The sequence below is a fragment of the Calliphora vicina genome, chromosome 4 (genome assembly GCF_958450345.1).
Source record: "Calliphora vicina chromosome 4, idCalVici1.1, whole genome shotgun sequence".
In the NCBI taxonomy this organism is placed as follows: domain Eukaryota; kingdom Metazoa; phylum Arthropoda; class Insecta; order Diptera; family Calliphoridae; genus Calliphora; species Calliphora vicina.
In genome coordinates, this window is record NC_088783.1 from 66,199,811 (window position 1) to 66,343,989 (window position 144,179).

The 144,179-nt window shown below is 31.8% G+C and overlaps 1 protein-coding gene across 1 annotated transcript; it reads left to right on the forward strand.

The window, feature by feature from the left end:
• Window positions 1-142,971: 142,971 nt before the first annotated feature.
• LOC135956235 (cytochrome c oxidase subunit 6C-1) lies at window positions 142,972-143,562 on the forward strand. Its single transcript, XM_065506649.1, has 3 exons — window positions 142,972-143,061; window positions 143,119-143,283; window positions 143,361-143,562. The coding sequence occupies exons 2-3, from the start codon at window positions 143,132-143,134 to the stop codon at window positions 143,464-143,466; spliced, it is 258 nt and encodes an 85-aa protein (XP_065362721.1). The 5' UTR covers window positions 142,972-143,061; window positions 143,119-143,131; the 3' UTR covers window positions 143,467-143,562.
• Window positions 143,563-144,179: the final 617 nt, after the last annotated feature.

Here is a 144,179-nt window from a genome sequence, read left to right on the forward strand (position 1 = left end):
TTGTATTATTAGTTAGCATAATCAATTTGCGTCTGGTAAACATTAAATTAAGGAATTCGGCAGAGAGGACTGAAGTTTTCAGTTACAATAACCAATAAATTCGGTCATAAAATAAAAAAAACAAATTCGGTGATTACAACCGACAAATAATGATTATAAAAACTATAAAATTTGTTTGACAGTTTTCGAAAAATAAATAATAAATTAATTAGAAATTAAACAAAAATTGTGTACACACACTTAAAAGTAAAATATTAATTAAAATAAATAAAAGTTATCACAACAGAGCGCAGTAACACTCGGTCTTAGGACGGTAATTAAGCCATTCGTGGTTAATTTATGTAATATGAATTTCACTTTTTTCACTGCATTTTTTTACAGACGATTTTATAACTAACACAAAATTGGCCAATTTTTGACCAGGGGTAATGTAAACTTAATCGTACTCTTTCTTGTAAATAATAAATCATCCAGTTGGAGAATTCTTCATTAAAGCAGATCGTTATACATACTTCCAAGTGCTTCTTCATGTTTTAATGAATGTTAGTTAAATGTCTGACTGGTACTCAATAGATGAAAGAACGATTAACGGTAAGGAAGTTGTGAATTTGCTATATTTCAACCTTTTTGTTACAATCATTCACTTATTTAATGATTTTGTAAATTCTCTTTAGCATTATCATCAATTATTTCTTTCGTAAAGATCAATATCGTTATTGTACGTCCCCATTTGTCGTCAAGCCTCAATGGTGATACGTGGTATAAACTGAATTATTTGGTAATATGTGTACCGGTGTCCATGTAGCTTTTGAAAATATTTATTTTGTTATCAGAAGCATGTATGTATGAACTGCAGCATTCAAGTAAATCAAATTTATCTGAAGTACGACATAAAGATAAATTTGAACGTTTTTTCATCTCACAGGAATAATAAATTATTGTATATAATTATTTATATTAATGTATGTTAAAGAAATTGCAATAAATAAATTATAACATATATTTAGTAATAATAAAAAATATATTTATTTTTAATTGGGCCATTCTAATGTAATTATATAAAAATAGCTGGTTATTCCTACCGAATTATTTTTTAAATAACAGTTGTGAATATCATATAAACAGTAGTCAGAATCGAATTATGTGATAGTACACGCAACCGACAAAATTCGATTGGCGCCAAATTCGGTTGTGAATACGAATCTGTTTTCTCTGTGTATAGTTGTTAGTTTTCGTAGTCGTAAATTTTAAATTTGTCGTCGTAATTATACCCTACACCACCATAGTATTAGTTTAACACCCACCTTAAAGAATACCGATCGTCTTAGAATCACTTACTGAGTCGATTAAGCGATGTCCGTACGTCCGTCCGTCTGGTCGGCTGGCTGGCTGTCCATGTAAACCTTGTGCGCAGAGTACAGGTCGCAATTTTGAAGATAATTCGATGAAATTTGGTACATATTATTTTTTCGGCCTAAGGACGAAGCCTATCGAAACTGGCTGAAATCGGTCCATTATTTCACCTAGCCCCCATACAAATGTCCTTCCGAAATTGGACTTTATCGGTCATAAATGTTTAATTTATCTATGTATCTACACAAATTCCGCTCCAAATAAGTTTTATATATACAAAATTCATGTCACCAAATTTTGTTACGATCGGTCCATAATTAGTCATAGCTCCCATATAGACCCGCTTCCGAAAATCACTTTAACGTCCATAAATCGCTTAAAAATTTTGGTATACACACAAAATTCAACATAGTTAACTTTAATATAGACATAAATCACACGACCTAATTTCATGGTGATCGGTCCATAATTGGTCATAGCCCCCATATAAGGCCCACTTCCGAAAATCACTCAATAATATAAATTATTGAAATTTTAAAAGAAAAATGTTTTTGCCTTTTTACTTAGTGTAGGCTATTATATGGTCGGGCTTGACCGACCATACTTTCTTACTTGTTTAATATGAAAAAAAAACGTACATATTGCATGGAATATATGAAAAAGAACGTTAAAAATTTTCAAAAGGAAGCTAATTTTGTGGAGCTCCTGATGAATAAATACAAGCTTTTTGTATAAGTAGTTAATATTGGTGAAAGAAAACCTTAGAACTTGAAGATTAACAGTTTAGTGAACTAAAATAATTTTATAAATTTTTCGGAAGTCATTTACCTTAGAAACTAAAAAAATTTAATATTTGGATTTAACTTGAACAAAAATAAAAAATTAGAATTAATATACAATTTTAACGGTGAATGATATTATAACAAAATTGCGAAATAATGAAAATCAAAATGTCCTTAAATCAAAAGCATTATAATTTTTACATTTTTTATTTTCAAATACCAAAATTTCTAAAACGGGGAAAATGTGTTCTAGAAACTCAGTTTTTTTAGAAAGGTGCCTACTGTGAAGTTATTTACCGTGTGATAGTAAAATAACTTTGCACGTATTTAAACAAGATATAGGGCTATACAAGCGTGGAGCCTTTTTGAGGATCGGTGCTTTGCATTTTTTAGAATTTTCTACTCAAACCTAAATACTTTTTTTAAAATTGGCAAAGTTTGGATAGCTTTCGAGGCGACTAGGTCCGCTTAAGGGAGCCAAGTTTTACTTTACACACTTTTGCATTAGGTTCTCTTTTCGGATAAAAATTATATATAGTCCCGAAAAATTTTTTTTTTTTTACAAAAGAAAAAAATATAGGGACTTTTTTGGTAAAAAATTATGTATGTAACCTTGTATACGTACGAGATAACTTTTAGCGAGTTGTTTTGAATTTATTCAGGATTTTATGGCAAAAATAGCTGATATTTATAAAAAAATAACCCAAAAAAAGATCGAGCAGAATTAAAAAAAATAAATAAACCTAAATATCTCTTGAACTAAAAGAGATAACTTACATATGTAGCTTGTTTTTTGTATATCTTCTTAAGGACAATTTATGTTTAAAATTTCTGTTCATTCGGATCATACTTGAATTTTTGGCGATTTTTTTTATAAAATGTGAGACGTGAAATTTTGCTAATTAAGCGTAAAGAGCTTTATATACAACTAATGTATCTTATTAAACGATGTCCGTCCGTCCGGCTGGCTGGCTGTTCGTGTAAACTTTATGAGCAGAATACAGATCGCAAGTTTGAAGATATTTCGATCCAATTTGGTATATATTATTTTTTCGGCCCAAGGACCAAGCCTATTGAAACTGGCTGAAATCGGTCCATTATTTCACCTAGCCCCCATACAAATGTCCTCCCGAAATTGGACTTTATCGGTCATAAATGTTTAATTTATATTTGTATCTCCACAAATTCCGCTCCAAATAAGTTTTATATACACAAAATTCATGTTACCAAATTTTGTTATGATCGGTTTTTTAAAAAACAAATTTTTTTTTGTAAAATTTAAAAAAAAAATTTAAAATAACAATTGGAAAAAAAAATTTCCAAAAAATTAAATAAACAACTTTGGAAAAAAATATAAATATTGTTTATCTAAAAATATTTCAAATTTGTATTTTGAAGTATAATTTGGTGAAGGGTATATAAGATTCGGCACAGCCGAATATAGCTCTCTTAATTGTTTTTTTGAAAACTGAAAATCAGTCAAATTTGAAGGGATATATCTTCTGAACCAAAAATCTGATTATAATAAGAGTAGCATATTGGAAATCGATGGACAATTTACTGTAAGGTTTATTAAATATTTTTTATTGGCACAAGAAAATTCGTTCTTTAGCCGTATGTGGAACAAACTTCCCGCTGAAGAGTTTCCTGTCATTTTCAATGTCCACAAACACTACTTCCTCTTTCCTCCATCCCATATCATATTTTCCTAGTTCCAACACAATGCTTTGCATGAGTAGGGGTCATATTCAGCCTTCAAACTTTATACGAATCAATGTCATATCACTGCTTGAAGTTTAACCAAAACTGAGACGGATCCGAATAGAGGGTGTGACACCTCCCATTCTAAGTAAACATTTATTTTTAAATATCTTGAGAACTATAATCGTGGAAGTCTTCAAACTTTGTACAAATATCGCCTTTTTCATTTTACACAGTTTGACTGAAAATGCGATGTATTTGATTAGAGGTCGTAGTACCTCCCATACAATTTATATTGTTAATTTCGAATATTTCGATTGTTACTTATTTCAAATATTTGTTCCATGAACTTAATTACTTTTTCATCACCGACTGTATAACAACATTTAAAGTTGTGAAAACAAAACCATGTATTTGTTGTTATTGATGTTATTCAATACTCCACGTCGATGTCTTATTATGTTAGCAGCCAGGCATTATTACGAACTATGAATACTTAAGCAATAGAAATTTAGGGAATTTATTTTCCAGTTTCTGTTATTTGTTCCTTATGTTGCTCTTCCTCTGCTTTAGCAACGAGACAAAGTTTTAAGCCTGTAGGTAAAAAGGAAACAAATAAATATTGGTACTTATACACTTACTCGTACTTAACAAAAAACTTAAACAAAACTAAACTGAAGCTATGAAAAGCAAAGAAAAAATTACTTTTAAAGAATTTTTTTTTTCGAGAAAAAATTTATAAACACAATATAATTTAATACATACTTAAAACAAGGTATGTATAGGTTTGTATAAACAAGACATATTTAATTTTTCTCCCTTTCTTTGAAAAAACTTCCCCAGCTCTTCTCAAGGATGAAACTAAAGTAACAATTGAGACTTAACGCTTGAGTAATTGAAGATGTTGTTAAAGCAGACAGGCAACATTATTGAGCTGCTGCTGCTAACACACTCATCCATACACAAAATAATAAAATATGTATAATTCAGAAGCAGAAGTTCAAGCAAAGAAAGAAGAAGGAGTGAAGCAAAATGAAAACTTCTTAAACCGGAAGTGGCTTGTTGGATAAGGGTCAAAGAAAACAAATCAAACTAACGTCCAAGTTTTCCCTTAAGTTTTATTTTTTGGACTCAAACAGCACATAAATACATACATCCATACCTATTTATACTATTTTTGAAGCAAGTAAGACAGAAATCCCGCAGCACATTTACTTTAGGAATGATATTGAAGTAGACTAGGAAAAAACGAAAAAATGAAAAACTTGTTTAAGAAAATTGCATCATTTTACTTTTTGTTCCAACATTTTTTTGCTCCAGTTTCTTTGCTGTTTCCTTTCAATTCTCTGAATTGAAGTTATTTTCTTTTGCATTACGTGAGTGGAAAACGGAAATTAACCAGTTGAGTTTTTTCCCTTAAATTTCTTTTCAACACTTTTTCTATATTTTGAAATGTGTGAAAAATTTGTTTTACTTACGATTTTTTTCTGCTGCTTCATCTATATGACAACAGTACGTTTGTTACATTGCAAAGTTTTTAATTCATTTTTCAAATATTTGACTAATTAACAGAATTTGTAGGTAGGTGTGCAACTAATTAGTTTTAGATGCAGTTTTTCGGTTGTTACAATTTTAAGGTCATTGTGAAATCTGTGTTTTCTGTCATATTGGGTAGATAAAGAATGGACTGTAGTGAAAAAGTGTTTGATATAAATTGGGTACCATACGAATTGAAGCTGAGAGACCTTGAAAGACTATAAAAGAAAATCATTTTTCCATTACTAGTGTAGGAAATCATATGTGAAGCCCAACCAACCAGCCGAATCGACACCAAAGCCAAATATCCATGGCTATGTTAATTCTCTGTATTTGGTGGGGCAAACGTGTCCTTTCTGCTGAAATCTGACCAGACCATCACAGGGAACCTGCACCGAACGCAACTGATTCGCTTGATGTGAGCATTGACTGAAATACGCCAGACATGAAACAGTAATATTCCATCATGACAACACTCGGCCACATGTTGCAATACCTGTTAAAAAGTATTTCGAATGAAGTGGTTGGGAAGTTTTACCTCACCCGTTTTATATTTCAGAACTTGCTCCGTCCGACTACTATTTGTTTCGATCGATGCAGGATGCTCACTCAGGGATACGCATCACTTTGGAACAGAGTATCCGATATTGGCTTGATTCGTTCATGGCCTCAAAAGATGAGCAGTTGAGCCAGAAAGATGGGAAGAGGTCATAGCTGACAATGGCCAATACTTGAAAAATTTGAAAAAAATTTTAAATATACAAGCAATGACTTAAATCGTCATTAAATCAAGTGTACCTCTGTGAGTCCGTGAACCGTTCCTGAAGAAACGAGAATCTATCTTCTTTGCGACTCTTTCTGATACCCCATAGACTACGAAACTTCTTCAGTCAGTTAGGAATAAGTAACTTTCTGGCTGTCTGTTTTAAAGCAAATCAGCTTCAATTTTGTAATCTCCAAAGTTACTGACCACGATATGTTTTTGGACCGATTTTGATGCAATTTTTAGAGAATCTTCGGGTAACACTGTGAAGTAAGATTTTTGATTTTCGGTCTGTGGGCGGAGGGGCGTGGCAAAATCAAATTTTTACATTATACCTATAATTTTTGATATTCGGTTTGTGGGCCAGCAACGCGGATCGGGTTCGAACGGTAAAGTTATTATGTCACCAGTTATTGTGCCAACTGAGCTGCTTCTAAGTTACATTTCCGGTGCGAATCCTATTTCCAAAAGTGCAACAAACACTTTCAAATGACGTCGGCTACCACAGAATTGGATCATTGCTCCCGCTTTCCAATGATGATACGAAATTCCTTCAAATTTATTTCACTGGAAATTAAGCTACAGAAGCCGAACGCTATCAATGAACGAACATGCATGTGCATTTGCTGCAATACCCTTCTTCTGAAACAATTGGAACAATTTAATCCAAATTCATTGACAAAAGAACTGAACGAAGAACAAGTCGCCAATTATCCTACAGAATTTTTGAATTCATTAGCACCAGCCGGACTGCCACTACATGTATTAACATTGAAGGTTGGATCATCGACTTTGTTCGACACTGTATATTAAAATCGAGATCGAGATGCAATATAAAACAGATGTTTTCAACGCGGACCGGGTTCAGCTACTATGGAATATTAATGGAATACTATTCCATTGCAACATCAATACAACAGTGAACTACAACAGACGTCAATCACATTGAGGATGAATCTAGTGTATCAGTATAGTTCGTTATCCTATTGTCATAGATAATCAATAAAAAGATCTTAATTATGGCAAAATTTAATGGCAGTTACCCAGGCAAACTGCCGCTCACTATCCAAAATCATGGAAAAATGTTCATTAAGAGCTGTCGCTATTAATGGATTCAGTGTCTGGCATACGATGCAATGATGTCCTGTGTTTATTTGACCAGGAATATAGGTTGACGTCAGATGGTACTGTCGCTGCAATAACATCAAAATTCTAACCGGATGTGATATCTGTTACGAACTGTCTGGTCAGCAACAAGTTTTCTTGTCTGATAGACATCATCCTGATTTCTTCCTGTAGGTGATTCAGTTTAGTCGTCTTAACATAATCGGTTGCGATTCGGAATGCATAACTTTGGACAGTTTGCAAGCCTTATTGTTGAGTATTACAGAGAAAAGAAGTCCATTTCGGAATGTCACTTTTTGATAGATGAATTATAGAAAAAGTGGATAAGACTATCGAAAACTACACGCAGGGATCCATACCGTTCTCTGCATTCGACTTAGATGTCGAGTGCCATCTTATTTCATTAGTTTATAAATAGAGGGTGTCGATAATTTACTTTGCAGTCTATGATGATAGCTAGGTATCGGGATGTTTTGTTATTTATATCGCTGCTACGAGACCATCAAGATATCCTCAGGGGTGCATTAAGTTTGACAAGTAATATGTTGAAGAGTATGGGTGTACTCTTCTTTGTGGCACATTATTATGATGAGGTAATTCGATTTCTGTGATCTGAACTTACACCGTATCTATACTTCACAAATATTTATCATAACAAATAATTAGGTTTGATGTCAAGAGAGAGTTATCTGATTTGAAGCACTAACAAAAAGTGTCCCAAATAGCTTAGATAGCAATTTATTCAATCTTCAAAAAAAAAATATTTTGAAATTTTTTTTCCAAAATCAAAAACTTTTTTGGCTTGAATAGCTTTTTGGTAGCTTTGACTTTTTTTTTTGCAAAATTAAAAACTTTGTTGACTTTTTTTTCAAAATTGTCCCTTTTTTAATTAGTTTTTTGCTCAAAAGAAAGCTTAGGTCTTTTTCTTTAAGAGCTTTTTTGTCACTGAGTGCGATGCGGGTTATCTGTCAAAATATATGTTTTGTAACTCAAGACATAAAATTTTTGACTTATTTTTGCAAAAGAAATAGCTCATCCATATAGCTTAAATATTGCGGCTAAAGTTCGATCCCTGGCAGAGGATGAAAAATTGAAATCATGGTTTTCGAGTTTTTACAATTAACATCCCTCTAAACAATCCATTCAAACCACTCCTCCACCTGGAAAAGAGTATAAGATCATAGAAAAGGCCGCCACTCCTAGGGAGAAAAAGGTAGGAATCAGCAAGCTTTCCCACCACTACACCAAATACACAGAGTGCGTTGTTTCTAGGCAACGACAGATGACAGCACCTTTATCCTAGACCAGCTACAGCAGACCAATCATCTACTTAGCTGGAACAACAACCGATTAACGAAAATGACACAATTCGTATAAGACGGAGATGCTTTGTGGAAGCCAAGCGGGGTAATGGAGTGAAAAAATTGCTTAAAATGTCTAATTTTGACCCCCTCTAACTCAAAAAGTTCTTCAACGATCTTGTTGAAAATTTGTGTCTGAATTACTATCCTACCAGATCAAAAGACATCAATTTAAAAATTTGGTTAACTTGACATGAAATCCCCCATATATTCCGTGAATAATTCAATATATTGTATATTGAGCAATTGGGTGCGATAGTGTGCTGGACTATTAATCTGAGGGTTGCGGGTTCGATTCCCGTCAGAGACTCTGGTTGTATCTGCAGACAAGCAAAACGCTTCGCAGTTTGTGTTTGTTTAAAAAAAAAATAAATAAGAAGTTTAGGCGATAGGGGATCATCCAGGAAGTGCCGTTATACAAAGACTAAACAAAGATGATTGCTGTTAGACACTAGTGCTCTTTAACCACTCACTAACTAATCAAGTTCTCGCCATTGCAACCAATTGTAATATTATAATAGAAGTGGGAATGCCTCAGAAGTTTAGCTCAAATTAAATATCACTATTACTATTAATTTATGACCTTTTCTATATCGAACTCATTGAAGTGTGTTTTGCAATCCCTCCTTTAATAACCTTACTATTGTTTCAGGTGTTAACAATTATTTCATTAACTTTTCAAAATTCATTTAATTTGTTTTCTCATTTTATAAACAACAGCAAAAATAAAACCGACATAAAAAATTGTAACCACAATATTATTGTACTTGTATCATTGTTATTGTTGCTAATAATGCTGCTGTAACATGTTAAACCGGAAATTAGTAAATTTGTCACACAGTTAGTTTTTGTATGTCGTAGTTTGTCTTTCAACTTTTAAAACAAGGTGTGTAAGTACCAGTATTTATGCTGCAGGGGAGCAGCAGCAACAGCAACAACAGCCACTAACATATTAAATGCTTTTCATCACAATATTTTGTCGTGTTTTTTTTTTAGAATTCAAAGAAGTTTTCCATTTTCTACGGGAAACATTAAACAGTAACATGGATAAAAAAACACACAAGCACACACACACTGACATGAAACCACATTAACATTAAATACAGTAGCGGTCAAAACATATAGGATAAAGAAGGTAAAGATTTTAGAAACAACAAATGAACTCTAAAATAAAAATACATTCTCAGTATTATTAACAATGAAAAATAATATTAGAGTCCGACTCTAATAGGCCGAAACCGAACCAAATATTTGGCCAAAAAATCATTATTCGTCCTAATCCGAACTATTCATAGGTATTATAAATTTCCGAAAAAATTGTGGACTCCATTAATCTTGTTTTTCACCTTGAACTGGAAAGTTTTTTCAAGGAACAGGGAACATTTACTTTTCTTCCCTATAGAAATTGTATACAACTATATATAAAGTCAAGTGGGTGTAACCAGATCATATGACTGAAAATCAAATAGACAATATGGCCATCAGTAAGAAGTGGATCAGGATAATTTCTGAACGTGCGAAACAAAAAAGGTGCAGACATCAGCAGTGATCATCATCTCCTTGTGGGTATAATGGTTATGCTGAAATTATGAACGACTGGAATAACGTTAAACATACTTTCCTGGACGTTGCTGACAAAAAATGTGGGACACAGTCAGCATAAAAGGAAACCCCGGATGTCCGAACTAATGTGGCAGCTGATTGGAGACAGAAAGTCAGTTAAGGGTTTACAAAATAGTGGAAAAACTCGCAGTCAGAAATGTGGCATTGACAAGCAAGTCAAACGAAATGCCCGCCAATACAAAAGAGCGCACGCAGATTATCTGGCCAAGGAAGCTCAATCTGAAGATGTTGCTGCTACAAACCGCACCAGAGATCTGTAAAAAAACTTGCAACAAAACCGTTCGTTCGCTGGCAAACTAACAACCTCAAAAAGTGAACAGCAGGAGATATGGATAAACTACTACACGGATCTAATTGAAACTCTAAGACAGCCCAATGGAAATCTATGCAACTGTGCTGAACATAGAGTAAGCCGTTTATATCTATTAGCAATTCTTCAGTGACGGAAGTCACCAATGCTATCAAGGCCTTAAAAATCAACAAATCCCCATAGACAACATATCGCCAGTAAAGTTTAAAGCTGGCGATATGTTTAGTGCATTAGTGCGCAATTAATTCTCCAGATCAAAGATTTTGGAGAACGGAGTGCATTCACGCTGAGCTAAAGGAGGGTATTTACTGGAGGGGAATTACACTATTAGGTATAATAAACAAGTAGCGCATATAATCATAAGCCGACTCACATCCAACTTGGAATCAGAAGTCCGAAGTACAACACCATCTGGAAGTCACTTGAAGGCTTTTATTAGAAGTCTAAACAATACCTCTACTTGTAGGGTACTCCATGAGAACAATTTCTGCCATCTCAAGAATAAACGTAAATACCGGGGTACGGCATGGATGCGTCATATCACCTCTGCTGTTTAACATTGTTCTTGATGTAGTGATGAAGACCGCTACAGAAAACTCCACCGGAATTCAGTGGGGCATATACAAGCGGCTAGGTGACTTACATTACGCCAATGACATTTGCCTACTGTCACACACGTTCAATGATATGTCTCAACAATTAAGGCTCCTAGAGGCAGCGAAAGCAGGTTTAAAGATAAAATTAGAAAAGACTTAATCCATGCGAGTGAACACCGAGAACATACGGTCGAGTTGAGCGGCACCATGGTTGAAGATGTTAACAGCTTCTGCAAGGGAGAATATTGTGCTGATATCAAAAACCGCATCAAGTGTGTTTGGCGGTCTAAGTTTGGCTGTTTGGCTTCTAAGTCCTGTGTGGAAGGATACCAATATCTCCGGAAAAACGAAAATCAGTATATTCAATTCCAACGTGAAGGCAACTTTATGGTATGGGTGCGAGACTTGAAATGCAGCTGCACGCGACATAAAGTTGAACGACACCATGGTTGAAGATGTTTACACCATTTTCAATGAAAGATCTTGTGCTGATATCGAAAACCGCATCAAGTATGCTCGACGGTCATTTGGTTTCCTGAGGCCTGTACCCATATCTCCAGAAAAACGAACGCTGCACGCATTCGTTGACATAAAGTTGAGCGTCACCATGGTTGAAGATGCTAACAGCATATGCAATGCAAGATCTTGTGCTGATATCGATATTGTAAGGATGCGAGACTTGGAATGAAGCTGCACGCGTCATTAACGCTCTCTAAGTATTTGCCAATAGATGTCTGAGAAGGATTTTATATATATTTTGGCCAAACGTGTTATATCCAACTGCGACCTGTGAACAACCACAAATCATGTTCCACTGCTCATCGAAATATTGAGACGTACGAGGAATTGGATAGGTAACATACTACGTAAACCCGAAGATGACCTAGGTTAGGTAATCAGGCAGCTATTCAAAACCTTCGTCTCGTACAGCTCACTTGGGTCCATTGATTGTTCCCTTTTTGGTACCTGAAATGAATATAGAAACAGAAATAAAAGAGAAAGAGAAGTAAGAGAAGAGGAAAATCTATAGATTGAGTCAGAGTTAAGTTTGCAAGGGAAAAATATAGGTAGAAATTGGAGGAGTAAGAGAGAAGAATTTAAGAATTTAACTAACGCAGACAATCATGGGACAGTTGCCGGGTCCCTATGAGGTAAAGTGTGCATGTTCGGTCCTCAACCACATGCTTTCTCTAATAAAGGCGTCCATGCACCTTAGTTCCTTCCCAGATTACCCGGAGAGGTTACTAAAGGATCGCTCACCAAAAAGTCTGGCACGCAGATCACTCAGTGTCGGACAATTATAAAAAAAATTGTGTGAGATTTTCTTCCTCCTCCTCATTCTGACAACTTCTACAGAAGTCATGATAGCATATGATAGTCGTATTCGTTGTAAGCGAAGAAGATACGAAGAGCGTTTACAGTCCAAAGCAGGATATATCATCCTCGTAATGGCACAGGTGGATTAATTACCCCACCTTGCTTAGGCAAGTTCGTAATATGCATTATTTATCAGTTGCTTACAAGTTGACAACGGAATTTCCTATTCCCGCCAAGTAAACAGCAATACAATTGCCTTCATATACCTGTGTCCACATTCCCAAGTAAGTACAACTGTCGAATCTCTCACCATCTCATTTAAGGAGGTTCGGCATCCATGTTGATACAACACCTATCAGGGATATATCTTACTATCAGGATATATACGAATATCTCTACCAGATACCCTGTAATATCTGAGCCAATTGGTCGTTCTCCTAATGGCCGATATTTCGGCCGGAAAAATGATGCATCCATTTGAGAGATGACCTAACATGGGCTGCCATTGAGTGCAACTCACAAGGTAAAAGAATAAGAGGAAGGCCTGCCCACACGTGGAGAAGACAGTTGGATTCTGAAGTAGCAATCACAAGGAAGTCCTGGAATATAATCAAACTAATAGCTTGTAACATATCGCAATGGAATACATTTGTAGTGGCCCTCTGCTCCAACTCAGCCAGAAGAATGCTGCATCCATTTGAGAGATGACCTAACACGGGCTGCCATTGAGTGCAACCCAGACGGTAACAAAAGAAGAAGAAGACTCGCCCACAAGTGGAGAATACAGTTGGATTCAGAAGTAGCAATCACAAGGAAGTCCCACAAAGAAATAAATTTGTAGTGCCTCTATGATCCAACTTGAAACGACGGGAATAAATATATAATTTTTGTGTCCAACATATTTTGACCGACGCTGTATATATAATACATACACCTATACAAGTGTACATGTATGTTTTAAAGAAACTGTAACATGAGCTACAACATCAAAGCAAAACGGAAGTGCAGCCATGTTTATTATACTGCGTATGACATTTTCACCCCGTGTGTTTATTTCCTAATGTATGTCGCGCTGTAAATATAAATGTACACAAAGGGGAGGTGTGCGTGTGTAATGAAAGTATTAAGATGTATGCTGAAATTTGACAAACTTTTATTTTACCAACTTTTCATGATAAATTACAGCTTGTATTTTTCTTCATGCTGGTAACAAGGCGGTTGAGCATTAGGTTTGTGGTAGACAGAAAAGTTTATGTCTCGTTCTGTATGAGCGACTGCAGCAGGTTGCAAAATTCTTGATACAAATATAAAAATATATTAGGTATGTGTGTGTAGTTTTATGTTGGCATCAGTTGATTACTTTATTTTGTTAGAGCAAAATTTTTCTAACCTGTTTTTGGTGTGTTTTTTTTTTTCACAACTTTTCTTAGAAATTGGCTTCCTTCTTGTTTTCTTTCCATCATGTGATTGTTATTGAGTTGTAGTTTGTCATCATAAAGGCAAACAAAGTTTTATTAAGTTTTGCAAAACTCGTGCATACTTAGTGATTATGATTTTCATATATTTTTTTGCAGCTTTGTATGCCATCAAGTCAGTGTTGTTAGATGTTTTTTTTTTTTGGTGCGATTTTGTGATATGAATTATGCATAATATTTCGGGAATAGCTAAATAATTTGTTTTATGTTTGTGGTAAAATATTTAAGGAAGAAAGTCAAGGAAATATTTTATAAATGTATGTTATGATTTAATAAGAAACTAAAACCTGTTGATGATATATATATCTAGTTTAATGTCGCTCAGGCCAGCCAAATAAGTTTGAAAACCAAGAATTGGAGGCATTACTCCATGAAGACTGTTGTAAAACCAATCATTGGGAGCTACTCAATCATTAATTGGTAAATGTTTGCAAGCAGCAGGATTCATCCAAAGGCAGGGAAGCTGAGAGACCTTGAAAGACGATTTTGTATGTCTGAAATGCTGCTTGATCACTTTAAAAGAAAATAATTTTTGCACCAAATCATTACTTGCGATGAAGAATGGATTCATTACTATAACCCAAAGCGTAAGAGATCGTATGTGAAGACCGGCCAACCAGCCCAATCGACAACAAAGCCAAATATCCAGGGCGCTAAGGTAATGCTCTGTATTTGTTGGGAGTAAAAGAGTCCTATCTATTGCTGAAATCTGGCCTGCATCGAAAGCAACTGATTCGTTTGAAGGGAGCATTGGCCTAAAAACGCCCAGAATATGCGGCTAGACATGAAACCTTAATATTCCATTATGACAACGGTCGGCCATATTTTACAATACTTGATAAAAACTATTTACAATGAAGTACTGAAAGTTTTGCCTCATCCGTCTTACAGTCCAGACCTTACCCCGTCCGGATACTATTTGTTTCGATAGATGCAAAATGCTCTCTCTGGGATCTCAGAACAGAGTATCCGAAATTGGAGAGTATCTCTTTTGGCTCAGAATTCATATTTTTACTTAAAATTCAAACCAGTGAGGAAATTGGACTCATTAGAAAGAAATTAGTTTTTGCCCAAAATTTCAAAATTAAAATAGCAGGTACGGAAAAACTGTAAGAGGTATTGACATAATTTTTTCATATTTTTAATCCCTATTATAATCTTAATAAATCCCATTGTGATCATCAACAAATTCTGAAATTTGTTTAATAAAATTTTTAAAAATTTGTAAATGGAGATTAAAAAAATTTAATTTTGTTGGCGAAGACAAGAACTCATGTGCCATAAAGGCACATCTGCCAACACCGAATAACTAAAAAACTGAGTAATCGATTTTATTACAATATCAAGTTATGTATTCTTTTATCGGCTGGAAGTTTGAAAGTTTAATTTTGACAATAATTTTTTTGGTCATTTAATTTGAAGTATGAAAAAAATGTATATTAAACCTCAAAACTCCCCCTGGGGCACATACGCCAGATACAATGAATCCCTGTGACTTAGAGCAAAATGTTGATAAAATATAGAAAAACTCAACACAATTTGTTTAAATTTTTGTTTGCTAAGTTATGTAAAATAAACAATAAATATCTAGTTTATTATACTTTGTTTTGTGAATTAAGGTATAAAACAGTACTATACGATTATATTTTTGCCCCATCCCTATGGCGTATTTACCCAATGGGTGGGGTGTTTTCGCGTTTTTAGTCATGTTAAAAAATTTGTATATTAAGATGAGATAGGAAAGATTGAAATAATCAAAATTAATGCCAACATATCTAAGTATCCGAAACAAGAATCAAATTAAGAATATGTATTGTGGTTTTAATTTGAGCACGCCTCAAAAAAAAAGTGGTGTATGGTCCCCCTTCTACCCTAATTACGGATTTTTATTTATATTTATTTTAATATTTCTCAAAATACGTTAATTTTTCTCCGAAATTTCTCGTTCAAGTGGCTTGAGACATGTTAATTGTCTGGGGAATTTTTAATAACTTTAACATTTTTTAACCAATTTTTGTCATTTATTTCTCATTACAACAAAAATTACGTCTATTATTTTGCATTCAATTGCAAAAGTAATTATTTAGTAGCAACATTTTTACAGAAATTGAAAAAATTTGAATTTTTTCCTAATTTTAGTTTGACCCAAAGTATATATAGGGTTAATCTCCAGAAGACTTTTTCACTAAAATTGTCAGTAATATAAATAGATCTACTCATTTCTGTAAAATAAATTTCATATATTTCATATAAATAGTAAAATTTTGCATATATCTGACCTTTGACCTCGATGCGCGTCCCGAAATCGTAGTCCGATTTGACTCAGAACTTAACTTTTGACTTAGCGTCACAATATTCCAGCTGGCAGCCTTCAAAATTCGATCAACAATTTTTTTCCATATTGTCACTCTAATGACAAACAGTGTGTATGATTAATATTGATTATTTCCATAACAAGCATACGAACAGGTGTTCATCTGCATAATTTCTGTAGTGGTGATGAATTGTAAATTAAAAAGTTTAAATAATATTAAAAATGTTAATTAAAAATTATTGTCCAAAATTATATTATTATATATTTTTTCCTTTATTCAAATTTTTCAAGTTTACAATTCACAAATTATGAGATTTTACATAAGTATTTCAACAATTAATAACAAATTAGCTTAACCTTATATAATCTATAAAATATATCACAGTTTAAGGATGAAAAATTAGGTATGAAAAACCTTTGATAAAGAATATAAAGATGTTTTATAACTCGTTAACAAATTATAGAAATTTAAATAATTAAACAACAACAAAAATACTTTTGTAAAAAAGTAGAAGGTGTTGCTTTTAGAGTAAATTTCTTATGATATCGTAATTAGACTGTCTGCATTTTTCGTGGAATGATAGCGTCAGATCCCTCATAATTGCGCTAATTGTTTTGTGACCAAACTTATCATGTAATCTTATCGTAGAGTACCTCCATTTCAGATTATGAATAATCTTGAGATTTTTATTTTGAATAATTTGCAATTTTTTTATGTGTGATTTTGCTGTTTTTGAAAACCAAGCTTGACACCCATATGTCATTATAGGCCTTATACACATTTTATACAAAAGTAGTTTATTTTTAAGATTCAGAACTGATTTTCTGTTTAATAATGGAAATAATGCTCTGCCACACTTAATTGCCTTTTCACTGACGTGTTGAATATGCTCATTAAACGTTAGTTTTTTATCAAAAATAACTCCCAAATATTTTATTGAATTCCGAATTTCAATAGTATTACCTTCGAATTGTAATGGGATACTGGGTATGCGTTTTGGTGATTTGTTAAATGGGAAAATAATAGCTTGAGTTTTTTCATGATTTATTTTTATTTTCCATTTTTTAAAAAACTTTTCAGCAGATTTTAACGAAACACTCATTCTTTTAATGATTGCGTTTGATAGTTTTCCACTACATATAAATGCGCTGTCGTCTGCATAAAAGGCAGCATCACTATCTTTTTTTATTACAATATCCGATGTATATATGGAATAGAGAGTTGGTGACAATACGGAGCCTTGTGGAAGACCGGCTGGAATATTTCTTACTGAAGAGTAGCTATTTTGTATACATACCACAAAAGATCGATTGGTTACAAAGCTTTTAATAATTTTCTGAAGATATATTGGAAAGCTCATGCTGTTGAGTTTGAATATGAGGCCATCGTGCCAAATCGAGTCAAACGCTTTCTCAATATCAAGAAATACCACTCCTGTACTTCTTTTATTAGATTTATTATTTTCAATAAGTTGTATAACTCGTTTAATTTGATGAACCGTAGAATGCTGCTTTCTAAAACCAAATTGTTGATTGTTTATTATATTATTTCTCTCGGTAAAGCATAGTATACGAAGCAGTATAATTTTTTCGAAAAGTTTGTCTAATACGCTTAACATACTTATTGGTCTATAGCTATTAGGCAATTTTGGATTTTTACCTTTTTTGGGTATAGGTACAACTTTTGCTTTCTTAAATATATCAGGAAAATATCCGTTTTTGAGACAGAAATTAAACATTTTGGAGAGTACTTCAAAAAATGAAAGGGGCATATTTTTCAGGACAATACTTTGGATCATATTTAAGCCTGGAGATTTGTTGTTTTTGAAATTACTAGATATTTCTATTAATTCGGTAGCTTTCGTCAAAGCATCTTGTTCCAATAGTATTTCATTATTGTGGTATAGACTTTGAGTATGTCTTTGAACTTTCTTATCCATAGTTGTGTGATTATTTAGGGTAATTTTATGAGACTGTTCAAATACATCAGCAATAATGTTAGCTTTATCTTCATTGGTGTTATATTCATGTCCATTTAATTTGAGGGAAGGAATTTCAAAACGTTTACATTTAAATGTTTTCGTCGTGTAGTTTCTTAATAAATGTAGACCAGTTTTCATTTCTATCTCTATTTATATGAAAATCTATCAAACTCCTTAGTTGCTTTAATATGCTAATTAATGTTTGCCTTCTACCATAATCAGAACACCGTTGTAATTTACGTTGATATTTCTTTCGTTGTCTAATTAAGTTTATCGTTAGGTCAGAAATATTATTTTTCCAATCTCTATTATTACCCACAGGAATTTTTCTATAAGCATTATTTAAAATGGAGATAGCCTTTACAAAAATTGAGTCAATGTTTACATTGCACAGTGGTTTCCCTTATATGAACAAGCGGTCAATAATCAATATCTTCAAAACTAAAAAAGGTAGGGTCTTCAAAATTTATCACCTCATAGCATGCCCGAAAAACTTAAAGTCCGCAAATTTTTTAGAAAAAATATTAACAACTTTAGCCACAGTAGCCCTTTGATTTTTCAAGGGTTAATTGGCTTTTAGATTTGTTTTATGAATTTTTGAAATAAAATATTTCAGTATGAAAATTCGTTTGTTTTAAACAATTTTAGTTAATTTTTATTCCATTTTAATTCATTTGAATTATAACTGAAAAAAAAAACTAAATTAAAAAGTTATACAAAGTTATATGCGCGATATTTTTCGGGTATGTTGCAATCTAAACTGTTTTATATGCTTATTTTTCGCTTCAGCATCTTCCTCCGACAATTCACCTATTGACACTACTACATGCTTGCTTACCTCAGCTCCATGGATCAGATTTTTATGTACCGATGCAAAAATAAGACGGCGCACAGAGGGATTTTGGTGTCAAAAAGTCAATTTTTCAAACACTTAATTTCAACAATCAAATGATGCAGTTTTGTAGAGAAATGTTTAAAGATGAAATGTACACTTATAGTTTTAAGAAAAAAATTATTTTATTTTTAAAAAAGTCCATGCTAGTAAAGTCCTTGCAAGGGTGTTAAGCAAAAATTTACTTATATTTTCACGCAATTCAGTGGTTTATATACATTTACCTTTAACATATTTGAAAAATATAACATTTCCACATCAATAAAAAAAAATTATGGGGATACCATAACAGTTAAGAAGATATGCCCAAATCTATAAGTCTAATAATTATTGTATTTTTGATTTTCCTTGGAGAAAAAAATGTAGCCCCACTTTCTCCCAAGCTCTTTTTTTAATAAAATGAAAGGTGGGAGTGTCTTGTTTCGATTAATAAAAATAATTGTTTTCGGAAGTTTTCGGGACAGGATGAAAACTAAAAATTTTTTGTCGAATAATAAACGAAATATCCAAAAAATTCTAATCTATGAATGAGTTTCGTGGGCGGTGGGCGTGACCGATTTTATTGAAACTCAGCATGTTCCTTTTTGGTTTCAATAAATGTATGTACCAAATTTCTAGACTTTTGCTTGGATATAAACAATTTTATGCGAAAAAATCAATTTGGATTGTATGGGCAGTGGGCGTTGGGCGTGGACGATTTTGATAAAATTTCATTTTTTTCTTAACTTAGTCCATACAATTCTCTGTGCCAAATATCAGCGCTCTACGACCACAGCTTATAATTTTTGCAAAAAAAATGTATGAAGCCATCCCTCTGTGGGGCGAGTTAGGATATTAAAGATTACAAGCCCATCCGCAAATTTCCGCAACTAACTTCAGCACTTTTATTATCTTAAGAATCTGATAAATACAATGAAAAAAAACCCTACGGGGGAATATTGGGGGAACACATCTAAAACTTTAAGTAAACATAATGAAGTTATACAAAAAAGTAACAAATATATAGGTTAACTAAAACATTAATTTCACAAGAATTACAACACAAGTTAGTTTTATTATTTTCTAAAGATAAAATAAATACCTTTAACTTCAAAATTCATTGAAAATAATTTAATTTTGTAGACTACAGCAATTGCAAGACCGTTTTGAAGTGCACGTTTGCAAATCCAGCGTTCAGCTGCGCTTTGCAAATGAATATTTGCTCATGCTTTTAATTTTATTTTTAAAAAGTCCCGTTAGATTTCCAGCAAAAACCGGTTTGCCATTTAAAAGATTGGATATCTAAGAGACAATTTTTATGCATTTTGTCTAAATATTTTGTCATCGTTTTATTTATTTTTGGCCTATGGGCGGATCCACTGTGCATTGGTTAAGTCTTCTGATATTAGGTTTTGTACTTGTATTTCGTTGTCTACCCATCTTCTTATAGAATTCCAATCGGCTAAATGGTAGAGTGGGATTTTGTTTGAGGTACCTTGAATATTCCCATATATATAACAAGTTACAGGAACATGGTCTGAGACAAGTTCATTAGGATGAGTTTCTAGATTTGAAAATGATAGACTTGAGTTTGAGAGCATAATATCAATTGTGGATGGAGGAGAAGGAGAAGCAGTTTGATCAAAGCGAGTGTTATTTGTAGGGTAGAAAACGTAATAGTTGGACTGATTTTGGTGGTTAAATAAAACATTACCTGCTTGGTTATTTAAACTACAATTCCAGCTTGTGTGATGTGCATTAAAATCGCCGAAAATAAAAAACTCTGTTGATTTATTCGTTAATACATCAAGATCCTTTTTAAATTTATCAGAAAACTGTGGGCAATACGCTGATGTTATAATTGTTGTTCTTCCATTAAGATCAATAGAAATCGATATATTCTCAATATCAAAAGTTTTATCATAACGAAGCAATTTATGTTCTAAACAGTTGCGAATCGCAATAAGCACTCCTCCGCCATGAGTTGGACGATCCCTTCTATAAACTTTATAACCAACAATCAAGAATTTGTGGTGAGGTTTAAGAAAAGTTTCATTTAATAAAACAATATCTATGTTATTCTTTCGAATAAATTGTTCTAATTGCGAAATAGCTGAATGTGTTGTTATGCCTTGAGCATTCCAGTGCATAACATGAAGCATATTGAAATTTAAGGTATTACAAAGCATGTCTTAACATATTTCCTAATACTCTCAGTTTGTCGTATTTATTTTTACACTTCTGTAGTGCATCGATAGCTTCAAAATAAATATCTAACAATCTATCGTTAGAGATATCATCACTAACATCATCATTATTATTGTTATACTGGTTATGTTTTGACATATCAGAGTATAACACTTTACGATTACCAGCTGATTTTACATGTTGCTTTGATGTTGATGGCTCAGTTGATAAAATTTTCGGAAAATCTTCTGACGACTGATGAAATTCTGGAGTTGGTCTGGATCTTCTGGGACGTGAAATGTTGTTGGATGTAACTTTTTTGCGGATATTTATATACTCCTGCCTACATGGACATCTTGGATCGTCTGCTTTGTGATTAACATTGTTAAAGTTTTTCTTAACGCAATTGAAACACTTATATACGACTGGACCTTCATTATGTATTTTATTTAAATTACAAACCGAATAGTCATGAGCACCTGCACATGCTGGACATACGACAGATCGATGGCAGTTGTTAGTACCATGTCCGAACATTGAACATTTGCTGCATTGGGTTGGACCCTTATTGCCTTTTAGTGGGTTTCTCCATTTAACAGCAATACCACAGAAAAACCTTATTTTTTGTATTTCTCGTTTTGAAATTTGTTGCCTATTAAATTCTATCATATAAATTGCATCATCTAAACTAGAACGCTTTGTTTTTATTTCTTTCACATTAATGGGCTCAATATTGTGAGTGAACTTAAATTCATCTGTGATATCTTTAATAGTGATTTGAGGGAGTCCAAATAACACAAGTTTAAACTTTTTGTTATCTTTAAGTTGGTGAGTGTAGAATTTAATATTATGTTCTTTTAGTTTTTTCATAGCGTCTTCATACAGCAGTAGAGAACTAGACATAACTTTTGTTCCAATTGACATTCTTTGAAATTTGTACTGCGAACCGATAAGTTTATGTACTATCGTAAAGCTGGTGGAGTCGTCAACGACTATAGGGGGAAATGTTTCTGTTTTAACAGAGACTTCCTCACCTTCACTGAATGAATCCAGATCTTGTTCATCTCCGAGCAAATCATACCTGTTTTTTACAGGGTTGTTATCCGGAGCCTTAGGAAACTTATACCTTGGGTTATTCCCAAATTGTTTTTTTCTTTTCATAGTTTTAATTATGTCAAATTAAATTCTATGAAAAATATTTATTGCTATACTTAATAATTTATAAAAACTAAAAAATATTTTCGAGAGCACAAATATTCACGTGTTGTATCAGCTGATAACAATACTGAACCAAATTATTGTCCAAAAAGAAATGTCGAAGTCAAAGTAAAAATAATATTACTTTTTATACCCTTCGCCATGAGTGGCAAGGGTATACACACATGGACAAAAGTTATCGTCATATCACTTATTTTTCGTTCGATGAACTACCACGTTCAGAAAAAAGTCAGAAAAAATTAATCATAAATAGTCCTTCATTTTACGACACATTTATTTAATTTTAGTAAAAACTAAATTTGCAAAATGTTTATATACTACTAAATAAATAGCTAAAATCAAATGTAGGTTGCATTTAGTGGGGACAAAAGTGTTCGTCACTTCACTTGTTAGTGATATTTTAAACGCTTTTATAAGTAGGCTTGTTTGTCAAATTCAAAATTAGTCTTCTAACTTTTAAGTTTCGTTAGATTGATCGTAAAAAAGAGCTTTAAGTCAAAAATGAGCCAAAAAAGAAAAGAAACATCAATCGAAGAGCGGAAAATTATAATAAATGCCCACAAGCAGCACAAATCAATTAAAGAAATATGCGAATTAGTGGGTCGGCCCCGAACTACCATTTGTAGCATTATAAGTCGCCACAAAAATGATCCGGAGTGTGAGAATCGTCCAAGAAGCGGCAGACCTCAAAAGTTGTCAGTTCGTGAAAAACGTGAAATAATAAAAATTATAAAAAAAGAACCTAAAACACCATCTTCGGAAATTGCAGCAATATTAAAGGAGTCCTCAGGAAACGAGGTACATCCTCGTACTATACGCAGAGCGCTTAATGTGGAGGGTTACAATGCCAGAGTTTGTCGAAAAAAGCCTTTAATAAGCAAGGTGAATCAAGAAAAGCGACTTTCTTTTGCTAAAGAATATTTAAATAAGAAAAACGAGTTTTGGGACAAAGTGATATTTTCTGATGAAAGCAAATTCTGTGTATATCGGTCGGATGGTCGCTCTTTAGTCTGGAGACGGGAAGGAACTGCTCTTCAAGATAAAAATATTCAAACTACAGTCAAACATGGGGGTGCTGGAGTAATGGTATGGGGCTGTATGTCTTCGGGTGGGGTCGGTGAACTTGTGTTCATAGAAAATATAATGGACAAACATGTCTATTTAAATATTTTAAAAGAAAATTTGGCAAAAAGCGCACGTAAACTTGGCATTGAATCAGATTATTATTTCCAGCAAGATAATGATCCGAAGCACACTGCCGATATAGTTCGCTTGTGGATCTTATACAATACCCCTCACACCTTAAAAACGCCTCCTCAGTCACCGGACCTTAATCCGATTGAACACCTTTGGGACCATTTAGACAAACGAATAAGAGAACACCATATAACATCAAAGAATAGACTTAAAGAAGTACTAAAAGAAGAATGGGTAAAAATTGCACCACAAGTTACTAAAAAATTAGTACATTCAATGCAAAACCGTCTACGAGAAGTGATTAAATCGAAAGGAAAGCAAACAAGATATTAACTCTAATGTTTTTTTATGCATAACTGCAATTGACGAACACTTTTGTCCCCATGAAATGCAACTATTTTTTGTTTTTAGTTATTTTTAATCGCCATAATCATTTATTTTAAGTTTTTATTCAATTAAAATGAAATAAATATGTTCTAAAATCATTCCCAGTTCTTAAATTTTGTGTTCGAATATTTTTCTGCACGTGGTGGACCTCCAAACATAAAATATGTTAGGTGACGATCACTTTTGTCCATGTGTGTATATAAGTTTGTCATTCCGTTTGTAATTTCTACATTTTTTCATTTGCGACCCCACAAAGTATATATATTCTGGATCGTTGTAGATAGCGAAGTCGTTATAGCCATGTCCGTCTGTATGTTGAAATCAACTTTCCGTAGCCCCAAAATAACTTAAATACATGATTCATACATCAATATGTCGGGAATTCTTCCGGCTCGGTTGCTATTTAAAATCGATATAAGGAAAAAACCGGAACAACCTCGATTTTTGCCCTATTTTATATCTATATCTGGATTACTATGTCATTAATGTAGACAATATTGATATCTAATGATAGATATTTCAAAGTCCATTGCAACGATTTATATAAGGCTATAGTAAGTTGGACCTACAATGGGTCAAAATCGGGAAAAATATTTTTTAACCCGAATTTTCATCAAAAAAATTTTGTTTTTGTTATAAATAAATTTTCCAAAAAAAAAATATTTTTTTTAAAAAATAAAAAAAAAATTGGAAAAAACTTAAAAAAAAAAATTAAAAACAATTTAGAAAAAAAAAATTTTAAAAACAATTTAAAAAAAAATTTAATTTTGTTAAATAAAAATATTTAAAAAAACAATATTTTTATGTATAATTTTGTGAAGAGCTATATTCGGCACAGCCGAATATAGCTCTCTTACTTGAACTCCCTGGTTGGTTAAAAAGAACACCACAACTATTTTCATTATGTTACATTTGTTACTTATCAATTACAATGAACTAAAGTTAAAAAAGCATAGAAAACTATTTAGTTTTAGTTTTCTTTGCTTCCTTGCTAAAAAAATTGAAGTAAAAATACAAACTATTTATAATTACTGCCTCATTTTCACAAGTAAACAACAGAAACAAACTGAGTACATACAAAAGGACCTGGTGCTATTAACAAAAGTGTAAAAAGGAAAGGAAAAACAAAATCATTCAAATATGAGCCGTGTTTTTAATTTATGCAGCAGTTGAAAACCTTTTAAATATTTACATTACCCCTTTTTTGTTGGAAAATTTTGTGTAATATAACTACCCTCATCAAAATGGAAATAAATAACATAGACAAAAAAATAAATAAAAATCATTTTAACAAAATTATGGTTGGTTGATTGTTTATAATATATGCCCTGCAAAATAGATTTTGGAGGTGTAGAAATCTGAGCTTCTAGCTTAAGTAGTTTTGTAATGAAATCTGAACTTACTAAATATGTATTGTGCAGAATTTAAGTGATTCTGCTTGATTCTATGTAAAAAAGTATGAATAATGTATTGTTTGGCAGTGTTAAAATAATTGATACTGACTAACTATGCTTGAGTTTCAGTTTGGTTTGTATCAGTCGTTATGATTTAAACAAATATGCACGCAGCAATGTAAAACCACTAGGTTTTGTTCATTTTATAAAACTAAAATCATAGTTGGCATAGTGGGCTTAAGGATCCATAAACTAGTGCTTATTTCGCTTTGATATTTAATTAAAAAATAATAATTTATGATCACGAATCATTATCATAAAATGAAATCTTGAATTCACAAGTTTTGAAATAAATAAAACTTTAAATAAAAAAATTAAAATAAACACCAATTTCAACCATTCATGTCACTGTAGTCTGTTACTTTCTATTAGGGTAGGAGTTATTATGCACTTTTTATATTTTCGAAGATCCCAAAGTCTAATGTTCAACATCTAAATGTTATTCAACTTTGCTAAAATTTTCCGCATTTGGATTTTAGATGACGGAAAAAATTTTAGAACTTGGGAGCATCGAAAACCAATAATGTATAAAATAAGGGCCACCCTAATATATATACATAATATTATCTAAACACAGAAAAATATTATACAACCAAAAAAACTTAATTAGTTTTGTGTTTAAAGTGTGGCTTTCATTGTATTGTAGGTTTAAGGTTTGTACGTTTCTTGTGCAACTCGCTGCTGTGTGTTTTGGGAATATAATAAGAAGAGGTAAATACAGTAGCACTGCTCATAGTGTTAATGTGCCTGTATGTACGTTTCTGTGCCTCTGAGTAGTTATTATACATCCTTAAAACAACTTACAACAAACAATAGTTTATACCAAGTACTTAGGCTAAAAATGTTGCACAGCATAACAAATTGTGGCAGCAGCAATAACAACAACAACAGCAACAGCGTTATTAACACAACAATATAAACTTAAACTAAACTAACTAAAACTACAACTAAACACTATCATCATCAACAATAAAGTAGAGTGTAAAATACGCTTATAAGATTTTCAATTTAACACTCATCTCTATTCACAAAACCACAAAATGTCTTATTTTGTTGCAAAATACAGGTGAATTACTGCATATTAATAGTGAGTGGGTATATGTTTGTAAGAGCTTTGAAAGGTGAATAGAACTTTTGAAAATTGTTAATATTTTATACAAAGTTTATTTATTATTTGCCACACAATTATGCGATATTGTGCATTATGATTATAGTTGTGCAGTTGATTAATAGTTGTTGTTAGGAAACTTTAACTATAGATTTTAAGGCACAACAGAAAGAATATCTATCTGAGATATACAGAGTTATAATGAATTTTTCTTTTAATACTTATCTTATTAAATAGTCAAGAAAATAAAATGACTTTACAAATTTAAAACTTACACTTGACATAAATAATATTATTCATACTTCAGGTAATAGTTTTGTTATATTAAACGATATTTTAAATAATAGCTCTAGTAAAGCAAGTCCTAGTAATCTTATTAACATATCTCTAAAGTCCTTAGAATTTAAGCTTTCAAAATAAATTAAAAAGTTAAGCTGTAAAACGTCTAAGCATTAGAAATCTTTAGATCTTTTTTGAAACATTTTAATTTGTAAATTTGTCTCAAGTTTTCTTGGTAAATTTGTTAGCTGTTACATATGTTTTTCTATATTTAATTATTCACTAATCTGTTTGTTATGAAATTTATTTTAAATTGTCGCCTTAGCTTAGAAAGTATAAACGTTATTGAAATTTAAGTAAAATTGCTACATAATTAATATTAATCATACGTCATGCTGTTTTTTTTATAAGTTTGTTAAATACTTGCACAGTTTTATAACTATACTTAATTTTCTCTATTTTTAGATAAATATTGAATATAAGGCTTAATTTATATGATTTATAATATAAATGCTCATGACCGGATGGTATTTTCCTACCTCTTCTTCAAGCAGGTGTTGATCTAATCGGAAGTAAACTAGCAGGTATTTTTACTGCTTATATGCGTATTTATTTAAAATATGCGTACATATCAAAAGTATAAAGAATGGGCAATAGATGAACAAAAATTGGCAGAATTCTACTGTCGGCAAAACAACTGATATTCTACGGGGAAGACCATCCCAAGAGAATACCAAGGAGATTCTAAACCTAATTAGACCAACACTCAAAAGATCAGTTAATTTTTTAAGGGCATACATAATAATTAAGGTCTTGTCTGACTCACATAGGGATGATATGGGGATATAACTCCCAAATGAAAAAACTCCCAATGAAATTTTGTGGGGGATTATTTAATATATTGGATGTATTACTTAAAAATTATACATTTTTAAAAATTTTTCGCTTTTATTTTGAAACTTTTGTATAATATAAATTTATTCAAAGTATTGGCCATTGTTAGCTGTTACGTTTTCCCATCTTTCTCTCAACATATGGATTCCGAGCCAAAAGGACTGCTCATATTTTGAGACTTAGAACGAATCACGCAATACCGCATACTGTGTTCCAAAGTGAAGCGTATCCCAGAGAGAGTGTTCTGCTTCGATTGAAAGTAGTCGGACGGGGCACGGTCTGAACCATAAAACGGATGAGGCGAAACTTCCCAACCACTTCATTCTAAATAGTTTTCAACAGTTATTCCAACATGTGTCCGAGTGTTGTCATGATGGAATATTATAGTTTCATGTCTGGGCGCATATTATGGGCGTTACAATATTTTTGAATGACTGAAAACATCATATTTTTGAATCTAATTTAGATATTGACTTTTGTAGGACCAAAAATTAACTTATCTACACAAAAAACAAAAATAGTTTGGAATAAATGTGGGTCAAATTGCTCCTAATATTTGCAATTCTATTAACATTTTGATAGAAATTTTAGTTTTAGGAACTCAATAAATATGTAATAAAGTCTTTATTTATTAACAAAACTCAATGAAATTTTCATTGGTTTTTATACCTACACCACCATAGTGGCGAGGGTATAATGCGTTTGTGCAGATATTTGTAACGCACAAAAATATTGGTCTACCTTAAAGTATACCGATCGACTTAGAATCACTTTCTGAGTACCGGTCGAAATTTTGATGATAATTTAATCAAATTTGGTACATATAATTTTTTCAGCCCAAGGACGAAGCCTATTGAAACTGGATGAAATCGTTCCATTATTTCACCTAGCGCCCATACAAATGTCCTCTCGAAATTGGACTTTATCGGTCATAAATGTTTAATTTATATATGTATCTACACAAATTTCGCTCCAAATAAGTCTCATATATACAAAATTCATGTCAGCAAATTTTGTTACGATCGGTCCATAATTAGCTCCCATATAGACCCGCTTCCGAAAATCACTTAAACGTGCATAAATCTCCTAAAAATGTTGGTATATACACAAAATTCAACATAAATAACTTACATTAAGACATAAATCACACGACCTAATTTCAAGATGATCGGTCCATAATTGGTCATAGCTCCCATATAAAGCCCACTTCTGAAAATCACTCACGAATATAAATTATTGATATTTTAAAAGAAAACTGTTTTTGCTCATTTACTAGGTGTAGGGTATTATATGGTCTGTCTTGACCGACCATACTTTCTTAATTGTTTTATTTGTCATTCTAAATAACAAAGTGTAAAAAAAACAGGTCAGAAAGACAAAGGGATTCCTGCATTTCTTGAAAATTGGAGCGAAAATCCCAAAAATGGTATTTTTTTAAATTTTGATCATAGGGTCCACATTTCCTTCGGGGCTGGGAAAATACTTTGTGCATAAATGGGGAACACATTAAGGTTTCCAAAGCTTCTTTCCGTTTTCTGATCCCAGATTTGGGATTTTAGAATATGTGAAATATAGGAAATGTTTTTATACCAAAATTTTCTCCGTAAAGATAAATTACAGAAAAACATAAAATTGTTATATATTCTTAAAAAAAGTATTTTTTTTTTTAATAAAAAAAATCAAATATTTTTTATAGAAAACCGTTTATTTTTGGATGCATATTTGATATTGCTCTGAAATGATTTGTATATTAATAGTAATTTAGTTGTCAAAAAAATTCGACTCCATTTCGTCCAAAAGTACGTCCTATATTTTAAAGAAAGAGGACCAAGGTGTGCCAAATTTTTTAATTTCAATTTTCAAATGCCGATAACTCGGAAATTATAAAAGATAAATAGCACATAGTTTTTTCAAGACCTAGCCGAGCGATTTTCAAAAATATAAAAATCTTTGAAATCTATGTCGAAGGTACCCTACTTTGAGCCACCATAGCAATTGTAGGATCCATTTTTATAACTTAAATTTGTATACTCCATGGCGACGCCCACGTAAAATTTTATCCCGATCGAACCAGCCGTTTAAAAATGCCAGATTTATTTCCAAACAATTTTGATTCTGTCCCACTGTGGTATGGTACCCAATTTCCCTGCTTTTGGATGAATCCTGCTGCCTGAAAACGTTTTGAAATTGCTGATTGAGTCGCTCCCAATGATTTTGCAAGCTCTTGTTGAGTTTCACATAAATCTTCATGGAGTAATGCCTCCAATACTTGGTATACAAACTTTTTTGGCTGGCCTGTGCGATCTTTGTATTCCATGTCAAAATCACCACAAACTATCTGTCGCTCATTGAAACCATAAGATTTTGTGTGCTACAGCTGCACTTTTTTTCAAATTAAAGCAAAACTTCACTCATATAACGCTTCGTTGGCATAAAAGTCTATATTTTTGTAAACCCCACATTTTTAAGTCCTACACCCAATAATTTGATGACGTTCGGCACTTAATTGACCATAGCTCCAATATAATGAAGATCGCTCACAAAAATAAATTATTGAAATTTTAAGAGAAAAAGGTATTTGATCATTTACTCAGTGTTGCATATCATAAGGTCGAGCTTGACTGAGTATACTTTCTTACTTGTTATTCTTATAAAACTGCCATTTATTGTGAATAATTTCATTTTACCCTTTGGGAGTTATTTCACTTTGGTGGGTAATTAATTATTTTTTATACCCTACACCACCATAGTGGGGAGGGTATAATGCGTTTGTGCAGATGTTTGTAACGCCCAGAAATATTAGTCTAACATCCACCTTAAAGTATACCGATCGACTTAGAATCACTTTCTGAGTCGATTAAACGATGTCCGTCCGTCCGTCCGTCTGGTCGGCTGGCTGTCCATGTAAACTTTGTGCGCAGAGTACAGGTCGCAATTTTGAAGATATTTCGATGGAATTCGGTACATATTATTTTTTCGGCTCAAGGACCAAGCCTATTGAAACTGGCTGGAATCGGTCCACTATTTCACCTAGCCCCCATACAAATGTCCTCCCGAAATTGGACTTTATCGGTCATAAATGTTTAATTTATATTTGTATCTCCACAAATTCCGCTCCAAATAAGTTTTATATACACAAAATTCATGTCACCAAATGTTGTTACGATCGGTCCATAATTAGTCATAGCTCCCATATAGACCCGCTTCCGAAAATCACTTTAACATGCATAAATCGCTTAAAAATGTTGGTATACTCACAAAATTCAACATAGTAAACTTTCATATAGATCGACCCATAATTGGTCATAGCCCCCATATAAGGCCCACTTCCGAAAATCACTCAAAAATATAAATTATTGAAATTTTAAAAGAAAAATGTTTTTGCTCTTTTACTTAGTGTAGGGTATTATATGGTCGGGCTTGACCGACCATACTTTCTTACTTGTTTTTTATTTCATTTCGGACTTATTGTAATTCTTCCAATGCTTACCAATATTTGGACATTTACATTAGTATTTATTTTAATTAGAAAAACCTCAAAAACAAAGCAAGTTCCTTTTCTGGGTCTGTGTAATGTACCTTTAAATAAATTGAGTTGCATTTATAATTTACAAGTACAAAACTTTATGGTAGAATAATAAAAAACTTTACACCATTAAAAGCTGTATTGTTCCATACAATTACAACATGCACTCAACTTTTTTACACCTTTCTTATATGAATTCAACATTTGAAGTTGTAAATGAAAATAATAATTTTTCATTTCATGCTCATTACACGCCGTATTTGCTCAATATAACAACTGACAACAAAAGTATTTGCATTGTTTAGTTACGTGTCAAAGTATAAGTAAATGTATATATTAATGTATGTGTATTATTATTACACTTTTTTAAAAAAACTGTTAAAATTATAAAGTTGTAGAAAATTTTGTTTTCAAGAATTATGACTTTTAGTTTTATAAACGACTGGTATTTTGTAAATTAATGTTCATTCATTAGAACATAAAATTTATTTTATGTTAAAGCAAAAACGAAAAAAAAACACACAACTTTTTAATGAATTTACTTTTGTTGTTTTTATTTAGTTTTTGTATGAGTGTGTGTTTATGGGTGGTTTTTGTTGCACAAGAAATATGGAAAACTATTCTTTAACCGTAACATTTGCTAGCGTCCCAACATACACTTGCATACATTTACTCCCGCTTTTATACACTTTCCTACATACAAATGCATGTATACATGCAAATCATTAAATATGCAGAAGCGCAAGAGCTGTGTGTGTGTGCAAGTTAATATACAGCGGGAAAAATGCTAGGTCTTCATTTTGTAGGCCTTCTAAAAGACCTTTTTCCACATTCTATTGGGTAAATTATTATTTCTGTACCTAATCACTAATTGGGATGAAACCCGGATTCATTACGATAACCCAAAGCGTAAAAGAACGTATGTGAAACAGCCGATTTGACACCAAAGTCAATCTGCATGGAGTAATGCCTTTGTATTTGGTGGGAGCAAAAGGGTCCTATTTATTATGATCTTGCCAGACCATCAAAGGGAACCTGTACCGAACGCCACTAACAGAGTGTCCTTGTGCCTGTAAAATAAGGCATTTAGGAAGGCCTCTTTAGTGCATCATTTGTCCGCTGGTTATGCATGTCTGTGCGAATGTATGGGTCTGCAGAACGATATATATATGTGTGTGTGTGAGTGTATGTAGAATTAATATGGCATTTGCAATTGTAACTTTGTGTAAACCACAATTTCCGTATTGGAGTTTTACGCAACAATGTCCTGTGCCAACATTCATTCAAACTCACATACACATTTATATACTTGTGCATACAATGTGAATGTGTGAGTTTTTCTTTATTTTTGTCGAACAATGTTCTAGTGGCAGCAAATGAATGAACGTACAAATGTACAACACACATGTTAAAGACATGTGTTGAATAGTAGTGAGATTTTGAAATGGGTAGAGTGATTTAAAGGAATGAATTCTTAATTTTTATACTAAGGTTACTCATTTAAACGCTTAAGTTTACCATTTGTGCAAATGTGCAAGTTTGCGTGACGTGTTTCACGAACCTACCTTTTCAATTTTGTGCAAGTTTATACAGAATATTTATATGTGATAATAATGCCAAATAAAAATAAATTCAACAAAAGCTTTAACAATTTTTATACCCATAGTGGGGAGGGTATAATGCGTTTATGCAGATGTTTGTAACGCCCAAAAATATTAGTCTAACACCCACCTTAAAGTATACCGATCGAGAATCAATTTCTGAGTCGATTAAACCATGTCCGTCCGTCCGTCTGGCTGGTCGGCTGGCTATCCATGTAAACCTTGTGCGCAGAGTACAGGTCGCAATTTTGAAGATATTTGGATAAAATTTGGTACATATAATTGTTTCGGCCTAAGGACGGAGCCTATTGAAACTGGCAGAAATCGGTCCATTATTTAACCTAGCCCCCATACAAATGTCCTCCCGAAATTGGACTTGATGGTCATAAATGTTTAATTCATGTAGGTATCTACGCAAATTTTGCTCCAAATATGTTTTATATATACGAAATTCATGTCACCAAATTTTATTATGATCGGTCCATAATTAGTCATAGCTCCCATATAAGACCCGCATCCGAAAATCAATTTAACGTGCATAAATCACCTAAAAATGTTGGTATACACATAAAATTCAACATAAATAACTTCAATATAGACACGAATCACACGACCTAATTTCATGGTGATCGGTCCATAATTGGTCATAGCTCCCATATAAGGCCCATTTCTGAAAATCACTCTAACGAGCATAAATCTCTTAAAAATGTTGGTATACACATAAAATTAAACACGAATAACTTTCATATAGACATAAATAACATGGAAAGTGATACAATTCTTCTGGAAGGTGATGTCGAATATAACAAGAATCTGTCTTTGAAATTTGCAAAACATCTCCAAATTCTTGAGTTACGGGTAAAAAACCGATTTTTCATACCTTTAAGCACTTATAAGCCATTAACTAAGCTGATTCTCAATCGATTTTAATTTTTTAAACGGACTTAAAAAGAAGAAATTGTGGTCTTTCCAATGGTATATATATTATTTAAGTATTTTGACAAAATTTGTGTGCATTTCTTCAGTAAACATATTTTTGCTTATATTTTTTCACCATTTTCCAACTTTGAAGAAGATTTTACATAGTATTTTATAAAGGAACCGTACTATTTATGCATTGATTTAAAAAATAAGTTTATATATGCGTAAAAAGCAATATTGCTTTTAAAAATCTATTGGAAATTGAAAAAGTTATTAAAGATTTTACTAAAACAAAATTTTTTAAAATATATTTTTTCTAGGCATTTTACTTAGAAATTTTTGCTTAACCGCTTTCTTTTGAACTCGTTATCATCAGTTTGCAGTAAAAGTGACCAGCAATATTCGGAAAATAGTTTCCTTATGTTTTTTTTCCTTCGAAATGTTTTTCTATTGTGACCATTTCTTGGTGAAAACGATCGCCATGTTCGTCGCTGAACTGCCCCAGATTATCTGGAAAGAAGTCCAAATGAGAATGCAGGAAATACATTTTTATAGACATGTGGCAGCCCATTTCACCATAGGCACTCAAAAATTCATTAACCACAGCGACATAGTTATGGCTTGTTTTATTTCCAAGAACATTTTTACAAAGCGACACAAAACTCTTCCATGCGCGTTTTTCAATGGAACTTAGCTTATTCAAAAACTCCTCATCTTTCATAATTTTTCGAATTTGAGGTCCAATGAAAGTACATAAAATTTATAAAAACAGGTAAAAACGCAAAAAAAGGCTTGGGATGATATTGATAAAAACCTCCTTTTATTTTGCCTTCGCTTAATTTTGGGAAAATCGTTTTAAGATAGCAGAAAGCTTCGCCGTTTATATCAAGCTTTTTAACAAATTGTTTCATATAACCTAACTTAAGGTGCAGCGGAGGCAAAATTATATCATGATAACGGATTAAAAAGAAAGCGGATAAGCAAACATTTCTGAAATGCCTAGAAATTATATTTTTAAAAAATTTTGTTTTAGTACAATCATTAATAACTTTGTCAATTTCCAATGGATTTTTAAAAGCAATATTGCGTTTTATGCACAAATAAACTTATTTTTTAAATCAATGCATAAATAGTACGGTTCCTTTATAAAATACTATGTAAAATCTTCTTCAAAGTTGGAAAATGGTGAAAAAATATAAACAAAAATATGTTTACTGAAGAAATGCACACAAATTTTGTCAAAATACTTAAATAATATATATACCATTGGAAAGGCCGCAGTTTCTTCTTTTTAAATCCGTTTAAAAAATTAAAATCGATTGAGAATCAGCTTAGTTAATGGCTTATAAGTGCTTAAAGGTATGAAAACCCGGTTTTTTACCCGTAACTCAAGATTTTGGAGGTGTTTTGCAAATTTCAAAAACATATTCTTATTGTACTCGATAAAGCCTATCAGAAAAATAGTATAACTTTCCAGGTATTTCTACTTTAGTCTTTTTTGTCTTATAGTGTAATTAGAAAAACTATAAACAGACTATTTGATGGAGATTTTATATTTTTTTTGCGGCACTTTTCGGATTTCACAGTTATTATGTATTGCATAACCATTTCCGGTTCATCTCCGTCAACGGCGAACGCTATAGGTCAATGATTACCAACTTCTTTTTGCCTGAATTGGATGATATGGACACCAAAGACATGTGGATTCAATAGGGCGGCAATATATTCCCACATACAGAGCTGTAAATGAATCATTCTTTTTTGATTTTAATTCATTATGAATTAGCTAAATTTTGAATTAATTCATTGAATTGAAAAAATGAATTGAATGAAATTTGAATCAATTCAAACGAATTAGGCAAAAATGAATTTCAATTCATTTTCAATTCAAATGAATTTGTAAAATGAGTTGCAATTCATTTACAATTCATTTGAATTGAATTGATTTTGAATTAATTCAAATGAATTAGAAAAAAGAATTAGCAATTCAAATGAATGATTCAAAAATGTGTTGCAATCAATCAAATTCAAGAGCAGATCTCTAGGGGGAATGAAAGATTTCTCCTACCAAAATGAAAATATCCAGTACAAAAATTGAAAAGCTTTGTCCTGTATACGCGCCTGATCAATGAAAACATGGTGTTTGGAGTTTATTTCTTCAAGAAGAACTGATTTTTATTTTGAAATACACTGAACGACAAAACATATTTAATATTCAAGAAGCAATTAATAATTTTTGAAATTTTGTGACGACCACCCAACAACAAACTTTTTGCTAATATTTATATTATATTTATTTCAAAAAAATAAAACTATCTTCCAAAAATAATCAAAAATCAGGAAAAATAACAATGTATGTAGTTCAAAACACAATTGAGTTTCATAAATAAGGCTAATTAGATTTAATTAGAATGCATCATTCACCTTAAACAACAATAGCTTTTCAAAATTATCATCTGAAAGAAATCCACGTTTAGGGATGTTTAGAATAGAGGCGTACGAAAATAATCTTTCAACACCAGCTGACGATGGTAACGGCGCATTATATTTAAAGGAAGACTTTTTAACCGTCGATTAATTATACTGCATACTTAATGACATTGAAGAATCTGCTAAATATGCTGCGAATTTCGCGTCGGAGTTGGAAATGAATTGCTAATTTTTTTTCTAATTCGTTTGAATTAATTCAAAATCAATTCAATTCAAATGAATTGTAAATGAATTGAATTAATTCAAAATCAATTCAATTCATTTGAATTGGAAACGAATTGCAATTCATTTTTACCAAATTCATTTGAATTAATTCAAAATCAATTCAATTCATTTGAATTGGAAACGAATTGCAATTCATTTTTACCAAATTCATTTGAATTGACTCAAATTTCATTCAATTCATTTTTTTGTGTGAATGATTCGCGAATTAATTCAAAAATGATTGATTCATTTACAGCTCTGCCCACATAGCACATGTGATTTCATTGTTTTTTTTTTTTTTTTTTTTTTTTTTTAATTTTCAAGATTTTTAACCGAAAATAAGCTCTAGTCAAAAGGTTTATGATTTGGTAAACACTTGAAATACATAATAACTGGGGTAAATTTCATTAATATTGGAGATGACAAGTCCGACTAATGTCCGCCTTGGGATAGATCATCCCTGTTATGTCTTCTATCAAGAAATTTCTGGCTACTAAATATACTTATGAACATAAGTGGTTCTCTTACTTTCGGTATCTGGTTTTTAATGATCAAAATATGAAAATGAGTGATATTACAGACCTATAAAAAATGAGTAACCTTTGCCACCGCATTCAGCACCAGCATATGTTGTCGTGTAGATGAATGTACGTGAAATGTTTTTTTCTGATTTCTTCTTTTCATTTTTTAAATATAGAAAAAATAAAGTCGACTTTAACAAAAATTAACTTTAAAATTTCTTTCATAGTTAGGGTCATAACTTTTATTGCAATTTAAAAATTAAAATTAAAAAAAAAAAATCAGCTACCATTTTTTATTCTCAAATATTTGAAAAAAGTCATCTATAATTTTTTTAATTCTTAAAAATTTTGTACATTTTTGAAAAATATTTTGATATATAATATGTATATCTTGTCTAGTAGATTCCATATATATAAAAATCTTTAAATATAAGCAGAATCGACATTTTTTGAAAACGTGCAATATATTTGAAGGTCTAAGTTTTAAAAGTGACATATTTTTGAATCTAATTGAGATATTGAGATTTGAATTTTTTTTTGTAAGTCCAAAAATTAACTTATCTAAATAAAAAAAATTGTTCGGAATAAATGTGAATCAAATTGTGCCTAATATTTGCAATCCTATTAAAATTTTGATATAAATTTTAGTTTTAGAAACTCAATAAATATGTAATATGTAATAAAATCTTTATTTATTAACGAAACTCAATAAAATTTCCAACGTTTTTTAAGATTATCATTCTAAATAACAAGGTGTAAAAAAACTGTCAAAAGGTCAAAGAGTATCCCGCAATTTCTAAAAATTGAAGCGAAAATCCCAAAAATGGTATTTTTTACAATTTTGCCTATAAGGTCCACATTTCCCTTGGGGCTGGGAAAATACTTTGGCGGTAAATAGGAAACACATCTAGGTTTCCAAGGCTGCTTTCCGTTTTCTGAACCCAGCTTTGGGATTTTAGAACATGTGGCCCAAAGTTGAAATTTTGATAAAAACTAGGTCAATTTCCGAAGGACGTAGGGGCGACATATTCAAAAAATGGGACAAGGTTTTTATACCAAAATGTTCTCCGTAAAGATACCTTACAGAAAAACATAAATTTGTTATATATTCTTAAAGAAAGTTTTTTTTTAATAAAAAAAGAGTAAGTCACCTTTTTGTGACTCAACTATTTTTTGAATATTTAAATTGAAAATCGTTTATTTTTGGATCCATAATTGATATTGCTCTGAAATCCTTTGTATGTTATTCACAATTTAGTTATCTAAACAATAAAGAAAACTCGAGTCCATACGGTCCAAAATTACGACCTATATTTTTAAAAATGCAGACCAAGGAATGTCAAAATTTAAAAATGTTAATTTTGAAATGCCTATAACTCGTAAATTGTAAGAGATAAAACGCAAGACCTAGCCTAGCACTTTCCAAAAATATAAAATTCTTTGAAATCGGATGGGCACGTGTTTAAAAATTTCTTTCATGTCGAAGGTACCCTACTTTGAGCCCCCATAGCGCCGCCCCTGGAGCTTTTGTATGGCTCAGTTTAATAACTTAAACTCGAATACTCCTTGGCTACGCCCATGTCAAATTTTATACTGGCCGTTTAGAAATGCCAGATTTATTTCCAAAAAATTTCGATTCTGTCCCACTGTGCGTTGTCATAATGGAATTTTACCGTTTCATGTCTGGCCACATATTCTGGCCAATGCTCGCATCAAACGATTCAGTTGCATCCTGTGATGATCTGGCCAGATTTCAGCTGCCATGGATATTTGGCTTTAGTGTCGATTCGGTTGGTTAGCGGGGATTCACATACGATCTCTTAAGCTTCGTTTTATCGTAATGGATCCATTTTTCATCAAAAGTAATGATTCGGTGTAAAAATGTATTTCTTTTATGCTGCTTGAAGCATTTCATACATAAAAAATCGTCTTTTATGGTCTCTCAGTTTCAATTCGTATGGTACCGAATTTTGATGAATCCTGATGCTCGAAAACATTTTAAAATTCCTGCTTGTATATTGAATAACTCCCTATAATTTTGCTAGCTCTTATTGAGTTGTAAAACAATCTTCGTCCAATTCAATTCTTGGTCTTCAAACTTAGTTGGTCTATTTCAGGAAAAATTGCTGCTAAGATTTTAACGTATCTAGATTCTTGGAATATCATCTATTTTGAATAAATAGCAGCTGTGAGAGTACAAAGTATCTCAGATTAACATGAGCTCCTGCCGCTTAGGCTTTATCTCATGGTGGTCTAAACACCGGATAGAAACATGCGTCTATCACCGCCATTGAACGCCTCGCCAAAGAACGCTCAATTTGCAAATTCTCATACAAAGATTGCACGGATCATTGCATAAACCCCTGCCATCCATAGCTAGCTAATCAACTAACAAGCCCTGGACAATTATCAGAACAGCAACCTCCGGCCTGGTGATCCAGTCCAATGTATGATCTCTGACTTCAAAAGCTCCCGACCGATAAAAGTCAGAGTGTGCCACAATAATGCACACTTCAGACCTCGATCAAGAACCAAGCCCAACGATCAGTACATCACGGATGCTACTATCCCAACACATTTCCTGAGCACAAACGCTAGTTGTTATCTGCTATTTTCAATGGCTCTGTTGTCCTCGGCAACAGCACCCAGAAGATTCATTTGGTGCACCGAAATTCGCCACTAGCCCGAACATCAGTACTTTAACCAACGATCTTCTTGCCGCGATTTTGGGTTTAAACCACAGCCAGCACGATCGTCACCCGGAGTGACCAACCCAATGATCCTACAGGACCGGAGTCCTGGGGCCAAAGGATCCCCGTGCTACTAGATAAGACTCTAGTCAGCTGCGAATTTAAAAGAATTAAATTCTCACCAGGAATGAGACCCGTGCGTCTCGGAGCCCCGGTTTCGCTCCATATATTCCCTCGAAGCACAACACCAAGGTCTGGAGCTAACCAAGATGCTTATCAGTGCCCCGAGGGGATCTGTGAGAGTACAATATTACTTGGTCAATATGGCTGTTAATTCGATTACCATCCTTTTCAAACAATAAATCGTACTTGTTTGTATTTTTAATTTCAGCCATCTATAAGTCGATAATTTGCAGCACTTATTGCTCTCTGGAATGGCGTTCAAATATTCTTAGATTGAGTCGTATACTCTCTTATACATTAGCCATTTACCGGCAGATATCGTGGATTTTATGTCTTCTACATAATCAAGTCATTATCATGAAGCTTTTTCAAAGTGTTCCTTTTGAGTCTATTTACAGTAGGAATTAATAGCAGCAATTTTGTTTTCAAATTGCTTCGTATCTTTTTCACGTTTCCAAACATCAATTTGTGCCATGCAGCCTACAATCTCAAGCCATGCGTCATCGTGCAACTTTTCCTACATTTAGCCAAAAACCAAATAAAGGAGCTGAAATTTATCGCACTTTGCTCGATCCTTTTGAACAAAGGGTATAATAAAGATCAGTATTTATTTCACTTACTTACATATATCAAAAATTAACTAGATATAAAATGGAAACAGTAGCAGTAAACAAAATCCATTTGTGAGAAAATCAATTGGATGTTAAAGGTCAGGACATGTCTCCACAGTGTCATTAGAGTTTATAACTGAAATGGCCACATATTTATTATAAAATTTTAAAAACCATTCTACTGGAGTTGCAATTAAAAGTTACGCAAAAACTCCTTATTTTACAGCTCTGTTTTTAATGCATGTAAAGCGTGAATAATAAAATGAAAGAGTTTAAAATATTTGTTGAAAATGTATGTGAATAACTGCAAACATACATAAAAATATATGGAGAAGTAAAAAAGAAGAAAGATTTAAAGAAAAAAATTACACTAGAAAAATAAACCAACTAAATGCACATAATGAAACTAACGACAGCCATGTCGTACTCGTACTTGTGAACATTAGAAAATATATAGAAAAAGGAAGCAAAAAACAACAGCAACAAATTCTAACAACTAAACGCAAAATGTGGCACTCAATGACACCTGCTGGAGATGTTGTTGCACTGCCACTGCCACGGCTTTTCAATGGTTTTAGTGCGAATGAAAATGAAACATACAAATTTATGTGAATTTCTGTGTATTTATGTGAATGTGGATGTGTGTTAGTTTATAATAAAAGTATGTATTAGGGTAGTACAGAAAATGGTTTTAAATGTTTTCAAAACAAATTAAAATTTAGTTTGTGTTAAAGTATCATATGAAATAAAACCTTCCTAAAGTTTTCTGATTTTTCTCATATTTGCTTATATTTTTTTTTAAAATATAAGCATGTATTTTCAAATAAACTAAACTTTAATTTAACTTTGCTTTGAAACATTGACATCTTATTTTGGTTCCCTGCCCATGGGACCAACCTATTGTGCATATATGAATGAGTATGGGTACGAGTGCATGTGTGTCTGAGTATTTGTTATGTGAAAGCAACAGCAAGAAAAAACCTCAAGCTTAGTTGGCAGGAAAGAAGCGACAACCAAAAGTGAATCACGGAAATTGTTTTAGTTGCAATTCAACTAGAGGTTTACGTGCCGCATGTTACACTCATTCATACATACATAAACATTTTATATGGAACTGCTACAAAAACATCACTGTTTTATGGTCTTTTATTTTGCAATTTTTTTTGTTCATTGTACCCGAATAACCGAAAGTTGGGGGAAGGAGCATTGATTTTTATCAAGCTGTTTGTAACAAATCGTAATATAGGTCGCAGATCCCTAGAAACTATATTTATTATGGGATATTGTAAAATTTTAAGATCTCAAATTTTTAGCCCAGTATGCAATTTATTTGGAATTAAAATCAAAAAAACTATAAATATTGATCACATTTTGCAACTTCGAAAATATGGATATATTAGGATACTCAATCCGAAGTTTTTTGACTATTCTTCCAAATATTAGCACTTTTTCACTTAATGTTTATTGTATGTATTGTGAACCATATAATGGCTTATAATTGAGGACAATCTTTAGAAAATGAAAGCAAAATCAACAAGTATGAAAGTCAAACCCGACCATATGATACCCTACACCAATCAAATTATGGACAAATCATCATAAAATTAAGTGGCATTACTTCTGTATCTATGAAACCTATTTGTGTTGAATTTTATTTGAATACCAACATTTTTAAGAAATCTATACTCATTAAAATGATTTTCAGAAGTGGGTATTATATGGAAGCTATGACTAATTATGGACCGATCATCACAAAATTTAGTGACATAACTTTTGTATATATATACATTATTTTTGTTGAGTTTAATTGGAATACCAATATTTTTAAGAGATTTATGCTAGTTAAAGTGATTTTCGGAAGTAGACCTATATGGTAGCTATGACTAATTGTGGACCGATCATCACAAAATTTGGTGGGTCTAGTTCGGTTTATAAAACATTTATTTTTGCTGAATTTTGTTTGGATATCTATATAAGATATTTATGAGATCTTAACAATTTTCAGATAGGGCAATCGTATGGGGGATAGGAGAAATAATGGACTGATTCTAACCAAATGTAATAGGCTTCGTCCTTGGGGTAAGAGAACTTGTACCAAATTTTTTTGAATTATCGTTGAAATTGCTACCTGTAGTTTGATTACAATGTTTACATGGACGGACTGACGGACAGACATCGCTAAGTCGACTCCCCACTATGGTGGTTTAGGGTATACAAGTTAGAGTGTGGCAAAAAAAAAACGTTTGAAAAAGCTAGCTAATAAAAACTTTAATTCCTCAAAACCGTTGCGAAACAACAATGGAGATCTCATCACCTCAAAAAACAGCCAGCTAGATATCTGGGTACACCACTACTCCAACATGTTGTCAATGGACGTGCACATACCCCAAACATTATGTAACTGCACTCGGCACATCGAAAGGGAAGACATACCCACAACCTCCCCCACTATAACCGAAATAGCAAACGCTATTTGCGCCCTTAAACACCACAAGGCTCCAGGACCTGACAACATCAACCCAGAGCTGCTAAAAGCAGACCCTAAAACAAGTGCCTTCCTGCTTCAGAATGTGGTGCAAAGACTCTGGGATGATAATGAACTTTCCGACGAACTGAAAGAGGGTCTGATCATCAACATTCCTAAGAAAATTGATCTCACGGAGTGCAAAAACTGGAGGGGGATAACACTCCTAAGCATGATAAATAAGGTGATCGCAAACATTATCAACATGAGACTTGCTAACTCCCTCGACAAAAAGTTTCGTTGCGAACAGGCTGGATTCAGAGCTCAAAAAACAGGTGTAGATCACATAAACAGTCTCCGCATAATAATTGAGCAATCAGTAGAATGGAGGTCCCCCTATACCTGGTCTTCATCGTCTTTGAAAAAGCTTTCGACACACTTGTCCACACTACCATTTGGAAAGCACTCACATGCAAGAGCGTACCCAGGAAAATAATAGGGAATATCCAAGAGCTATACAGAAACGCAAGCTGTCGTATACTTCACCGGAATTCAGTTAGCGATAAGGTTTCTGTTAAAGCTGGTGTGCGACAAGGCTGCATCTTGTCGCCGTTACTCTTTAACGTAGTGCTGGACATTGTCATGAGAAATGCAACGAGCAACAACAGCGGCATAACATGGGGTTTAGGCGGCCGCCTGGCCGATCTTGACTATGCCGACGACATATGCCTTCTAACACATAGTCACTGATGATAGAGACAGAAGCTGCAAAGGCAGGACTCAAAGTAAATATAAATAAGACGAAGGTAATGCGAGTAAATGCAACATCCAACCGGCCATTCTCTATCCAATACATCCAACTACAGGACGTGCACCACTTTTGCTACTTGGGTAGCATCATAACATCGACTGGAGGCTCTTCTGATGATGTTTCAAATCGCACCATGAGAGCTCGGCAAGCTTCAACCACACTAAGCTAACAATAACAATAACCCGCACTAAGCTAACAATTTTCAATTCGTGTGTTAAGTCTGTGCTCCTTTATGGCTGTGAAACGTGGAATATGGCGGCTAGAGACATAAACACTTTGCAAGTTTTCCACAACAAATGCCTAAGAAGAATACTAAAAATCTACTGGCCCAACAGAATATCAAACACACACCTCTGGACAATCACAAATCAAAAGCAAATACATTCCGAAGTTTTGAGAAGGAAATGGCGATGGAAAGGCCATGCATTACGAAGACCACCCGGAGATGTAACCCGCAATGCCATTGACTGGAATCCGCAAGGTAGTAGAAGGAGAGGACGGCCTGCCCACACTTGGAGAAGACAGTGAGACATAGAGGCTTCGCTAGCAGGAAAAAGTTGAAATGAAATCAAGAACCTAGCATCAAACAGAAACGATTGGAAATCTTTTGTTGAGGCCTTATGTTCCTTATAGGAACTAAAGGGATTAATAATAATGTTAAATAAACCTTAAACCACAAATATTGACCGAATGAAAAATTGTATCGGTATTGCCGCATAATCAACATATTCATAACTGCTCAATTTAATGGGTTCTAGGTGAAATCATGAACCCATATAGCCCATATTCAATACCAAAGAAAGCCTATCAATAGAGTGTATTTTCGGATCTAACTCCTTTTGTTGGCCCTATTCTGTGATCAACAAACAGACAGACAGATAGACGGACGGACTTTTGAGGGTCTGCGATGTATATGTCGATATGATGTAAACGAAATAACAACATAAATATACCCCTCCATCTTTTTTGATGGTTGGTATACAAATTTGTATGAACAGAGAATCCGTGTTCCAAATTTATTTAAGGTACGATACCTTTTCGAAAAATGTTATTTTTTCCCAGGTGCCAAAATCGAGGTTGTATTGGTTTTTTGTTTATATTTTTGCAATTTGTTGGCCGATTTTATGGATTTGGTTGGGGAAAATAGATTTCAACAGACAGCCGATATCAACAACGAGCCAGAATATACTTTATGGTATATATATTCTGGCTCACATGGAGAATTATCATGGACCGATATTTCCCATTTTCAATACCCAAACAAGCCATATTAATAAAGAGTATTTGTGGAAAATTTCAGCCAGCTTGCTTACTTCGTTTGGAGCCTATCGTGTTTTCAGCTGACAGACGGTCGGCTCGTCTTTTCATACCTTTTGGTTCTACGACCAATATTTGGATATGTTACAAACGGAATGACAAAATCAATGTTTTTTATGGTGCGTATAAAAATAACATTAAAATTTTAAAAACATATTAAAAATTAATAGTGATTTTGTGAATATTTCAATTTGTCTTCCTCACCACACTCCAACTATAGTGTCCGAGGCTGTATGAGCAGTCCTCTCCAATATCTTGAAAAGATAACCTTTGGTCGTGCATTCTTTTAAAGTTACATGACCTCTTGTGGATATGTACTAAAGATAATTTGAATAAGAAACACAGGATATCAGAACCACAGAATACACTTAAGCCCTCGCATCTCAACAGAATGGATACCCATTCTTACTTGTTAGCATTTTCTTTGTTAATAAATATCTGTAAAGTGGAATTTTTTAATTTTTTTCTCCGTAGTTAGGCGGCCTTAAGTGACAAACGAATATACATATGTTTCACATCATGAACGAAAACCATGCAAAGTAGTGTGATATTTAATAAATCGAAATCGTTTAGATTTTTGGAAACTCTAGTTATAAATATGTAGTTGGTAGGCTGTAAACGGATTTGGTCGATTTTTGTCAAAAATTTGGTAAAAAAGTATTTTTTGACAAATCGGTGGACATTTAAAAAATTATGGAGATTGTAATTTCGACGTTCTCTAACTCCAATCTGTTTTTTTTATGGTTTTTATGAAATTTTATGTCAAGTTTTTTCTATATTTTATTTTTGGGGCATACCGAGTTGAGAATAGAAGATTAATATTAAGGAAACGCAAATTGATGATGAGAAATCCAGTTTGTTTAATGAGCTTTTCAATGTTAGGATAAATTTCAGATTATTTCATAATAAAATGATTTCGAAGTTAATTATTTTGCCAGATATCTAGAATCATAGAAAATTATACACTGCGATTTGTCAAACAAAAATAACAACAATCATATGTCTGATACAACAACAACAAAATATATTGACTAACATGTATTTTGTTGTTGCAAGAGTTGAGTTTTTGACAACAGACTTAAGGTCGGTTTCGGTTTTTTTGAAAAGCTCACCGGGTTTTTCTCCTCGAATAGCCGTTTTTTTTCTAAAAGTGTGTGTTTTATGAGTTTTAGTGTATTAAAAACTTTAAAAAATATTCAAAAAAAAAAAATTTAAAACAAATACTTCAACTATTTTAGAAGACTTTTTATATTAAGAAAATGTCACAAGTAATCTGGTAAGCCTGAAAACTTTGTTTTCTATATGTCCTACAAATACACCGAGTAAAAGATGATTTGGAATGTCTAGTTTTATACAAACAAAAAAAAATCGAGATACTCCAAAGCATTTAAACTGTGTTTTACTTATTCCTTAGAGATTATTTTACCTTAATAAGGTCTTCAAATTTACTGACGAAAATAGATTTAAAAAAAAAAACTAACATATAAAATATCAAAAATATCAACCACTCATTTTTAGAAAAAAATGCAATTTTAATTTTAAAATGGATAAAATTTTACCCGAAGACCTCATGAAGGATAAGAAAAACAGTAGTTCGAGTGTAATGTTCAGCAAGTATGATAAAAAGAGACAGATATATATTAGAGCTACCAAAGATATATTGTAGTGGTACCAAAGCTCTAAAAAAAAATGTAACTTAATTGTGCGTAACAAAAGACCTTAAGTCCAAACAAGTTTATTGATACTAGCATAACCCGGGCACTTCGCTACCCCTACCCCTACCCTAGTAAAATTAAAAATATGAATGATTTCTGATACAACCTAACTACGTACAATGGTAAGAAAATAACACATGTAAAATATAACTAACTAATTTGGTATGTGAGATACCACTCCACTGTTCTGATCCCACCCATTTTTAAATCTTTTGTGTAAAAAAATAACTTATATCAAGCTTTACTTTAACTTTCCTTTATAAGGGAGGGGTCATCCTACTACGCCGATCACGCTTAGCTAAATTTCGTACAGGGATCAGGAATAAATTCGTTTTTGGCTAACCTCCGTAGAATGGTAATAAATTGGTTGATACGGAGTTTAAATATTTTTAGAATTATAGTTCTCGAGATATTCAAAATTAATTATTTATATTGTGCCACGACAACTACTACAATCCCGACAATTTTCAGACAATCTCTGTAAAATGGTAAGAGAGCTATGCGGATTATTACTTTGTATGCAATTATTACTTTGTATGGAAGGTGACTCACCTCCTTTTCCGACCTATCCCATTTTGGTTCCTCAGATATTCGAAATCAATATTTACTCTGTATGGGAGATGCTACTCCCTCTAATCCAATTCCGTCTATATTCAGATAAACTCCGCACAGTAATAAGAAATTAATTCGTAAAAAGTTTAAACACTTTTACAATTATAGTTCTACAGATATTCGAAATTAATTATTTACTTTGTATAGGGCCACGTTCACTATTCCAATCCCGAACAATTTCAGCGAAACTATGCAAAATTATAAATGAGCCATTTAGACTAAGATTGGAGAATCTTGCAATTATAGTTCACAAAATATTTATAAATAACTAATTAATTTGTATGGGAGGTGGCTCACCATTTGTTCCAACCCGTCCCATTTTTAATTAAACTTCATGCCGTGATAAGAAATTGATTCGTATGAAGTATTTACCCCCATATGCATAAGCAGTTTTAAAATTTGTCAAATGTTAATAAAACAAATTTCGAATGGAAGTTTTGTTTTATAAACCTTTGAAAAATTTAAAAATTGTTTATGCATATGGGAGTTAGAAAACGAACAAAAAATATATCAAAATATAGTTTTTTAATTGACTTTGAATTACTAAAGTCTTCTTCTTTGTTTTCTATAACAACTCTCACTTTAAACAGAGCGAAATCAATACTGTTATTTGTTACTCTTATTTATTTACAACAACAAATTGGACAAACACGCATTGCTTTGTTTACATTTTAGCTTAAAGTTCACATGTACACGTTTTTGCATATGTATTAGTAACATCTTTAAATGCTTATAACTCCTAAAAAACTAAACGGATTTCAATAAAATATATATTCTGCACTTCTGTGAATAAATCCCTTTAAATTTAATGTATAATGTGAGCGTAAAAGGGGTCTAAAGAAATCGACTTTCCTATTAATATTATGATTTTTTGACAATTCGTTTTTCTAAAAACCTAACGAGTTGTTGACATTTGAAATTAAATAAAATTCATAAAATATCAACCACTCACTTTTAGAAAATATTAAATACTAGTTGATGCCGGGGGTTCGCCCGGTAGCATTTACTAATGTAAGTTCTTCAAGTTTCTCCAACTTACGCACACCTTATTTGCAAATAAAATATCTAAAATTGTACTGAATACTTTAGGCAGAATTTTTATTACAGTTGCCTGGACTCACAAACAAAAGAATTTCGGAGTTTTACCCGGAATTTTTGAATTTTTTTTCTTTACAAAGAAAATTTCGAATCGAATAAAAAAAATCAGCCAAATCGCTCCAGCCGTTCTCACGTGATGACATTACATACATGGACCATTTCATTTTTATATATATAGATTAATTTTAAAATGGGTCAAATTTGAACCGAAGACCTTGTGAAGGATAAAAGAAGTAATCAAAATTGTTTTAATCACTATTATTTGAATAAATAATACATTTTTTCTTCTTATTTCTAGGCGTTTTAATATTATTCCAAAAAACCGGTTAACCGGTTATTATAAAAAAACCGAAACCGGTTTATATTAAATTGGAATTTTTCGAAGAAACCGAAAACCGGTTTCTAAAAAATTACAAAGCATCGATCACCCTACTATGTTACCCTATCTGCCAAAATTAATTTAAAATAATGATTTTATAAATCAAAGTTGAAAAAAAAAAAAAATGGTAAATAAATTAGAATACATGGTTAAAGATTATTATTTTAAATAGTTCTATGCGGCCTCCTAGACTGTTTATATGGACTCCTATATAGACCCAAGCACCCCTATTTGAGAACCGTTGCTATATAGTATAGGATGACAAAAAATAAATATTAATTGGTCATTTCTTTCTTTAAAATGCCAGGATCTTTCGACATCATGCAGTTAACAGTTGAAGCGTATTCAATGGTCGACCATGTCCGATTTTCCATTTTTAGTTTAAAATTCTGCATCTATTGTGGTTTAAATATTCTCAAAACAAGAGCTGGCTAAGTGTTGCTCACACAAACGGAAAACATGGACACAATTCTTAGGCTTTCATCTAAACGCCCTTAAAAGTAGGCAACACATATTTTTTTTGGTTTCATCTTATTTCCAACTGTATGATTGTTTTGAGTATTCTATTGTTTTTGCATCAAAACAACGGACTCTAAATATTAACAGCTGTTTTGTGGCATTTAACTTTCAGCTCTGGTTCTAGATTTGGTGCAACTTCATTGTGTGTGTGTTTGTGCAAGAAAGTGGAAAAGCACAGCCTGAATAACGTACACATATCTCAAGTTCATTTCGTTGTAAGAAAAAACAAAACGTTCATACATATGAATGTGTGTTTGTGTTTGTATGAAATTCTTGTTGTTTTTAGGCCATTTGTTTGTTTCACGTCCTAGATGTTCTATTTGCTGCAACGAAAATTTACAAATAGATAGAATCAATATGTATTTTGGAAATGTGTGAGTGTTTTCCTAAGTAAATTACGTATACGTGATTATTTATCTTTACGTGTTTGTTTCTTAACGTTTGATAGTTAAAACATCTTAAGATGGAAGTTGTTACGAATGGTTTAGTTATTATATTCTAATTTAATGTGGAAGATGGGTTCTTAAATTATGTTCTTATTAGGTGAGTGGTGGGTGAATGAAATTTAAAGTTTGGGGAAATAAATTAAATCAAATATAGGCTAAGAGCTACTGTAGTTAATAGTGCAGCTGCAATGGGTTATCAAAAGTCTCTAAAGTTTACTTGGAATTAAGAAATATTTTATATTTAAAGCTGGATTCACATGTATACTTATGATACTATAAAATGCATATTTTGGGACTACCGATGTCCTGAAAGTTTTTTATTTGGAAGCCATAATTGTTTCTAAAAACCGACATAACATTCTACGTAAACCCGTTAAATATTCTAGTTAAATTATAGAATTGTGATCATGAGTTATAATAACAACTGTATGCTGGCAAATATGTTAAATTGTAGAATTGTGATCCTGAGCTATAATAACAGCTGTATTAAATCGTTATGAATATCTGTTTGTGTAAATTATTTATGTCACACTGTATGCTTGCAAATATGTGGTGGTATTCATGTACATATGTGTGTTTTATATGCCTGTGTTTGTATAAGAGTAATTGTGATTTCATTGCGTTTCTTGTTTACTCTTCATTACCATAAGAAAATTTATGATTTTCCTTGCTGCAACATTTCTAATTTGTTTACCACAAGATTTTACCAAGAAATGTTTTTATATTCATACGTAATCACACACAGAGACTCACCGAAAACATGAACACTAGGGCGGCCTTTATTCTAAAATTGTTTACCCTTATCGAAAATCCGATGGGCTTTCGGTTAAAGTATATGTCCAAAAGCCAAAATTGCGACAAAAATTATTTTCAAGGGAGCTAGAATCATAAAACTTTGTGTAGAGACCCCTGTTGCTAAAATAAGCATTTTAAAAAATTGGCCAACTCACCAAATATTTTCCAAAAATATTTTCATTCTATATTCTTATAACACTTTCCACAAGTTGACAATAACGCCCCCATCACTTTTCTTATTAACCCCCCCTAGAGTGACCCTTAGAATTAAATTTTTGGTAATATTGAAACGGTACACCCTGAAAACTTTCGTATTGACCTATAATACCACCAAACAAATGTTTATCTTCTTCTAAGAAGGGCAACCCATGCCGACTTTCGATTTAGTTTTGATGTGCATTTACAAGGGGAAAAAATGCATTTTTTTTAAAATTTAGCTATTAAGTAATTTAAGTTAAAAGAATCGAAATGTGTACGTAATTGTCGTTCTAATGAGATATAAATGACAAAAATTGGTTATTAAAAAATCGCCAGGCCATTAACGTGTCTCAGGCCACTATAACAACAAATGTAGGAACAAAATTAACACATTTTGAGAAATATTAAAACAAAAGTTTATTCTTACTTAAAATATATCCATATTTACTTGTATATGAGTTTTAATCTTTACAGGATACAGCTAATCTATTCGCAGGTATATCCATCACATGGGGATTTATTTACAACATAATAGGAAATAAAAATGTGAAAAAAGTATGTCAATACCTCCTATAGTTTTTCCGTACCTGCTATATAAATTTTGCAATTTTAGAGAAAAACTAATTTTTTGGCCATATTTTGGCGAATGAGCCCAATTTCCTTACTGTTATTAATTTTAAGTAAAATCTTTTCAGAATTCGAGGTAATTTTAAATATAGTCTGAAAGTTTTCCTAAAATCGGAAAACGTTAACCCTTAAATCGTGAAGGTCAAAGGTCAAATTTTTCAAAGTACATACCTCCCGTATTGTAGTCCTTTTTGGGTAAAATCTTAGTTACAACTAATTTTTTTTAAAAATAATCACCTTTTTTCCTTACAGATTTTTTTTTTTACTTTTGCAGCTTGAAAACTTTATTTAATAAATATTAACATTCATAGCTGTTTATATACAGCGGTGGCCACCAATTTAAGACAAATACTTGAATTTTTTTCGTCAACTGAATTTTAAGTGCGATAGAGTCAAAATAAAAGGACCTCTAAGGGTATGAAATTTATTTTTAATGTTTCTAGTTTCTGAAAAATGTTTGGAAAAATCGGTAAAACATATATGGACTAAGATATGTGGAAATACGTTGACCCACCTCAGCGAACATCCGCTGTTAATAACATGATATGACCGAAACTAATGGAACTAAAAATACGAAATTTGGTTCGAATATTTTATAATATAAAAATATAATGATATAAATGTGAGAAAATATGTTTATTTAAAAAAAAAAAATGTTTGGTCAAGTTGTAGAAAAATTGTATGTGTTCGTGGTGAATGACACAGTCGAATAAAACACACTTGTGTGTTAAAACAGTTCTCATGCATACATATTTGTGGAAATATTTGAAAAAATAATTGACAATTACGTGGAATTTAGCAAACAATTTTTGTCTTAAATTCCTGACCACCACTGTATAAACTGAGCGACCAATTAGCATACATTTTTGGCATTTATATCGTCGAAGTGTTAGAAATTGAACCGACATTTTTTTCAAAAAGCGAATCTTGAACATTTGAATTTTTGCCTCAAAAATTGGAAATGAGCCCATCGTGTGTCGGTTAAAATTATTTTTGTACCAGAATTCGTGTTAATGGAGGGTTAGTAAAATATTATATATCGTGACTGCGTTCGAACAATCAAGTAGAGTCGAAGGGACCCCGTTCTGACAAGACCACAGCACTCGTCAGATGCAATGTCGTTTACAGTGTAATGCATATAGAATGTATACAAAATGTCGAGTTTGTTAGATCCAACCTGTAGCTGTGAGATATCTCAGTATGTGGTTGAGTTTAGACCCGGCTACTTTACCAAGTTTGGTCAATATATAGTTGCCCATGAGTTTATGCCTCTTCCCACTCAGGGTTTGGCATTCGCAGAGAAGTTGAAAAATCGTTTGCTCTTTTTCCCTATCCTTACAGCTACGACAATGGTCGTTTAAAGGGAGTCCCATGCGATTCGCATGCATGCTTAACTTCCAGTGCTAAGTGAAAGTTTCTGAAGATAATACATTTAATAGTCCCCAGTGGAATTGCTACTGATACCGCATTGGAGATATATGTATATGGCAGATCCCATTCTGGCTAGTTCGTCTGCCGGTTCATTACCGGAGAGGTCTTTGTGTGCAAGGACCCAAACTAAAGTAAGATAGACGACCTAGCCTTGACAGAGAATTTTTACATTGTCTGGCTAGTGAAGATGAAGTTGTGTAGGCCTTCAGTGAGAGAAATGCCGCCTGACTGTCGACAAAAATACCTATATTGCCGCTAGTATTATGATCATGTAGTGTAACACAAGCTACCATGATTGCAAAAATTTCATTTGGAAAATGGTATGAGATGCCTAACCCAAGTTCGTTACAGAAGACGCCAGAAACAATACCACAGCTCATTTTAGAACCGGCTGTATATATCCTGGCATCATATTTATACACGAGATTACCCCTACCCCACTGGAGGGAATTAAGACCTTGAACACGCTATCCAATTCTGTGTATGGAGTAATATAGACAGAATGTTGGAAAACGATCGAAAGCAGTAGGCCCAGAATCCCCGCGTGGCCATATGTTCTCGATCTTCTACATCCAGAATACTGTGGAAACTCTGCACCATCAATTTCAATGGTAACAAATAAGAAAGTATGATCGGTCAAGCCCGAGCATATAAAACCCTACACTAAGTAAAAGAGCAAAAACATTTTTCTTTTAAAATTTCAATATTTTATATTTTTAAGTGATTTTCGGAAGCTGGTCTTATATGGGGGATATGACCAATTATGGACCGATCAACATGAAATGTTGATCGGTCCATATTAAAGTTAACTAAGTTAAATTTTGAGTGTATACCAACATTTTCAAGCGATTTATGCACGTTAAAGTGATTTTCGGAAGCGGGTCTATATGGGAGCTATGACTAATTATGGACCGATCGTAACAAAATTTGGTGACATGAATTTTGTGTAAATAGAACTTATTTGGAGCGGAATTTGTGGAGATACATATATAAATTAAACATTTATGACCGATAAAGTCCAATTTCGGGAGGACATTTGTATGGGGGCTAGGTGAAAAAATGAACCGATTTCAGCCAGTTTCAACAGACTTGGTCCTTGAGCCGAAAAAATAATATGTACCAAATTTCATCGAAATATCTTCAAAATTGCGAGCTGTACTCTGCGCACAAGGTTTACATGGACAGCCAGCCAGCTGACCAGACGGACGGACATTCTATGTCGATCGGTATACTTTAAGGTGGGTGTTAGACTAATATTTTTGGGCGTTACAAACATCTGCAAAAACGCATTATACCCTCCCCACTATGGTGTAGGGTATAAAAATTGTTTATTGGGGGAATTTCGTTGTGACCGTACATGCCAAAATTTTACACAGATTAGCTGGATTTGTCTGTTCATATTTGGTCATATCCTTCAAAAATCGCTCTCGCCTCTTCCAAAAATCGCTTAAATATGCATAAATCTCGACATGAACATTCCTCATATACACAAGAAACGTACCTAATTTTATGAAGATAGGCACATAATTGGTCAAAGGTCCCTTAGAAGTACCACTTCCTAAATAAATGTCTTAAATACCTATATCGAAACAAAATTTTAGAAAGATCAGTTGTATACAAAAATCCTACTGTTGATTTTTGTGGTGATCAGTCCATAATTTGCCATATCACTACTCTTTTACTCTTTTTTTTTTTTTTTTTTAAAATCAAAAAATTTATAATAAGAGCCACCCTAATGAACACATACATATTTACTTGTATTCTCTATTAAGGTTGTTGAGTGTATAAGTTTATATTCGTAGGAGGAAAAGAAATACAAGTGGTACTATTTGAGGGCCTTTATTACAAGTCTGCTTACAAATTCATACTTGTCTCTTAAAAGTCTTCTCAACAACCCGTTCTTAAAACCTTACAATAGATAAACAAGTTTTTATTCTCAAGTTTAAGCCCGACAAATAACTATAGAAAATTAGTTTGCTATCCGGCAGATCTTTATCAATATAAGGCCTTTTAAAAAGGCCTCTTATCTGCTTTATTCTTCCTTCTGGGTAAGCATGAATGTTTGCTTGTGTTTGCGCTCGTATCTAGTTGCATACTAAGTTGCACTTATTATGATTTACAACATTGTTTGCATCAGTAGATGGAATATTAAAGAAGTTTTTGTTCATGTTTGTACTTTGTAAATCAAATTTAAATTTACAAGTTTTTTTTTAAGACTTATTAAACGAACTCATTTTGTTTTTGGCAATATTGTAGTAAGTAGTTTTAAAGATTGTTTGTTTGGTCAGGAAATTAATCAATAGAATATTTAAAAATGTTTATTTACATCATACACTAAGTATGCATAAGTACTTTATTAGAATGCAGCCAAAAAATATAATTGTGAATTTTTATTGCAACTTTTGGGAGAATTGGAAGGACAAGCTAGCATGATCGATGGCATGATATAGATCTTTGCTGTCAGTTGTCTAAGGAACAGAGTAAATTTTTGGATGCTAAATTCAGCTCATTATTGTGATCCTTACTTGGAAAATTGGACCAGAAATGACAAACTTTTGTACAGTGGTTTTGATACGTTTTTTTTTGGAAATTATTCGGTATCTCGGGAACTATTGGATATATCGTAACAAAATTTCACAAGGTTGGAGCTGCTTTTGAGTTAATATATAGCATAGGGTGGCCCTTAATAAACGAAAGTTGGATTTTGGCCATTTACTGTGAAACTTTTACTAAAATCCGAAAACGCTAACCCTTAAATCATGAAGGTCAAAGGTCAAATTTTTCAATATTTGGAATTTCTCTTGGAAAGATTTCGAAATGTTCGAAAGCCTAGTATTTACAAAAACAGCAGAAAAATTTAAATTAACCCTATATAGCACATGGGGTTAAAATGACCCCAAACTTCTAAAACCATAAAAATTATGATTTAAAAAGTTTGGGATCATTATAGCCCCAAGTGCCATTAAGCGTTAATTTCCATTCTTGTGCTATTAGTTTATGTTATATTTTTGTTAAGTTTCATAAAAATAGGCCCAAAAGTATAGAATATTTCGCTATCTCTCCATGAAAAATTCCAAATATTGAAAATTTTACATTTCACCTTCACGATTTAAGGGTTAACGTTTTCCGATTTTAGTAAAAGTTTCAAAGTATATTTAGAATTATCTGGACTATAATATTCTGAATAAGTTTTACTTAAAATTCATAAGAGTAAGGAAATAGAGCTCATTCGCCAAAAAATAGTTTATTCTCGAAAATTTAAAAATTTAAATGGCAGGTACGGAAAAACTATAAGAGATATGTTCATAATTTTTTCACATTTTTATTCCCTATTATAGTCTTAATAAATCCCAATGAAATGATCAAAAAATTCTGAAATATGTTTAACAAAATTTTAAAAAATTTGGAAATGGAGTTTTGAAACTGCCGTTAAAAAAAATTTATTATTTTGTTCATACCTAAGAATAGGTTAACGGTATCCTACGAAGACAAAAGCTCATATACAAGTAAATATGGATATATTTTAAGTAGAAATGAGCTTTTATTTTGATATTTATCAAAATATGTTAATTTTGTTCCTACCTTTCTTGTTCTAGTTGCCTGAGACACGTTAATGGCCTGGCGAATTTTTAATAACTTTAACATTTGTTGACCAATTTCTGTTTTTTATGTCTCATTAGAACGACAATTACGTACACATTTCGATTCTTTTAAATTAAATTGCAAAAGTAATTTTTTAATGGCAAAATTTTTACAAAAACTGATAAAAAAAATGAATTTTTTCCCCTTGTAAATGCATCTCAAAACTTCCGATTTACCTAAAATTTTTTCAGGATGATTTTTTACTAATGTTCACCAAACTGGAGGATGAGAATGGCAAAAATCCAACTTTCGTTTATTAAGGGCCACGCTAATATAGCAGTATAGTAGCTTCGTAGGCGAAATGGGGGCCTCAAAATTGATCACCTCGGGTCTTACATTTTTTAAAGAAATCGTCAAAAATCCATTTATGATCCGAATGAGCTGAAATGTAAAATATAAATAGTCCTAGAGAAGACCTAAAAAAAGTACGCTTAAATGTGTTTTGTTCAGAATTTTACGCAAACACAGCTGATACTTAAAAAAAACTTTCGACCACGGAAACTGCATATGTGTGTAACATATTGTGCACCGAATTGTATGCAAAAGCGGCACCCATAATGAGGACAGATTTCTCATACCCAAGTGATCAAGCAGAATTGAAACCACTGATCAATGTTAGATTCCTATGGCTTCCACAACCTCTCGCACTTTCAATCTCGGATCTACCGATACCACATAGTGAACTTTTTCAATTGTTTTGGGTGAAGAGACGTCAACTGGGCTTCCAGAACGCTCGTCATGCGAACGAAATTCACTTTTTTCCAATTTCTCCTCAAGTCACGTGGTAGTCTGCTATCAGTGGCTGTCAAACACAAACTCAATGACACAGCTTTGACAGATGCCTACTAATAGGAGCAGTGTTGCCCTTTCAGTTATATTCAAAAAGTTGAGGAGTTTTTATTTGTATTTTCTTAGTATTAATTTGCTATTCTGAATTTCCATTGTTTCTTTTCATCATATTAACTTGGCTTTTTGAGTTCTTTCACTTCTATTAAATTTATATTACAAAAAATTAATTCCGCTTAATTTTTTCTTTAAGAAGATAAACTAAAACTAAATTGAAGCAAAATCATACACCTTAAACACTACTTTATTATGTACGTACATAAAATATAAAAGTTATAAACTAAACTATTGCTTTCTAACATTAACTCTTGCCACACTGCACACAATAGTAAGTAGATGAAAGGGAAACTAACTTATGCAGCACAAAAAGGCATTCATATCCTTAAAACTCTGGCCGTCAGTCAAAAACATACACAATGCCAAAGAAATTTCTTTACACAAAAGACAGTTTAAATGAAAGAGACTGACTGACGGACTGACTGACTGTATAAGGGACTGAGTTAAAAAGAGAAATGAACAAAAAGATTTTGGTTGCATTGTTGAATGATTGCCAATGTTACAAATAAATAGTTGCATTCAACACACTAGAGTTGCAGACAGTGCACATATAAAATGAACATTTAAAATACAGTGAAGTTCGGAGTGGAAGCAAAGTTAAAAATAAATTTTGTAGTTATATCAACAAGTTTCTGGAGAGACTTAGACAAAGTATTAGGTTGTGCTAATAATTGGAAGAAATTTAATTTTTTAACTATAATTTCTGTTTAATTTTTATTTGTTACGAGTCGCCATAACATTATTGGCTGACAAACCCACCTTTGTCATCTTTGGCGCCGAATCACCCAGAGATACCCACTGTTTTTACTGCTGTTTGGTGTCTGCTGTGTTGTCGTGGATCCACGGTTACGAAAGTTAAACACTTCTTTACAAGTTAAACACTTCTTTACAATTTCAATGGTAAAGATGGTGCAGAGTTCCAATTATATTTATCAAGCTTAGGCCGTATTTTTTCCGCAAAAAAAAATTTTTAATGAGCAGACGAATTGCACTTTTTTCCATTTTCTCTTCAAGTCATACATAAACTAAATGACGCAGCTGGTTCAAGTTTTGATGAAAGTTAACTGACATATACCTGTTGATAGTAGCAATTTTTAAGTGTCTCATTTTGATGTATACAAGGAAGAATTGGAGCAAGATCAGAATAACGAATTAAGAACAACAATATCGATGTTAGAAGTTGATTCGTCTTCAGATGACGATACAAAAATGACAGCATATGCGCAAATAGAAAATTACAGACCCCCAAAAGAGGACGTGGTTATAAATTTACTGAATTACTGGCATGGACAAAAGTACAATACTCATTTTCTAAAACAATTTGCGTAAATTATCCACGCTTAGAGTTGTAAAACCGGTTTTCGAGTTATTCGAAAAACCGGGTTTTTTCCAATTTTCCGGTTTTTAAAAAAGGACGGTTTTCGAGTTATTCGACAAACTGGTTTTTTTTGTCTCGAATTATTCGACAAAATCGAATATTTTTTAAAATTTATTTTGAGATTTATGCGATTAATTTTAATACAACAAGTAAGAGAGCTATATTCGGCTGTGCCGAATCTTATATACACTTCACCAAAATTATACTTAAATATATGTTTATTTAAACAAAATAAATTTTTTTTAGTTCTTCCAATTTTTTTTTTACATTTTTTATTTTTAAAAAAAAATTTTCGGTGAAAAATAATTTATGAGAAAAAAATTTTTTTGATGAAAAAAAAATTCAAAAAAATATTTTTCCCGATTTTGACTCATTGTAGCTCCATTTTACTATAGCCTTATATACATCGTTGCAATGGATTTTGAAACATTTATCATTAGATATCCATATTGTCTATACACAGAAAAAACAGATTCGTGATAGCAACCGAATTTGTTGCCAATCGAATGATTCGATTGCACACATAGAATTTTTCAGTTCTAACAACAGAAAGTCAATTGATAAAGAAGAATTTCAGTTGAGGCAATCAAACATTAGTTGCCCCTTCCAAAATATTGTAGCCACAACTGTAAAATTCGGTCACTAAGACAGTATCATTCGATTGGCAACAAATTCGGTTGCTATCACGAATCTGTTTTCTCTGTGTATTAATGACTTAGTAATCCAGATATATATGTTCAAAATAGGACAAAAATCGAGGTTGTCCCGGGTTTTTTTCCTTATATCTCAGCCATTTGTGTGCCGATTTTGTCTATTAAATAGCAACCGAGCCGGAAGAATTCCCGATATATTGATGTATGAATCATGTATGTAAGTTATTTGGGGGCCACGGAAAGTTGATTTCAACATACAGGCGGACAGACGGACATGGCTATATCGACTTCGCTATCTACAACGATCCAGAATATATATACTTTGTGGGATCGCAAATGAAAAATGTAGAAATTACAAACCTAAATATACCCCTGTCACTCAATTCTTAAATTGAAAAAAGAGGCTAAAAACCGGTTATTCGAACCGAAAACCGGTTTTAAAAATTACTCTTTTTCGAATTATTCGAAAACCGGTTTTTGAATATGTCGAATATTTGACAACTCTATCCACGCTCTTCCGTCCACAAAAGTAACTGTAGATAGATTGCTTAAAGGTAACATTAAGCAATAGAAAAAGGTACCCTTAAAGGTAACTTTAACCATAACTGCAAGTTGTAATAATGGCCCATAGTGTTTATATTTGGCCAAATGTTGATTCTTTTAAAGTTGTTGTTAATTAAAAATAAACCATGAATTAATAAAAGAATATATAAATATCAAATTTGTCTCTTTTATTGTTTCATTCAGTTAAATTTATGAATGAAAGGGCATATAATTTTTATAATAGAAATATTTCTTAAATGATAACTATTATGACCCAACAGATTTTTTCATTTCTTATCAATAAGTAATACACAAAGAAGAATAAAATATTTATTGAAATTTAATAATTATGAATAAGCTATTTTTTTTTCGTTGCCTATAACTGTTACCAAACAAGGAAAAAGATATTAATTGGAATCAAATAGTTATGGCTAAGAAAAAAAAATAAAAGTTGAACTGTAATAATTATTTTTAAGAAATATCACATAAAACTAATAACTCTTATGTCCTTGATTTTAACTGTGGTTTTTAATGAGTGCTAGTTAGAATATAATAAAATTTGTAACCTTGCATATGCTTTACCATCATATCATATTTCGTTCTAGCATTTTGTATCCGGCATACACGACATTGGCTATACGAAAAACAATAATATATAAAGATGCAGTTTTTAATTTGTTTTCCTTGAGACTTATTTCACACACAAATCTGCTTACTGTGAGGGAAAGCTCATCGGAAGCTTGAGAGCTTTCCCATGCTCTCTTATATTACTCAGTAAAACCAACTACCTTTAAGTAAGTAATAACGTTTTTCTTTATAACTCCTGAACTAATCGAGTCTCCATCGAAATTTTTCTGCACGAATATAGTAGAGAGTTTAGGTGTCTTCATACCGTGTTCTTTATTAATTTTTCACACCGCGATCTTTTATATTTTTTACAAAGAATTATATACTCCAAATATTGACCTTTAACCTTTTGGAAGTAATTAATTTTATTCACACCATTTTAAGGACAATATCTTTGACTTTAAAATGGAGTAAACAATTATGCTGGTCTTTGAGTAGTTTCAAAGTTGTGGGCAATTATGTGTATATAATTTTAGACAATTTTAACAAATTTTTCAATTTTTAAATCGCGAAAGGGTTTCCGAGGAAAGAGTCTTTGATTTGAGGAACCGTTTGGAACCGTAATATGTGTGGTAAATTTCATTAAAATCGAAGATGTCAAATTCGAATATAGCGGTTTTCTGTCCGTTTTGATATGGATTCTCGCTTTTGTGGTATGAAATTATTGATTTAGAAATATTAAAAAAACTGCCATAAAAAGCTAAAAACAGTACCAATTTTCACCAGTTTTTGGGTTCACTCTGGAATGTACAGAATTAATGAAGAAGTAATGAAAGTAGCACTAACTTCCTCTATGTGGAAGTTTGTGATACATTTGTATGTAATTTGATGGTAAAATTCAAATCATTTTGCTATGAAAAACTCACTCATATGGGCGATATTTTATTAAAACTTTATGCTATATTTATTTAACCTTTATGCATCTATACACCTGAATCTCATCTGAATTTTACCACTTATTCGGTCGGCGTGTCACCTTCCTAATTTATGCTGAATCTAGGGTAGATGTCGATCGAAGTAAATTATAATTCTACGAGTTTGTGATCATACTCGGTCCAAAACTAGCCTGAGGCGCAGCTTTAGCTATGTAAAATGTTTTGTGTTGGTGTTGGAATGGAAGTATTAAGCGTGTCTACGTAGTTAGAAGATGTTTTAGTGTTTATGTTCTTCTCCCAGGGAGTTAAAGATTCATGAGAGAGTATCTGTGTTGTTTTCTAACAAGTCTCCATTTACAGAATCAGGGTATCAGGGTTAGTATGCTCTCTTCATATCATAGGAGTTCAATCCAAGCCTCATAAAGAAATCTCGATTTAATGAAACACTTGGGACTGCAATATTCTGTATACATATATTGTCATTGACGCAAACATCAATTTTCGGACTATGACAAACCAAATTGATTTCCCTAAAACATCTTAACAGGAAAAGAAAGATAACAGCTGTGCGTTAACATACTTAGGACTGATGAACATCTAGGATACAAGATAACAAATAGAAAGCCTTGGGTCTCTGATCTAACATGAACAATAAAAAAGGAACGGCGAAGATACAAGTTTATGCCCGAGAAAGATAAAAATAAGATGGTACAGAAATATCTGATATAAATAACAATATGAAAGTTCTATACAACCAGTGCACGGTGGTAAATTCCGGCCAAACATTTTTTTATTTTTGTTTTTTTAATTTTTATAAAATTTTGCTGGTAAATTTTTCTTAATACTTCAGAATATACAGTATCATTAGTATTTTGGCTATATAGTTACTTTATGGTTATTTATAGTGTTATAAAGTTGTTATAAAGTCAAAGCTTTTTCTTATCATTTTAATGTTAGAAAAATGTGATTTTTTTACTTTTGAATCGAAGTAGCCTGTGCCTTTTTCTTTAAAGTTTTTTTTTTTGAAAATTAGCACATGATTTTATAAAAGAGTTAACAGTTAACCATTCCACGTGGTTATTATTTACGTCTATGCTGTATTTGTATGAAATTTTTTTAATGGATCATTTATGTTATTTTTAATTATAAACCTAATTGGAGCCATTTACAAAAATTACATATTTTTTTCGAAACTTTTATAACGTTAATGTTTATTTAGCCAACCCCTGTATGAAATTTCTAATATTTTTTGCGATGGATCAAATGTGTTGTTCTTAACACACTAAATTTCAGGCATTTACATGAAAAACCTAATTCTTTTTTGATAATTTCAAAACGTCCATGATTGTTTGGCCAAACCCTGTATTTGTATTCCGAAATTTGTACGACCATTTTTGTCAATGACTTATACTATTCTTCATTTTTGGACTAAATTTCATTCATTTACATGAATAACCTAATTTTCAGAAACTTTTAAAATGTCCATGACTTTTTGGCCAAATCCGAAATTTGAATGACCAATTTCATTTTTGATTCTTTATTTTTTGAATAAATTTCATCCACTTACATGTAATTTTGTTGATACTTTTAGAACGTCCATGCTTTTTTGGGCAAACATCGAAATATTTATGTGATGTTATTCTGTGGTGAAATATCCACTTCCAAACACGAGCAGAAGGAGATATAAGTGGTGCACTATTCATTATTGCTATCCAGCGGAGTGCTGTAACGGAATCTACCAACAGATAGTGATTGCAATCGTAGTCTACGTTCATTTCTGTCTTATGGTAGAGGCATAAATGTGTATACTTAGATAGAAGCTATAGTTCTAGGCAATAGACGGACCAAATAGTTGTTTGGGGTTCGGTTGCTAGCGATAATATTCGATTTTACCCCATCGTCTTTGGCTTGAGATATTTATACATTAGGGCGGGTCGATTTGTAGGGACACAAAAAATCGCCCAAATGATACGGAAAATCGTATTCTTGGGATCAAAATAAGAAACCATACCTCTAAAATGAATTCTGATATGCCTTATTTTGACCCAAAGGTCCTTCGAAAATATTGGAGGTCTCTTATAAACAATTTTGAAGAAAAGTGAGCAGATATACTGAACAGATCTATATTATTTTAGTCTCTTCAACTACTTTTATTAATTTTCTTAAATTTCATTACATAAAATCTTTATAACTTAGTATTTATTCAAAATCCTTAGTTTTGTGCTATTCCTTTGCTTAGAGTTTTACTGTCCTTTTGTACATAGAGTTTGCTCACACACATGGCGGAAGAATTATTTAGACACATCTTTGTATGTATGCTTATGTCGAGTAAAAGAAAATTCTATTGGCCAAGGCCAAGGATTATAGCAAAGATCTAGTTTAACTTGGAAATGTCAAAAACAAAATTTTACAAATGTTTTGCTTGTAGAGTTTAGGGAGTCTTTTTACAGCTTTTGCTATTTAAACGTGTGTTTGGTGTCATCTATACACACACATACAAATAGTGGTTTACCAAAGGAATGTGTATGTATTCCAAAGACATTCATATCACCACTCCCTCTAACTATACATACAATAAATACATTTAATACTTACTTGTACTGATGTATTTACACAAAATAAGTACAGCAGAGATAAATGTTTTGCTTTTTATATTAAAATAAAATAATGATGTGGTAATATTGGCTACTGGACAGGGAGCAAGCGGACATGATTCTCAACATACACATGTATTCTGTGGTACGTGTGAGTTTAGGTGCGGTTTCCAAATAGATGATGATGGTGATGATGTCCTTTCTTGTTTCATTTCTCTTTAGCTAGTCTTCTTCTGCTGCTGTTTTTACTGTTGGTTCACCTTTTTAACCACAAGCACAAAATGTATGTATGGATGTACATTTTTGGAATGACCATATTATAAAGCAGCCAAGAAATGTAAGCATAAAATAATAAAAAAAGAGAGATGGAAAAAGAAAAGTGAACATGGCATTAAGAACATGATGGTCATATTAAATTTCAAAGTAATATACTCTAACGTCACAGCATTCATTTACAATATAGTTTTGTTTTCTTCTTCTATTCTTAATTTCTGTTTGATGCACCACCTACCACAATGTTCCAGTTGCCTGCCTGCCTGACCTCTATTTAGTCAATTCATTTTGCTACAATAACGCTATCATTACATTGAGTCCAATGTCAAATGGGAGGAGAGTATGAAAAGGAAATATAAAATGTGACTAGAAATGGTTCTTGCAAAAGCGATAAAGGACTGTAGAATAGGCTATATTACACCTACAGAGCTCATGTAGCTGATTCTATCGCTTTTACAATAACCATTTCTAATCACATTTTATACATCCTTCACATTCTCACCCACATGACATACTTACTATTTCGGTCTTGATAATTCTTTCTTTAGGGATACATACTTCTTGGGCTCCAGGAGTAGAAGGTTTGGCATTACATGTTTTAGTATATTTAATATCGTCAGTACTAGTTCACCTTCTCTGCGAATGCCCAGCCCTGAGTGTCAAGAGACATAAATTCATGGCAAACTATATAGTGAACAACAACAAGCCGGGTCAAAACTCAATTACCTACTGAGATATCTCACAGCTACAGGTCGGGTGTAGCAAGCACGACTTTTTGTACACATTTTAGTTACATTACGATGTAAACGACAGTACATCTGATGAGTGGTGTGGTCTTATCAAAACGTGGTCCCCTCGACTCTACTTGATTTTTCGCACGTAGTGAACGTAAACCAACCAACCAACTAGTTCAGTAACTTACTTCTTCCTTTTGAGGCTATCTTTCTATAATGATACTTTTATTTCAGCATCGTTCCAGATTTTTAATGTTAGGACGTATTTTCTTATTCATGTGTTCCTAAATCATTGCATTTCAAGACGAATATCGTGTTTAAATGTTCAGTCTACACGAATATTTCAGCCAATGGGGCCTCTTCCTCTGATGTTCCCTGATATATCGTACTCAATCACTGCTTTGAAGTTAAATACAGGCTTAAAATGTCAGTCCACATTTTGATGTTTTTGAGCCTTTTCCAGTTCCAGTTCATCTTGGATAAATATTAACCAATCAAGTCATTAGTCCAATCAATTACACAGAGGAACAAAATTGACATTTTGGTTTGGTGCCGCGGAAAATGTTTTTGATAAAACATGTATGGGACATTTCATAGTCAATACTATCTTTAGTTTTTTTTGAGCAGCTCTTGTTTTTAAGATATCGCGGTTTTAATTTTTTTGGTTATGCTGTATTTTTTTCTCTTTTTGTTTGATTATTTTATAAATGGAGACTAAAATTAAAAATTAGTTTTTGTACTGGTATTCTACACAAAATTATCTTTTCTTTGACATCAATTTTGTTTATCTAAATTTCAGGATATATTGGTGATATCGCAAGGATGTTGAAAATTAATTTTTTTTAGTTTCATCCTTATAAGTTTGACCGATGTTTAAAGGGTTACAATTTTTTTCACTATATACAATAAAAACATATCAATAAACTAATTTATATAAAAATATTGAAAATTCGCAGATAGTCTGCTATTGGCTGGATTATAATCCAGCCAATAGCAGACTATCTGGAAAATATAATTCTATTACTTATACGATACGGAAAATGGTATGAAGGAATACCAAAAAATAGCTGGAGTACCTCAAGGCTCCTTACTAGGACCATTCTTCTAGAGTGTGATGTATGATGGCTCATTGAAGTTGGACCTGCCAGAGGGAGCAAAACCAATATGTTACGCTAATGATATCGTCATTAACCAATAAACTGCCGAATTGATCGAGACAGTTGCATATTATAGCTTTTGTCGTTGTAACAGATGCTTGTGGAGAAAATGACTGTCTAGTTAATAGGACAGTCAATATTCGATTATTGAATAGATAATTTTCGTAATTGAAAACACATTTTTGTTATTTTTTGTGTTTCAATTACGAAAATTATCTCACAAAGTATACAGAGGCGACACGGCAAAAAAAAATATATTTGTCTCTTTCGCTCGAAACAATTTCAACTGGTTTGGTTTTGTGCTTATTTATATAGTTGTTTGTTTTAACCAAAGAATAACAAGAAGGGAAGGCTCTCTCTTTTTCTACAACAACAATCTCTCTCTCTTCTCACATACAAGTAGTATGTGAATTCAACACACTTGAGAGAGAGATTTATCTTCAAAACTTTTTATTGAAAATTGCGATAAAATTGCAATTCTAACACACACTTTCACAAACACATATAATTTTTTTAATTTTTCTCTACACATTTAAACCATTAAATTAACCGAAACATGCTTATTTTGCACAAACGAAAAATATATTTTTTTATTTTTTTTTGACATTCAATTTTTGGGTGTTGAAATTAAAACTGAAAAAAAACACATTTGTAAAATTTCGTATTAAAAATTAATACAAAATTCAAATAAGTTTAATTTTTGCAGACATTATTGAATAAAAAGATGAAAAATCTATTTGTAAAACCTTTCCAGGTCAAATATAAAATAAATAATTTGAGAATTGTTCGAATTTTTAAATTTAATTGTAATAAAATTTTGTTTTGTTGAGGAGTGTGGTGAAAGTGTTTTTTTCACCAATACATATAAACAATATATTACTAATACATTCATATAGTTAGGTTTTTTTTGACAACCGACTTAGGTTTTTTTTGACAGCGTTTCACTTCTTGTTATTATTCTTTGGTTTTAACGCACTATCTGTATTAAACCGCAAATTTGTTTTCTCTTTCTATCGAAACAATTTCAAAAAAAGCTGATTTTAGTGTTTTTGAACTGTCAAATTTGACGCCTCTGTATACTTTGTGATTATCTATTCAATAATTTTTGTATTTGAAATTCAACCAATAACGAAAATTGAAACGAAAAGAAATTTTGTTTTTGAGCAAATGAATACTTGATTTAATTATGAAATAATTGAAACTAGTTCAATATGGGATAAATGTTTGAATTGAAATATAATTTTTTCTGTGAATACTTGATTTAATTATGAAATAATTGAAACCAGTTCAATATGTGACAAATATTTTAATTGAAACGGTTTAAGAAATATTTTTTTCTGTGATAGCATAGTCAAATATCTAGTCAATTGTCTGGTTACTTGACAAATATATAGTCAAGTTGTGTACATTTTATACAAATGGTTACCGGTGTTGGTGACGGCTCCTGCGATATCAAGGTAAATAGCAGGATACGGATATCCAATGGCCATTCTCTTGTGATGCACTTAAAACAAGTGGTTGCATGGAAATGTTATCTCGTGATAGGATTACTGTTACTACAAATGATAAATTTTTGGCAAATAGCCTCTCCTGTTATCCCCAACGTTATAACCCGCGGATCAAAACAGTTCTTTCCCGTCTCCCACTCTTCTCATACACCAACTCCTTGCCATCCCCCTTCCTCTCCCCAACTTGTAAGATTAACGTGGTTGTTAGCAGTGCCGAGAACCTCAATGGCTAGTTAGAGGTTAAAGAGAACTAGTCATGAACAGCTTCCCTCCGACTCCAGGGCACGGGTAGTTTGTAATACATATTTTGCCTAGTCCATATACGCCGTCACTGCATGATTCCCTTACATGCATATTTGTGGGATTCAAAATGGGACCCATTATAAATAATGAAGGGGAAGCCCATGTTGGCTGATTACAAACAGCCATCCATTAAACCTTCATATTCCAAGCAGTTATGATACTATGGATATCGATTCTAGTACCTCCAAGGCTACAGTCGCTGAAAAAATATCAGCAACCGACCCTATTTTGGGATCTGCGGACCATGCAGTAGCCCCTGCGACAAGTGAACAGGCTGGACCGCCGACTCAGACGTCGAGTACTCGACCCCGCCTACGGCTATTGTTGACCCCCCTTTAGCAAAGATCCTTCAAGAGGGCATTTGTTTAAAAGCGCGCCTTGCACATTATTGAACAATATGGATTAAAGTCGGTCGAAGCGCTAACAAGCGACGAAAAGTCTGCTCTGGACTGGGATAAGGCCCGGTTGGCTGATCTGCAATGCTCTGATCCCCCTTTCAATACAGGTGCCGCGGACCAAGCTGTACAACAAGCTTAATTGTAATCTGATAAGTAAACAACTTTTCTAAACAGTAGGAAAACCAAATCATAAACGGATTCTAATTGAATTACTTCATCCACCCCCTAGATAGGTAACACTAGGCTCTGTGGAAAAACTCACCCTTTCTCTTAGTGAGGCCACAACGTGAACTTGTACTCCCTCTGTTCGCAGAGGATAGGAAAGACCTCCGTAGTGGTCTTTAAATATAACGAACTCTAGGCGTGGTTGTCGTAAACTATTCAACGAGCCGAAAAAACTGGAAAGTGGTCACAGTAAAAGCTATGTTTAACAAATTTAAAAATCAGGTTAGAAGTGGAAATCGTAAATACTAGAGGAATTTCTGCAGCGGCGTCGAAAGTTCCTCCGCAAAAGCTGCAAAAGCACCAACAGTTCAAGGATGACTGGTGGACCATTGATTTACTTGAGACCTAGAAGTGCTCATAGGCACTCACTTTCCGGGGAACTTGCATTAGATATAGCAGGGGGATCTCAGCCGTACAATCGGACAACCTTATAATTGACGAGGATATTGCAAAATGAGCCATATGAAGCTTCGATTCTGATAAGTTTCCGGGTCCAAATGGCATAACACCTATCGATCTTCAGAATAATATAGATCTGGTCGCTCCTTGGCTGATAGCTATTTATCATGCCTATATCATATATATCAAATCGTTGGACCGAATGCACTGTGATATTCATTACAAAGGGAGAAAAAAGCAAAGATTTTATACCAATAAGTATATAATCATTCTTGTTGAAAACACCCTAAGAGAATCATCGACATCACATACAAGTATCTCTGAAACAAAACTCACTATCTTCTTCTCAACATGCCAATACGAAGGGAAAATCTGTTGAAACAGAACTTCACTCCTTGGTGGGGTATATTGAGAAATCCCCTGAATTTGACAATTTTACAGTAGTGGCCTTTCTGGATGTAAAAGGAACTATCAATAATGTAGAATCTGCAAATATAGGATCAGCCCTAAGGGATCTTGGTCTGGACCAATCAATTAACTATTAGATTTATTATTATCATCCGTTCAGCAAAGCGAATGACCACGATCACGAGTATGACCACGAGGGGTACACCTCAAGGAGGCGTATTATCACCACTTCTGAGGAATCTCTGCTCAGGAAATTCGATCCCACAGTGGTCGGAAAATGCTCTCAGTATAGCTACTAAGTCGGTGGAGTACTGATAGTGGACTGAGTGTCAACCCAAGCAAAACCGAACTTGTATTATTCACAAGGAAGTACAAGATTCCCTATTTCTCGCTACCCCAATTAAATGGTATGGAACTAACACTATCCCATAGCGCTATATACTTGGGTGTTATTCCCAAATTTTAAAGCAATTATTTTGCAAGAACTACTACGTAGCACACTGTTAGCTAAGCTAAAGCAAATAAATTAATTCTTTTGGTTGAGTTGGCAGTCTGAATTCCTCTAAATAAATGTCCTTCCATATTTGACATAACATTCACCATTCATCCATTCATTCAGTAAAAATATTTCTCTACATACAAAATTGCTCTTCCTTTTTACATATAATATTGCTACATTGCTGTTGTTATTGCTGTCAATATATTATACACTTGATGTCTCGTTGCTGTAGATGGCTGCTGGTGTTGCTGTAGTTGTTGTTGTAGTTGTTGATTAGTGGTTCAAGTTCAGAATGATACTGTTGTGTCATTTAGACCACGTAACAACAAATTGAAAGTAATTGAATGCTTTAAACCATCAAACGTTTGTTAACATCTGATGACGACGACTACATTGACGATGATGATGATGACGCTGCTGATGAGCATGATTTTGCAGCCAAAACCATTCATGATATTGGCAATGGCTTGTCAAACGTAACACATAATAGAGGAACGCCAGCAAAATGATTTAAAACTCTACAGTTGACTAACAATTTATTGTATTTTCAATTAAGGCTTTATTTTTTTTCCAGCTCGTGGTTTGTTTGAGTATGTGCATTTGGTATGGTATGTGTTTTTTTGCTTACTTCAAATAACGTTAATTTTCTGGACTGATTGGAAAATGGTTAATTAAATATGAGAAAAAAGAGAAACATTAAAAAATTGCTTTAGCCTTCATTTAATCAGTCATTAATGAGTGTCATAGTAAAGAGTTAAATTACTTTGTATGGCATTCGCTATGGGTGGTAAAGGTATAAACATTTGCAATTTTTATAATATTCATGTATCCACAGATTGATATATTGAGTATGCTTTTGACAATTTGATATTAATAACACTGTGCAACAACCAAAATCGGAATGGGATGAAACCAAAAGCAAATTAAAGCTTACGTTTTCCATAACAAAATCCGCAAGGCTTTTTTTTAGTTCAGCGCTAGATTTTTTTTACACGAAATTGAAGTTAGTGATCTTGGAACGCTGGCTAAAAAGAAAAAATCCATTTTTGATATTTATTTTTACCTAAAACTCACGCTAGAGGGTGCTACACAGTGGTGTAGAAAAAAAGAGGAAAATAAATCTGTAACTTCTAAACGGTTGGTCCGATGTTAATGAAATTTGACATTCGAAAAGGGGAAGTGTTGTCGACTTAAAGTTTTGAATTAGGATCTCATGGGCCCACCAAGGGCGTGGAAAGGGGTTCCCAAATTAAACACCCACATTTGACGTTAGTGATCTTGAAACGCTGGCTAAAAAGAAAAAATCCATTTTTGATATTTATTTTTACCTAAAGCTCACGCTAGAGGGCGCTGCACAGTGGTGTAGCAGCGGTTGGTCCGAAGTTAATGAAATTTTACATGCGAAAACAGGTAGTGCTGTCGACTTAAAGTTTTTAATTAGGATCTCATGGGCCCACCAAGGGTATGGACAGGGGTTCCCAAATTAGACACCTCGGGTATGTTAAATATTTAATACAATACTATTTCTTTGTTTGCTCTCGAATTTAAAAGAAAAATACATACAGATGAGTACATGTTTCTTATGGAATAAAAATAAAACTAATAAAGCAAATCTAAAAATGTTTTCTGTCATATATTTTTTATTTAATATGTAACAAAATGAATTACAATTCAAAACAAAAAACATCCAGTTCTAAATGAAAAAACAGACAAAACTAAAATAACTCACATGTACTCAATTTTGCACCCCACAAAAACTTTAAGGAAGAATTGCATTTTTAAAAAAAATTTCAAAATCCTTTATTACGTAAATAAAATTTTACACGCATTGGCATATTTTCTATAAATTTTTCATTAACTTTTTTTGGAATACTCTCTCTCTCGTGCTCAATCCGCTGTTAAAGCTCGTACAAATTGGTAGGAGTTAATCGGTATTGTTTCAACCGCCAATTCACGATTCACTAAAAATTCTCAATAGGATTGAACTCAGGACATTGAGCTGATAACTGCATAAATAAGAAATTTTTCTAGGAACACCATTCTTTACGATTTTTGACGTGTGCATTGGGTCACCATCCTATTGAAAAATTACTTCTTCTGCAGGATAAGCGTAATACAAAGATGATTACGTATTGAGGTCGGTATATCGAACTGGACACTATTTCGGTAGAAATTTTGCTCACTAAACCATTTTTCAAAGTTTTTGATGAGTGCTATAATTCGCCGTCCTGCTACTACAAAATCGGAATGGCAAGTCTATAAATTCGGTATGATTAGTCTTCAATATACGCAGATAGTCTTCTTAACTCATTATTTCGCCGATTTTTTCAAAATTGGTGACACAGTAAGGAAACAGTAAAACAAGGTAATGATATGGGGTTGCTTTATATGGTGCCACCTTGGACCAATGCAAAGAATCAATGAAATAATGGGTAAGGAAAACCATCTGCGTATTTTGCAGACTCACCATACCGATTCTGTAGTCTCATCATCACGTTTTTGTATATAAAAGAAAAAAAATTTAAATTTTTTTTTAAAAATGCATTTCTTCCCTAAAGTTTTTGTGGGGTGCAAAATTGAGTATATGCGAGTTATTTTAGTTTTGTCTGTTTCTTTATTTAGAACTGGATGTTTTTTGTTTTGAATTGTAATTCATTTTGTTACATATTAAACATAAAATAAATGACAGGAAACATTTATGGATTTGCTTTATTAGTTTTATTTATATTCCATAAGAAGTGCACAAAATAGAAACATGTACTCATTTGAGCCCCCTACTGTATATAGAATCTCCTCGTCCAGCACTACAAAACACTTTGTCTTAGCTATCAATTAACTCTTATAGCTGAGGGGATATTCGCACTTGAAAATTAAATTTTCAACATTTTTATCCACCCTACTCCAGTTTTTTGATAACTGCGGGTTCAAATATTTCGCGATTTTCGCTATTTTTCTTTTATTGAACTAAAAACAAATGTATATGTCAAATAAAGAAGAATTGTTTAAAAATCATTACTGAGTCCAAAGTTTGAATGCATCTGAATTTCAAAAATAAAAAAATTTAATTTTTCGCTATTTTTTTTGGGAAAAAAGTACTTTGGATCTTTTTAATTTATCTAAAAAATTTCTTAGAAGATGTATACAAAAGTTATACTTTTTGAAAAGCTTACTTTACATCAAATATCTTATATTAAACAAATTTGAAAATTTTTTATACCGATGGAACCAGGTCCATCCAAAATATGATTATTTTTTATGTAAAATTCAAATTTAGGGCAAAAATTCTCAATTCTTAATTCCGGATTACAAATTTCAAAATTTTGCTTTTGGTTTCATCCCATTCCAATTCGAAAAGTTCGATTTTGTGTCACAGTGTAATAGGTTTTTTTACGATTTTTACTTTTATTTAATTAAACAAGATTTCGTATTATTTTTCCAATTTTTTCGGTATAGCTCTTGAACTTTATTTAATTGTAATCGTTGTTGGGGTGAGGAATTCGCCTTGCTAATGATTTCCACAGGACTTTGAATAAAGAGACTCTGGATTTAATTTTAATACAAATTTATTTATCCAATGTTTCTTATATTAAAATTCCTACAAACAAATACACATATTTATTTAGTTGGGGAAATTATGTAAATTACAAATAAAATTTAATTAAAAATTAGCTTACTTTTTGGTATGGAAACCACTAGAGTTAAATCTTGGAGATATTCTAAATTAGTCTTCCGCACTGAAGACTAACCACCACGCTAGCCAATTTAGTATTAAAAATATATAAAATGGAGTTGTAACTAGCGCGGGAAGCGTTACTCCGAACATATAAAATGACAATATAAGTACATATAATTGACAAATATATGTATATAATATTTAACAAAAATTTTATAACATTAACAACACTGAAATAATTTAGCTGGTTTTGCCAGTGGCGGCAACAGTCGTATTTATTTAATTTTTAAAATTTTTAAAAATAAATTTTTGGACAAATTTTTTCAGTTTATAATTCATAAGTCTTTTTAAGAATGTTTGACATATTTTTTTAATACTGCTATTGTTATTATTATTAGTTAATTAGTGTTAGCTTTTACTTAAGTTGTAAACTTTTTAAAATCTGTTATTGTTTCTGAGTTATACTCAGTTATTCAAAGTCTGAGTCCTAATTAATATTACTCATACGCATAAAATAATATTTTTATAAAATCTTAAATCTTACAGAAAGTAATTGGGCTGATCTACGCAATAAAATTCGTATATAGGTAATAATAATATTTATGCAATATTTTACTTTTAAGTAAAAATAAAATTTCAGCAAAAATAGCTTGTCTAAGAATTTTTTAAATATCTTTTTAATGCAGAAAATGATTTGGGAAATGTCTTGAATTGTAAGCTTATATTTAAGCTACGAACATTTTTAAAAAGTATTTTTGAGTTAAGGTTTATTCCTCAAAATAAGACCTAATTAATATTGCTCGAAAAAACTATTTTTATGAATTAAAAATCCCCGGGAGTCTGTCTGACTTTTCACCTCAGAAGAAATAAACTAAAATAACTTATTTTGATCCATGTTATATTACCAGAGCACAATGGCTTAGAAACTTTTTTTTGGAAATAATTTGGTACGAAAAAACGTACAAATTTGTCAAAGGGGGCAAGGTTTGGGGAACTTCTGAGGAGTAAGTAAAGCCCTTTTATATAAGTATTTGATATTGTTGAAAACGTTATGACTTCAGGATTGAAAATTTAGCAAAACTGGATAATTTTATAAAATTTTGGGACTTCATTTACCTTAAAAACTAAAAAATTATAATATGGTGATTTTCCACGAATAAAAATATAAAATTTGGCTTAATGTAAAATTTTAACAGTTAAAGATATCATAACGCAATTTGGAACCAATATATTGTCAAATATCCTTAAATCAATGGCTTTAGAATTTTTGAATATTTTTATTTTCAAATGTCGAAATTCCTAAAACGGGGAAAATGTGTTCCAAAAACTGATTTTTTTAGAAAAGTGACTACTGTGTCGTTATTTACAGTGTGATAGTAAAAAGACTTGGTGAGTATTTAAGAAACATATGGAGCTATGCAAATATGGAGCTTCTTCGTGGAGCGGTGCTTTGCCTTTTTAGACTTTTTTACTCAAACCAAATATTTTTTTTTTAAATTGGCCAAGTTTGGCTAAGTCTGGGGGGTGATATATTCGCTAAACTAAGCCATATTTTTCTTTACACGCTTCGCCATTTAGTTATCTTTCCAGACAATATAAAAATTCTATATAGTCCTGAAGAACATTTTTTTCTACAAAAGAAAAAAAATATGGGCTTTTTTGGGAAAAAACGTAAAAAATACGGCGCTTTTTACAAGTTCCTACTTTGGATGCGTATAACTTTTTATAGGGAAGAGATAACTATTAGCAAGTTGCTTTTATTTTATTTAGAATTTTATCGACAATATAGCTGATATTTTAAAAATAAATTTTGACCATCCCGCCATATCTAAAAACCATAAACAGATTGATCTAAATTTAAAAAAATAAATCAATAAACCTGAATACCCCTGTTTTTTGTAGACCTTCTAAAGGAATATTTATATTTAAAATTTCAGCTCATTCGGATCATAAATGGATTTTTTGAGATTTTTTTAAAAAATTTGAGACCCGAGTTGACCAACTTTGATGGGCTGCGCACTGGTCCTCATTATCGCTAGGAAGTTCAACAAACGGAAATCGACTCGAAATCATATCAGCTCAAACCGTGTGAAATATATTGATAACAATATCTCCAATAGTTCCCAAGATACCGAATTATTTCCAAAAAAAAAGTTTCTAAACCACTGTGCAGAGTTGTGAGCAGTTTGTAGTTCGATATCAGCTAAATCAGTTTAGTAGAGACACAGTGAGTTACTCGAAGAGGTGTTGCTTATCTTGTTGCTGTAAAAGTATAATTATTGCTGTAGTTTTGATCATATAACTAAACTTTTTTAAAAGTTATAAACTCATCATATACATATTAAAATAATTTAAATTACATATTAAGAAACATTCATTTATTATCCATTTTATACTCATGATATAAATTTGCTTTTCATTAATGTTTTATGATTTTTTAAAACGATTTTCTTTTTCTTTTCTACTTGTCTTGTCATTTCTTGCAAACATTTACGAATGCATTTCCTTGGCAAGTTTGTTTGTCGATAACATTTTCTTTCATTCAATTTATTTATTTAAGTTTGTTCGCTTTACTTTTACTTAAAAGTACGAGTATTTTCCTTAAATATTCTATTCAAAAACTTTACAACTTTATATTGCAGTTTCGTTTTGTATTTTGTATGTTTTTTTTTTGTTGTTTTGCTATCTGTTTTTCAAAAACTTTTATGAGTTTTATTTTCAACAACATGACTTTTAAATGCCATCAAAAATTATTATCGCTATAGAGCTTGTTATCGTCGTTAAAGTACTCAAACAGCACCAGCACAAATAAAAATATATATACATATATAAAAAATACTTGCCAGAACAGCAAACACATTTATGCATTTAGCTTGTCTTGCATTTTTAATTAATATTTAATGATTTTAACAATTTAGCACACATTTTGTATATTCATTCCTGTTTCTTTGCACTACTTGTGTGTCTGTGTCTTTTTGCAAAGACGAGAGAAAATGATACGGGATTTTAAGTAAAAACTAGGCAGAGTTGTGTTTTGTTATGCCCTACATATAAATGAATTTTGGAAGATATTAAATGGTGATGAATTTAAATAGAGTTACAGGAGAAAATTAAAGCTTTATTTTAATATATTTTTGGAAAATTTTAAAAGTGAAATAACATTTTAATGGAATTTATAGTTTAGTTTTTTCTTTGATCTATTTGCAGGATTTGTTGGTAATATCTTAGATTTTTGCCTTTGAAATTCTGAGTTATGAACGTTTTTAAAAATTAATAGGTAATTAATAACACTCATACGCTCAGTATGAATTTTTAATAAAATCTTTATTATTAGGCAAATTTCTATGAATTTTATGTACTACTAGCTAAAAAAAGTGCTCACTTTATTTTCAATTAAAAATCTATTTTTCATAAAATATGGAACTGGCAATCAATCCGTTAATAGTAGTCCTAATTGAAAATTTATTATAAACTGCGATAAATTTATTTTCCACCAAAAACCAGTTTTTCATATGAAAAATTATTGGAACATAAACGTGGTTGTAAGTCGGAAAGTAGTGATGCAAGCTGTAAAATAATAATAATAATCTATGAGCACTTTATTTGCAACCAAAAATAAATTTTTCATATGCAAATTAAATGAAAAATAAACGTGACTATACGATAATAAATAGTGGTCAAAATGGGAAATGTGTATTAAATGCAGCATTTAATACACATTTCTGTATTTATTTCATGAAAAATCGAATGTTGGCAAAAAAAAAAAAAATTCACAAATATTAAAAAAAAATAGTTTTTAAGATTTTACACAGTTTCAAAGATTTTATTAATACACCAAATGATTTATAAAAGGCTTAAAGTGTTAGCATTTATTTAACCCTCAAAAATCTTAAAAAGTTTATGTATTTTAAGAGTTATTGTCAGTTATTCAAAATAAGTCCCAATTAATATTACTCATACGCATAAAATAGTTTTTTGTAAAATCTTTAAAAAATTAAATAAATATATATGTGGGGGATTTCACGTCAGGTGAACCAACTTTTAAAACCAAGGTTAGATTGGATAGTAATTCAGACACACTTTTTCAACAAGATCGGTCAAGAACTCTTGGAGTTAGAGGGTGTCAAAATTTGACATTTTGGCCAAACATGTGATTTTTTTCATCCATGTAATTTATTACCTATTGTTCTTAGCAAAATGTGTCTCAAATAGTTTAGATAGCTATTTCTTCAATCTTTCGAAAATAAATATTAAAAAAAAAAATTTTAATATTTTTTTTGACTTTTTTTTTCAAAATTGGCCCTTTTTTAAAATAAAGCTTAGATATTTTCCTTGAGGACCTATTTGGTCGCTTAGTGGGATACGAGTTCGATATCTATCAAAAAAAATGTTTTGTAACTCAAAACATGCAATTTTTTTTTGCAAAATCAAAAACTTTGTTGACTTTTTTTCGAAGTGGGCCCTCTTTTTAATTTTTTTTTTGCTCAACAGAAAGCTCAGATATTTGCCTTTAAGACCTATTTAGTCGCTTAGAGGGATGCGAGCGAGATATCTATCAAAATAAATGTTTTGTAACTCAAAATATACAATTTTTGACTCAAAATATACAATTTTTTACTATTTTTTCAAAATCTAACTTATTTTTTAAAATGGGCCCTTTTTTAAAAAATTATTTTTGCTCAAAATAAAGCTTGGGTCTACTCCTTTAAGACCTATTTGGTTGCTTATTGGGATGCGAGTGGGATATATAGCAAAATAAATGTTTTGTAACTCAAGATATACAATTTTTGATTTTTTTTTGGGAAAATCGAACTTTTTCCCAAAATTGTCCCTCTTTTTAATTATTTTTTACTCAAATGAAAGCTTAGGTCCATTTCTTTAAGAGCTTTTTGGTCTCTTAGTGGAATGCGAGTGGGATAGTATCAAAATTATTAAAAGGTCTTATTATATGTAATTAACTTTATTAACTTTTACAAAACTTTGATTTATAAAATATATAGTACAGCTTTTAATTCTAATAAACTATCTTTACATGCATCATGCACAATTTAATATACTCGCTGTTTTTGTTAAGGGTCTATCAAACATTTATTTAAAAACTAACAACTGTACATACAGAACATACAACAAGTAAGCAGTAAGTTTGTTACAAACAGACGACAAACTAAGTAGTTTTTTTTTTTAATTTGTTGCAATAGCAACACATTTAATGCGTGCACTGGTTGAACAGGAATGAACAAACTGTGGCACATTATTCAATCAAATCAAATATTTAAAGAATTAGTTAGCTTAACAAAATAAGCATATAATCTCACTCAATTGAGGAACAATATGTGTGGAAATCATAAGAGATTAAAAAAAAGGTTTAAGTAAATTAAGTTCTATATTTTCGTGAAGTCAAGTTGAATTAAGTTAGCTTTGAATATTTTTTAACATAATGTGGTACTTTATAGGCTTATTTTAGTATTTTTATTAAGATTTTTTAAAAATAAAATTTTAAGCGTATGAGTAATATTTATTAATACTTATTTTAAATAGCTACCCATAACTCAAAGACAACAAAAGCTTTTAAATATATTCACAACTTAAAAAAAAGCTAAGACGTCAGGCCTATGAATAAGTCATTTCCCAAATTAAAAAAATATAAAACTTTCTTAGCATTTTTTCCTGAAATTTTAATTTTACTTAAGAGTAAAATATTGGATAAATATTTTTTTCCTATATTGTTGCGAATATCAATTCAATTATTTTCTTAAAGATTTTAAATAATTTTGTTAACATTTGTCATGTTATTTAATAATATTTAAGATTTTATAAAGATATTATTTGAAGCGTATGAGTAATATTAAGTAGCACAAAATACTATAAGTCTGTTAATAATTTATTAACTGTGCTAAATATATTTCGAAATTGCTTAAAAAGAGTGATGAATTATGTCTGTCAATCTGTCCGTCTGGGTGATGAGAGTTCTTTTTGCATCTCTTGGCAACACGGCATGTGAGTAATAAGTTTTGGGAATTTTATTTTTGCCGATAAGTATAAGAATTTTATAAAATCAATTACTGTTATTATTTATATTTATAGATTTTTGGTAATTATTCGAACTTTTTATATATATAATTTGAAAGTAAATTTTTAATTAGGCTTCCCATATTCTAATTCCTAATAATAGTAAGTTAAATAGATGATATTTACAAATAGACCTTGACAATGAAGATTGTTGATGACGCCCTTGGCAGGGTAGAAAATGCATTCCAATTCGCCAATTGTCTAAAAATGTAAGTATTCAGTGATATTCTTTGAATTATTACAAATAAATTATAATAAAAATGAACTTAAGCCTAATTAAAAATTTACTTTCAAATTATATATATAAAAAGTTCGAATAATTACCAAAAATCTATAAATAAAATATACACATGGCACAATAAAAGACTAAAATCAGTTTTCAATCTCCAGTTTGATTCAACCAAGAAGAAAGAAAGAAAAAACACAAAAACATTCATAGATAAATTGTTAACCAAAGGTTGACTACAGCAACACTAATAAAATAATAAATTTGTAATAATAAGAATACACATATATAATGAAAATATTTGAAATTTCGTCTAATTTACAAATAATATAAAATATGAATTAGGCTTCCCATATTCTAATTCCTAATAATAGTAAGTTAAATAGATGATATTTACAAATAGACCTTGACAATGAAGATTGTTGATGACGCCCTTGGCAGGGTAGAAAATGCATTCCAATTCGCCAATTGTCTAAAAATGTAAGTATTCAGTGATATTCTTTGAATTATTACAAATAAATTATAATAAAAATGAACTTAAGCCTAATTAAAAATTTACTTTCAAGTTATTATTTTTAATTATTTTCTAATATATCTTATTTCTTTTTAATTAATATTAAAGATTGTATAAAAATTTGTTTATGCGTATAAGTAATATTAATTAGAACTTATTTTATACAATTGAAAATAACTAAAACAATACTAATGTTTTTCATTATTTTCATATATTGAATAAAAGCTGCCTATTAATAAATCATTTTCTGAATTAGACTGCCATTTCAGGTTTCTTAAAAAGTGGAATAAATTATAAAGTTTGTGGAAGCTTGATACAAAACTTTAGGCAAATTTAGGCAAAATTTATATTAAATAGAAAACACAGATTTTGCTTTTATTGTATCATAAATTGCATAGCATAGGCTTGTATGTGAGGAAGCAAATCGGGAAAGTTGTCTCCACGGCATTGCTGGCACATAAGGACTGAATTCGAAAAAAACTTTAACACACGTTTTTCCTTAAAACTTTTAACCCAAGTATTATCTGATTTATACTTATCAAGTTATCTTTGAGAAATATCTCAGTTATTATGTTTAATATAAATTATGTTCATTTATTGTTAGTCTGATTAAAATGAGTGACGAAACAAGTTGCGTACTAAAATTATTAAATATTTTCAACATAACCCAACTTGTTGGCCAAACAATCAAAGGTCTGCCGTCAAACTGATTTAAATGTTATTAGACAGTATAGGGGAACTTATCCGTTAATAGAAAACTTGATTCAGGTAGAAGGATGTTTCTAAATCCAATAAATAGAAAGCATTTTAAAAAGATCTTCCAACGCATCAGGTAGGAATGCAATCCGGTTAGCTCAGTACTCGGACTACTTGGTACGAAATGTTAAAGCCAATGCAGGTTTAAAAACATACAAGTCTCAAAAAGGGAACTCTGCTAAAAATTTAGAGGCTAGAGACAGAGCACGGAAATTGAAGTCAAATTTTATACAGAAAATATATCTGCTATGATGAGCTTATGTCAGTATCATTGTTGATCAGATAATATTGAAATTGAGAATGGGCCAAATCGGACAAGTAGAAGAAAAGTTATCGAAACTAGTACCAGACAACTCCAAAAAAAATTATATTTATAAAAATGTGTTGCTATCTTCTTTAAATATATTTTAGATAATACCATACAATTTTGCACACTTTGTTTCTGTGATAAAAAACAAACACTGTTGAAAATGATAAGAACAGGTTCATAATATATTCCAGCCCACATACAAATATCTTCCAGAAATAGGGCTCTATATTACATAAATACACAGAGAAAACAGTTTCGTAGTAGCAACCGAATTTGTAGCCAATCGAATTTGACAGTTGTGGCTACAAAATTTTAGAAGTGGTAACAAATTTTTGGTTGCTTCTGAAGTTTTTCTTCATTAACTGATTTTTTGTTTATAGAACCGAAAAATTCTATGTGTGCAACCGAATCATTCCATTGGCAACAAATTGTCTTCACGGCATATATGCCCTTTTTCTTTTTAGAAATTTTCTATGAAAAATAAATGTTGCTGAATTTCGTGAATTTTCACCTTCAGTGGTGAGTTGGTTGTGAGCATGTTGGCATAGAAAATTGATTTAAAGCCCATTAACCCAGATATGCCGACTGTACTACATATAGTACATGTAGTTTTTGTTTACAGGATACGTCACGTTTATTAAAATACCATTTTTTTTGTTCACATACTTAGTACTCACCAGGACCTCATGAAAGATTGTGTGATCGCTTTATTTTTTGCTACTATTTTTGAGTTACTGAATTTTTAATTTGTGATATTTTCATAATGCCCATATACATTCATAATGGACATATCTCGTTTGTACGGAAAGCAAAATTTTGTACATTTACAAGTGAATAAATACTATATTTTTTTGATATTTTTATTTATGAAGAGTAGCTTGATTGTTATATGCATGAAGTTTTCATTATTGCGTTTTAGTTTTGTTGTTGTGACCCCAATGTCCCATACATAGGACTTTTTTCAATAAATTTTTAAAAATCGGCATATCTGGTTTAAAAAGAAATCTAATGGTGTTAAATAAAACAATTCAGATCACCGAGACGAGAGGGTACACGACATGAAAATTTCTCATGCATTAACTAAATTGTTTCAAGGGCTAAATAGCGTGTGGAACAGTTTTGTTGAAATCACATGTTGTCCTCATCAATATCATCCAATGAATATTGCGATATCGAGAATCAGTAATAGTCACTGTTATTTTCCGGATAAGTATGGTTCAATGATGTCTTTAGCCCAAAATACTCACGAAACTGTAAACGTTGCGGTCGCATCATCGCTCGGAACTGTCATTATTTTCGAAATATTGTTCATTGTACACAGAAAAAAATTACAACAAATCAATTGTCATATTAATTACCATTTTCGTCAATACAATTATTTTTTTAATTGAAAAGGCACCAACAACCGATTTTGTAGATACAAAAAATATTTTTGTTACTTAAAATTGTTAACACTCAACAATATGTTTTAACAACGACTTTGTCAAATTAAACAAACAAATTGTTAATAGTCAACAGTAAAATTTTAACAATAGAGTTTGTAACATTGAATAATTATATTGTTGCTAGTTAATTATAGATTTTTCTTATATTAATTAAAAATGCATTTGATGTTTTTAATTGTTGTTTTTAATATTATAAACTAATTTACAATTTATTTTAATAATGACATATGTATATAAATTTAAAATATCAAGTTAAAGCTTGTTATGTCCATTATCTCACCTTTTGAACTGGTACAAAGTACAGGTCAGTATCACCTTCCATGAACGGTTATACAGATGGTTCCTCTAGTATTGTTCTTAAATGCGTTCCTGCTACATTCGACGCATTTTTTGTTGAAAAGAGTCCACCAAAAAAAGCGTTAGTATACTAACCCTAAATCTAAATTGCCTGTTGTCAAACAGTTTCGAGACGACATTCGATCTCAGCCATTCTGCAACTGCAGTAGCCAGCCTGGTGATATTCAATTTCCTTAGTAAATAACCCATAACTCATTAAAGTGAAAATGTTTAATGGCTTAGGATGATTTTCCTCAAAAATATGATTCAGTAATGAAAACGTTGTAAACGTTGTTTTTTTTTTTTTGGAAACAATTCAGTATCTGGGAAACTATTGAAGATATTGTTTACATGGTTGGAGCTGAGGTATTTTCGATTTGATTTACATAGCTTCCTAGGGGCTATAGGGGCCAGTTCGTAGCCCCTTGAAGTTGGTCACCTCGGGTCACCCATTGTTAAAAAATATCACCAAAAATCTATTTATGATCCGAATGAAATTTTAAATACAAATAGTCCTTAAGAAGATCTACTAAAAATACTCTTCATATCTAAAAAACCAAAAAAGAGGAAAATTAAAAAAAAATAAATAAATAAACCTAAATATCTCTTCAACTAAAATAGATAATCTACATATGCAAGCGTAATTTTTGCAGATATTCTCAAGAACTATCAAGGATTTTTGGCGATTTTTTTTTTAAAATGTGTGTTTCTACAAAATTGCAACTGCGCCATGCCTGCTGCAAAAAGTTTAATTATTTGTGCAAATGCATGTCTTGGTTGGAAGTAAAGCACATGTTTCTTTCTTCCTCTTTTAGTTTGTTGCACATACGGAAAACTATAACTTCCGTTACAGTCACATTTAATGTCAGATTTCTTATTGTTGTAACTCAAATTATATATCATCACACTAACACATATAGTCACACTCATACTTACATAATTTTTTTTAAATATTTATGTGTATTTGCAACATTTTTATTTTAGCTTGTTTGATGATGGTGCTGTCTTTCAGTGTAGTGCAGAGTAGTTCAGTTCTATCCGTACTGTGTAATGCTGTTCAGTGTAGTGTACATTTGCTGTTGATGTTAATGATGATGACACGTGTATTTGTTGATAAACTCATACTGCAACATTACAATATTATTTAGTTAGTTGGTGCAAATGTAGAATTTTTAAGAAAAACAGCAAAATTAGAATACTTTCAGTAAGTATATGTTTGGTACAAATAAAATAAGTATTTTTGTGTTACTATGTATGCACTAACTGCAGTAAGATTACACAAATGCTGCTGGTATTTTCCCATCATATGCTTGCCTATAACCTGGAGGAGAGCTGTTTGCTGGTTAGCAGCTGTTACAGTGCACCAGCAAACTTCTGACTGGGTTCTAATTAGATTTTTACATTTGGCAAATTAAATATCAAATGGAATTGTTAAAATAAACTGGAATTTTTGTTAAAGAAATTTTGCTTTGGATAATAAAAATTTATAAAATGTAGTTTAAGCTAATTTTCTTAAGTTGGCTTTAATTTTGTTGGAAAATTTCTAGTAAACAGTTAAGAAGAACAGATTTTAATAAAATTTAAAAGTGTAGGTAGGATTTAAGACAAATCTGGTTATGGAGTGTGTTTATTTTTATTAAAAATTTTGAATTTTTAGTAAAGTAGTAAAGTTTAGTGTTGTAACACAGTGTAATTACTATTTCCTACTCACTTAACTTATATAACTAAAATTTCTGATGACATCTTCCAGCTAGCACAACTAACCAAAAACCTAAACACCAATGTTTTACCTCTGCATTTTAAGACTAACTACAGATTTTTCAACGAACTGCCAGAAAAATTTAAGATATTACTTTTACTATGGCATTTGCTGTTACTCCTTAAGGTAGGCAATACTTTTTCTAGCTTACTTCAATATCAATTTAGTACGTGTTGTCTTGCGTGAAAATTAAGTTAGTTAGTACAGTCATAGCAGTTCATCTTTTTGTAGATGTATTCACTGACTTTCTAATTAACTTTGTTTGCTTTTGTCTACTCGTTTTGCTTGGCGTGGTACTTTGTCAGCCGTAGTTATTGTGGGCTTTAATAAAATTATACCTATTGTGTGTTATTAACATATGAGGGCAGGTCGAAAAGATTATAAATGGAATGATGTAATATTTTCGGTGAATAATATTTAAAAAATAATAAAAAGTGGATGCTGATTTGTCGAGCAAAATCATATAAGCGACAATGTCCATTTTCATCTTGATGTCTTTGTTAATCGTCCAAATCGCCGAATTTTTGTTTCAAAATAGTAGGGTATTCAATTAATCGGGTTTCTGGCTTAATCGAGCAAATAATTAATCGAGGTTTAGATTTATTCGGTTAATTTAAAATGTTAATTGAAAATACGAATTTTGTGTACAAAAACAAAAAAAAAAAACGGCAAATAAGGTATTTGAGATCATTTTTGTAAACATATCGCCTATTTGCTGCAACAACGTCATAACTCAAAATCCGTGTTTTTTGAACTGAGTAATAAAAAATATGCGCTGTTCTATAATCTTTCATATATCAGTTTTCAAAAAAGTCAATTATTTTTTGTGTGAGAATGTATATTTGATAAGTAAAAATTTGGGTTTAATACAGATTAGAAATATATTAACATATACTATTTATATTTCTGAAATCGCATGATTTGTTGAAAATTTATTTAAGAAATAGTAAAATGTCATAAAACATTCAAGGACGTTTATCTCGAAACGATTTTTTTTGAATTATGACGTTGTTGCAGCAAATGATTGATGTGTGTGTTTTTTTAGGGTTTTAGTGAGATCTTCTGAAATAAACTTTTATAAAAAGAATATACACTGAATCAATTAAGTCACCGTACAGAAATACTTGAAATATAAACTAGCAATTTATGGGCACTTTTCAATACATATTTAAAATTTTTTTTAAATTAATTTTATAAACTAGAAATCAACATAAAAAACCTACAAACATTTTCATTAAAAACATAAAAATTTACATAAATTCAATAATTGTACGAAAAGTATCACCAAAAAAGTATCCGTACAGTTAACCGTTTTAAGGCAAGGAACCCCAATATTAAAATTAATTGCATTTAATATGTGGTAGGTCCTCCTTTCTGAGCAATTGCAACATTTAAATGGCAGTGCATGGAATGGACCAGCTTTGTTGTTGTTAGGAAATCTATTTTATACCCCTCTTCCATTATAACGGCTTTTAGCTGATCTTTACTCGATATATTGTGCTGCCGAATCTTTCCAAGTGATTCCGTAGATGATCAATCGGGTTGAGATCAGGTGACTCAGCTGGGCGATTTAATCGCTTAGGAACATTATAAATGTTCCTTTACTAATCCAGAGGTGTTTGGGGTTTGGGATCGTTGTCTTATTGGAAGCAATACAAACGTCCCAACCATAATTTTTGCATCACTTTGTTTTAAGTTTTCTTTTAATATATTAAGGTATGCATATTTATCCATCGTCTTTTCAATAAAAATAAGATTTTCCACCCCAGATGAAGCCTTGCAACTCCAACCAATTACGTTACCTCCTCCATGCTTTACGGTTAACGTCAAATGCTTCGGATCGATTTCAGTATTTGGCTTTTTCCATACCATTTTTCTTCCATTAGAACCAAAAATATTAAATTTACTTTCATCGATAAAAAAAAATTCGATTCAAAAAGAAAATCTTTATCAATATGCTCAATAGCGTAATCCAATCTCTTTCTCATGTTCACTTTTCGAACAAGCGGCTTCTTACGGCTTACCCGACCATTGTATACATTTAGTTTAAGAGCGTTTCTTACAGTTTGGGGGTTTACCGTTAACTCATCACTAGTTTTCAAGTTTCCCGCAATTACAAATGCGCTAATTTTTGGATTACCTTCTACAAATCGTACAATTCTTCTCTCTAAGTGGTGGTCTAGTTTTCTTGGACGGTGATTTCTTGGTTTATTTGCCATTGTTCCGGTTTTTTTGCACTGTTGAATAACGTACTGGATGGAAGAGCGTGGTGTTTTTGCAATACCATTGATTTCATTTAGACTTTTTCCTTCATTTTGCAGGCAAATAATAATTTTATTTCTATCCATTGAAATTTGCTTATTTTTGCATTCCCTGGCAACAACAAAGCTGGTCCATTTCCTTTAAATGTTGCAATTGCTCAGAAAGAAGGACCTACCACATATTAAATGCAATTAATTTTAATATTGGGGTTCCTTGCCTTAAAACGGTCAACTGTACGGAGACGTTTTTGGTGGTATATTCTTTAAAAGTCTAGTGGTCCCAGAAACCTTGTATTTTGTAGTGCAGGACAATGACAGGAAAAATCATAAATTGCTTCATCCTCTTAACCTCATCTTATTCTATCAACTCATGCAGATAACTTTGTAAGGTTATCAAGGTATTCAGTTGTAGTCTGAGTAGATATGACGTACTATTTTGTTCCAACTTAGTGCGGAGTGTTTATTTATTTCCCCGCCGGACATCATGACGATTGTTTTCGCCAAGACCTCAGCAATACAGTTGTTTCTTAAGTTCTCATGTCGTCGCATCCACGTAAATATGATTGTTGAATACGTTATCATCCTACCCAGTTGGCCAGTGTAGTAATAGGATTGATACCATACTGATACTTTTTCATAAATAGTTAGGTTGAAAGGTACACGGTAATTGGGACACTCAGTGATTTTTCTATTATATTCATTAAGGAAAGCCTAGGAGCGGCAGGGGACTAGAAAATTGCGGTAACAATGGGGAATCCTTCGCTAATGCATATAAGGAAGGAATTCAGAAAACCCGTTGAGCTGGAACGACTATCGCCAAAGCTTCATCACTTTCAAAAGGCAAAGCAGAAGAGCAAAGAGGGAGCCATGGTAGTTTTTCTGTAGAGATTTGTAAAGTAACACAAAGAAATCACTTTCGTGGTTTCTTGAGATCCTTAGAAGTAGCCTGGAAACTTGATAAATTCAGAAAGAATGGATGCAGGTTACAGTGATATTTATTTTCAAAGCGGGAAAGATAAAACATATTACCGCAAGTGATTATAGACCGATATATTTGTCATCGTTTTTACTCAAAATAATGGAAAGACTGAGAGAGTCTAATGAGATAGAGACTATGTGACATTTATATTTATAAAGAAACCTTTGGGATGAAATGGGATCTCAAACCTGATATTGAGCACTGGGTATTGTATATAAGAACTGTCATGACCTATGGAAATCTTGGTAGAGAGCAGTGCACATTAAGACACATGTCTCTATTCCAAGCAAGGTACCTAGTCTATGTATGTACCTTGCTGGTAATTACTGGCTCTATCAATTCAACTCCTAAGGCCTCTAGGGACGATGCTTGCTATACATTCACACGATATCTATATCCAATGTATTTCTACTAAGTCTGCATCTTACCATCCATAACATACTCTGGCCAAACTTGGGGAAACTATCGGACTATATACTAATTACGTCGACGTAGACGCGAGAAGAATTCTGGATTTAATCTCCAACCTTCATCTTTATGTGGACGGTCTTGCATCAATCAATGCTCTCAATTCCAATGTAATAAAGTCGATAGTATTTACTCACTGACCAATCATACACAACACTTTGTCGAGCTAATATGTGTGGAAATGAAATCGATGATGAGTGCTCAATAAATGGGTCGTGTATTGACGTAACCACTGCGCAAATGAACTTTTACATCACCTTGACTGCGATATCGAATGTGATAGATGAATGGTCATTGAAATTGTTGGAACTCAGTTGGTCTACTATTGCCAAATGTGGAATATCAAGAATGCACTAACTCTCTCTGGCGAAAGAAAGGACCATTACCCTCTTGGCTCTTGGCAAGAATTTGTTGAGGCTTCTTACTGATATAAATACTGCACACTGTATATATTGGAACGTATTATTGCATAAGTTGTTATGATGCAGAGAGGAGGATTCTGTGAAACACCTTTTATATGACTGCCCCGATCTACAGGAGCGTAGGCTCCTGGGCCAGAGGTCATACCAGCGCTGGTCTTGAAATAGTGCTCTTCGAAGTTAGCTCGTTCATTAGCTAACTTTAGCGCCGTCATATTTCCTGTATGTTGGAAGGTTGCTAATGTCACGCCAATCCCTAAAAAGAGAGAGGCTAATAATCCATAAAATTATCGTCCAATTGCAATTTGTGCTGCATGGAAAACTACCATTTGGTTAAATATTTGAAGTACAACAATATGGCTTCCGTAGAGGACGCTCTACGGGAGACTTTCTAGCCTTCCAATCGGAAAAATGGTGTCGTTCCATTCACCGTTTTGGCGAAAGTAAAGTGTTGGCTCTAGAAATTTCTAAGGCGTTCGATAGAGTGTGGGACGGTGTACTTTTATCAAAACTTATTGCTTTTGGTGTCGATTATTAACTTCTCTCGATTTATATCGAGCTTCCTTAGAGATAGCACTATACAAGTTTTTATTTAGGTTTTCTTAGGATAGGATTTCATCAAACGAGTTCATGATAAATTCAGGGGTACCGCAAAGTTGCGTTCTTTCTCCTATTCTATTTTTTATTTTTTCTAAATGACCTTCTACGTTTACTTCTAACCCTATCTATTCTTTTGCAGATGACAGCAACATTTGCCATTCATATTCATTCAGTTACAGACCAAACCTGTCGGAGATTAGGGAAATGAGGCAAAACATGAATGATTCCCTTAATCGGCACCTAGTGACAATCTCTGAATGGGGTCGCTTTCAAACTCCCTAAACATATTGTCGATTCATCTGTAATTATGTGTGGTATAAATATTGTGGAATCAGACGCTCTTGATGTTTTGGGCATGAGAATACAATGTGATATCCGCTGGTCGAAACACATTTTTTCAATTACTACACTCCATCTGATCTCCTCACTATTTACACCACCTATATCCGACCGATAATGGAATACAACTACCATGTATGGTCCGGTGCTTCAAAGACTATTTTGGAGCTTCTCTACCGCGTACAGGAGAGGGCGAAGGTGATTATTGTTGACAGTAGAGTTCATTGTAGCATCTCTAGATGCTAGTGATGAAATTATGGAACTTGTACCGCAGATTTTTACGTAATACACGTTTTTCATCAAGAACACATCTATTTGTAGTCGATTGGCCAGTGGACCGCACCCCACACTACAGGAAAAATTCTTTGTTTAGCAGCACTGTACGTATGTGGAAGAAACTTCCCGTTGAAGTATTTCCTGTCATTTTCAATGTAGGAAAGTTGAAATCGAATGTCCACAAACACTGTTCTCTTTCTTCCCTCCCATAACCTATTTTCCTAAAAATAAAAATATCAATACAGATGTAAATTTTATAGCCTGAAGAATACTACTATGTATTTTATGTTTAGAATCTTAAAAGCTATGGTTATACCAAATTCCTAGATATAGACACCTTCTCCAACTCGCGTTCCTCTTTTGAGTTGGAGGGAAGTCCTTCTCTAATCCCGTATCACTTGTGATTGCAGGCAATAGCCAATGTGAGCTGGAACAGTTTACATAAAGCCAATAACACTTGGCCCAATATTCCAAGTTTTCATGCGCCAATCGATTCAAGTTTAAACGCTGTATTCCATGTTGGGTTCCTGGTCATTAAATATTTATTTACAAAGCCTTTTTAGTCTAGTTTCGTAGCCTACACATTCATACATTTATACGCAAATACAATTACTGTGGTGGCAACATCTATTACCAAAACATAAGCTACTAAACAACATTACCATTATCATTGTCATCATTGTCCTCATTACCATCCATCCTGACCATTAAAATTCTCACGTTTAATACTTGGTGGCTGTTGCACGTTTATTATTTTGGTGATAAAAGCAGACTTGTTTGTATGTTCATATATTTTTGTGTATCACCATCATGATCATCATTTACCACAAATTATTTTGGTTAAATTTGTTGAATCGTCGCGTTGGTTTTTGCATTATATTTGCGGTAATTTGTTACATGCGTTTTATTTTTTTTGTGTTTTTATTTTTGGGGTTTGTAATTTTGGTATGTTTGGCAGTAGAGCGTTGTCTATTTTATAGCACAGAAACATACACTCCAGCAGTTGTAAGCATTTTAGTTACAATATTTCTTCTACTTAGTACTAGTATGGTACATGTTTAGCATGGAAATGGGCATGAAACAGTTTTGAATATTCATCCTTCACATAAAGCAAAAAAGTAATTTCGGGCTGGTAATAAGTTTATTGTGGAATGAGTTTGTCATGCCTACTTTACGGCATTAATCATTGAATAGTTAAATGCTATACACTGTCTCATAACACAAAACTTTAATGAAAAACAACTTTGACAAAAAGCACTTTCGAGTTAGTATTAACTCCATTATACATATTTTTGGAGAACAATGTACAGCCGTTTATATATTCACCAAATTATTTATAATTCAAATAGAAGAAAGTTTTTTGTGGCTAAATTGCTTGGTCATTTGGTAAAATTGCATTGGATAATAAATAACCACAATGTTTCAGTGGAACTTTGTTCTTCGACTAATTTAAAAATGTTAATTTTCTATTTCATATAAAATTCATTAAGCAAAAAAAACAAGAAAAATACGATGAAAGAAAATTATAAAATAATTTCATGCAAAAAAGTTGCATTTTGTACACTTTTCAACACTATCAAATCACTTATACACTAGACGGTTAAAGCAGAGGTGTTGAAGGATGTAATCATGCTAAAAATTAGGAAAAGTTTTAACAACATATTCGCTAAAGTGCTACAACTAAAAATTAGCATTGTTTGAAAGTATGGCAACACTGAATGTTTAAGCTGCGAACATTAACTTCGAAAGCCCTAGAATTCGAATATAGTAGTTGTCCGTTAAGATCCTTGTAGAAGGTTCACGAAAGATGGCGTGTGTATAAATAGTGGCAGAGGTTGCAGTCGTCAATGAGTTTATTATAAGCGCTGTTAGAGTTAATATCAACTGCCTTGTACATCGGTCAAGCCCGACCATATAATACCCTACACTAAGTAAAAGAGCAAAAACATTTTTCTTTTAAAATTTCAATAATTTATATTTTTGAGTGATTTTCGTAAGTGGGCCTTATATGGCGGCTATGACCAATTATGGACCGATCACCATGAAATTAGGTCGTGTGATTTATGTCTATATTAAAGTTAACTATGTTGAATTTTGTGTGTATACCAACATTTTTAAGCGATTTATGCACGTTAAATTCATTTTCGGAAGCGGGTCTATATGGGAGCTATGACTAATTATGGACCGATCGTAACAAAATTTGGTGACATCAATTCTGTGTATATTAAACTTATTTGGAGCGGAATTTGTGGAGATACATATATAAATTAAACATTTATGACCGATAAAGTCCAATTTCGGGAGGACATTTGTATGGGGACTAGGTGAAATAATGGACCAATATCAGCCAGTTTCAATATGCTTGGTCCCTGAGCCTAAAAAATAATATGTACCAAATTTCATTGAAATATCTTCAAAATTGCGACCTGTACTCTGCGCACAAGGTTCACATGGACAGCCAGCCAGCCAGCTGACCAGAGGGACGGACGGACAGATGGACATCGTTTAATCGACTCAGAAAGTGATTCTAAGTCGATCCGTATACTTTAAAGTGGGTGTTAGACTAATATTTTTGGGCGTTACAAACATCTGCACAAACGCATTATACCCTCCCCATGATGGTGGTGTAGGGTATACAAATTAAATGGTCCATATATGTAATGTCATCACGTAAGAACGGCTGGAGCGATTTGGCTGATTTTTTTTTTATTCGATTCGAAATTTTCAGGAGATGGTTTGTAAAGAAAAAAAAATTAAAACATTACGGCTAAAACCGGCTTTTTTGAGTCCAGTCAACTGTAATAAAAAAGCCCCTAAAGTATGCAGTACAAATTTAGATATTTTATTTGCAAATAAATAAGAACAGGCAGGGTTGGATAAACTTGACGAACTAACATTAAAAAAGATTAAAACGTTACAATATAAAACACAAAAAATATTTCTACCTACCTATGTTCGCCACAGACTCTGATACCATCCAACCGATGAGCTCCAAACAGGTTTCGTTACAAAGGAAATTTGATAAAGGAGATTTTATATACCTAAAACACTACATTGGGTCCATTTTCGAATTTTCCCATACAAACATTTTTACCAATTTAGTACTTACGAATATTTCTATATCTTGAAATTTTGTTTATAGGCACCTTCCCGATGTGTAGATCAAAATTCTATATTTAATGGTGGAAAATGGGTAAAAACGGGCAAAATCGACTACTACACTCCCTTACCCTTTATTGATAGATGCTTCTCTGTATCGATGGCGGGCGAGTTATCTTCTTCATGTTTGTCACTATACAGATGGCACTAAGTCAGCGATTTGGTTATTCCAGGGGTGTGTTTCTGACATCAGGATCAATGTTGTGTAATTCAAACTGAGATTACAGTCATCAGAAGGGCGGTACATTGGATGAAGTACTTCGACTATTTGGTGTGAATATACAAATTTGTACTGAGAGTAAGCCTGCTATCAAATCTATCTCTTGTGTATATTCGACATCCAGATTAGCATATGAAAGCCGGGTATCTCTTAACGAGATGGCGATACATTTTAACCTGGAATTATTTTGGGTGCCTTGTCACTCTGGTGTACTTAGCAATGCTATTGCGCATGAACTGGCCAAAAAAAGGCTCACGCCTGCAAGCTGACGAGATCGCTATTTTGGTCGGTTTACCGCAGTCCTGCTTTAAATCACTCATACAGCGTATTATATATCAATGGATAGAGGATTTTGTCTGCTTTTCAAAAATATATATAACTTTGGCCAATTAAAAAATTCATGGAATACTTTTTTTGAAAAATATGACAAAAAATGCTTTTTATTGAGTTTTTGCATAGATACAAATTTTTCAAATTGAAATAAAATTTTTATTTATGAATATTTTTTAATGAAGTTTTACACTTATGTAGATTTTTTTATTATATTTATTTTATTTTATTATTTGTATTCAGGAATCCCGCAATTTCCAAAAAAGTATTGAAAAATTCCAAAAATGGTATTTTTTCGTTTTTTGGCTATAATATCCATACCAGGGGCAGGGTTATCGGAACCCTTTACAAAATCATTAAGATTTGAGAATTTTTTCCCCAAAGTTCAATTTTACATAAAAAATAGGCATTTTTTGAATGGACTGGTCCCCTAGGTATCAAAAAGTTTAAATTTTCTTTTCATTTAAAATATTTGACGTAAAGTTAGCTTTTCAAAAAGTACAAATTCGTTATACATTCTCTTAGAAATTTTTAAAATAACTTAAAAAGAATAAAAGTACTTTTTTCCCCAAAAAATTGCGAAAAATCGCCTTTTTTAATTTTTTTAAAATCAAATGAATTTAACTTTGGACTCAGTCATGATTTTTAAACCCTTGTTTCTTTATTTGATATATACATCTATTGTTAATCCTATAAAAAAATGGATAAAATCGGGGAATATTTGGAACCGCGGTCACCAAAAAACTGGAGTAGGGTGGGTAAAAATGTTGAAAATTAAATTTTCAAATGCGAATATCTCCTAAGCTATAAGAGATAATTGATAGGTTTTATGTAGTGCTCGACAAGGAGATTCTATATGTGTAATTTTTTTTAAATCGGTCCCGCTCCTGGCGGGCTCATGAGGTCCAAATTCAAAACTTAAGCTCGACTACACTTCCTCTTTGCGCATTTGAAATTTCATTCAAATCGGAGTAAAGGTTTAGAAGTTACAGATTTATTTCCCTCTTTTTTTATTCTCATACCACTGAGCGACGTAAAGCCCTCGCCATTATAGATGATGGCGTGGCCAACATCGTACTCAAAGAAATGTGGCACCAAAATTGACACCAAACAATAGAGCATTGAAGCTCTTAGAACTCGACATTCATACAGAAATTGTCATCATTACGTAAAATTGGCGAAACGCGCGAATCGTTGCCTGTATTGAACCCCCATTTTTATAAAACAATTTTATACATTCTTAGTGATTTAGCAAAATAAACTGAATAAATTCCATCCAATTGGATAAACGTAACTTCAACCATATGACCGCTATAAACTGTTCTGAAGTCCCTATTAGAAGAAGATCCATCAACTATCTGATGTATTTTAAAGGTTAATTTTAGTAAAGAAATTTTCGCCAAAAGGGATTAAAATCTCAGCCATTAAGACACATTTAGTTAACTTTCAGTACAGATATTTGCGAAATAATATTTATTAATATATGGAAGATATATTACTTAGTAAGTTATCTTGGGATTTTAGAAAACGTGGACACTGCTAAATCGACTTTAACAATAATAATTTGCTGACGTTTATAATAAAAATGTTATCTCTACTACAAAAACCAATTCATATGAATTCATACATTTAGATTTGGCAGCAAAAAAATAAAAAAACCAAACGTGATTTGAAAACTTTCCATTTCAAATATTAAATAAGCAAAACTCTAAAGTAATATGTATGTATGTTCTCTGAGGTTGAGGTTTCAATGTACAATAGTTGTGTTCCACTGATGCTTGCACTACAAAATTATATATTAACAAAAAAAAAAAAAATCAAAAAACTAAATACTGAAATGTGAAAATTTACAATAAAACAATGAAAAAAGAGCAACAGCACAATGCCAACAACAACCACCAAGGAAAAGTTAAGCAAAGCAGTGGAAAATAATAACTGCAAAACACAACGACGCTGAAGACACAGAGAAGAGAAACAAAACATAAAACTACAACAAATACACTCAAATACATACAAAATGCGAAACAACAATCCCAATAGAGTCATTGCACTTGGTTCCCATTACTGTAGAAATGTTTTAATTTTCTATACTTAAACAAAAAAAATGTTGGAGAAAAAAAAATAAAACAAAACTGTGAAAAAAAGTTGCAATGAAATGAGGACACGGGACAAATACATACACAACAGCACTTATTTGCCAACGCACCACATTTACACACACACAAGTACACGTACTGCTAAAATAACAACAACAACAGAAAAAACCCAACTGAAACGTTAAACTGTCAGTGTGTCAGTAAAGCAGGCTGAACACAGCAAAAACAAACTAAATACTTACTCGTACAAATACAAAAACTGCTTAAAGGGCTAAAACTGGTAACGGAGGCTAGCAGTCACACAGACATACACACACACACACACACTCACACTCATACATATTGCATACAATTGCAAATGGAATGAAATTAAAAAAAGAACGGAAACTAAAATACAACTTTACAAAATAGAATTGAAATGTTAATGTGTGTATTGAAGAGCTCCCAATACACTTAACAAGTTTGGCAGTAACAAAAAATTAAAAAAAAAAACAATGAATTAAACTTAATTTCAGACGGAAAAATTAAATAAAATACTATTTTTTTAATGGTCAGTGATGAGGAGAATAATTTTTTAGAATATCCAAATGACTGTAAATTATAATTCAAAAAATCTGTTTAAAATATTGTATGAGAGTAAATAAAATGGGCCATACAAATGATCGAAATGTAAAATTTATAAACACGAGCAATTTTGTTGTATCTTACCGATTTCAAAGATTTTTATATTTCTGGAAAGCGCTTCCCTTCGGGGCTGGGAAAATACTTTGGCGATAAATAGGGAATACATCAAGGTTTCCAAGGCTGCTTTTTTGTTTTCTGATCCCAGCTTTGGGATTTTAGAACATGTGGCCCAAAGTTGAATTTTTGATAAAAAAATAGGTCAAATTCCGAAAGGCGTAGGGGCGACACATTCGAAGGATATGACATGGTTTTTATATCAAAATGTTCTTCGTGAAGATATCTTTCAGACAAACATAAAATTGTTATATGTTCTTAAAGAAAGTTTTCTTTAATTAAAAAAGAGTTAAGACACCATTTCGCCCAAAAAACAGTAAAAATCAAATATTTTTGAATATTTAAATTGAAAATGGTTTATTTTTGGAACCGTAATAGATATTGACCTCAAATCTTGTGTATATTATTGCTAATTTAGTTGTCTAACTATTTCGGTCCGAAATTACGCCCTATATTTTTAAAATAGCGGGCCAAGGTATGGCCAAATTTTAAAGTTTAAATTTTTAAATTAATATAATTCGAAAATTAGAAGAGATAACTAGCACACACAAGCATATTTTTTGAAGACCTAGCCGAGTGCTTTTCAAGAATATTAAAATGACACGTGTTTAAAAATTATACTTGTCGAAGGTACCCTACTTTGAGCCCCCATATTGACACCCCTGGAGCATTTGTATGGACCATTTTAATAACTTAAACTCGAATTCTCCTTGGCCAGCCGTTTAGAAAAGCCAGACATATTTCCAAAACATTTCGATTCTGCCCCACTGTGGGACTGTAGACGAGGCTTTGGTATTAATTGTGGAAATGTGCTTGATGATTTCTACCAAGGCATTATTAGATGCATAACGCATTTAATCAATAGTTGCGACAAGAAAAACTATATGATTGCGATGCCTTGAGGGAATCAGTTCGAACAAACATTCCTCTGCTGAATCGAAAATAAAACAAGTAAGAAAGTATGGTCGGTCAAGCCCGACCATATAATACCCTACACCAAGTAAATGAGTAAAAACATTTCTCTTTTAAAATTTCAATAATTCATATTTTTGATTGATTTTCGGAAGTGGGCCTTATATGGGAGCTATGACCAATTATGGACCGATCACCATAAAATTAGGTCTATGTCTATATGAAAGTTATTTATGTTGAATTTTGTGTATATACCAAAATTTTTAAGTGATTTAAGTACGTTAAAGTGATTTTCGGAAGCGGGTCTATATGGGAGCTATGACTAATTATGGACTGATCGTAACAAAATTTGGTGACATGAATTTTGTATATATAAAACTTATTGGAGCGAAATTTGTGTAGATACATATATAAATTAAAGATTTATGACCGATAAAGTCCAATTTCGGGAGGACATTTGTATGGGGGCTAGATGAAATAGAGGACCGATTTCAGCCAGTTTCAATAGGCTTCATTCTTGGGCCGAAAAGATTATATGTACCAAATTTTATCGACATATCTTCAAAATTGCGACCTCTACTCTGCGCACAAATTTTACATGGACAGCCAACCAGCCAGCCAGACGGACGGACGGACGGACGGACATCGTTTAGTCGACTCAGAAAGTGATTCTAAGTCGATCGGTACACACATCTTCACAAACGCATAATACCCTCCCCACTATGGTGGTGTAGGGTATAAATATGCTTACGACAGGCAGTCTTATGGAAGTTGGTTGGTTTTGGCAACGATACGCTTGCAGGCGGTCAAACTGCTCATTCAACACTCAAGTTGTCATTGAATATGCAAATCAATGAAAATCCAAAATTAAACCTTTCTAAGATCAGTGCGATGGCCAAAGTTTTGCAGCAAAGAAAACTGATCGTTTGGCATGTATAATGTTTATAATGGCGCATAAAAAGTCTTTAGAGTCATTAGACAGCCGCAGAACTTAATGCATGTTCGTCCGTTTTGTGGAAATACGTCAAGAAACTCAAATTGACTGTGAAAATGAGTGTCTAGCTATAGAACGATCAATCTGGAGAAGTATTTTCCAAACAATTGCTAGAAATTAGCAACATCAATATCCCGGTTGACATTTCAAAAGGCTGCATTCAATTTCCCGCCGCTTTCTGCTAGTTCAACGAATCGAAATCCAAACTCATCCGAAAGATGTTTCCAAACTTTGCACAAAATTAAAAAAATTATGATTGGTTGAGTGAACTTGCTATATTGGTTGCGAAAAATATTGATGTCGACGAATTGAATTTTAAGATTCAAAGTAAAATTGCAGTAGAATTGATGACATACTAATCGGTGGATTCCATTACTTCCCAAAATGATGTCGTCAACCTGCCTACATGTATCCTTGGACCCGCTACAGCAGACTAATCACCTACTTAGCAGGAACAACAACCGTTTAACGAAACTGATACAAAAATAACAACAGTCTGGTTCTAATGGCAACATCGTACATGAAGACGCACGACGATACTCCAATAACAAGGAGTGTAATCTTACATGGAAAATATGTGAAAAACAACTGCAAAACAAATCGTATAAGATGGATTTGCTTTGTGGAAGCCAAATGCTCCCAAGAGGGGTAATGGAAGAAAAAAACAAAAACTGAAAAGACAACACTGCTCCTATCAACAAACATCTGTAGTTTGACTGCTGTCAAAATTTGAACAAGCTGCATAATTTAGTTTTTGTTTGACAGCCATTGATAGCATACTACCTCGTGACTTGAGGAGAAATTGGAAAAATTTAATTTCGTGTGCTCATTAATCTATTTCGCTAAGATGTTCGATTTTTCGAACAGTAAAAATCAAATTTTTAAAAAAAAAAATTTTATATGTGAAAAAGGTTGGATTTCTGAAAAATGCAGAACGTTGTGGATGCCAAGTTGAGGTCTCCAATCCCTAGTCAATTGAAAAACTTCTCAATATGATAATGGAAGATCGGAGATTGAAAGTGCGAGAGATTGTGGAAGCCATAGGCATCTCACATGGCTCAGTGATTTACATTTTTAATGATCAAGTATGAGAAAGCTTTCTACATGGTGGTATGTTTGCTTACAATCGATTACACAAAAGTGTACACACATGTGCAGTTTCCATGGTAAAAATCAATAAATTAGGCTGCGACCCCACCCCATTTCTTTGATATACCCCAGAATAACTATTCCTTTGCTTTCAAACCTGAAGAAATGTCTCGGCGGAAAGAAATTTGACACAAACGATGAAATCATTTCACAAAAATAAATATTTTGATGACCTCGACAAATCATTAATTTCTTATATCTTGAGTAGTCTCTGAAACCATCTGGACCAGTAAGAATAAAAATTGTATAGTCTGAAAAACAATTTGGACAATAAAAAATGTTGCTTTCTATTAAGAAAAAAATAATGAAATTAACTGATCGAGAAATACTTCAATTTAAACCTCTTTATGTTTAGCATTGTTCGTTTATCAAATTGATGTTCGAAAAATCTGTCAATATAACCGTTTTTAAGTTCAGACAAATTTTTGCGCTTTTACATTGTGTCACGAATTGAACAAAATAAATTCTTGCAGATTTACTAACAAGATTCGGAACAGCCGAATATTTATAGTATAGAAATTATTTTACATCTACACCCCACTGCACCATAGGTAATTTAATCCATTTTTGAGGCAAAAAGTCATCTTTTGCACTTTCAAGACTGCACTTTTTGTTGTTGGTATTTGATAAAGAAAACATTAAAGCAAATAGCGGCTAGTTTTTGTAAAAAATCAACGGCGACTGTTTAGTAAGTGGTCAAAGTCATTGTTTGTGAGCAAAGTGTTGAAAGCAGTATATACAGTGCAATTTGGTGGAATTTTGAAGTTTATTTAAATAGTTGAAACAACAAACACAAATTTAAATTAACTATGGAAAACAAAAGTGATAGTAAGTGCTTAATAGTTTAAGAAAAAGATTTTGTTTAAAAAATTTAATTTTATAATTTTTTCTGATAAATTAATTTTGGATAAGCTTTTAAAAACTTGGCCGAATTTGGCCGGGTTTAACCCTCCGTCATACACATGTATCTAGCCAGATATATAACAAATTTAGCTGTGATTTAAGTATATTTCTAATTTGGCTAGAGGTTTGAGTCACCAGGTACCCTCTTCAAATATTGTTAGGTATCGTTTTATGAAAAAACCACATTAAAAAAAAACAACAAACAAAATTTATGTGGATTTTCTCATCTATACATCGTATACGTAGCGCATGTATCTGGCCAGATACACACACATTTTGTAAGAAGAGTACTGTACTTTATTGGTATTTTTTATTTTTTTTTTAGTTGTTTACCTGAAGCTTTGTAAGACTTTTTTAATTTAGAATTAATTAAAACTTACTTTATAACTACTAAATTTAATTGAAACGAACAACTATTTTTTTGAAATTAAACACAAAAATTATTTTTTTTTGCACGGGAAGGTGGTTTAGCATGCAGTAAGAACACAAAAAAATAGAAAATATATATCTGCCTGGCGTGATAACAATATAACAATGTAATATTATCACTAAAATAGTATATTTTTCATATAAATGTACTGAAATACATAGTGTGTCTGGCCAGATACATGCGCTACGTATACAATGTATAGATGAGAAAATCCACATAAATTTAGTTTGTTGTTTTTTTTAATGTGTTTTTTCATAAAACGATACCTAACAATATTTGCAGAGGGTACCTGGTGACTGGAGGGTTCAACAATCAGAAACGTGTTAAATGAAGTATTTTGAGTTTTATTTGTCAATTTCATGTCAGAAATTTAAAAATTTACGACGTCATATTGGATCCGCCATTTAGAATCTTAAAAATTTTACCTCAGATTCGAAATCAGCAACCTTGAATACCCACGTATACCGATTTTCATGTAGATCAGAAGACATTTTAAAATTTACGCCGCCATATTGGATCCGCCATTTTTAATTTTAACAAGTAAGAAAGTATGGTTGGTCAAGCCCGATCATATAATATCCTACACCAAGTAAATGAGTAAAAATATTTTTCTTTTAAAATATCAATAATTTATATTCGTGAGTGATTTTCGGAAGTGGGCCTTATATGGGAGCTATGACCAATTATGGACCGATGACCATAAAATTAGGTCGTGTGATTTATGTCTATATGAAAGTTATTTATCTTGAATTTTGTGTATATACCAACATTTTTAAGTGATTTTAGCACGTTAAAGTGATTTTCGGAAGCGGGTCTATATGGGAGCTATGACTAATTATGGACCGATCGTAACAACAAATTTGGTGACATGAATTTTGTATATTTAAAACTTATTTGGAGCGAAATTTGTGAAGATACATATATAAATTAAACATTTTTGACCGATAAAGTCCAATTTCGAGAGGACATTTGTATGGGGGCTAGGTATAATAATGGACCGATTTCAGCCAGTTTCAATAGGCTTCGTCCTTGGGCCAAAAAAATTATATGTACCAAATTTTATCGAAATATCTTCAAAATTGCGACCTGTACTCTACGCATAAGGTTTACATGGACAGCCAACCAACCAGCTGGCTGGAAAGTGATTCTAAGTCGATCGGTATACATTAAGGTGGGTGTTACACACATCTGCACAAACGCATAATACGCTCCCCACTATGGTGGTGTAGGGTATAAAAATATGACCTCAGATTCGAAATCAGCAACTTTCAAAACCCCGTATACTGATTTTCATCTCTGTTCAGTTATTGCTTATAGTTTTGGATGCAGATATACTAATTTTAAACAGCTAGATTTGAACTTGGAATCACAGTATGAATGTTACAAAAAGGATTATCAGTTCAGTATTGCCATCATTAAGGGAAAGTATTTAATAGGTAAATATTACTACCCAAAAATGTACATAAGTTCACAGAAAAATTATATTTCAATTCAAACATTTATCCCATATTGAACTGGTTTCAATTATTTCATAATTAAATCAAGTACTCATTTGCTCAAAAACAAAATTTCTTAATATTATCTATTGAATTTTGAGTTTTGAATTTGATTATTTTGACAATTGAATATACAATTTTCGTTATTGGTTGAATTTCAAATACAAAAATTATTGAATAGATAATTTTCGTAACTGAAACACAAAAAATAACAAAAATGTGTTTTGCAATTACGAAAATTATCTATTCAATAATTTTTGTATTTGAAATTCAACCAATAACGAAAATTGTATATTCAATTGTTAAAATAATCAAATTCAAAACTCAAAATTCAATAAAAAATATCAAGAAATTTTGTTTTTGAGCAAATGAATACTTGATTTAATTATGAAATAATTGAAACCAGTTCAATATGTGACAAATATTTGAATTGAAACGGTTTAAGAAATAGTTTTTTCTGTGTTATTGTGATATATTTCTATTAGCTACAAATATCTTAAAATTTATATAAAATTTTAGATTGTCATATTGCTTTAGTTCCTCGTATTGTTCTCTAAATGGTTTTTAGGGGATTTTAAGCCAATTATTTCCTGCTATACAAACCACTCGTAGAAAACTTAACTGCATACAATTAAAACGAATTTTGTTCTTCACTTTACTAATTTTCCATTACAAATACATCAACTTACCCAGAAATGCCAATGTATATACAATATTTGTGTAGTTTTGGCTGTGGCCGACAAAATCAGAGATGCCAAATGGAGATTTTAAAATTGTAACAACATGATGAGAAATTGTTCATATCAATATTACGCTTAAGAGGTGTTTATTGTAACCAAGAAGTTCATATTTTACTTATGTGTGTGTTCAATCAAAATTAAACTGTATCAAATATCATTGAAATACCATTGTAATTTTCTATTTTGAACTTTTCCAAAAAAAAACTGAACATTTTTGCCATTTCTGGTCTTTATAGTCTTTATCTGAGTTTAGTTTTTGTAATCTAGTCTCCTCAGTTTTGTCGTAATGGCCAAAATGTTTTTTTTACAGCTCTTCAGTTGTTGTGTTTGTTTTTAGGGTTTACATCCGTTGCCTTTAGTCTCATCAAATGGTTGGAAAATTAGTGACGACATGTTTTTCCAACTACTTCCGCCAGTGTCTATTTACAGTTCAACAAAATCTCAACTTTTTTTTATTTCTACATTTCAACTGATGCTGGTATCATGTTGTTGCTGTTGTTTTTTCTTCGGTTGCTGATGTTGATGTTGTTGTTTTTGTTTTTTGTCTTTGTTTTGCTTGATTAAATACTCTGAGTGCAATGATATTATAACTGTTTACTTGGCTGTCATTTGTAATTGAGGATGCAAATGTTACTCAAGTTACAGTTAAACAAATTAAATAATAACAACTATGTTCTCTATTCTCTTTATTTCTAACTATGATGTACTATGACTATGTGCTGTTATCTGGGTGAATGGGAGAGGCTGTGTGTGGGTGGGTGTGTATAAGAACAGTTGCAAGAGGTGTAAACAAGAACAAAATAATGAGTAAGTGAGTAAGTGAGTGAGTGTATAGTTGTTTGTTTTGACTTGTGCTGCCTGCCTGCCTTCAAAAAGGATGTAAAACAGAAACTAAACAATCTAAAGAGTTCATCACTAAGGAAACAGAAATAAACGGAAATTGTTGAAGAAATAAAAAATTAGACTAGAGAATTGAAATTAAGTATTTAAAATATTAAAATAAATAAAATTAAACTCTATGGTATTGCCGGTTCACAAGACACATAGTTTTAATGGAAAATACTACAGAATTGTGCCAACAAACAGTTTTGAAGAAGCTGTGAAATAGACAAAAAATTTAAAATTGATAAAATTAAAGCCATCTTATATAATTCGCTTCATTTTCAATATACATCATCTTGAAAACTGTATCACAATTTTCGTGTGTTTTTTTCTTGCCATTATTCCCTTCACCATTATAATATCTTTAAACACACGTCTTCGTTCTCATACTGCAGTATACTACTGGCGATTTTTATAACATACCATAAATTTCCCATTGAATAAAATATTCTATAGAATTTGAGATATTTCTTTTACATAAATGCTCGTACTCTTTAGAATGATTACAAGTTCATTATTTTTACTTTTAATAGAAAAAATAGAAGATAAAATATTTCAATAACCTTCACATAAATTTTTCAACCCAAATACGAATAATCAAATATTTCACTCATAAACACACACTCATATCCACACATTTTCATTATTTTACACACACACACACACATATAAAAACATATCCAAACCTATCCAAACAACTAGCGATAAGTAAGAAGAGTCAGATGGCCTTCCAAGTGGCCTTTTGTGCATAGGAAATGCCTGCGGGTATTGCTTTTTCCCAAACAATTTTACAAAGTTGACCAATGGAACACATTCACCATAAGCTTTGGTGAGCAATCGTTGTGCTTCAGCTGAATTTTTTTTTTCAAATTAAAGAGGTAAATCAAAACTTCCCGCATATGAAGCTTTGTTGCCACAAAATTTGACATTTTCGAAGCAAAGAAACGTTGTTGTTTACACTATAATATTCAATAACTAAGTAAGAATAAATGACAGATATGTACCCTTCAAAATAACATATAAGTGTTCAAAAGATACGCCGCACGGTGCTTTGTCTCATAGACAAAAATCAAAAAAAGTTTTGGTCTCAAAATATGATAAAATATATGTTAATCGATAGCTAACAACACAGCTCAAATAAATTTGTAAGAATTGGTTTTATTTGACTCTCTTAGACTTCACCAGAGGTCGCTGAAGTCAGTCAAATTTAAGACAAAATTAATGAATAAAAAAATTAATTGAATTGCTTCAAGAAAATAATTCTCAAAAATTAATTTTTGTAAAAACTAGTTCAAATTTTTGTTTTTTGAGTTCTTTAGTGTCTTTGAAATTCGGCAGTAATAAAATTTTTATTAAAAATTTCGACTAAAATTTTTTTTATCGCTCCAAAAAAAACATTTTTTAGAAAAAAATTCAAAAATTACAAAAGTTTGTTGGAATTTTAAAAAAATCGTACATTTTTTATTTCGTTTTTTCTTAGTATATAGTGTTGTTAAAAAGGCTGTGAAAAGATTAGTACCATCTTTTTGCCACAACTTAAAAATTAGCAAAGTTTGTCCTTGGGTCGAAAAAGTGATGTGGACTCAATATTATTGGAACATGTCTAAAATTTGGAAATATACCTTGATTAACAAATTTACATGGACAGACGGACGGACGGACAGACTGGCGGACGCACAAAGCTTATTCAACCCAAAAAGTTATTCGGTAAACACAAATAAACATACCAAGTTTCATTACAATCAGATAATTTTTGCAAAAGTTATACAATTAAGGATATATGGCAGGACCAATAGTCCTTTATGCAATCACAGTAAAAATTAACAGAAAGATTGTAAGCTTAGTGCGTATAACAAATGCAGATTTTCATGATTTTTAGATTAATTATGTAGCCAAAATTAAAATTATATTTTTGGTATATATGGGAGGTTGGCCTGTTCTTGGTCCGATTTTATCAAAAAATTTTATTTTTCTTAACTAAAGTATTTTATATTAGCACACCAAATTTCAAAAGTCTACGACATATCCTTATATTTTTGCCTTCTATTTTAAATCCATCGTTTTTAAGTCATACATCCAATACATGAATGACTTTTAAAGTACGACCGCTAGCTGCTTTAGAAGTTAAAGTAGATGAACTGACAAGATTTGCATCTGTAAATCTAAAAAAACTTAGATCAATTATGATACCACGGGATACTACTCAAACTGATTTTTCACAGTAAAACCTAGCTCATTCCTCTGTAAATGTGATATACAGTGGTGGCCAGGAATTTAAGACAAAAATTGTTTGGTAAATTTCACGTGATTGTCAATTATTTTTTCAAATATTTCCACAAATATGTATGCATGAGGTCTGTTTTAACACACAAGTGTGTTTTATTCGACTGTGTCAATTCAAACATATTCACCACGAACACATAAAAATTTTCTACAACTTTACCAACAATTTTTTTTTTTAAATAAACATATTTTCTCACATTTATATCATTATATTTTTATTATTATAAAATATTCGGACCAAATTTCTTATTTTTAGTTCCATTAGTATCGGTCATATCATGTTATTAACAGCGGATGTTCTCTGAGGTGGGTCAACGTATTTCCACATATCTTTGTCCATATATGTTTTACCGATTTTTCCAAATATTTTTCAGAAACTAGAAACATTAATAATAAATTTCATACCCTTAGAGGTCCTTTTATTTTGGCGCAATCGCACTTAAAATTCAGTTGATGAAAAAAATTCAAGTATTTGTCTTAAATTGGTGGCCACCACTGTATGTATAATATACCACAATGCAATATCTGATTCCTTAGACAGTTCTACCAATCCAAGTCGATTCCATGCAAATCTACCATTTCCTCGTTAATGTGTTCTTTAAAATGTGTTCATCGCTCTCCTTTGACAGAAATAATTGTCTTGAACCCAGACTTTGCGCTTGACAATCAATGAGACAATGTAAGTAAGTAATCACTGGCACCGCAGTAGAGATGTGCATCCAACCCAATGAAAATGATAAGGTAGTTCGTTCTATGCTTAGATATGACCACAGTTATCTGATTTATTGGTGATCACCATTTATTTAGCCTAACGCAGAATTCTAAAACTAAAGATAGTATGTAATAAGTTTGTCAAGAAAATCTGACGCTTCTCTATGCACCAATGATCCTTTCTTTAGACATTCAGTCATCTCGTTAAGAGATAAGTATCAGACAAGTGCTCGGTTAGTTCTTAGGAAGAAGGATTTCAGTGCAACATGTCAGTGCCACGGCTGCGAAGACGAAATTCGATCTAAGCCAGTCTGAAATTTCTTTATTCGCCAGAATCTGTGACTGAAAAAGCCTATCGTAGTAGATATATCTCACTTGTGCCCGTTAATTGAGCCATTTGTATTACCTATTGAGTAGGATTGTTCAATCATAGGCATATACAATCAAATTCTAGCTTGAATGATAGGTTTATACGATCATATTTTAGCTTCGATCGTATTTTTTTCTACAGTCACATTTCTGCATCAATCGCAGGTCTTTAACCCATTTCGCTCCGCTGTTCGATTTTTCGAACAGTAAATATAAAATTCTTCAAAAAAATGTTTATATGTGAAAAAGGTGGAATTTCTGAAAGATTTTGGTATGAATGTTAAGTCACATCTTTTAGTTAATAAAAAATTTTATCCCGACGTGACCATCCCCCTCCTCATCGTTGCTAGAGGCAAATTTCTGCAATTACATTAAATTAAAAAAATTGTCTAAAAATAGACATTTTTTAAATTAATTTTTAAAAATATTAAAAAAAATTAAATTAAAATAATAAATATGAGGAATTATTGCCAACATATGTAACTATTTCATAAAACAGAAAAACCTTGATTTACATGCAAGTGCGGGACATCACATATGAGCAAACTTAACTGTTCGAAATTTTGAACTGGCTTTTCTGGGAAAACGAAAAATCTGAAAAAATTTTTTGACCAGATATTTGCAATTTCCATAAAAAAAGTTTTTTTTTTTATTAAAAAATAAATAAAAATTTTATCTCGTAGCGAAATGGGTTAAGCAGATATTTTTCACCTTCACCTTTTTTGCTTCAATCACATGTCCTTTGACAGTCATATATTAGCTTCAATTACAGGTTCTTTGCTACGAAAATTTCGAAGTTTGTGCCAACAAAGCATCTATGCGGGAAGTTTTGCTTTACTACTTTAATTTGAAAAAAAAATGTGCTGAAGCTTACCGAAGCTTACCGAAGCTTACCGAAGCTTACCGAAGCTTATGGTGAATATGTTCCATCGGTTTCATCGCGTGAGAGATTGTTTGTTCGGTTCAAAAGTATTGATTTTGACACGGAAGACAAAGATAGCAATCAAAAGTTTGAGGAGATGGCTCTGTTCTCTGACGAGCAACAATATTTCACTCTGATATTTACTAACAGTCAGAAGGCAGAGTTATCATCTCGCACCGACGAAGGCAAGGGAATCCAAAAGAGTCGGTCGTTAGAAGACCGGTTGTTGACATTAAGGGCATCAAGATTTTTCGGCAGGTCGCCGTGGAGAAGTTGCCCCACCACCTGATATTGTAAATACCAGCCGAACGAAGGAAGACATGTAGTAGGAGCGGAACCCGGAAATCTTTAGCTTATCTGGCTAAGATGGAGAAGATAGATCCGGCTTCGTTTACCTCAAAGGAGAAGAATCTTCTTAAAAAGAATCAGTAGGACGTCGCTAAATTCGAAAGAATTTAAGATACTGAAACTGCGGTTTTTGGTTGGTCCTCTTCTGGGGAGTGTCATGCAGATGCTGTCGTCGACCATGCAAACACTCGTCAGGATATGGGGTCGCCAACCTCATTAGCATGTCTCTTATGTGTAAATAAGGTGGTGCTCATACAGGGGAATGAGATAGTAGCTGAATTGGCCAGACAGGGTTCGGGTCTGGACTATATTAGTATGGACGAGAAGTTAAATCTCCTATATGCCACTTCGCAAGATTCCGGGAACCAATCCTGGTGTAGTAGGACATTCAGGGCTATTTGGCCAAGGTTGGATGCAAAGCAACCAGAACACTAATTGGGTTGGACAGGAAAAGTCTCAAGTCTTTAGAAGGAGTGATAACCGGATACTGATCAATTGGAGCCTTTTTTGGTAAATATGATATGGCCGCTGAGGGCTTTTGTAGGTTGTGTGAGGATATTGAGGAACTAGAAACAGTGAAATATATTTTGTGTAACTATCCTAGACCATGTACTCAGGCAAAAATGGAAAGATTCCATGATGAACTGGGAAATATAGCTAGACATAATCTAGGAAATCCCTGATATGCCAGTATACTGGCGTGACTGCACAGTCTGTAGTTCTAGTCTACTGTCATATTCAGCATAATTGACGTTTTCAGTGCCAGCTGTTTTGATATTTACGACTTGATTTTGTAATCTTCATCCTCCAATAAACTTGGATGATGATATTTCCTATCTCAGCAGCTGCCTACACTGCGGTGATTTTACATTCATTCGAGAGCCTAAAGACAACCTTCTCTACCTTTGAAAAGGATTATCTTGGTACAAGATTAATTTTAAGCTGGGGCAGAGTACACCCATACTACTGATAGCAGCTTTTTATGCGTTCACTGAATTTTAATCTTTAAAGACCAAGAGTTTTACTATTTATTGGTACGTAAATGCTTGCTAGTTTAGTCGCAACTATATTCCAGAATATAGTTCCATATATAAAAGGAGAATCATTCAAGTTAATGCCATTACTAAGTTATTTTAGAGCATAACTAAATGATTACAAACCAATTTTGCTGACAATCTGCGCATGTTTAGTTAATGGTTTGTCAGCTGAACTCAGGTACAATTACTAGCAGAATATAGAATCTTAATCTGACAAAGTTAAAACAGTGGAGTTATAGGTGAAACCTAGGCTGTCCATACCTTTAAGATTGCTACTTATAAATGTATATACAATGAAGGCTTATCAGGATTAGAGGGATTGGAAAAAGTAAAGGCCCTGCCATTTTTCCAGTTCGCTATAGCATGTAACATCCGTCTAAAGTAGATATTTGAGTATGCTTATGCATGTGTATGGAACACAGTGTTTTATTACTTACTACTAACACTGAAAATTGAGGATATTTTTTGTTCATTTTTAATAAAACGAACAACAGCATCATAATACCTCAACAACGACACCAACACCAATGCATTGTTATCAACGCCTACACTTACACATGCTCACAAATTTAAATTTTTATTTCTTACTTACGAAGCATATTTTAAGTGGGTAGTTGAGTGTGAGTGGTAGAACATAAATCGTTGAACATTGAGCCTGAAAAAAGGTAAAATTAAGCACTATTTTGGAGTAGGCTAATAGAAGAATGATAGAAGGGAAAATATAACCTACTTAAAATTGGAAAATGTGTAGAATTACATGTATATGTGCTATAATATCAGGTGTAAAAGAAACAATTATGTATCAGCTAGATATAAATATGAAGACTTATCATCGTCTGAAGTTCTCATGAAAATAGATGTCAGCTGGTTTGTATAGCGTCAGATATATCTATCTAACCCCCATTAACACGAAGCCTGGTTATGCCTAAACTAATAGTTATACTGTCGGTTAAAATTATTTTTGTATGAAAACTGTCAGTATAACTATTAGTTAACACATAACCAGCCTTCGTGTTACTGGGAGTAAATATATAAAAATGGGTGTGTATATATGTTCCGTACGGACTCAAAAACGGCTAGACCGATTTTGATGAAATTTTCAAAGAATCTTCAGAATATCCAAGGGGGTAACACTGTGAAGTCAGATTTTTGATTTCGGCCTGTGGCTAACGGGCATTGCAAAAATCAAATTTTTAAACTATACCCCAATGATATAAAAAACATTAGTAAATAACATGTGCTTTAGCATTTCTTGCAAGAATAAAATTGGTTCACAAATTATCTTAAGTGAAAATTTACAAAAATGCCAACATAAAAAACAGGCATTGGTAAAAACACAACCAAATCAAGGAAGATCAGGGAAAGAAAAGCAGCTGAAACTGCTGCGGAACGCGTGCCACATCTACTTCTAAAGACGTGGAAACAGAAATTGAGAGGGAGTCACGTCATCAGAAAAATTGCGAAAGGGCATCTATTTCTAGAGCCGCAGAAATGGAAAGAGAACGCGAATCACAGCAAATGCGTCACAATGTATCGTCATCGAGAGCTGCTGAGACACCCCAACAGCATATCGAAAGACTAGAAGCCAATCGCCCCCTATTGACTTGATCAAGAGGAAGAATCGATTTAAAGTTAGCGTCATTTAATTACAATAATAACTACAGGAATCACAAGGACGTACTGATTGGCGCAATAAACAAACCTTGCTTACATTTCAGCATTTTAAAGTTCCCTAAATAATCCACAGGAATGTGCTATTCGAACGGTAAAGTTGTTTTGCCACAAATTATTGAGCCGCTTGTACCATTTCCGGCGCCACTCCGATTTACAATTAATATCGTAAAAAACATTGGCTTCATGCCCACCTTTAAAGTTTAATGTCAAATGTACAACAGAACTGGATCATTGCTCACATTTCCCAATGATGATGCGAAGTTCCTTCATTTTATTTCATTGGAAATGAAGCTACAGAAGCTGAACGCTATCGACGAACATGCGTGTGAATGTGACTTCTGCCAAAACATTCTCAAAACAATTGTTGGACATCGGAAATGGAAAAAATATAATTGATCCCGACACAAATGAGATTTCATTCCCGCCGACCTTCTGCCAAATGCAAATGAATATTCATGCCATTGTCGACAAGGTATTCCCAAGTCCAACAGCCAACTACCAAAAAATCGGATTGGCTGTAAGAACGTACAATGTTGACCCCAATTTTTTTTTTAAACAAACACAAATCTGCAGAAACATTCAGAGTCTCTGGCGGGAATCGAACCCGCAACCCCCACTATGATAGTCCAGCACACTATCATTTAGTCTATCGGGGCATCCATGTTGTTAACAAGCTCAATGAGCAAATTCAATTGAAACTGCGAAGACGTATTGATTCCACGCATACCGATGATTTTCAACGACCTACCATTTGAATTCAAGCGGCTGCAGTTCCCGTATCGTCTTTCCTTTGCTATAGCCACTAACAAAGTACAAGGCTAATCGTTGACTTACATTTTATCAGTTACAAAATCACAAATAAGATATCCAAGGAAACAATCTGAAATAAATATAGAAAATAGGCAAATTTGACATATAATTTTAAGAAATTTGTGACCAAGAACCAAATTTCCTCGGAATATGCCAAATTCAAACTGGTTTTTATAGGACGGAGAACAATTTTAAACCAAATTTAGCCTTAATGATCGTAAAAGTTCAAAATAAGGACCAACCTAATGTCCATTCTTCCCTAAGAACATTCCTGGTTATATATCCATTCAACATATTAAATTATACAGTATATTTATGCTTCATTTATAATCATCCATAGTAAATTTAAATCTTCAATAAATTCTTCACCAGGATGTTGTTATCAAAATACAAATGTGAGTACGACGGTGTCAGTATGGCAACTTTTAAAAACATTTTTAGACAACAATTTCAACAATAGAATTGGGTCAGCTACAAAAAGAAGCTTAAAAACTTAATGGTGTTTTTTTTTTGCTACTTTTCACAACAAATAAACAAACTTAATGGGCATCTTTTGTTTAATTAAAATTAAAGTTTTGTGTTATTGTTGTCCTTCTACTTCTTGTCCTAATATTACTGTGACTGTTTTAGAAAATGACAATAAAAAGGGACATTTAAATGGTTTTGAACCGAACGAAAAAAAGTTTCTCTTGCTTATTTTTCGTTCCCAAAAAAATTCTAATGAATGTAAAGCATTTCATATGGTCAACATCTGTATGGAAGGGACGACATATGGTCTGTATTCTATGTATTCTAAGATTATGTGTGAGTGTTTATGAGGGGATAAGGAGTAAAGAATTTTTGTTATGATTTCCATATGAATAAAACTGAAAACTGTGTCCTAAATACAGCATTAAGATTATGTATGGTTGCAGTATATAAAGTTTATATGTTCTTTTTGTTGGAATAAATGCTGCATTAGACTTGACTTGAAAAACACGAACTCACACATTCATGTGGATATAGATATGTATAAAAAGAAAGTTTATTTGTTGTAATCTTTATGGCAATAATCAACTGGAATTGTTAAGGGAGAGACAATATAAGGCACATACTTTATTTTACATATATAGGTATTTTTATGAATATTTGCCAAAAGTGATAAACCAAATTTATACTTAAACAAGTAGGAAAGTATAGTCGACCAAGCCCGACTATATAATACCCTACAAACACCATTTCTGTGTTTATCCACTGTTCCTTCATCTCTTCCAGCATCTTGTTCTGAATACAGATCTCCTCAGCAAGTACGTCGCAGATCATTTTGCATATCTTGTTTGTGTTTTTCTGGTGTTTCTTTGTCACAGTCATGCACAGTATTTTTGAATACCACATCGTCTTGTTTGATTTTTTTTGTGGTGTTTCTGCGTCACTTTCCAATACCACATCGTTTTGAACTAATAATTCCAGCACTGCATGTTGAACGCTCTCTGGAGTTAGGTTTTTATTAGGATGTATTGGCTACACCTTCCACAGATTCCTTCATACCGATAGAATTGTAAATGACTTCTTCGTACACAGAAAAAACTATTTCTGAAACCGTTTCAATTCAAATATACATATGTATGTATATCACATATTGAACTGTACCGCAATTCTGTAATTTTTTCACGACAAAATTTTGTCGTTAAGTAGTCAATAATCGTTAGTTAACTATTAGTTAGCTATTCTGTTGAAAAATTTACCGATTTTTTTCGTTAAAAATTGTCGGTAGTTAACGATAAACTTCTATAAGCTAACGATTAGAAAAAAGGTCTCTTTACTTCATAACGATAATTATATTGTTAACTCTATGTAAAAATATTTAACATGAAATGAATTTCACAAAATGGCATTTGAATACATTGGTATGTACGTACGAAAGAAACTGTGTTAAGGAACAATTTCGAAACAGTTCCCATACATTTCAAGGGTGTATTGGAGCCATAGATTGCTCCCATGTTGCTATTCTTGCTCCTCCAAACAACGAAGGGGCTTACGTAAACCATCATGGTTATCATTCCTTAAATGTGCAAATGGTATGCTACAAATGGCAGTTGGTGCTCTGTATAATTAAACAATTTATAAGTTATTTTCAGATTTGTGATCCAAACTTAAAAATATTAAATGTGAATGCACAATACGCAGGTTCCAGACATGATGCATATATATGGGGATCTAGCCCTGTACGAATTTTAATGGAAAGAATATTCAATCATGGCGAGAGAAGGACGTTTTTAATAGGCACGTACATTTATATTTTAATAGTAATAAAAATATATATACTAACAGTAATTAAAACATTTTAGGTGATATGGGCTATCCTCTGGAGCCTTGGCTTATGAGTCCTTTACCCGGGGAAACACCCGGCAAACCAAGGTTTGCATATAATGAAGCCTTATGTAAAACACGTAACTGCATTGAAAGAGCTTTTGGTGTTATTAAAGGCACATGGAGGTGCCTTTCAAGGCATAGAACATTACAATACAATCCTACATTTGCCGGGAAAATAGTAAATGCGTGTACAGTTCTTCATAACATTAAACGTCATAATAACGATTTTATATCGAATGAATTTAATGATGAAATTCATTTCCAAAGACAAATTGAACTTTTGGAATAAAACCAGCCGCTAATTTCAGTAGCAAGACGCGTTCAAAATCGAATTATTGAACAATACTTTAATTAACTTTTTTCATGAATAGCTTCTAAATAAATATTTTGTAAACACATATATGGCATGTAAAATGTTATTTAAAATGAAAACGATGGGAAAATAATAACAAAAATCTTATTTAAAAAAAATAACAGTAATACATATTTTAGAAATGCACTATGGATCTAAAACAGCGTTATTTAACTTGACACATTCTTCTATTTTTGATAGAGCTTCTTCCATTCTCTTATGCGACGACAAAATCTCGGATAAAGTGGAAAAACTGTCCGCTATCTTACTTAGAGCCTTAGCCGTTTCTTTCTGTGAATTTGCCAAAACCTTAAAATAAAATGAATTAGTTTTTATATACTAAATATAGGTATGTATATGTATTAAAAGTTAAATCATTCAAGTTGTTTTGAATATAAACACTTACCATCACTGCATCAGCCTGATTTTTTGCAATTTTTAAAAATTCTTCTCTAAGAGAATGTTCATTTTTTTGGCGCTTATTTGGTATTTCTCTTTTTTCGGGACATTCTGCAAATTCGGTATTTTCTACTGATCTTTTGTTTCCGTTTCCGCAGTTTGATGTTGATAAAATTTCTACATTATCTGTGCAATTCACTTCATTTTCTTTATCCAATCTATTGAACTTACTTCATGTGCTGCGTTATTTTCTAGGTTGCTTACTTCATTTAACTGTTTATGAAAGTACTTATATTCAATGTATACAATTGTACTACTAATCTACTTACGGTATCAGCGATATCAAAACTGTCTGGACATTGTTCATTTCCCATCATATACTCCCATCCAACTATGCTCCTCAAAGGGTGTTAGGAAATCTTTGCTGAGCGGTTGGTTTCTAGGTTTAGCGCACTCTATTTTAAAAATTTTAAATTTTGTTAACGCTTTTGACTTCATGTCCTTCCATACCTAGAATTTAAATAAAGAAATGGTTTTTTTCAAGACGACTGCTACAATACTTACAATTTGCCATTGATCAGCACTTTTAACTGCGCCAGGAATTTTGTTGACTTCAGCGGCTAACTCTAGCAATTTCTTTCTGGCCATCTCCTTTCTATGCAAAGCAGCAAACTTGCCTTCAGCCAAACCTTTTTTAGTTTCTAAAAAAGATAGTAGTGCTGCATGTTGAGCTGCTGTGGCTCGGGGACCTCGTATTTTTCTCCTAAAAATAAATACTTATTATATACTAATATTATCAAATTATTTAATACTTACTCCTTTTTTTCATATTTGTTAAGAAACAATTTTTAAAATAATTTAATTTTTGATACAAATATTTTAAATTTAAAACTTTGACGTTATTACATTTCTACCGATATTCGTCGTTAAAATATTCTAACGAAAATATTCGTTAACTTAAATTAGAGAATATAACACTCGTTAAAACAACCGATATTTTTCGTTACTTAACGATATCGGTAGTTAAATTTTAAAAAATACAGAATTGTGTTACTGGTTTCAATATGTGAAATTTAAATTTTCGTAATTGAAAACACATTTTAGTTATTTTTTGTGTTTTCAGTTACGAAAATTATCTATTCAATAATTTTTGTATTTAAATTTCAACCAATAACGAAAATTGTATATTCAATTGTCAAAATTATCAAATCCAAAACTCAAAATTCAATAGAAAATATCAGAAAATTTGGTTTTGAGCACATGAATACTTGATTCAATTATTAAATAATTGAAACCAGTTCAATATGTTATAAATGTTTGAATTTTTTCTGTGTATGCAGAGAGCTCTTGCTCCTTAGTTGGGCCACCGCCATTTTTTCTAGATTTTTTTAAATTTTGCTCTGCCTTGTGCCTTACATGTTTTTTTTTGGTCGCACCAGACCTTAAAAATGTTTTGCACTTTTACTAGAAGTAGGTATTATAAAGAACTAATTTTGTTATTTATACCTTCTTCCATTCGGCAATACTTTTGAAGGTAGCCCTGATGCTTTAAATTCCGCCTCCAAATTCAGCCACACTCTTCTGAGCTCTTCTTTGCTTCCTTTGAACCACCCGCGTGCAATTTCTGGGTGGTACTTAAAAAAAATTCCATCTGCTTTCACTTTCAGCACATTTATGAATAAGAATCCCCGGTAGTTTTTTCCCTTTTAGAAAATAAGTAAAGCGAAAAAACTCCAACGGATTTTTGGTCATAATTTCTTTGTATTTTTCGACCTGTAAGTAATAATAAATTACGATATCTAACATACATACTTTTTTAAACAAATATTCAATACTTACATTTTGAGCTACAACACCTTTTGAATTTTTTGGCTGTATTTTTCAAAAATTTTGATATCGAATTCTCCCTTTTTTGTTACATTTGTAATACCTATTACAGATTTTTACAGATATGAAATAAATGACAGTTGCCAAAAAATTGTCAATGGTTATGATTTGCAGGGCGAGAGAAAAAAAATATAATTTTCAATAGGCAACTAGTGTTAAATATATTTGTCCCTCTTTTCAAAACACAACAATTTTGACATTTTATTTTGTTATTTTTCTATTGAAACCTGCTGATTCATATCTGTATAATTTGTGACCTATATATTTCCCGGGGAAGAGTTTCCCATTTTGATGTTCATTTAGAATAAGGGAAAAGAGAAAAATTTCCCTTGGACATTTTTTTTAGAATAGGGGAATATGGAAAGGGAAAAACTCCAAGTATGAGTTTTACTTTCGTATATTTTGAAGGAAGTGCTTGGAAATCGGAGTGTCACCGGAGTGTCACCGGAAATGTTACTTAGAAGCGGCTCAATTATTGGTAGAACAATTTTACCGTTCGAATATGAAATTTGCGAGGATTCTTAGGAAACTTCCAAACGCTGCAACTTAAGCAATTCCATATCATCGTACGTGACATTTGTACGTCTATAGAGTGGAATAGATTTGGCAAAAATAAGAGTATCTGAAAAAAATTTGATCTTTATGTTCCATTCAGAGGATAATATGTTTTAAAATAATAAAAAGTTCTTTTGAAATATTGTTGTCCAAAATATTGAGCGAAATAAGGGTATATCGTACGTACGTGACATAAAACGGATCTCATTTTGAGGGACATGAAGAAATATGCGAAAATATTAGAATCGAGAAAGGCGTTATGTTTTCTTTTAATTTCTTACACTAAACGAAATATTTTCCTTTACAATCCATTATATTTAAATAAAAACAATCTTTATAATAAATAAAATTTAATATCGTACGTGACATACCATACGTGACAGATTTTTCTCTTATAATAAAACAATATATATTCTGTAAATATATGTATACAAAAACTAAAAAAAATAATAGAAAATATACATTCGGTTTCAATAAACAATTTGACAATAGCAAAAAAACAATCAGAGTCAAACTGATTTTATACTACAAGCTAATTGGGAACCTAGTTTTCGCCGCAATTTTAGACTAAAACATACAAAAGCATTAAAAAATTAAATATAATCAGTTTAAACTAATTTTTTTGTCTTTAAAATGTTGTAATATGATCTAAATACTTTCACATAGTAACGTTTTATTATTTTCTTCTATTCAAATCATCTTGAAAAAAAGTTTCAAGAGCTTTTGTGTTTTCAGTCGTTGTAGTGATTCTCGTGGAATTGCCCAAATATAATTTATTTTATATCATAGTGTAAAAATTTGATTTTGCCATGCCCTCCGCCTTCCGCCCACAGACCAAAAATCTAAAATCTGACTTTATAGAGCTAACTGCTAGGCTATTCTGAAGATTCATCAAAATCGTTCCAACTGTTTTTGAGTCCATACCGAACATACATATATAGACACATTAATTTTTATATAAATAGATTTAAATGCGTATGAGTAATATTTTAATATAAACTAATAATAATATTACTCATACGACACCTATGTTTTCGTATAGTTTGAGCCTTATATACCCCATCTGTGAGCCATATTTACTGAAAAGGTTATTTTAATCATTATGAAAAAAAATGTTTTAAAAACTACTTGTTACTTGTGTTTCCTCTTCTGTTAGCTTTCACATATTTTATATATAAAGGAGTTGAAAATGTTAAATAAAAACCAAGGTTTTAGTTAGGTCATTAAGAAAACAAATAAAGTTGTTCATACAATTATTCAAAAACACTATATATATAAATTAAACAGGAATGTATAAAAGGAACAACCCCTTACAATTAAATACTCCACAAAAATTTAATGGGAACAAGGGGTCAATTAAGTAAAGCCCGAACTTAAAAATATTTAATAAAATAATTATGAAGAACAAAAAATGCAGTAGCACTTACTTTCTCCTGTGGATTTTCATATACCTACATATAAATATGTTGTATAAAATAGCACAGAAGTTGTTTAAGAGTTTATTTTAATTAAAAGGGAGTTGTAATTTTATTTGGTATTTTCGTACTAGAGATCAAAATATTATTTGTTCATGGTGTTAAGTATATGTATATAATTTACTAATCTTGTTTGGTAGTTTATGTTCTAAATATTCTACCCTAGAAAGTTTTATAAAAAAATAAGATTGCATATATATTTTTTAATTCCAACTTTCAGTTTTATTTCGGGTTTCACTTCTGTTAAGATTAGGATTTATGTATAACTGCTTTAGTTCTGTAGGGATAAATGTGCATTTTGTTTAAAAAAAGGAGTTTCAGCTTTTACACAGAAAAAACGGATTCTTAGTAGCAACCGAATTTGTTGCCAATCGAATGATTCTGCTTTGGCAACCAAAGTTTAGTTGCTTCAATCGAAATTCTTCCTTAATAACTGATTTTCTGTTGATAGAACCGAAAAATTCTATGTGAGGAACCGAATCATTCGATTGCCATTACGAATCTGTTTTCTCTGTGTATATAAATGTACGCATGAATTTATGTCAGGCATGACAAATGAATTTACAAATTATTAAAAAGAGCTCTATCAACCTCAGTTAAACCAATATTTATTAAAAAAATCAAGTAATATTCTTCGCTGATTTTTGGTAATTGTGAGACTTGCTTTTCCTTAATCTTACACAGAGAAAACAGATTAATGATAACAATCAAATGTTTGTCAATTAAATGATTCTCCTTTAGTAACCGAATTTTACAGTTGTGGCTACAAAATTTTGGAAGGTGTATCAAAAGTTTTGTTGCTTCAACTAAAATTCTTCTTTATCAACTGACTTTCTTTTGATAGAACCGAAAAATTTTATGTGTGTTAGATTGGCAATAAAATTGGTTGCTATCGCGAGTCTGTTTTCGCTGTGTGTATCGACAAACAGTGGGGTCAATCGCAAAAAAGTGGTTATAAATCTAAATTTTTTAAACTAGTTGTCCAATTTCGAAATTATGTATGCATGAATAGTTGAGGTGGACAGAGGCTTAGAATACAAGTGAGATATAGGGAATGCAAATGAGATAAATCTTGTTGCTTATACAAATATAAACAGATTTCAATGAAAAAAAATATGTAAAGCAAGTGGGAATAGCTCGTCTTTATTTTGATTTTCGCAAATATATGCTGTTATGGATGTTCAATAAATTTCGAAATAATACGTAAAAAGTTTTTTTTGGCACTATCTCAATTCGCTTAGTCTTGAAAAATAATCAAACTCAAAAATGTTTTAAAAAATTCATAATATTTTGATATATTTGGTAAGACCTGGCAAGGTCTATTAATTAGGTCTGTGTAACTAATCAGCTGATCGTTTTTTGCTCCTTTGTGTCTACATACTCTGCTTGCCTAAAATTTTATTTATGTAGGCTGGCGGTGTCAAAGTCTGCATTTTGTTTTTGTTGCTTTTGGGCGGTATTCGCAACAACAATCTTTAGTGAATTTCACAGCTTGAGCCACTAAACAAGTGATCAGCTGTTCTATCGACATCACCTTATTGTAAATTCGCCTTGAAATATACGTTTGGCTTGGTATTGTAAGCAGCTGTTTTTAACAAGCTCAGTATAGTTTTACACAAACAAAATGCCTGTTTTTGTTTTTACATTGTTGTATAGTTATTAATAGACCTTGAAACCTGGCTTCCAAAATGACTAATAACAAATTTTTAAACATTATTGGAAGTATGACTTAAAAATGCGGGATTTAGTTTGTATTTTTAATGACATATATGTCATTTTGAAGGGTACACGAAAAAACTAAATTTCGTATTCAAACACAAAATTTATAAAATCAAACAAATATTTTACTGAAATAGGACCTATCACAAAATTCACAAAATCAAACACTACATTTCGTAATATTTTTATTGAAAAAAATATTTTTTTCTTATTAAAATATTGTTACTATTAATAAAATATAATATTTGAATATCCTCCCATTATCAAACAATTTTTTTAATAAAACAATAAAAACAAATAATTGGTTTTGAGTACAAATTCAAACAATTTTATACTTAAGTCAATAAAAATATTCATAAAAAATACAATTAAAAATTAGTAAAACTTTTATAGAAAATACCGTTACAAACAACATTTTCTATAGAAAATACTGTTATAAATAATGTTTTCTATAGAAAATACTGCTGAAAATAATATTTTCTATAGAAAATACACAATATTTTGAATAATACAATGTTTTTAAAATAAAATATTTTATAGAAATTTTTAATAGAAAATATCCAGGAATGAATGCGTGAGATGTCAGCTAAACTTGCACACTTTCCATATAACGGGAATCCAATAACACTGAGTATTCTTCACCTACGAGAAGATAGAGAAACATTCATTATGAACTGTATTTATTAGCATATTTGTATTATTAATTGATAATCAAGCGTACTTACCATTTATTAAATATTATCGCAAGAAGAATAGCCGGAATAGGCACCCAATCATCTGGAAATCTAAAATTGCACCGGAACGCTTAACAGTATTACCAACTATTGTAATATCATACTTACCGAACGTTAAGTAATATTATCGACGTCATTCAGTTCAACAATACCCGGTCTGGACAATGCAGACCACAAAATGGACAAACATTTAAACCCATTTACATAAAAATGTTATATTTTTTTAATATTTATTTTTCCAACAGTCTGTCAAATTAGATAAATTTGTTTTTGCTTCACAGTAAACTAAAAAAAATAAACGTTCTTGATTTGCAGTACAATAAATAAAGAAAATTTAAGAATAAATATGCGTTTTTGATTATTTAAAAAGTTGTCAGCATTGATAAAACAAAATTTAAAATCAATAAATATATTAATAAAACCAAATAAAAATAATACTAAAATATAAATTTTATTTCAAACAAGCGTTTGTTTGGAAATATTTCATTCATAATTTGTTCTGTGTACATATCTGTCATTTATTCTCACTTTTATATAAATTATAGTGTAAACATCAAGGTATTTTTTGCATCGAAAATATGAAGTTTTGTATTCACAAAGAATCATTTGCGGGAAGTTTTGCTTTAAAAAGTGCTGCTGAAGCATAGCGATTGCACACCAAAGCTTATGGTGAATGGGTTCCATTGATTTCAACATGCGAGAGATAGTTTTTGCAGTTCAGAAGTGGTGACTTTGACACAGAAAATAAAGAATTAGAAGCATGATCATTTAATCATTAATTCTCTGTTTTTGGTGGAAGCAAAATTGCCTTATCTGTTATGAGCTGTTGAAATCTGAAAAGAACGTCAAAGAGAACTTGTACCGAATGCAACTGATTCGTTTGAAGCGAATGGTAAGAGATATTCATGTAAGAGATATTCCGCACGGTATACCGAGATATAACCGTGTTAAAATTTAGAAAAAGTAATAAAAATCCATCATGAGCAAAAAAAAATCGTATGGCCATTAAATTATTACGGCAGCCAACTTGACAAAACTAAAGATGCAGAAGTTTTTATTTTTGTGACTCAAATAAAGAGTCCCAAAGCAATGAACTGAAAAATGTTGTACTGTGTAATTTAACTTTAATTAAAATTAAGCTGTTAAATTGTGATTTTATGATGAAAATAATTTCTAATTAGAATTTTTCTACAATAGCCACATCGTCGTTATTGGGTGAATAGAACGATAAACTCAATTTCATATATTTGTATTATTTTATTTTGAATTCCTCTACATTCTGCAGTTTTTTATTTTCAATATAAATTATAAAATCAACAGGCTATTTTCTCACAATTTTTTTCATTATATTTATAAATTTATATATTTTTTTTTCTTAAAATACCACCAGCATTTGTTTATCTTTTACTCAAACTATTTGCGACTTGCTTTCTATACACATTTCATAAAACCCTATTAAATGATAATCAAACCACTAAATTATCTCATGATACACAAATAAAATACTCACTCCAAAGCTAAACAAAATAAGTATATATGTAAGTTAAAGAACATCTTAAAATCCGCCTGTAATCTGGAGTGGTAGTAAATTTGCCAAACGAATATTAAAAACGCAAACATTTCAAAGACACTCCTCGTGCCAAAAAGAACAAAATGAAGGAAGGCAGCAAATTATTCTGCTGCTTTTGCTTATTATAACGATATGAATGGATAAAGTAAACGAAGACAAAATCAAATACATTCATACTTGCAGAAGCGAACAAACCAACATATTTACATGCTTGACACAAGCAGGGGTCAGTCAGATGGTTAGCTGATGGCTGGTCTACAATAGTTTGTTTGTTGTCTTGGTTGGCATGGTCAAAGCCATGAATAAACACAAAACGAACGAACGAATGAATGAATGAACACTCCATCATCTACAACCATGATCTATGTATGAGTACATTCAGTATGTGTATGAGTGAGCGAGTGTGCAGATATGTGTGTGTGTTTGTGTGTGTACACAAACACTATGGAAAATGTGTTGACATTTGGTAAATAGGATGTTTTCCATGGTAGTGTTTGGTGTGTTTTTGTATACTTACACACATAAATATACTTATGAGTAACAATATACATGTATGCATGTTTGATGTTAGTTTGTATTCAGAAAGTGGATGGCTGTTGATATGGTGGATTCTTGAAAAAGCGAACTGTGCAAGTTAAAACAATACAAAGACAGATGACAACTTAAACTGACACTTGAACATAGGCATGCATATAGCATATGATAGTTAAGAAATACATAGAATAAGTCTAAAGCAAAGGTATATAGTGCGTACAGAGAAAACTTAATGTAACCAACAATAGGTTTTTCTGCTTATGGATCTCATAATCTTAGAACAACATATTATGAGAAAATGATACATCATAAAAATGTATGTCACAAACATATACTTGTTTACTGCAACCACACATATTACTGACACAATCTTATTATGTTTACCACAATCATAAAAATAATTACTATGAATATAATATTGTTAAAAAACTTGTAACTTGTTACAATGTTGAAATGGTTACAGTAAATGTACAACTATAATATTTTTCTGGGTGCAGCAATTAATTTATCAAACCTTGTGGCTAAACACATCCCTTATAAAATTTTGTAGAATCTATATGAAACTTGGAACATCAATAACAATAGAAGTTCATTTTTTAGTATTCTTTTTTACGCATATAAAATTAAACATATAAAATTATCATCCAAAAAGTATGCAACAGTTCTTCAATACTTAGAATATAATATGTAAAATGTTCACAGGACGTATACTTGCTATATAATTATTGCGTAATACTCATTCGCATGATTTTAGTAATCCATAAACTAATATCTCAGGTCAACAGCAGAAAAAGGCTCAACTAACCATACATAGTGGTTATTAGTAGGGGGCGGATTTATATGCAAATGCATGTTTTTTCTCGAACGTCCAAATACAATGTAGACCAATTATCTATCTGAATCGCACATTTTGGTGCAAAATGGCATCGATTTGTTAGTGCATATTTTTGCATATTTTATTGATAATGCATATTTTGTTATATTTTACTTCAAAATGCATATTTATATGCATATTATGCCAATTTTTAATAAAAATATAATTTTTTGTCATTAATGGGCAATACATTATTTCGACATTTTTTTTGTCGAATTTATTATAGAAATAGCAGTAGATAACATTTACTAACTAACTTCTTTCGACATCGAGAAACTGGCATTAAGTTCTTCATTTCTTTAACAGTAATTGAAAATTATCATTTCAAAACACTTTTCTTCAAAAAAGTTTAGTTTTTTTAAGTATCAAAAAATCATTAAATGTATCGAAAAACATTCATATTTGTTTTAATTGCAAATTCGATTTATAAGAGATTTCGTTATCGAAAGATTCACATACACAGTTACAGCTCCTGACAGTAATTTCTACGAGACTGTCGTAAACTAGTGATTTTGGATAACTTAGAGACACTATAGATTACATAGAGACACTTAAGTGATAATTGTCTTTATGCTAGATTCCATGGGATGTATAAAGTAACCAATTGACTTCTCTCTGCATTACAAATATCACGTCAAATGACCCAAAATATATAAATTGGAGTCAGCCAAGTGATCAGATATTATTTCCCTCTATAAGGGATACATTTACTAATTGCTTAATTGCTTGGTTATTACGAGATAAATATTAAGGTTGGATGCTACTTTACACCACGATCAAAATAGAGAAGCTCTAAAGATTATGGATTTAAACAAGTATTCATACCAAGATATTACAATTAATATATCGTCCATCGTTTTTTCAGAAGAAAAATTATTTTAAAAATAGTTTTAGAACTTTATTTGTTTAATTCCTGGTATAATTTAAAGAGTTCTAACTGCTGGCAACAGTGTTGTGTATTTTTTATGTTTCTGCACAAAAATATAAGTGCATATTTTTTAAATTTTGAGGTCATATTTTGATTTTTTTGAAGCATATTTTAGGCGCATATTTTCCAATAATAAATGCATGAAAATCCGCCCCCTAGTTATTAGATTTGATGCATCTTGGCTGCCTAAGTACAAAAAATTCTATTTTTTTTAAATTAAAGTAAAATTATAAATATTGTTAGACGTTTCTCCACATAATTAATGCTATTTCAAAAATCGATAGTCCCATATTATTAAAATAAACTTAGAAAAGTTGAGATTTTTATAACCTTTAAGCCATTCAGTAGTTTCGGAGTTATAATAACAAATTGTAGACAAAAATATATTTTTTAATTGAAATAGCATTTTTTTCTTGTTTTAAAAAACTCATGAAAAATAGAAAACGGCAGAAATTGCTTATTGCTTCATCGCAAAGCCACATATAATAGCAACAAAATAAGATATCGGCCATAAAAATTATCAATATCTGATTTTTTGTGATAAAGTAATAAACCTGAACAATTTCTGACGTTTTAGATTTTTCATTAGTTTTTTAAAATAAAACATGTAAGAGAGTTATATTTGGCTGTGCCGAAACTTATATACCCTTCACCAAAATATACTTAAAAATATTTTTTTTTAAATATTTTTAATTAAAAAAAATAAATTTTTTATTTTAATTTTTTTCCAAATTTTTTTTTTTAAATATTTTTATTTAAACAAAATTAATTTTTTTTTTTAATTTTTTCCCAAATTTTTTTTCTAAATTGTTTTTTAAAGAAACTTATATACCCTTCACCAAATTATACTTAAAAATAATTTTTTTTAAATATTTTTATTTAAACAAAATTAATTTTTTTCCAAATTTTTTTTTTAAATATTTTTATTTCAACAAAATTAATTTTTTTTTTAATTTTTTTTCTAAATTGTTTTTTAAAAAGTTTTTTTTTTTAATTTCCAAAAAAAAAATTTATGACAGAAACATTTTTTTTGATGAAAAAAAAAAAAATTCGGTTTAAAAAATATTTTTCCTGATTTTATCTCATTGTAGGCCCAACTAACTATAGCCTTATATACATCGTTGCAATGGATATATTAGATATAGCATTAGATATTTATATTGTATACATTAATGACTTAGTAATCCAGATATAAATAAAAAATAGGGCAAAAATCGAGGTTGTCCCGGATTTTTCCTTATATCTCAGCCATTTATGTGCCGATTTGGTCGATTTTGAATAGCAACCGAGCCTGGAAAATTCCCGATATATTGATGTATAAATCATGTATATAAGTTATTTGGGGGCTACGGAAAGTTGATTTCAACATACTGACGGACAGACGGACATGGCTATATTAACTTCGTTATCTATAACGATCCAGAATATATATACTTTGTGGGGTCGCAAATGAAAAATGTAGAAATTACAAACGAAATGACAAACTTATATCGCACACCCAGTTAAAAAGTGACACAACTCGAAATTCATTTTTCGGATTTATATGTTTAAACTATGTACAATACACTTGTTTTTCTATAAAAAAAATATCAGTGTATTTTGTTAAATGATCATCCAAAAAGTATGCAACATTTCTTCAATACTTAGAATACTCTATGTAAATGTTCACAGTACGTATACTTGTTAGACAATTCTTGCGTAATGCTCATAGGCATGATTTTAACAAACCATAAATAAATATTTATACCATACTCCACAAAAAAGTGGAAATAAATCAGTAACTTCTAAACCGATAGTCCGATTTGAATTAAATTTCTCACGGTTATAGAGGAATTGTATTGGAGTTTAAGTTTTAAACACTAAGGTGGTGCGGGTATATGAAAAATTAAAAATGATGCCAAATTTTTGTTTTCTATCCGATGTGAAAGATTTTTATATATGAATCTACAGTAAGGGGTACAATAAATATTGCTATAGCTATACTATTACAGCCAAAACTTGCCCTTGGTCTTTAAAAATCAGTAATTATTTCGGTCAAAATTATCACCGAAAAAAAGTACGTGAAAAATATATAGTAAAATATGTAAAAGTTCATCGTCACACAGTTTCAAAAGCTATTAAACAGTACAAGGAAGACCTGAACATTGAAAGAAAATCTGAATCAGGAAGAAAAAATGGTCTAAATGATATTGGTAAGGCAAAAAAAAAAGAATAACTCTTTCGAAGAGCACCGAAAACTTCTATCAGAACATCAGCTAGTAAAGTTAAATGCTCTGATACTTTTGTAGGCAGATCCAAAGCTAATGCTGGGTTGAAGTCGTATAAAGTTCAGAAAGTTCCAGATCGTAATGCGATAAAGAACTTGGAAGCAAAAGAACTTAGAAGCAAAAGTATGAGCGAAAAATTGAGTTAAAATTTTATATAAAAATACACCTGTTGCGTGATGTACTGGCAGACTTTTCACAACTTAGAAGCAAAAGTATGAGCGAAAAATTGAGTTAAAATTTTATATAACAATACACCTGTTGCGTGATGTACTGGCAGACTTTTCACAACTTCCGGGTCAGGATTTTTATGTGGCTGATTGACGAGGTAATGTTCAAGATTAATACCAAACAAAAAAAATCCCCAAGAAGTTTCTTGTTTGGCAGACAATTTGTAGTAGTGGCAACAGTGTGTGACATCAGTGTCTATAAAAACGTATTTAAATTTTTAAAAACAGCACAGAGTGCTTTCATCCTTATGGTTTGATTTGGCATCATGCCGCTATGGAAGAAAAGCTCTTGACTGGTATTCAAACAATAACGTCAATTTGGTATCACGGGTGGGGCGTTGTTTGTAAATCCACCCAACTGTCCAGAAATTCGGCCTGTGGAAAGCTATTGGGCTCTTGTATAAAGAGAATTTAAGGAACATAGGTAAGGTATCCCAGGACATGTCCGATTTTAAGCATCGTATCAAAAGGTAACGAAAGCAACTATAAAATTGTTAATATGAGGATTTCCGGAAATGTGGATAAATTTATAAATACCGAGTAGCCAATATTTGAATGTTTAATGAATTTGAACATTATTTGAAACATTTTACGTATTTGGAGAATTTTGAGATTGTACGGTTTAAGTTTTATTTAATTCAATACAAGTATTAGTTTTTTCCTTAAAGACGACCACTTCCAAAAAATACTTAAATGAACATAAAATCTCTTAACAATGTTGGTATCCAGCTAAATTTAAAATCAGCTTCATATAGAAAGTAATCGTACTGAATAATTGATTGGCTATTGATCCATAAATGATCAATGATCGTTTCTCACATACATGGCTCACTTTCGAAAATCCCTTTAACGAGCATACATCCTTTAAAAATTATGGAATAAATTAAGATATAAATCACGCGATCAAATTTCGCTTTTAAAATCCTATTAATTGCTGTTTTGTGGTAGTTTGTTTAATATGAAAATATAGTAATATTTATGATTTCATCCCAACTATTTATACAAAAATCTCTATAGCTTTCCAAAATCACCATTGCATAGAGTAATATGACGTTTGTAATACCAGTTATCTGCATATTTTTTTTGTTGTTTTTTTATAATTTTAATTACTGCTTCCAATAATCACAAAAGTCTCTCGTGAATCAATGATTCTTGCAATAAGTTGTAAATTATTGCAACCTAACTTTAATCTTAATAATGAAATATCGTGCAGACATAAGCTGGTCACGCTATACATGACCAATTTGCTATAAAATCCAAATTATACCAAGATGATGCTGATAATGCGATAGTAACTAAAAGCTCATTTGTAATCAGTACTGACTGAAAGTAAATTGGAGTAACAGTGTTCTTGAAGTGTATAATGTGTATGTATTATTACATAAGTCTGCTACATATTCCCTCATTATCACAAGTTGACCATAAATGAAAGTTGGGCTAACAAGAAACCACTTTTATGTTAATACGAAAAGAAGTATTTTCGCATTAAGTATCAACAATTTTCATTCAGCCATATGATGTGTAAGTGCTTGTATATATCAGCTTATATTGTATATGGGCAAATACACTTTTCTTTTAAAATCTACGAATTCTGTGAAAAGTATTTTTTTGGAGTTTTAAGATGTTAATAATGCTACTGTTAATGAAATGTAAAAATTTACAAGCCACAAAATATACAGATATGAATCAGCTGATTTTAAACTTCAACTGGATTGTGGTTTTGACCATATATATAGTAGTTTTTGCCTGTATTTATGTAACTTTAGTGATAATATGAGTATTTGTAAGTTTAAGTATATGTAGAAACAATTTTCATATAATATATATAGTATTTAAAAGTGATGGCAGTGTTAAATTGAAATTAATCTTGAGAAAATTTCCAAATACTATAATAGTAGACACACATACTGTAACAAGTACCTACATCCATTAAGGATACTTAAACATACAAACATACGAATATCATATTGCCTGAGTTTAATTTAATTAAATTACACACACTTAACACCGACACTTAAAATTCTATGCTCCCTGATAATCAGTGTCATTTATTGTATTAAGACCAAATGTTACCACGCACCGCCAACGTCACTTGAAAATTAATATGCTTTTGTGCCTGTGTCTCTGTGTATAAAACAGAAATTGAATGAAGCAGATTGTGGCAGGTTGTTAAGTAAACACACACTTATATACAGGCGTTTAAAATAACAATTGCTTTTTTGCACCATCATCATTAACATGGGCATCATCGTGCAATTTGTTGAATTTACTTGTAAAATTATATGCCTTTTGTGCAATAAATCCCTCTTGACAATGGTCCATTTCTTATAAGTTGTGGCTATTTATCATTTAAATGGCTTAAATACAACAAAAGCCACCTTATTAAGAGCATAATTAATTTACATTATTTTTTCATGCGCGCGCGACAATTTAAACTACTTACAGCTACTTTATTTTCAAAGATTTATTAATGGCGATCATATAAAAAGAACTTAAGTTTGGCACCGTATGTCCAATTAAAAGCAGTTATAATTTAATACTATTTATGCAGACATTAATTTCAAGTGCTTTTTATCACCATCAATAAAAAACTGATTTAACCCTCGGAGGTATAGGGATTTTTTGGCGCTAATCGGGTCATATATAACCAGGTCTGTGCAGACCTATATGGGATTTGTATGGAAATACATATTCAGGTCTCCTAAAAGTATGTGAAAATTTGTTTGTTTGGTATTCAGGCACGAATGCTGTAAACAATCCGCCTTTTTGCAATACATGCAATGAAACCAGAATTATGCACATGCATTATTAATGTGTGAATTCTCTTACATTATACATAGAAAAGAGCTACCATATGTATAGTTTCCTTTTTATACCCTACACCATAGTGGGGAGGGTATAATGCGTTTGTGCAGATGTTTGTAACGCCCAAAAATATTAGTCTAACACCCACCTTAAAGTATACCCATCGACTTAGATTAACTTTCTGAGTCGATTAAACGAAGTCCGTCCGTCCGTCTGGTCTGCTGGCTGGCTGGCTGGCTGGCTGGCTGGCTGTCCATGTAAACCTTGTGCGCAGAGTACAGATCGCAATTTTGAAGATATTTCGATGTAATTTGGTACATATTATTTTTTCGGCTCAAGGACCAAGCCTATTGAGATCGCCTGGCTGAAATCGGTCCACTATTTCACCTAGCCCCCATACAAATGTCCTCCCGAAATTGGACTTTATCAGTCATAAATGTTTAATTTATATATGTATCTCCACAAATTTCGCTCCAAATAAGTTTTATATACACAAAATCCATGTCACCAAATTTTGTTACGATCGGTCCATAATTAGTCATAGCTCCCATTTAGATCCGCTTCCCAAAATCACTTTAACGTGCATAAATCGCTTAAAAATATTGGTATACACACAAAATTCAACAAAGTTAACTTTAATATGGACATAAATCACAAGACATAATTTCATGGTGATCGGTCCATAATTGGTCATAGCCCCCATATAAGGCCCACTTCCAAAAATCACTCAAAAATATAAATTATTGAAATTTTAAAAGAAAAATGTTTATGCTCTTTTACTTAGTGTAGGGTATTATATGGTCGGGCTTGACCGACCATATTTCCTTACTTGTTTAATTTTTATTAACGTTCATTTTTCATACGTCTGCTCAGACCTGGTTATGACATTTGAACCAAAATATTTGAAAATCTGGATTAAGCCGAACCAGGATCCACAATCAGTTCGATTTGCTCATTGTGGCCCTAGAATGTTGCTCCAGTTAGTCATGAAAGGATTTGTCTCTAACACAAAAAACAATAAAGTTATACACATTTTTATATGCAAAAGGTCTGCACAGACCTGGTTATACCTCCAATTGTTAATAAGTTTTTCATTGAATTTGTAGCACTCTTGAAATACATACATAGTTAAATTCCAAAATAATTTCAAATCAATGAAAGCAAAAATATAAATTCTGAATTATCGAAACTTTATTCAGAAATTCAAAGTTTAAGTTTCTCAATAATATGTTGAAGCGAACTATAAACTTGAAATTCTTTACAGTACTATAAAGGTCGGTCAGTAAGTTCGAGACTTTTTAAAATACCTGACCTTTTACTGAAATAGCAACACTGCTCCTGTAAAAAGGCATCCTTCAGTTGACTCTTGTTAAAATTATAAAATAAGCTGCGTCATTTAGTTTGCGTTTGACTGCCTTTGGTAACAGACTACCACGTGACTTGAGGAGAAATTGGTAAAAGGCTAATTTTGATAAATACTATGTTGATTCTGCACCAAACATTTAAATAGTAAAAGAGTAGTTTAGTGAATTTCGTTGTGGCCGTACAAGCACGGAAGGTGCCTAACTTTCTGGATATTCACGATATGGTGAGTGCCGATAAGAGGTTGAAAGAGCGAGAGATTGTGGAAGTCATAGGCATCTCATATACCTCAGTGGTTTTAATTTTAAATGATCACTTGTGTATGCTTTCCGCAAGATAGGTGCCGCCTTTTCTCACAATCGACCACAAAAAAAGTCGTGTCACAACTTCGTAGGTTGGCGTTGTTCAGCCGTAATATGGACGAGTTTTAGCGCCGTTTTTTAACCGTGGATCTACCGCAACACACAGAGAAAGCAGTGGGGTTTTCGGGGTAAATCAATGTCAAAGAAGGCCAAGATGAGTTTTAAGTCGCGGCGACCATTTTTTTAGGATGCATACGGGAATTTCTTTTGAAGTACGGTTTAGTGCACACATTCGCTCTTTCCATTGCAAAAATCCATGCACTAGGATTCGAATTGCTCCCTTTGCCGCCCTATTCCACGGATTTAGCTAAAGAGACTATTGTTTGCTTCCAAACTAGTAGAAGTGGCTCGGTAGAAAGATATTTGACTTCAACGATGACCTCGAAATATCTTATTTGTTTTAAAAAATTAAAAAGTAGAGAAAAGTTGGACAAAGTGTGTAGAGCTCAAAGGAGACTATGTGGAAAAATAAATTGATTTTTTTTTTCCAAAAAACTGTTGATAGTATGCCCGAAGTGCCAAAGAAGTAAGAATATCTCCAAAATTAATAGAAATAAGTGATTTTTTTAAAAAGATTTTCATATAAAAACTGAAAATATCTAAATTCGCTAATAACTTGGTCAATAAGCATTTAATAAAGGAGCTCGATCTGTAATCACTCATATTTCTCACCGATTTTTTATATAAAAACTTAAAATATCTAAATTCGCTAATAACTTGGCTAATAAGCGTTTAATCAAGAAAAGGAGCTGCATATGTGATCACTCATATTTCTGACAAAAAATCGATTTTTTATATAAAAAATCAAAATATCTATATTCGCTAATAACTTGGCCAATAAGCGTTGAATCAGGAAAAGGAGCTCGATCTGTGATCACTCATATTTCTGACCAAAAATCGATTTTTTATATAAAAAATCAAAATATCTAAATTCTCTAATAACTTGGCCAATAAGCGTTTAATCAAGAAAAGGACCTCGAACTGTGATCTGACCAAAAATAGATTTTTTATATAAAAACTCAAAATATCTAAATTCACTAATAACTTGGCCACTAAACGTTGAATCAAGAAAAGTAGATCGATCTGTGATCACTCATATCAATAAGCGTTTAATCAAGAAAAGCAGCTCGATCTGTGATCACTCATATTTCTGACCAAATGTCGATTTTTTATATAAAAACTCAAAATATCTAAATTCGCTAATAAATTGGCTAATAAGCGTTTAATCAAGAAAAGGAGCTCGAGGTGTGATCACACATTTTTCAGACCAAAATTCGATTACTTATATAAAAACTCGCTTCTTTCCCGCTTCTCGCAAATTCACAAATCGAACACAATCATTTTTTTAACTTGGACAGGACAACGTCTGTAGGGTCAGCTAGTTTTTATATAGATTTTTGCGAATTTGTCATTTGACCCTACATTTAGTAAACTTTTTAATTCTTTACCAAAGATTTTAAATTCATTGTATAAAATACTGTAGCTTCCCTATTTTACTTTTGTATAGAAATCAAAGATTTAATCTTTTAATAATTTATTTGTTTGTGAAAAGTTTATTTGATTCCTTTTTACTTATTTTATTATGTTTAATCATCATTTGCTTGTTTTTGGTTTTAAGTCATAGTAAAAATTTTGTTGAAAAAAAACTTTATTTTCCAATGACTTTTTTTTATTATATTTTACTTTTTGTACTTTTCACCCAACTTCTGTTGGAGTTTTGTGCCTTTTGAAAGAAAGTTGTCTTAGCTTTTTTTTTGTTTGGCTTTAGTTTGTAATAATCAGATAAGTCGTAATTCTTTTAAGTTGTCTTGTTGTTTTTATACCCTATGAATGGTAAGGATATGTGTGTAGAAGCTTGCCATTCCATTTGTAATTTCTGGAAAATTCGTTGGTAACACGAATTGAATTTTGGATTCTTGTATGTCTAGGAGATCATTTTAATATATTCGTTTAATTGTTAGTCTGTTTGAGTATTGAAATCATCTTAGGAATCCTTTATAGTAAAACATTCGAATATGTAGGATTGATCAATATACTGGATATGCATCCAAGTTTTATTAAAAAATACTGGTCTATAAATAGCGGAGTTAAATATCTCTGAAAAAGCAATGGTTCGATAGCTAATTTATTATAAATTCCAGGCATAAAACCGACTTATATCTCATGCTTCTATAGCCCAAGCGAGTCTTTTGAGTGAAAATTTAACATGTGTTTTGATTTAAAATATTCAAAATTCATTTAAAATATTCTCCCAAAGTACTGGCAGGCGAGCCAGAGTTTTAATTTTTTTAGCACAATGTTATTGGATTGACAGCATCAATCGTATGAGTATTATGCTTTAAATATATAATAAGTATACGTCCGGTGAACTTTTGTTATTGAATTCAAGGTATTAAATAAATAAATGTAGCATATTTTTAGGATGTCAATTTAATATTTATTATCACGTAGGCACATTTTTCCGCAAAATTAATTTAACTACATCCAATCTACAAAATGTAAATGAATGAGATTCCTTCCAAGTATTCGTCCTTGTTTTAAGTATTTTGATATTGATAATCAGCAAAATTAGTGTAGTGGAAAAAATAGTGAATAAAAATGAATAAAAATGTGAGAAATCAAATTTGTGTGTGAACAGTCAAGACTTGACAAGTGACGAGCTAAATTCATATATTTTACCCAGGTGTAGTATTTAAGATTCGTCACAACCGATTATACCATATTCTAACTTGATCAATTAAGTTAACTGTTCATATTTTTATTTCTTCTGCTCTTGTTTCAATTTATCTACAAAACTTTGTAGTTTAATATCTTCCTTTTTTTTAATTTCATTCTCGTTATTCTTCTACGCCCTCATTATTATTATTATTTTTATTTTTATTGATAAATTGATTTTTGTTTATTTGTAACTTTTCTTTAGAATTTCATCCTCTTATTATGGGAATTTTATTCTTTGCGGATGTTCATTTATTGTCGTCGACGTCGTTGTTGTTATGCTTATTTTAAATCCTTTTAAAAGGACATTTAACATAAAAGTTCAACATGATTTATATTATTTTTGTAAGCAGTTGTTAACGATTTGTCGATGATGATGTTGTTTTAAGTTGTTTTTTAAGTGCAAAAGGAAAAACTAGTTGATTAGTGAACAGAAGATAGTGGGTGGTGGTTATGGAAATGACAAAGGAAATAAAATTTTGTTTAATAGTAATAAATATTTTTTTTTATAAATTTCATTATGCTTTTTTAGCTAAAGTACAAGTTTAGAGGTGAAACAATTTAGAATTAAGCTTCATTTTGAGGTGTATCTTGCAGTGGAGCAAGGATACCATGTGGATGGTAGAATATATGTGGTAGTCTCTCCCAGGTAGCAGATATCGAATTGCTTTATAATAAACTTTGGCTAGTGCAGAGTTCCGTGACATCACGATGAACCCAAAGACCTAAGTGAGTCCAATGAGATTCTTAACTAATCTACCCTTCATTTCTAGGATGTGACTGAAAATACTATTTTAGTTTATCTTTTTATCATTTATCTAAATCTTTTTTTTTAAACAGTTTTGGAACTTTTTATTTTAGCTTTGGAAAAACCATAAATTTAAAATATCTTTAGCTAACATTTAATTTGATATTTTAATTAAAACAACATAACTTTTAATCACAACTTAATGTTTTAAAATCTTCCTGCATCAAAAGAACCACAATCTAGACAACATTGACAATATTAGTTGGCTCCAACTAATCTACGTATGGTGGAAACACAGCCAACTGACTTCACTTTATTGGCATCATACATAAAACTATAACATGCCACACAGATGCAAACATACAACAAGCTGCACTATTATAGGCAGCCCTTATAGTTCAAGTTTAAAATAATCCTTAGTGCAATGTCACAACGAGAACTGGGTGGCAACACGAAAGAGAGATGGATAAATATAAGAGATCCTAGCTGGTTTGCTATAACATGGATTCATGGGTTGCATGCCAGTATAAGTTGTGTGAATGTGGTAAGAAAACCAAAAAAAAAAAAATAACTTTTTAACAAGTATATGTGCATTTCAACATTATGAACATCATAATCATTAACTATTTCCTCATAGTTAAAATGTTTGAAATTGTCATCATCATCGTCATCATCATTACCATCCTCAGATACAGCACCAGCACCACTAACAGTGTCTTCATCCCTTCATCATCATCATCATCGTAGTCGTCGTCAGCTAAATGTTGGCACTCAACTCAAGTGAACCAACATTAGCATCATTAGTTTAGTGTTTATACTCGTACATACATATTTTCTCCTAAAAGTGTTGAAGATGAGTTTTTCAAAACCAAACACATTCATATGATGACAACTTGTATGGAGTGTTTAAAAATATCACATACTCATACTTACTTACTTACACTTGCTCATACCAATGTCAGTTTTTGAAGAGTAGTTTTTTTAAACATGCAGCAAACTTACTAGTAGTGAAACATGCGTCACCATATTAATGACATGTTTTGTAGACGAGATAAAAACCTACTAACTATTTAAATATTTAGCAAAGCTCTAGTGCAAATGAGGGTTGGTGAAGATTGTAATTTCCCTGTAACATAATTTATTGTTAGATGATTCGTAGTTTTACACTAAACAATTATTATGAAAATAGTCCAATGTTAAAAACTCGTCAAAATATATTATATATAAATGAGCAACCGTTACGAGAAATCATTCTGAAAGCTTTGTAGAAATGATTCTGGTAAAGAGAGTAAATACTTTACATCTTTTTTATTTAAAACTAGCTGACCCGGCAAACATTATTTTTCCATCAGATTTTATTTATATTGAAATGTTCTGAGGGAAAAACACCGTTGCAAAATCGACAACGGATTTTGGCACCACACTGTGTCACTTTTTGTGACACCGTACGTTTACAATTTATAAACAAACGGATACGAATAGACAACTAAATATTGTTAAATTATTCGCCGACGCATTCCAACGTGAGTTTTAATTTTATTTACATTAAAAAAGTGAAAATATTAAATAAATATAATGGATAAAAGTGAAGCAAATAAGTGTAATTGTGTTTAATGGCGGATTTGTGTTGATGCAGATAAAAATCCAAGCAGTACAAGAAATTAGAAGATAACCAAAGCCAGTGATGACATACAACTACAAAAATTCCTGGAAACAATAAACATGCCTTCAGTTTTTGTGTATTTAAAAGGAAAGTATAGCTATATGTATATATAATTAACAGCAATGTAGAATACAATAAGTATTTGTTTTATATTTTAGAAATAGGACCTAAGGGAAGCAATGCCACCAGTGCTATTTGAGGACCTAAGGGAAGCAGGGCCACCAGTGCTATTTGAAAACTCACAATATTTTGCCAATGTTTTGCCTCATTTAGACATGAAATATTTTATATGTATTTTATATTTAATTACACGGTGCTACGATGGAAAAAAACTTAGAAAACGGCCTAGCGTGAGTTATAGGTCTTGCTGAGTACACTACAAATTGTCTCTAAAAATTTCAGAAACACCCTCAAATTCAGTGATGTTCGTCGACTTATCGACCTGTAGCTTAGTCAGTTTTTGTCCGACTGTAAATTTTTTAAAGGGTTTGGAAATAAAACTGATTACGCTTTAAAATGACGTTCATTTTTTGATACATTTTTAAGTTATAAGTATTGTTTTTGTTAAGAATATCTAAAAGAAAAACAAAATTTATCAACTTTTTTGATTTTAGTCGCTTTTCATTGCTTATTTTGATATGAAAGTTTATACAAATTTATAACAACGTATATAGAAAATTAAGTTCTAAACAAAACATGGTTTTAATTATTCAAATCGGATGAAAATTCTATAAGTTATTCAACTTTTAATTAACACCATTTTTAGTATTTTCTCCCCCAGCGCATATAAATAAAAATAAACAAAAAACTATAGAAAAAAAAATATTTGTAAAATTTTGAATTTACATGGTAAATTTTTGCGAACTTTTTTCAAAAAAGTTTAATAACTTTTGAAAGAAGAAGTAATATCTCATTTTTTTCCATATAAAGTTGTCTTTAAAACACTGTTCAAAAAAGAATAGGTTTTCATAGAAAAAAATTAAATTAATGTGTTCCTTTTTTTGGCTGGGTGTAAAAATACTTAAAAAGAACGTATTTATGAATGATCTTAGATTTGCAATTGCACTGATTCTTAAGTTGTTTTATTATACCCTTCACCTTCGTGAGAAGGCTATATATAAGTTTGTCATTCAGTTTGTAATTTCTACATTTTTCATTTCCGACCCTATAAAGTTTATATATTCTGGATCCTTATAGATAGCGGAGTCGAGTAAGCCATGTCTGTCTGTCTGTTCAAATCAATTTTCTGAAGACCCCAGATATCTTCGGGATCCAAATCTTCAATAATTCTGTCAGACATGCTTTTGAGAAGTTTGCTATTTAAAATCAGCAAAATCGGTCCACAAATGGCTGAGATATGAGGAAAAAACCAGGACAACCTCGATTTTTGACCTATTTTTTACCTATATCTGGATTACTAAGTCATTAACATAGACAATATGGATATCTAATGATAGATATTTCGACATTAGCAACGACGTATATGAGACCATAGTAAGTTGGACCTACAATGGGTCAAAATCGGAAAAAAAATTTTGAACCCGAATTTTTTTTTTCACAAAAAAAAAAAATTTAAAAAATAAAAAAAAAAAATTTTAATTTAAAAAAAAAATTAAATTTAAAATAACAATTAGAATTTTTTTTCCAAAAAATGAAAAAAACAACTTTGGAAAAAAAATAATTTATTTTACATAAAAATATTTAAAAAAAAATTTTTAAGTATAATTTGGTGAAGTGTATGTAAGATTCGGCACAGCCGAATGTAGCACTCTTACTTGTTTAAATTCTGATTGATAAATGGATATTCAGGTAACCAATTGATATAAATAAGTAAATATTTTTTTTCGATTGCTTTGCTGTGATATCATAATTTTGTTCAATGGAATGCTTTATGATACACTTTTGTTTTATTGTCTGGAGCGCAAAAGGTGAAATAAAATTGACCATCGGCATTGAGATTTGTTAATTGTCTTTCAGTTGTAATCATTGGGATTCATAATATCAAAACGTCTTCTCCTTTGTACTTTCCTTTAAGTATTGTTGCTTGTTTTTCATCGCCAGCCGAGTGCTATAACAAAGAAGTGGTTGGTTTATATTTTGTAATATTATGATATTCAATCCGATTTTCAGTTTAATATTGTGAGGTGGTAACACGGGTAATTCCAGCGATATTAAAAACACGGTTGGATAGTTGACGACATTATCTTGGATTTGTACAACACTAATTCGCGAGCAATTTCACTTTGAATCTGAAAATTCGCAAAATCCATATCTTGCGGATGAGTTCAGATTTTGATTCAAAAAACTGGCAAAAAGCGACGGAAAATTTAATTTCAACGGGGATTTTGCCGCTGCAAATGTTCAGGAACTGCTTTTACAGATTGGTCGTTCTGCTGCTGGACATGCATGTTCGTAGTCAGTTTGAGTTTATTGACGTGTTTCCACAAAACGAACTTCAAACATTAAAATTAAATTCATCGGCTGGTATTGGCCGTGGAATCACTGACAATTTTTTTTTAAATGACCTGCCAACAGAATCATTACACCACCAAACGGTCTTTGATTGTTTCGTTATTCTTGCATCGTTTTGTCTAATGCCTCCAAAGACTTTTTATGCGCCACTGCAATTACTGCAAAACTTTGGCCATAGCACTGTTCTTGGAAATGTTGCATGTTGGATTTTCATTGTTTTGTAAAAGAATTGTATGGACTATTACAAACATTAAAAAAAAAATTAGCCAAATCGGTTCAGGCGTTCATCGATTTTAGATATATCAAAAAAGTGGGCGTAGAAGTGGGTGTGGTCTATTTATTTTTCAAAAAAATTTAATATGTTTACAACGAACATGATACATGTCCAAAAAAATCAGCTAAATGGGTGCTGCCGTTCTCAACTGATGCGATTTTATGTATATCAAACAAAAAACTAAAATTTTATGAAGATGAAGTTGAATAAAAGTTTATTTTATTTGTAAATACTCAGTGAAGCGTTGCCACATTTAGAAAAATGTTACAATACTCCGAGAAATTTTCAATGAAATATGTGTAGTATGTAACAGTTCACAATACTGCAATTTATATTTAAAATAGATAAAAACGGATTAATCTAAGACGTGTGCCTTTATATCACATAGGCCATGACAATTAAGAGCTGCCCGAAGATAGTGATACCTTTTTCAATCAGACTTTAAAAAAATTGATGTTTTTAAATTTATCAGAGGAATTCTAAAGTTGCCTCTATTGTTGCATCAAAAGGATTTTGTGGTCGACTTTCTTTTATAAAACTAGCCTGTGCTACAAACGTGTTACTGCAGTTTTTACTGGAACTACTTTATGTGTTGGCTAGAGATTTGAGAGAAGACTTTTATCCCTATTTTCAACGTGTCCTTTGCTCAATAGTCATGATGCTAATCAATTGGAGTGGACTTTTAGTGTATTTCGCTTATCTATTTATGGTTCTTAAGCCGTATTTGAAACGCAATATAGGTTTGTCTTCATACCACCTTTGCTGGACGAGAGACGCTATGAAGCACCTGTTACCAATTATGCCGTTTTTTTCATTTATTGCTCGGGATGTTCGTGATTATGGCAAGTTCATGAAGTTTATATTGAAAACTATAGAGCGTGAACAAAAGCTCATAGTGTGCAGGGCTGTGGGAGTTAATTGAGATAAAGCGCTTCGTAAAAGGACAATTCCATTGCATTGCCGGAGACTTTGCAGTTTATTTTAGAATCTTTGGTGGCGGATAAGAAGATATAACCACAACAGAGCCAGCTGTTGAATGATATAGTGGAATATTCATCATACCAAGTATCTGGGAGTTGTCCCTATGAAATTGTCTCTCAAATCTTATTAAAGGTAATTATAGACGGCAATACTGAGTATTAACACTTTTCAAATTTAAAATTTTATTGAAATCAGTCGGTATTTCAAAAAATCGTTTCGAAAAAACATTTATTGTTTACACGATAGTATTACAAATATTTTATTTCTTTGTTGATTGATATTTTTCTGAAAATTTTATTTTTATTTTATATTTTCTTGACATTTTTATTTGCCTTATTTGTTTTTATAAATACATACCCAATACATATGAAAATAAAAAGTTTTTGAATTGTTTGAAACAAATTTTCAATACCGACCGTAAATCAAAAAAACCATTTGGATTTTTTGAAAATCTAATACAAATTTTGTTTAGACGATGAAATTGTATTATGATACTTGAGTTTTTGACAAATAATAATACTCAGTATTGCCGTCTATAAATACCTTAAGAGATTACACAAACGGTTGAACATTCGTAAAATTGTTCTCTTATTCGTAGAGGTGCAAGAGGTTTGTGCCGGCAAACAGCTTTGTGATTTAGTTGCAGATATAACCACAATCAAGTATAAACTAAATCCTTATATTAACGATACTCAGGAATTGAAAACCTTGGCCAGAATTGTGTTGCTGCTCAATGCCTTGGATAAACGCACAATAATATTTTGAATAAAATATTTTTAAATATACTTCAATAAAGGCAAAAATCGGATTAAGTTAAATGAATATGGTAGCCTTGTTTTAGACATAAACTTCAAATCCCTTTTATTGTCAAATGCTTAATTAGGTTGACATAAAGAGAAAATTAAACTACCTTGTATTTTTTATATCATGACTTAGTGCATTCTGTTGTCATCTATGATCTAGGGTTTCCTTGTCAATTTTGAAAATTTAGACATATAAAAAATTAAATAATATTGGCTTAATAATATTGAAAGGAAAACATATAATTTTTTTAAATTAAAGGTAATTTTTAAAATATTAGCAATTTATTAGTATTCTAATATTTCAATTTGTTTTCAGCTATTCCATCAATATGCCCAAACCTCAGTTTCCCATGCATGACTATCATCTGCACAAATCGCTAAGAACTTGTGTCACTGCTGTTGGTTTGTCGATGGCTTCGGGCCTGGCATATTATTTTCTGCAGCATTTACCACTAAAAGCTAAATATAACAATTTTTATTCGTAAATATTAAAATTTATAGTAAATATTAAACGCTAATCTTGACAAGAAAAATTTGTGATCATAACATTATTTTCAGAAATTATGATCCAATGGCTTCATTTAATCGAATGAGGGCTGGCGGCTATTTGAGTTCTTGTCCAGCTCCTAGCAAAGGGGGTAGTGAGAAGGATAAAAAGAAGTGAAGACACTCTGAGATTTATCTGTATGTATGTATTCGTATGTGTGAATATCCAGAAGCTTAATAAAAATTCTTGAAATTAGTTAAAAATTAATGTAAATTAGATTGTTTTCAAAATTCCGTTTTAATGTTCAATATCTGGTATATTTTTGTGCGGTTATGGCCTATAGTTGGATATAATTTTAATAACTAGCATTTTAGGTGTCGAAATGGCTTCGTACATTGTTTTAATTTGACTAAGTATGGTATATCAAATATTGACATACTTAAATACTTTATCATTGGTCTTGTGGTGATAGCTCGAAAGAATGGCTCCAGGTTAGGCTTACTGAATCAGTACCACCTTCAGCCATGTTGAGTCCTTAACAAAACTTTTTGCGACAGATTTGACATGCAACCAAAGCCTAACGTTCCAAAGTGTATATCTGCCAGGTAGTATCCAGATAGTGGAATAGAAGATGCTCAACCATTTGATCCTCTTCTTCATTTGGCAACTTCTACACAGATCTTGAAGTGGTATATTTAATCGGTATTTCAACCTGCAAAACATTATCCCCTCCTTGTCAGTGCAATCCTCATTCCACATCCTCTGTCGTCATTGATCTCTCAGTGTAGATATCAATTGAACTTTCATGAGGAGAATGTCTCCTCACATTTTGTCCAGTGATTAACTACATGAAAAAGTCTCTTTCGAAGAAAGGTTTGGGATTGTAGTAA

Bases quoted from the DNA above. Each gene is read 5' to 3' on its own strand.
- LOC135956235 (XM_065506649.1), top strand. From the start codon at position 143,132: ATGCCCAAACCTCAGTTTCCCATGCATGACTATCATCTGCACAAATCG. The intron at 143,284-143,360 runs GTAAATATTAAA...CATTATTTTCAG, and splicing joins AAATATAACAATTTTTATTC to AAATTATGATCCAATGGCTT.